Source organism: Gracilinanus agilis, chromosome 6, assembly GCF_016433145.1.
Source record: "Gracilinanus agilis isolate LMUSP501 chromosome 6, AgileGrace, whole genome shotgun sequence".
Taxonomy (NCBI): domain Eukaryota; kingdom Metazoa; phylum Chordata; class Mammalia; order Didelphimorphia; family Didelphidae; genus Gracilinanus; species Gracilinanus agilis.
Genome location: NC_058135.1, coordinates 161,813,661 through 161,957,839, shown reverse-complemented (window position 1 = coordinate 161,957,839; position 144,179 = coordinate 161,813,661). Strand labels below are relative to the sequence as shown.

Sequence of the window (144,179 nt, the reverse complement as noted above, 5' to 3'; positions counted from 1 at the left end):
GTCACTTAACCCCTATTGCCTAGCTCTTACTTCTCTTCTACCTTAAAACCAATACACAGTCTTGATTCCAAGATGGAAGGTAAGGGTTAAAAAAAAATGCTATCTGTTAACTTGTTTGCCCTGAACAGGGCGTGAAGTCCGGTAAAGCAACTTTCTGCCACTGTCTTCAAGCTGCTCAGGATGATTGAAGGACAGACTAGAGACAAGGGACCTGGCTTAGGTTCAGCTAGCATCCTAGTCAGTGACCTTGGGCAAGTCAAGTGACCTTTCTAGGGCTCATTCTAGCCTTAACTTTGCATGACCCTACAAGAGGTATTGTCTTCTGGTTTGTAGAGAAGCTTATATTTCCATTCTCCATTTAATGAGCTGGTGAAAGTGAGCTAGAAAAAGGTTCTACAGCACCTCTTCCTTCTACTACCTGCCTTGTCATCTTCTTTCCTCTCCATTTGTTGTCCTCCATTTTCTTCTATCCTCTCCCCCTCCCTTCTCCCTCCATTCCCCTCATCCTTTTATTCCTTTCTTGAGAACCTGTGAAATATCGTAGCAGTCTCAGTGGTAGTAGACAGGCCAACACGGATCTGACTGTGTGTCCAGTATTCTGTCTCTGCCAATAGCACTCAAGAAAATGATTTGTAGGAGGAAATAGTATTTGCCATCCCTGGCATCAACTCCATGAGATTAAGACTATACTTCAAATATCTCTCAGTTATAATGATAACTCACAATTGCATCATTTTAGACATTGTGTATTTATGTATGTATGTATGTATGTATATGCTAAAGGATATACCCAAAGATCTTAGTACAATGTTATGCTTTAGCCAAATTATACACACCTTTAATAGCTTAAAATTGCATTAAGATTTTTGGGATGTTGGGTATATACATACACAAACTCATAATACACACACACACACATACACACGTATATATAAACTATTTGATTCTTGTACCTACATTGCATGGTAGGTACTAATATTATACCCATTTTACAAATGAGAATTCTGAGGCCCAGAAAGATTTAGTGGTTAGTCTGGTTCACACCCTAAGATGGGATTTGAAGCCAGATGTTCCTGCCTCCACATCTAACACTCTGAGTGTTTTCTGAAGCCTCCTTGAGAATTTATTATTTATATGTACATATATATACATATATATATAATTTTTTTCATCCTAAGCCTCTTGGGCTAAATGATGTCTGAGAGTTTTTTTAGCATTAGATGTATACAGTACGATTTCCTTTTATCAATCCTAAAACTACCTCCTCCTGCTCAGTCTGTAGAGTGGTTCCATCTAGTTCTAATATTCCAGAATTTGATAACTAGTCTACTGTCTAGTCTTACTGGGCCTGACCTTTCTCCTCTCCTTCAGGTCCTGGACCTGTTAATCTCTCTGGTGGCAATGCTTCAGACCCCATGGCTCAACAGCAGGGACCCTGGCCATCCTGCTTTCGCAGGGCCTCTGTGTGAGGCTTTTCTCTGAACAGATGGCAAGGATCTCAGGTTCCTGCTCAGCCATTCTCATGGCCCTCTTTAGACTGGAGACTAAGGCAATGAACTTTCATGGTTCATTCTCCCCATCCCAGTCCCCTTCCTCTCCATCTCATATCAAGCTCTGTTCCTTAAATAAATAATTCTTCCGTTGGTTTGAAATAAGAGATCCTCAAAAACTCATGAAAAGGAACAAAGAACCCAAAAAATATTCATTAAATTTTCTGCATAGTCAAGGGCCCCCCCTCTAATTCCTTAACTTATTTGTGGTTTACCTCCTTCATATAGACTTAACTCCTTGGTGTTGATGACAAAAGAAAAGTTTCTTCCCATAACATCTAATAATAAAATCTCTAAGGGAAAGTCATTTTCTTTTATAAACCCTTACCTTCTTTCTTATTATTATTTCTAAGACAAAAGAGCAGCAAGAGCAAGGTAACTGGGGTTAAGTGACTTGCCCAGCTAGGAAGTATCTGAGGTTCAATTTGAACCCAGGACCTTCTGACTCCAGGCTTGACACTCTATCCTCTGTGCTGTCTAGCTTCCCCCAAAAGTTACTTTAAAACAGAGTTTGCTCATCTTTTTTATGTGTTAGACATCTTTGGCAATCTGGTAAAACCCAGAGGCCCTTTCTGAAAATAAAGTTTTTAAAAGCATAAAATAAAATACATGGTATTACAACAGAAAACAATTACACTTAAGTATAGTTATAAAAATATTTTTCAAACAAGTTCATGAACCCAAGTTTAATAATCCTTCCTCTAAAAGCACTAAGTGGGACAGCTAGGTTGCTGAGTGGATAGAGAGGTAGAGACAGGAGGTTCTGGGTTCAAATTTAACCTCCAACATTTCTAAGCTTTGTGATCCTGAGCAAGTTGTTTAACCCTAAATGCCTAGCTATTACTGCTCTTCTGCCTTGGAATCAATGCTTAGTATTAAGTCTAAGACAGAAGGTAAGGGTTTAAAAATAAATAAAAGCACTGAGTGTTGCAATTTGGCAAAGGCGAACCTGTTACTTGAATATTTTAGTTCCTTTAACACAGGAACTAAGGTAAAAAGCCCATGACCAAAGGCTTTGCCAAAAGCCAAGAATGATTTCAGCAATACTTCTGCTCAGTTGAATAGGGTTCTCTTCTTTGCTTAATTAAGAAATGGGAGATTTGGATAAACTCTGAAATATAGAATTACAGGAGATGAGAAGGGAAGTATTCAAAGTCAAAGCTGAGATTACAGCTGAGTTTGCTGGAACTTCAGTTCTATGGATGGCAGTGTCATAATGCTAATTTAATTGCCTTGGAAGAGGTTGCTTTTATGTAAAATCCATTTCCAGCTTCATTTAACCAAAGCAGCTGTCAGATATGCAATGGATCACATTGGTACTGTAACTAAATCTCTCTAGCAACATGGCCATCCTGGGATGACTAGATGTGCCTTGAGGCAAATAGGGAATCAATCAGCAAGCATTGTTTGGGTGTGTACCATGTGCCAGTAATGATGCTAAAAGATACCAATGAGTTATATATGATTGAGTTTGTGAGCCACATTTAGCTCCAAAAATCAGTTGGCACGATTGGGAAGCATGTCATAGTGGAAAATGTATTGGACATTAATTTCAAGCCCTGGAATAGGATGTCTGCAAGGCTTAGCTCTGACACTGATCTTGGCTAAATCATTTCTGCAACTTAAGCCTCATTTTCTTTATCTGCAAAATGAAGACAATACTATTTTAGAGGTAGTATGTTCACCTTGGGGTCAAGAAGACATGGTTTCAAATCTTGATTCTGGCACATACTTGTTATGTAAGCTCTTGTCACTCCCAGGGAACTCGCTAAGACTCTAAGTAACAGGAAAGGTACCAATCTGCATGATGAGAGGGAGTTTTCACAGTGGAAGTTCCTCACACTCATTAAATCACAGATGTGGACCAAAAAACAATGTAACATGCATACATATACACATTTGGACAACTCTGTTTACAATGTTGTTGAGAAGAAAGCATTTTATAAACCATAAATCATAGAACCATGAACTATTGCTACTACCACTGACCTCAGAGTCATTACTAAACAGACTTTCAGTGTCTGCCTAAAACTGGGTCAAAACTTTGATGCTGGTATTATATACAGCTGGTTAGAACACAACCTGTAAGTCATGACCTTCCTGTGAAAATGCCTTGATGATACTAACTTTACTAGGACTGAATTTGCCTTCCCCTAAGTACTCACTGTTTCTTTAATAAGGGCCAGTGATTGATTGCCTGTGCCATGCCCTAAGTCTTGGCCTTTGAAAGGAGTGCTACAGGCAAAAATTGAATCAGAAAGGAGATAAACAGAGAAACCAGTTGGACCCACATAGATTCAGATTCCCAGAAAAGAAGCCTGTCAAGTCCCTAAGCCCTTCCAGGAAACCATGTTACCCCAGAGATGACAGTAATACATCATCTTAGCATTCTTGGGCCAAGCTGGGAGACAGAAGAATGGAGCCCCCATCAATAGCATAGCAATGGTGGAATGATAAATTTATCAATAAGTTAAGTACTGGACTAAACCTTTTGGGCAATGGAAACTTTTGGATCAAACTTCCTACAATAATAGGATACAAAAATAATTTGGAAGCCTCTGTGAATAAATAGGTCTTATATCTTTACCTGAATGAATCAGTGCCAGAACTCATCTGCAACTCCTTTCTACTCTGTGAGGTTATTTAGCCTAGAAAGGAAATACCTGGAAGAACTTCTGTGACCTTCAAAGGTCTGATTATCCTGGGAAAAATGACTAAATAATTCTTTCTATTAGGGTCTGAATAAGTAGAGGTATTTTTACATTTTAGTAAAAAGGAATGAAATCAGACCTAAGAAAGCATTTCCTGATAGGGATTCAAGTTCCAGAATGGATGGAGAATGTAGAATCTCCATTCAGAGTCTTCTCCTTTGTTACATTCAGGTTAAACATGTTCCTGCCCAAAAATAGATATATAGATGAGGTCTCAAAAGGTCTTCCAAGCCCTTGGATTCCTTGACTATGTGAGCTTTTATGGGTCCTTGGCTTCATTATGCTTTCAAATGGGTTCTGCTTTCCATAAGCTAGATACCCTCTTCCAAAAGGATATTACTGAAAAATGTAGCCTAAGATCTAGAGTCAGGAGTGTCAACCCAATATCTTCCCCAGTGTCTGACCCCATAGGTCAGGGTTGAACTGAGTAAAAGACACCAAGAAACAGTGGGAGAGTTACAGGCATTATGTTTATTATATTCTTCTCAGCAAAACAGCATGCACGCAGAAGTCTTCTCCTAAAAAAGGAACCTACCAGCTACAGGGACTAGCAAGGTTTTATGCTCAAAACCACCATAGCTCAGGGGGAGGAGAGTAACAGTCAATTCCTGGAGTAGTCCTAAGGGACTTTGGGATGAAGCAGACTGAGTGCATTGTTTTTATGATAATAGTTGCTTTATCTGGAAAAGTCCTTAAAGGGGCTCCCAAAACAGGTTCAGCTGGTAGTTACCCTTTCTCAAGATTAGCTATAATCATAAGAATTGTTGTTATGTCAAGGTTCCATAAGATCAGAGACCCCCTAGGAAAGATGAAAGCTTGAGAAAATCCAATTAATTATTATAGTAGTATTCCTTTCATTTTCACATACGCCAGACCAGTGTCAAACAGATTGAGAGACACTGAGAAGATATTGTGTTGACAGGAGAGTTCAATTTAAGTTTCAATTCTTCTATTTGACTTTAAGGAAGTCACAGTCTCTCTGAGTGTCAGTTTCCTCGCCTGTAAAATGAAAGGTTTGGACTAAGTGAAGTCTAAAGTCCCCTTCAACTCAATCAGTCTGTGATCCTAGAGAAACTGTCCATGGTACTGCCCTGTCCTTGGTAGAAACAGGTAAACAGTAATCACCGTGATAGTGGGATTTTGATGCTTAACCTCTGGACATCACCACAAATTGCAGATAGACCTTCAAAATGAGATTCTCGTCCTATAGCATTCTCTCAGAATTCTTCCATTACGCTAATGTATAGGTGAGAATTTGACCTAAAGTCAAACATTTACTGAGTAGAGCAGAAGATACACATCCTGGGAGGGAGAGAAAGGATTTTAATTAAACGATTTGAAAATCTCATTTTCATTTTGAGAATTATAATTAAATGTTTGTTTAGTTGGCTTTTAGTGAGCAAGTGTTTTAGAAGTAATGAGTACAATTTTCTCTTAAGTTTACATTATTTCCAGCTCTTCAACATTTAACCTTTATATAATAAAGTCAGTTATGGCCACGGTTAACAACTTTCCTCTCTAGTACAATCCTCAGGAGGAGTGATATTCATTAAAAATGGTTTCTGATCTGTCACTTCCAATCTCCATCATTCACTTCTCAACTAATGAATGTACCAAAATACAAAGAGACCCTAAAATTATCTGCAAGCCAATGTTAGAGTAGAATCAAGAAATCGAACTTCCAGAAGTCAATTAGTTTATTTTTTAACAGAAATCAAATGGATTGTATGTGGATTACATGTGAATTATATGTGAGTATACTCTGTTTATTCTTTAGCAAAATGGAAGGTTGCAAAGAGTAAAAAAAAAAGACATGGATAAAGAGGAAGGCCTTCAGGTGCAAAGGAAATATTTCGTACCTTAGTCTGAGTCTGAGGTTTGAATAGCCCAGTTTCATATAAAAAGAACAGTGAGACAATGAACTTTCCCTAGGACATGGACCACTTTAGTAACTTTGTCCTAAACTTCTCCTTTGCATATGACCACTAGAGTCTGGCAAATGTAATTTGGCTGATCATCATCCATAAAAGTGGAGTCAGGAAGCCACTCCTGAACCAGGAAAAATTATTTACCTAGAGAGACTAGATCTCCTTAACTTCTGCTTAGAGGTGACAAACCTTATGAGTCTAAGAAGAGAGACTTCTGATAGGCTAAAGGGGGGGGGGGAGGATTGTCTTTCCTGCCAAGAACATTCTAGTACTCTAGTTGAAGAGAATTCAGTACCATCCAATTAAGCTAATGTCTAAAGGCAAGACTGTCACTGAAGAATGAGCCCAGAAAGTCCATGTGATTGTCCCATCCAGGAGAGAAGCTGTACCTCATGAAGGGGCTAGTGGCTAAGCAACAGTTACTTGCCTGACTCAACCCAGTCTGGAAGTATCCATCCTCATTGACCAAACAAATTGCCTGTTACAGTCTAGTGGCAGTAGTGGCTGATGAGAAGCCACTTCAGCAGCCATATAATCCAAACCAGTAGCAGATTGACTGTCTAGCTAAGTTACTACTCTTTATAAGAAGCAAGCTAAGCTCATTCCCAAATCCAGTTGAGATACTGCCCTACAAGGAGTCAGTCTAGCTGAACAGAAAAGCAATTTATTTATCACCTCTGCCTCATTTTTTTAATACTATGAAGCAGATACTCTTTTTATGAATAGAATTTATTTCCAAGTATCTTAGCCCCTCCTTCCTTTCCTCACACTCTAAAAGGCATATATGAATATATAGATTATGTCTTTTGTGTTTCCATTTTTACTTCATTCTCTGAAGGTGAATATTCACAAATTATTAAAATTGTAGCTATATATCATGTTTTCTTGGTTCTACTCATTTCACTATTCATTATCTCATGTAGTTCTTTCCAAGTTTTTTTTTTATTTTAGTCTGTTCATCATTTCTTATGGCACAGTAATATTCCATCACAATTGTTGAGCCATTCCCCAATTGACAAACAACCTACCTCACTTCTTAGTGAAAATTTTTTAAGACCTCCTAGAGAAATCAAGGTCTCAGAGTTTCTTTTTTATTATTATTTATTGGTTTGTTTCATTAGAGTTCCCAGCTATCTCCCTCCCTCTTTCACTTCTATGTGCTAGAGAAGGCTTCATGTGACAAATAGTTAAGAATATATAAGTGTATATATAGATGTATGTATGTATATAGTCTTTTCTGTTTCTATTTATCAGTTCTTTTCCTGGAGATAGACATAAACAGTTGTTTTTCAAACAACACTTCTATTGTTGTATATAATTGTTCTCTTGGTTTACTGATTTTGCTCTTCATAATTTCATTTAGTCTTTCCTTTTTTGTTAATTTGTTTGTTGATTAAATTAATATTCTCCCCTTCTTCCTTCCCCACCCCACACTAGAGAAGACCTCATCATTTGACAAATATGTGCATGTGTGTGTGTATGTATATATAAAACTATGTCTTTCACATTTCTATTTATCAGTTGTTTCTCTGGAGGTAGACATTCACAGTTATTCTTTAAACAGTATTTCTGGTGCTATATATAAAGTTCTCTTGGTTCTGCTCATTTTATTCTTCATAATGTGGGATTTCTTAATTAACCTGTTCATTACCTCTCATGGCACAATAGTGTTCCATTACAATCATGTGTCACAACATGTTTAGCAATTTCCTAATTGATAGCCATCCATTTAATTTCCAGTTCTTTGCTACCACAAAGAGAACTGCTATAAATGTTTTAAAACATACAGGTTCTTTTCCTTTTTCCCTGATCATCCTGGGAAATAGACCTAATAGTATTATTTTCTAGGTCAAAGATATACACAGTTTTATAGCTGTGTGGCCATAATTCCAGATTGCTCTCCAAGATGGACCAGTTCATAGTTCCATAACAGTGAATTGGTAGCTCCATTTTTCTATATTCCCTCTATGTGTCATTTTGTCCTTTTATTGTGTTAGCCAATCTGATAGGTGTGAGATGGTATCTCAGAGTTATTTTGATGTGTACTTCTCAATCAGTAATGATTTAGACCAGTGATGGGCAAACTTTTTAAAGAAGGGGCCAAAGGAAAGGAAATGCTCATCTGTCAGTCTGTTTTTAAGGCAATTCTTTCGAAGTTTCATTGTACTGTATCCTACTCATTGTATTCTTCAGATTAGGAATAATGTCACACAGCAGGGATAGAACATTTCAGGGGACTGCATCTGGCCCGCAGGCTGTAGGTTGCCCATCACTGATTTAGAGCATTTTTTCATATGACTATATATAATCTTGATTTCTTCATCCATAAACTATCTGTTCATATCATTTGACCATTTATCAATTGAGTAATGGATGATATTCTTATATATTTGACATTTTTATATATTTTAGATATGAGACCTCTATTTGAGAAATTGGCTATAAAAATGTTTTTCCATTTTTCTGTTTTCTTTCTAATTTTGGTTGCAGTAGGTTCTTTTTGCACAAAACTTTTCAAGTTAATGTTATCTGTCTAATTAGAAAATCTCCCAGAATCCTTTTCCCTTCATACATGTAGCATGTTTACGTATTGTATGTAAGTTGTGTGTTAACTCCTCCCTCTCACTCTCTTCTCTCACAACCAAGGCTGGCTTAGTACCCTTTTTACTCTAGCTTTTAATTTTAATTATTATTAATAAATCTTGTTAAATATAATACTTGGAGTATTTGGATATTAATTTTTAATCTTACCTATCAAAATCATCCATTTTATATGGTAATGCTTTCTGTCTCTTGCTTATTCATAAATCTGATAGGTAATATCTTCCTTTAATTTGTTCATGATATCTCCCTATTTATGTCTTGCATACATTTTTATCTTATCTTGGTAAATGGTGGGAGATGTTGATGTATATCTAGGGCCCTGAAATTTTAGAGCTGTGTATTGCCTTGGCCACAATGTGTTCTCTATACATGGCCCTGCTAAAGAACTGAGTCCATTAGCTAGCTGATCACTAAGAAGAGGCACACCAATAAGCTTGTGGACTCTTGGTTGGGAGGATAGTTACCCATAGTTGGTTAGCCTTAAGTGGTAATAGTAATAGTTGCCCACCCCCATCCCCAGGATCTGCAAGTGCCAGAGTGGATTAAAAGTTTGAACCCATACTGGCTGTTACAGATATTTGGAAAATGAGTGCCCAAGGCTAGGCATAGTAGCAAACTCCAGTAATTCCTATTACCAGGAAGACTGAAACTGGTGAATCTCTTGAGCTATAAATTTTGGGCTACAAAAGAGCTAAAGCTGAGTGGGTGTTATTACTCATCCTGGCATCAATATGACGAGCCTCCAAAAGTAGCAGCCACCATGCTGCCCAACAAAGGAAAACTGACCTATGTTGGAAATAGAGCAGGTTAAAGCTTCAATGAGAATCAGAGGTGGGAGAGGCTTGTGAGTGGCCACTCCGTGTCCAGCCTGTGCAAGATGGGAAGATGAGAGAGGAGAGGAGAGAAATAAGTGCTTGATCAGTAGCTTCTTATTCCACAGTTCTCTGCATAGATGGGTCCCAACCCTGGAAGGATGAGGGCCAATCTATAGCCTTATATTTTCAAACATGTTGAAGTCTTAGAGTAGCAGTGAACATTGTACATAGAAGGTCTGGGCTTGAGGTCTGGCTTTGACAGTTATTTAAACAAATCAGTTTGTAAGCCTTTAATTTATTTTATCTGTAAAAAGGGGGAAATAATACTTTCTTTACCTACCTTCTAACCTCATAAAGCTTTAATCCCTATAGTCCCCTCTGGGTGTCTCGAATGCAGACCATGCTGAAGATCCACTTTCATTGCCTTTCTGCCTTGCTTCCCACCCCCACCCCCCTCCATATATACACATAGAAAGTGAACTGGTACATGAAAACTGGCAGAGGAGAAATACCACCCACACACCTTCTAACATGTTGGAAAGATGTGGCCAAACAAACACTTTAGCTTTATACCAAATATCATAACTAGCTTTGTTACTATTTCAAAATATTGTTTGGTTTCTCAAATGAACTGTTGTGAAACTGTGAGGAAGTCTATCTGTCAGAGAGCCAGGCAGAACTGGGAAAAATGAGTCAAACAGAGAAACCAGATAAAAGGAAGAGGTTTGAGAAGACAATAGCCTAGAAAGAAAATAAATGCCCCACTCTTATCAGTGTGCCTGCTTACTACATGATAGTAGATGCTTAATATGTATTTGTTGTAGTTAACTTCACCACTGCCTAGCACTGAGTGATCTGTTTCAGCCTCTTTCTTTTCCTTCCCTTCATTTTCCCATCTGACAACTCTTATATTCTTCCTCTTCTATTTCCACTTCCACCATCATAAACCAGACACACTCATTTTCTCTTCCCTGAACTGCTGCAGTAGCATCCTCGATGGTCTCCTTGCCTTCAGTTCTTTCCCCCTGAAATTTAGCTTGCCATATTAATCTTTCTAGTCAGTCAATTATCTTTTATTAAGCACCTACCAACCCATTAAACATTGTGTTAGATGCTGAGGATACAAGGAGAAAAAGGAAACATCTTGTCTTCAAGGGGCATATATTCCAACAGGGGATATACATGCAAGTATAGATAAAGGGTCATTTTGAAGTAGGGGAATGATACCAGCAGCCAAGGGCTCAGCAAAGATCTTGTGTAGAAGATGGTACATGAACTGGGTCTTGGAAGAGATCATTATTCCAAGAAGAAGAGATAAGGAAAGGGGGGCATTTCAGGCAAGAGGTGAGGAGGGGAGGGCAGCAAGGTGTGAGTGGAGGCAACCAGTTCAAAAGAATAGACACAGATAATGGAGTACCACGTATGACAAACAATTAAAAAGGTCAAGTTAACTGGACTAGAGTGTATGAAGGGCTGGAAAGATAGGTTGGGACCAGGTTGTAAAGGATTTAAAATACCAAGCAGAGAAGTTTATGTTTGATCCTAGAGGTAATAGGCGGCCACTGGAGTTTCACTGAGAAGGGAGAAGACATGATCAGGCTGTGCTTTAGGAAAATTGCTTGGACAATTCAGTGGAGGATGGATTGGAATGGAGAAAAGCCCAAGGCAGGAAACAATGAACTATTACAATATCCAGGCAAGACGTGATGAATGTGACTGTGACTATGTAAGTGGACAGAAGGAAAAGTATTCGAGAGATGTCATTAAGGTACAATAAAAAAAATTGGTAACTAATTAGGGATATATGGGGGAAGAGCAAGGAATCAAGGATAATGCTGAGGTTGCAAAACTGGATAACTAGAAAGATGATGGTGCTTTCAACAGAAAAAGGGAAATTTGGAAAAGTGAAGGTTTGGGGGCAAAAGAGAACAAATTCTATTGAATTCGAGATTTGACAAGATATCCAGTTTGAGATAACTAGAAGGCATTTGGTGATACAGCACTGGGGGTCATGAGAGAGGTTAAGGCAAATATGAAATATAATAGTTATTATTAAATATTAAGAATAAGAATGACAAGAATATAACACTTTAATATTTGCAAAATTTTCTATATGTATTAACCATTTGATCTAGGAATCATCTACATAGAGAGGATAATTGAACCCTTTGAAACTGATACGGTCATCAGTTATTTAACAGGACATGGTAGCAAAAATGAGGAGGATTTATCAGAAAGATAGGAGAGAACCAGGAGAGAGAAGTCACAAAAACCTAGAAAGGAAAAGACTTTCCAAGAGGAAAGGGTGAACGACAGTCTCAAAGGTTGCAGAGAGGGAAAAAATGAGGATTGAGAAAAAGTCATTAGATTTGGAATTTAAGAAATCATTGGTAACTCTAGAAGGGGCAGTTTCTGGCCAACAATAAGGCAGAAAACTATATTGCAGAAAGTTTTGAGTGAGAGGAGAGAAGTGGAAATACCTTTTTATAATTTAGAGTTTAACTAAAGAGAGTAGAGATGTAAGATAACTAGCAAGGATGGTAGGAAAAAGTGAATTTTCTTAAGGATGAGAGAGACATAAGAGTGTTTGTAGGCAGCACAGAAGGAGGCAGTACATAGAGATAGCCTGAAGATTAGAAAGAGTATAGGGATGGGGCAGCTGGGTAGCTCAGTGGAGTGAGAGTCAGGCCTAGAGACAGGAGGTCCTGGGTTCAAACCCGGCCTCAGTCACTTCCCAGCTGTGTGACCCTGGGCAGGTCACTTGACCCCCATTGCCCACCCTTACCAATCTTCCACCTATGAGACAATACACCGAAGTACAAGGGTAAAAAAAAAAAAGAGTATAGGGATGATAGGTGGGACAATCTTGATAGATTAGATTGGAAGGGTTGGGGTCAAGGATTCCTAAAAAGGAATCTGCTTTGGAAAGGAGAAAGGCTTTCTCTTCATAAAAGACACTGGTAAAGGAGGAGAAAATGAGAAAAGGTATGAGAGTGATGTGAAATGAAGAGGAGCAAAGAAGAGAGTAGGGAGGAAAAAAAAGACAGAATAGTATTATGAAAACTCAGAAAACTATCCAGGAGGAGATAATAGTCCACAGTGTGAAATTCTAAAAGGATATAAATCATGAAACTGTGCTGTTAGGGTCCAGTACAAATTTATTTTATGTAATTTCACCTGGACCCCCCACAGCAGCAAGACTATCCTTTTATAACTCTCTAGTTAACTCATTATCCCATTCAGCAATGCCTTTTCCAATTTTTTTCTTCTTTCCTTTTCTCTCTCTTAGCTCTCATTCTCCTCAATCTTTTAGTTTAAGAACGTTGCCTCATATTTCACTGAAAAAGTTGAGTATTTGTTGAGAACTCCCTCATCACCTGGATGTTTGTTACCATTATCTTCTCCTTCACCTGGGTCTCACAAGAAGAGGTGGCCTTTCTCCTTGCCTTCACCACTGTATGAACAAGTGATCCCATTTCATCTTATCTTCTCTAGAAGATTGCTCCTTCTATTATCTCCACTTTCTTACTACTGTCTACTATGTCTTCTTGCTACTTCTCTACTGCCTACAAACATGCCCATATTTCTGCTAACTTCAAATAATCCCTACTTGATTCAACCTAGCTATTGTCTTTTGTCCTATTATTGCCAAATTCTGTCAGTTCTTCTCTTTGCAAAATCCTTTATATATACCACCTTCTTTCCTATGACACTGCCACTAGCCTGGTGTAGACCCTCATCACCTCTCCCTTGGACTATTACACTAGTCTTCTAGTTGGTCTTCTTACCTCAAATTTCTTCCCAATTCTAAGTGAATATGTAGAAGTCAACATGGTGCACGCACGCGCGCGCGCGCACACACACACACACACACACACAAAATGCCAGTGGCTTTCAAAGCTCTTTTTAAACTGACCCCTTACTTAAGTCTTCTTATACTTTACTCCCTTCCATATATTCCATGATTCAGTGACAAGGGCCCCCATCTCCTATTCCTTTACATTTTTATCGTCCCCCATGTCTACAATGAGAGCATTGTAACTCTGCCTTCCCCTTCCCTAAATTTCTTCAAGTCTCAGCTAACATTTTTCTGTAAGAAACCTTTCACAGTCTCCTGTATTGCTCATACCTTCCCTCAGAGATTATCTCCAAATTGTCCTGTGTATATGCATGCATGTAAGAATATATAATTACTCTAGTATGTATATATATAAAATACATACACACACACACACACTTAACTCTCTAGGTATACATATATGTACACACACAGTGCCTAGCACAATAGGTAGTTAATAAATGCTTGTTGACTTGAATTGAGAGATCAAGAAAGATAAGATTGATTTTCAAAGAATATTAAATTTGTCAAGAAGAGACTGGTAACTTTAGGGAGAGCTATTTTATTTGAATAGGTAATTAAATTTTAGATGCCAATTGCCAAGGGGTTGAGAAGTGAAAGAAAAGGAAATAGAAATAATGCCAATTCTGATCACAACTCTCACTTGCTTAAACGAATCCTTATTGCCTACTAAACAAGGTCTAAATTCCTCACCCTGGCATTCAAGGTCATCTACAGTCTGTCTTTGGTGTATTTTTCCAGCCCTATGTCACACTATTTTCCTCACTTAACCAAACCACTGACATGGTCAATGCTTTCTTGTTCCTGTCCTTCTGTTCATATCATTTGCTGCATTGTCCTGTCCCATCATCTATACCCGTGAAAAACCTAATCCATCCTTCGAGTTCCAGCTCTAATATTACCCATTCAGCCATGCTTTCCTTGATTGATTTGTCTCTTTTTAAAATTCTCTCCACACCTCACTTTTGTACTTAGCAGACTCTGTTTTGAATTTTGGCTATTTGTACACCTTTCTCTGGGGCCAGACTGGTCCTGGTTGGTGAGTGCATGAGAGCAAACTCACATACCTAAATGGCTTAGTGTATCTAGCCAGCCCTGGCCATACTTTGCATTCTGCACTTGTCATTTTCTGGCTGTCAATATGACCTAGGTGCATAATTCCCACACCCATACCCACACCCACTCTGCCTCTTCTACTGGAAACTAATCCAATCAGCGCTGCCAAATGAAGTATCAAGTCAGCTCCCCTAACAAACCCCTCCATACCACCACTCCCTCATATCTGCTCTCCTTATATTAGAATATAAGCTCCTTAAGGACCGGAACTGATACGTTTTTGTATATTTATCTCCAGTTTAGAGCAATTCTTGTCATTTAGCCAATACTTCATGCTTTTTCATTCAATCATTTCTAATAGATCATGAATTTTTGAGGGCCCTGAAATTTTTCTTTCTCTTCCCTCATAGCACAACGTTTTGCAACAGAGTTAGGTACTCAGTAATTTTTTTTTAGATGAACAAGTGATAAAATGAGATAAAGGAAAGTGACACGGAAAATAGACCTGTTTGGTTTGACTTTTATAGAGATGCTTGTTTTTATTATTAGCAATGTAATAAATAACAGGTGAATGGTATTTGACTGCATATAATTATAGAGACATCATGTTTGGCACTGAAAGGTGAAAGCAAGTTTTAAAATAAAATTGATTCCCTGAAATGATTTTGAAATATTGGCTGAAGGTTAAAAAGAAAGAATAAAGGAAAGATGCTATTTGGGAAGGAGGAAAATTTTTCTGTTGCATCAATCAATCAAGGGATAGATGAAAATGAATTTATTCCATTCATTAAAGAATAATTACTATTGCTTAACTCCATAAAGAAGAACATAATGTGTGTATAATGCCTTTCATATGAGAAATTAAAGCTTTCAAAAGAGATGTAGAAAGATTGAACTATTTCAACTGGTGGCTCTTCTTGTCAGCCCATCTTGGAGGAAAGAATGTAAAAGCACTTTCACAAAGACTGGCTGGTAAAGAGATGTGTGGAGAGGCAGACTGAGAATCCTGCAGGAAGAGCTACATGTGGTTAGACTTAGAGTAGGAAAGAGACTAAATCTATGCTTATCTGTTTTCTCTATTTCAAGTGATTATTAATAAGCTTTATGGAATATAAGAACTTGGAGATATTAATTTTAATCTAACAGAGATATGAGAAATGACTTCTTATTCTTTGGAGTAACCTTCGTCAGTCTTTTGACTCAATGAGCAATAAGGTAATCATGCATCCATTATCTTGCACAAACTCAAAAACTCAAAGTAATATTAGGCACTGTCAAATGTATTTACTTGTTAAATATGATTTTGGTAGCAGTCACTATGACCTATTTCCCCTGCTCCATTTTTCTATAAAAGTAAAATTGGGGATATAAAATGTCACAGTAATAGAGAACTTTTTCCCCCAAACACCACACCTTACAACTTTGAGATTCCTTAGATACAATTTTGAGTATTTGGGGAAGCATTCCCAGAAATTTTGTTCTGGTGTATCCCAAGAAGTAGTTATGAAAAATGTAAAGGAAGAAATCTTTTTCTCCTTCTTTCTATCATGACTGTGCTTGGCCAAGTTAGCAGTCATCCTCAGATGCGGAAACAATGGATTTTTATTTGTTGGTGTCCTTGTCATTGGCTAGAATGATGCTAATAGATATTTTGGCTAGCCAATGACAAGGAATGCAAGAATTTTGGGGAGATGTTCATTCAACATAGGTTCCGGTGTGAGGATCCAAAGCATGTGTTACTGCTCCCTGAGTGCAATGAAGATCCTGCTGAACCAAGGCAATTCAATAGACCATAAATAAACTCATAATTCTGTGTGAAGAACCATGGACTAGGCACTGGGGCACATGCAAAGTTTAAATAAAACATTTTCACTACTTTCTTGGAGTTTAAAAGCTGGTAGATTCAAACTACTCCTTTATCCCTCCTTTCCAGCCTCTCAACTTGCCAGGAAAAGATTTGGTTAGGGGGAAATTTAAGTGTGATCAAATTGGACAAAGCCCCCAAATGCTTTGAATAGGATGACTGCCTGTCACTGAGCATCTAACATGTGGCTCTGTTTGAATTTCCAAAATTCTTCATTTTTGATGCTTTTTTAGAATTGCTTTATTCTCTTAAAATAGAATCAAATAACTAAAATAAGCCAAAATTTTTAGTATTTCAGCTCTCTTAATAACTAATGTTGTCCATTATATATCTCAACTATGTAACCATGAAGCCATCTCTTAACCTTTCTGAGTCTCAGATTCATCCTCTACGAAAAGAGCTATAGGTAGGTGTTCAGACCTAGAGAGGTGATGGTTACACTTGATAAAGTCCTAGTAAATCCACATCCGAATTATTCTGTTCATTTCTGCATACTGCATTTCAGGAAAGAACTAGATAAGAAGGAATATATGCTGGTGAAAGGCTTCAAGTTCATCCTGAAGGACCACCAGTTGGAGGACTGCAGGGGAGTTAGATGTGAGGACTGTTGACAAATACTTGAAAGACTGGTGTATGGAAGAGAGATTATATTTCTGCTTGGCCCCCAAAGGTAAAAGTAGGCACAGTGGGTGGAAGCTTCAGAAAGGCAGATTGAGATTTATTATGAGGGAAAACATCCATAAAATTGGAGCCATCCAAAAATAAAAGGGCAGCCTCCAGAGGTCATGGGCTCTTTCTTTCTTCATGGAAGTCTCCAGGGAAAGGCTTAATGGTGTGTTAGAGAGGAGATTCTTATTCAACTACAAGTTAGATTAAGTGGCTTTTTAAGGTCCCTTCCAACATTAAGATTCTCTGATTAAGTAAAGGCTTATTATTAACATAGAAAAAAGGAAAAAAAAACATTGACCACAAAAATGATCAGTGTTGTCATTGTAGATAGATAGCTTTAGGTTTTGCATCAAAAGACTATGAGTTTTGGGAGAGTCTAGGTGGCTCAGTGGTTTGAAAGCCAAACCAGAGATAGGAAGTCCTGAGTTCAAATGTGAACCTCAGACACTTCCTAGCTGTACGAGCCCAGGCAGGTCACTTAACTTCCATCACCTAGCCCTTACCACTCTTCTTCTGCCTTGGAACCAATACACAGGATTTATTCTAAGATAAAAGGTAAGGGTTATTTTTTTTAAAAGACTAAGTTTTTCATAATGCCATTCAAATGTACACTATACCATTGTGGAAAATTTTAGGCAGTCTCTTTTTAGTGATATAAGATCTTATTTCTAGCCCCTGCCTTGTTCTCCCTTCCCTACAAAACCCATTTCTGGAATGGAGAAAGCTGGGTAAAATGTCTGGTGCAATTTTTAAAAATTATTTCATGATTCTTCTGCCTAGAAATAGAATGTGCTTAAGCAATTTTAGGGTCATTCTTCAAAGTTTAATACTAATAAATTTTACCCAATATCATAAGCAATCAATAATCAGATCATAGCAAAACATGGCGCAACTCATTTTAATTGAAGCTTTGGAAGATATCCGTCAGAGAAGGTAGCCTAGAGATGGTGGGAAGGGGTGGGTTAACTGAGATGTCACCAGAACTGAAGTCTTTAACAAGAATCCTGAGGAAAGCTTTTCCCTAGCTGCCTCATCTGTGGTCCTACTGTTAGCTCTGAGAATCGCTTGGTTTTTGGAGACATCGGCTGTCTCTGAGTGTATATTGAGTAACTGAAGCATGTGGGCAAGCAAGGAGAGACAGAGGGGCCAAGCCGGTTTTCCTGCCCTTTAAACTTCCTGGTCATCACAGAGACATTGCTGACATCGCATTCCCTTGAAGTTCACAAGTCTTCCTGTACCTGACATTTGGACTTTGGTATCTGTATCAGGAAGAAGGCATTACTTGTTCTAAGTTATTACCTATATAACGTATAATCCTGTTGAGTTGTTCTGTTGAGCTGTTGCCAGAGACCGGCAGCACATAAAAGCTTAAAATGACCTGTCCTTTTAGTAGGAAAACCTAAAAGAGCCACACCTGCACAATCCCAGGTCTTCCTCAGTGAATTTAATTAGAAGTGCCAGGGATAACTTTTCTTCTTGTTCAGGCACATCAGATTCTTCATGACCCCATTTGGGATTTTCTTAGCAAAGACACTGGAGTGATTTGCAATTTCTTCCTCCAGCTCATTTTACAGATGAGGAAACTGAGGCACACAGGATTAGGAGACTTGTCCAGGTTCACACAGTTAGTATCAGAGACTGGATTTGAACTCAGGAAGATGAGTCTTTCTAACTCTAATCCCAGTACTCTATGCACTATGGCACCACCTAGCAGCCTGAAAGGGATGATAGAGCTCATCTAATTTAACCTGTTCAGACTGAGGGTCTGGATTCTCCCTCCACAACATCTCTTCCCTTTTCTGCATCCTAGTCCAGTCTCCCATCATCTTTTATAATAACAGCCTCAAGGCTTTACCATCTCACATATTTCTAAAAGCACATGTCTGACTATAATCCAACCCTCCTCAAAAGGTTCCACTGGTTCTCTGTTGCTTCTAGAATCAAATACAAATACTTGTTTAGCATTTAAAGTTCTTTACAATCCAGTTACAGCCTGCCTTCCTAGGCTCGCACACTGCTCCCATCTCTGCTCCAGACAATCAGACCTACTTGAGCACACAGTACAGCATTCCCTTTGCTGGGTGTCTTTGGCTCCATAGGCTGTCCCCCATGACTGAAATGCCTGCTCACTTCAACTCAATTTCTTTTTTTATTTTTTAACCTCTTCCCTTCCATCTTAGAAAAAATACTGTGTATTGGTTCCAAGGCAGAAGAGTGGTAAAGGCTAGGCAATGGGGGTCAAGTGACTTGCCCAGAGTCACACAGCTAGGAAGTGGCTGAGGCTAGATTCAAACCCAGGACCTCTCATCTCTGGGCTTTTTCTCAATTTATTGAGCCATCCAGCTGCCCCTTTAACCTCAATTTCTTAGAATCCCTGCCATCCTTCAAAGCTCAGCCCAAGCTCTTTTCAAGATTGTCTTTCCTGACTCCATCCCTATTCCATCTATTAATACCTCCCCTAAAGAAATTAATTTATATTTCCTTTGCATATCATTTGCATCTTTTATATATAGTGTTTTTCTCCTCATTGAATGCAAGCTCCCCAAGGATAGTAAGTAGTGCAGTATCTAGAGACAGCCCTAGACCTGGAGTCAGGAAAATCGGAGTTAAAATCCAGTGTCAGACATTTATTAGCTGTGTGACTCCAGGCAAATAATTTAACCTCTATCTGCCTCAGTTTCCTCCATTGTCAAATAATAGCATCCATCTCCCAGGGTTTTTGTAAAGAAAAAGTGAGATAATGTGTAAAGTGCTCTGCAAACCTTAGAGCTCTATAAATGCTAGCTGCTGCTATTACTGGCATTTTTGTCTTTATATCCCCAGTGCCTGGGCACGGTAAGTCCTGAGTAAATGCATGTTGGTTGATTAACTGATTTTGTTCCTGGTCATATGGACAGTGAATTGTAAAGCACCGATTAGAATCCAGGTTCTCAGACTCCAGACTTAATGTGCTTTCCATGCTATCAGTTTAAACCTATAAAGGGCAAATTAACTGTCACTTCTCAGTGGGGTTGTGTCTGTCCCCTCCTAATTTTGTAACTTTGGGCAGAGCTGAAAGTTGCTAGAGTGGATCCATCTAACTATGCTTGTAAAGTCAGGAACCTTGATTTTGCGCCCAGTTTTGAACCTCTCACTCTAGCCTACAGGTAGTTTCCAGGCGGTGACCTGAAAGCCATCGTATGAGTTTTCTGATGGTCATTCAGCCCACTGATCCAGCTTCTTTTCTACTTGACACTCCGCAATTTGTTCCAGATTTGTGAGGGCACTGGAAGTGTGACCACCTATTAATTGGGGACCTTGCCCTACCCACTTCTTTTTTTTAACCCCTTACCTTCTGTCTTAGAATCAATACCATGCATTGGTTCCAAGGCAGAAGAACAGTAAGGGCAAGGCAAAAAGGGGTTAAGTGACTTGCCCAGGGTCACACAGCTAGGAACTGTCTGAGCCTAGATTTGAACCCAGGACTCCCCATCTCTAGCCTTGGCTCTCAATCCACTGAGCCACCTAGGTACACCCACTTTACCTACTTCTTACAGAAGATGGAAAGACCCAATGGCATGACTATTCCTGTGTGAAAAGACTGGGGTTTTTTGTTTCCACAGAAGAGATGGGTGACTTGGGAGGAGAACTTTATGATGGGTCTGCAAACATTCATTGTTGACAAGTGTTTCAAAGCAGGTGTTCATAATCTTTTATTACATCATGGATTCCTTTGGTAATCTGGAGAAGCTTGTGGACCTTTCTCAGACTAATGATTTTAAATACATAAAATGCATAGGATTACGGAGGAAAACAATTATAATGAAAAAATGGTTTTCAAAGTATTTTTCAAAAATAAGTTCACAGTAATATATGTATAACCCAGTGAAATTGCTTGTCAACTACAGGAGTGGGGAGGGAAGAAGGGAGGGAGACAACAAAAATCATGTAAATATGGAGGAAAAAAAAGTTCACAGGAGAAGTAGGTGGCACAGAAGATAAGAGTGCCAGGCCTGGAATTGAGAAGATTTGGGTTTAAATCTGGTCTCAGACACTTCCTAGCTGTGTGACCCTGGACAAGTCACTTAGCCATGTTTGCCTAGCCCTTGCTCTTAGAGTTGTTACTAAGACAGAAAGTAAGGGTTAAAAAAAAACAAACAAACTGGTCACAGACTCCAGATTAAAAACTCCTGGTCTAACTTTACTACTAGTAACAATGCAATGATCCAGGACAATTCTGAGGGATTTATGAGAAAGAATGCTTTCCACAAATTGAGGGAGCAGAAACGCAGAAGAAAAGCATATGAACAAGGGGCAGCTGGGTAGCTCAGTGGATTGAGAGTCAGGCCTAGAGACGGGAGGTCCTAGGTTCAAAGCCAGTCTCTTCCCAGCTGTGTGACCCTGGACAAGTCACTTGACCCCCATTACCCATCCTTACCACTCTTCTGCCTTGGAGCCAATACACAGAAGTTAAGGGTTTAAAAAAAAAAAAGCATATGATCAATCACGTTATTTGATGGGGATGTGACTTGGGGTTTTGGTTTTAAAAGATCACTCTATTGCAAAAATGAATAATGTGGAAATAGGTATAAGTGACAACATTTGTACAAGCCAGTGGAAATGCTTGTCAGCTCCTAGAGAGGGAAGGAAAGAGGGGAGAGAAAGAAAATGAATCACGGAAACATGGAAAAAATATTTTTAAATCAAAATTAAAAATAGAAAAATTAGAGAAAATTTTTGAAAAAGAACTCCTGGCCCAAAGGGAATGCAAGGAAAGCTCCCAGCCCAGCCAGTATCAGGGAACAGATGAAGAGAAGTTAAGAAAAAAAACTCCTTCGGGCCTTTTCTGGGCAGATTTTAAATGGAGGCAAGAGAAATGAGCTGTAAAGAGTGGTGCCAGAGAGTGTTAGGGAAATGACTTAGAGCAGGCTTAAGAAAAAAGCCGGTCCCTGACCAAGGTTAGGCAAGATTTCAGAACAGAACCGTCTTTCTGCCTCCCCCTCTAGAGCCCCACTTGGGTTCACACATCGTTTTCCAGCCTCTTCTGCCCAAACCTGACACTGCCACCTGCTTTCTTCATGAAAGCTGTGCCACTCCTTCTCATGGAATGTATGAATGGGGTGCCCACTGGGCATGAAGCAATTAAACCTTTTCTCTTTCCCCCTCCAATGCTTGGCCAGTCTGAAGCCCAGGTCTAGATCCGGGCAGCCCGGACTGTTTTCTTCGTAGCCTTGACTTTGCTTTGTCATAACTGCTCAGGCAGCGTCCCTTTGGGTATTTATATTCCAAGCACGGGGCTCCCTCCCTTGCCTGCTGGCTCCTGGAGGCTGATGGCCGCCCTTTGGCCTCGGACTCCCCTGGCCGACGGGAGCTCAGCGATGATTTGCTGCCGGGCCCAGAGGTGCAGCGCTGTTAAGCTGCATTGTGTATTTGTCTTGTAACCCACAGACAAGAAGAAGACGGGCAAATTCCAGCCCTTCAAGAAGTTGTTTGGCAGAAGGAAGAAGAAGGAAGCTCCCTCGGCCCGGGAGATCTCTGTGGCCAAACAGAGTGACGCTTTCCCGAATGCCTGCAATGGTGCCTTCTCATCCGATGAGGAGACCCTGGATGATTCTCTAAGGTAACGACATCGATTGACTTTCTTTTTTGCCTCTAAAGTGCTAGCACATCCCAGCAGTGACAAGGCAGTTTCATTTCAAGAAAAAGCCTGGCAGGAATTGGACCAGGAAGGGTGACTTTGGACCCATATTCTGAAGGCAATTTTCCTATGTGTGATCTGGGGCAAAGCCACCTTTCTGGGATCAAGGGTGGACGGACACCTGGGTCCAAAAAAGAGCCCAAGCTCGGTGAGAACTCTCCAGCTCGGGCAATGCCTTGGTTTCTCTCTCTTCTCCTCTGAAAGGATTCCATTGCTTTTGACTCTGCCCAAGCTAATGAAGAAGGCGGCTCCTTGAGTCCTTCCTTCCCATCATTTAGGCAGGAGAGAGGAGGGTGACAGGAAGGAGCCCGACTGGATAGCCAGCACCCAAGACATGGGTGCTCCTGGACCAAGGGCACTTACTTTTTAGTGCTCACTGAATTTGTTTAGGACCAGACTTGTACCCCCTAAAATGAGGTTAAGAATTCTGAAGGTGCCGTTGTAGGCATTCAATGAAACCTTCAACTTTGGCTTCCTGGCTTGCATTGGGTTAAATTTGATTTGTCTAGTTAGAAGCCTTCCCATTAAGATCAAGAGTGAAGCAGAGATGTCCATTATCACCACTACTATTTAATACTGTACTAGAAATGCTAGCAGTAACAATTAGAGACAAAAAAGAAAGTGAAGGGATCCAAGTAGACAGTGAGGAAACTAAACTATCACTCTTTGTAGATGGCATGATGGTATACCTAGAGAATCTGAGAAAATCAACTAAAAAGCTAGTGGAAATAATTTTACCATGTTAGCAAAGTTGCAGGGTACAAGATAAACCCCCATAAATCATCAGCATTTCTGTATATTGCTAACAAAACTCAGCAGCAAGAGTTAGAAAGAGAAACTCCATTTAAAATCACTCTAGACAATAAAATTGGTTTATCTAAGTTTATGTAGAGTTATGTGAGCAGTGACTCTGCCTATGACAATATCAAGAATCCAAGTGTCAGGAATTATTTTCTCACCCAAGTATTATTTAGGATCTGTTAGACTTGAACACTGACAGCACACATATTCTGAGAGTAACTCTGAGTGATCTTACATAGCTTTGTATCAGTAGGGTGTCTGGGGCACTGCTTTGCACATCATAGGTGCTCAGCAATTATTTGATGAATGAATGAACTGGATATTCCCTGGGTTGAGTGAGACTGAAGACAAAAACAAAAGCTAGGTGGCACTGAGCCTGAAGTCAGGACCATGACTGGAACTGGAGGTTCTGAGTTCAAATATAGCCTTAGATATTTCCTAGCTGTGTGACCCTGGGCAAGTCACTTAATGCTGATCGCCACTCTTTTTTCTGATAGAATTGATAAGAGGGGGCCGCTGGGTGGCTCAGTGAATTAAGAGCCAGTTCTGGAAACTGAAATTCCTCTGTTCAAATCTGGTCTCAGACACTTCCTAGCTAGGTGCCATGGGCAAGTTACTGAACCCCCCACTGTTTAGCCCTTTTCTGCCTCAGGAACTAAGATATAGTATTAATTCCAAGATGGAAAGTAAAAGTTTAAAAAAAAAAAAGAATTGATACTAAGAGAGAAGGTAAGAGTTTTTAAAAAAAAAAAAAGTAGTCTTAGACACTAGCTGTGTGGACCTGAGTAAGTCACTTAGCCCAGTTTGCCTCAGTTGCCTTATCTGTCAAATGAGCTTTAGAAGAAAATTGCAAACCACTCCAGCATCTTTGCTAAGAAAACCTCAAATTGGGCCACAAAGAATCAGACACAGCTGAAATGACAAAACAATATTTTGTGTCAGGGTAAATTTATCGTAATAAGATCTAGTGCCATATTCTAGACAGAGGCAGTCTTCTGTGAGGAAATATTTAGACTGCAGGGAGAAAAGCTCTTTTTTAACTTAAAAACATTATTAATATCTTTTGGTGTTACCTTTGTTCCCAAATCTCTCTCTCCTCTTTCTCCAGAAAGTCATTCCTTATAACAAAAAATTAAAAAAACAGAGTGGGGAAAGCATGTCAGCAAAACTAAGCAACACAGCAACCAAATCTGACAGTATATTTATAACCTCCCACTTCTGAAAAGAAAAGGACATTTTCTGGGAAGATAGCACCTAAAATTCTAAAAATGCACATTGAGGAGCACCTATTCTGTGCTATCTTGATTTTTTCCCCTAGACTAACGTCTTTCTATTTCCCATTTTCTTTCTCCTTCATATGTTGAATGAAGACTTAAAGGGAAGCAAATTTTGAGAAAAGGTATTTTAATCATTGGTCAGAAAGCCAGAATTGACATTAATTTGTGGTGTGGACCATTGCCACCAGATTAAGCTCTAGATTGGAAATTATGGAAATAATGCTTTGCATACAATAAGTAGGTATTGAATGATTGTCTTAATGAATGGAGTACTTTTCCCCCTTCTGAGGGCAGAATTAGAACTACTCTGCCCATAGTACTGTGTTAGGCATTATAGCGTTTATCAAAGATCCTATCTATAATCTTGAAGCCTTTACAATCTTCTTGGGAAAGGTAGATTTATACAAAGGAAACAATTGCCTAATAGCATAGGATGAGTACCAGTCATGATGAGACGTGTTTAAAGGAGAGAGAAAGAAAGAGAGAAAGGAAAGAGATCCCCGTGCAGAGGAGCTGTCAAGAAAGACCACGTGGCGTACTTAGGGCACTTAAAGATTCCTGTATGGATTCCAGAGAAGAGGGGGATGACGTTCCAAAGCAGAGGAGGCAGCATGCAAAAAGGCTTGAACATAGAGACTATCATTCATGGTGTGGAGAGTTTGTGTTGGGAACCATGGGAGGTTGCTGTCCTTTTTGACTGGCTGAGATCGGAAGACTGAAGGAATAATTTTAATGGAGAATAGAGGCAGGGCAGACTTGGATGGGGTACAACCATCAGTGGAATGAGAACACTGGCTGCCTGGAGGGTAAAAGCAGGAGGAGGTACCCAGGGAGAGATGAAGGAAAGTGGAGGTGGGTAAACACTAGAGGCAAATTTCATCTTTTCCACAGAATTGCTCAAGGCTGGCCCTGGAGAACAGTTACTTTAATTTTACTTTCCATATATATGGATTATATATATAAAATGAGCCCACTCTCCCTGCCCCACTTTTGGAAGACTGAAAATATCTTGTAGAATCTGCTTGGTTCATCTTCCTGGATAGACAGAGGTTGGAGGAATTTTCTGCATTTCTCAGATAAAAGAGCTTGGGAGAGAAGTAAACAAGAAATTACAATAAAACCCAAGTTCTCGTCACCACCATCAACCCAAGGGCTTTCTGCTTGTCTAAGAGGACTTCTTCGATTTGGCAACACCAAAAATGAAGTCAGAAAAGACCATTTTATTAGATTTTTCTATTCTTACCCGGAAGAGTCAGGGACACGGGGAAATTGGAGCAGGCAATAGAAGAGAAATAAAAATAATGAAATGCATGAGAATTGGGAACTAAGAGCCAATTTAATGGAATTGGGGCTATTTCAGTCAGAGAAGAGAAAGATGTGTGATTTACTAAGCGTTTTCAAATATAAAGCATCATTGTACAATGGAAATCAAAATCGTTTGGATTTGAAAACCCACTTCTTCTATACTTATGACTTTTGTGACCTTTTAGCAAATGGCCTAAAAACTATTTCTTCATCTATAAAAGGAAGGGTTTAGATTAGTTGACCTCTAAAGTTCCTTCCAGATCTAATACTGTGGTCTTTCTTGTTGCTACCTAACCTCGGGCATTTTAATTAACCTTAGTTCCCTCGCATGAATGATAGAGAGGAAAACAATATAAAAGAGATAAAAAAGAGAGATGTAAAGAGTATAAAAGCACTGTACAAATGCAGGGTATTGTTTTTGCCCTATATAAAGAGAACATGTATAGAAGAGATTGTAACAAAAATGATTTACATCAGAGTCAACAACATTCTTGCTCTGAAAATAATTGAGGTGATTTAGGAAGATTGTAGATGGACTCTCTGACGCTGACTCTCTTTTAAAATGGCTTAAGCCACAGTTTTTTCTCAAAGAAACGAATCCTGCCTGAAATTTGAAGGCTAAAGCAGATGATCCCACCATATCACCGCCAGCTGAAATTTTCCATGGTTTCATGATCCCGGTTTCTTTTCAGTTATATGCTACCCATAAAGGTAATTCTGCAATTCCCATGATCACCTGCTCTCAATTGGCAGCTGGTGGTGAAGTGGATAGAACCCTGAACTTGGAGTCAGGAAGACCCAAGTTCAAATCTGACCTCAGACTCTAAGTATGTGATTATGGGCAAGTCATTTAACCTTTGTTTACCTCAGTTTCCTCAACTGTAAAATGGGGATAATAATAGCACCTATCTTGCAGGGTGATAGTGATGTGTGTGGATCAAATGAGATAATAGCTGGCACATAATAGACACAATATTAGCACATATTCCTTTCCTCTCTAATATCTCTGGCTTTTGGTCTTCCTCTGTCTATTCAGGGTTATACTTTTTCATAGATAACATAAAAGCCAAGAGCCAGGCTCTAAGTCTTCCCACCAAACATAATCTAATTCCAATCCCCTCCAGCAGCTCCACTTGGGTTAGTGAGCTGATTTAATTTGATGTTTAGCATTTCATATGAATGAGAATAGCTTGTGTGTTAGGGAGAGAAACTGCTGATCAATCACTATTGCCCAAGTTGTCATAGAAACCGGACAAAATGCAACTCTAGTTAAATTTCCTCATTTCTAAAGTGAATCCCTAATCATTGCCATAGTAATTACCCAATATGTATTTCCCCCAAATTACATGGTACTTGTCCAAAAATGACAATGGATAAGGAGTGGGAGGGCCCTAGATGTGTGTTAAACTGTGCAGCTGTGCTAAGCCCTGCAAGGCTCCACCTTCCATGATGGAGCCACCCTCCAAGGCTCACCCTCTGAGACTGAACTGCTTTTCTGCTGGGTATGAGAAGGATGATGGTAGAGAGCTGGGAGTGGCTTTGGGCACTTGCACAAATGTCATTTACCCATGTAACCTTGGAGAGATTATTTCTCTCCACTCTGGACTGTAGTGTCTTTGTCTGTAGATGGAGATTTGGACAAGATAACATCCAAGGTTCCTTCCAGCTCCAAATCCTATGAAAATCCCTGAGTCGGGAGGACTCGAGGAGTGGAGGGGGTGAAAAGGTTCACTGGAACACCTGCACATCTGTTCTATGGGTGACTTTTTCCTTTACCCAGGACCTGTGCCAGGACCAGGTACAGAGAGCAACGGCTCAGCCTCACCCTCATTATCTCTTTCTACTCATTTTTACTTCGTATGTCCTAAGGGCAGAGTGCCAAGGAAGTGTCATGGGATCATAAATCCAAAGTTGGAAGAGATCTTTGAAGCCATCTGATAATAATAACTGTAATGTTTTTATAGCAATTTAAAGGTTACAGAGCACTTTACAAATATTGTCTCATTTGATCCTTACAACCCTCAGAAGCAGATGCTATTATTAACTTAATTCTCTCCCAACCTCCCAATGCCTCCCCCTATATACTCACAAAAACACACAAAAGGAAACAAAATCCTTGCAATAAATATGTATAGTCGAGCAAAACAAATTCCCACATTGACTGTCTGAAGATGTTTTCTCAAGGAGCACCTTGAGTCTATCATCTCTCTGCCTTTGTTAAGAGATGGATAGCAGGATTCATCAGGTATCTTCTGGAATGATGCTTGGTCATTGCACGATTCCGAATTCATAAGTCCTTCAGATGTTACTGTATGAATTGTTCTGGGTTCTGCTCACTCAACTTTGTATCAGGACATAGAAGTCTTTGCAAGTTTCCCTGAGACCATCCTTTTAGTCATTTGTTATAGTGTGATAATAATTCTATTACATTCACATATCATAATTTGTTCATCCATCTCCTAGTTGATGGATACCCCTCCTTAGTTTCTGGTTCTTTGTCACAACGAAAAGAGCTGCTGTAAATATTTTTCTACATGTGGGTCCTTTATTCTTTCTTTAATCACTTTGGGTGTTTAGGCCTACTAGGGGCATCACCAAGTCAAAGGAGATGTATAGTTTGGTGACTTTAGGAATACAGTTCCAATTGCTTTTGCCTATCTCTATTCCCTCAATTTATTTTTCTTATTGTTAGAGCTGTATCTCTAACATTGTCCCCCCACCAAAAATGATGATTATAAACATCTGATTTTGCCAGTTCTTAAGGTTTCAATTATTTACCTTCTAATTCATGTTTAATCTTTCTTTGAAATCCTTTATTGAATTTTATTTTATTGCATTGTGGCAAAATAAAGAATATATTTCACATTTCTGCTTTTTTTGTATTTACTTTTAAAGGCTTTATGACCTAAAAAATTATTCATTTTCATAAAGATGCTAAGTAAAGCTGAAAATAGCTCTATTTCTTTATAATCCCATTTTGTAATCACCAGCGATCTATTACATTTACCTTTTATAAAGTTCAAATCCTTAGCTTATTTCATATTTATTTTTTGTTATATCTGTCTAGGTCTGAAAGAGGTACATTGAAGTCCCTGTCTATTTTGGTTTTACTATCTATTTCTCTCTATAATTTGATGAACTTTTCCTTTAAATTATTTAGCTAGGGGGGCAGCTGGGTAGCTCAGTGGATTGAGAGCCAGGCCTAGAGACAGGAGGTCCTAGGTTCAAATCTGGCCTCAGACACTTCCCAGCTGTGTGACCCTGGGCAAGTCACTTGACCCCCATTGCCTACCCTTACCACTCTTCTGCATTGGAGCCAATGCATAGTATTGACTCCAAGATGGAAGGTAAGGGTTTAAATAAAGATAAAGTAGTCAGATATTTTGGCGTTCAGTGCACATATCTTACCCATTGATTCATTCATTATCTGTAGTGCCTTTAAGCACAATGTAATTTTCCTGTTTATTTCCTTTGTGTCCATTTTTACTATCAACTTCGAGATGATTCCTACTCTAGCTTTTCTTTGAATTTACCTGAAGTATAACAGATTTTGCTCCAACCTCTGAACTATGAACTTTTATGTTTCAAGCATTTGTCTTATAAACAAGATGCTGTTGGATTCTATTTTCTAATCTAATGCAATATCTTCTTCCATTTTATTTCCTATTCACATTCATGGTTTTGATTGTGAATTGTGAATTGCCCTCCATTCTTTCCTCCCTTCCTTTGCTCTCTCTTTGCCCCATTTACAAAGAAAGTGGTGAAGGAGTGTATTTATTTCTAGTGATCTACAATGGAATCAGTTTGTTTCTACTCTGCCACCCTTCTTCTCCTTGCCCTTCCCTGAACATTTTAAATTTTCACTTTCCTTTTCTCCTTTTCCATCACATTCTACTTCTGACATTGACATTGAGGGGCTCCCCTATGTCCCAGTCCATTTCCCTAATGAATTTTATATATTTCTACTTCATATTCTTTGTGTGTATGTGTTCAACTCTCCTTTGTTGAGTGAGGTGAATGGGGTGCCCATTCCCTTTACCCTTTCCTCCATGTTTATATAATATATTCTCTTTCTTTCCTTAAAATGTTCCCTATTCCTTCCTTTTTCTTTAAGTCTGCCTGCCCCCGCTCATGAAATCCAGTCATACAAGGAGACATTTGTTAGCCTGGGGACCAATGAATCACTTATTCCTAAATGGATTACACTGAATTGCTAGCAAAATACCAGACCCGAAAGGACCATCTAGTCCTAACCCTTTGTTTTACATATAAAGAAGTGTAGACCCAAAAATGAAATGTGATTTTGTTCAAGGTCAAAGGGCTGTTTAAATGTTATGTGTTGGTTTGGTTCATTCTGTAACCCCTGATATTCTTTGGAGCAAATGCAAATCCCACTAACATGACCTGTGTGTTCTCTAGCCTTCGAGGGGCTCCAAGCCTGGACGAGTGACCAGGGCTAGGGGAGAACTCTAGGGCTATGATGAACTGGAGCCACTCTCTCAAAGTTGACCCCATAGTCATCTGGTTTGAGGGGACAACTCAGGGGAAGGGTCTGCTTATCCCTTAACCCGCAGTGATAACACAGACCCAGCAGACCCAGCATCATGAATGTGATCTTCTCATTCTGTGATGACAATGGCTGCCATTTTTTATCATGGCTTCTCTTTTTCTTGGGTAAGTCCGAGTGCTATGTAGACAAATTGGGGCTCTCTCTGGCCTTTGCCTGATAAGAGTTTAAGGCAGCTTTGTTTAACTGGGAGAGCTGCTCACTCTAGAGTGTAGAATAACAAATACTCAATATATTAGGGGGTAAGAGAATAGGAATATGGTGGAGTAGAATGGAATGGCCAAATATGTTGTTGTTACTCATTTGTTTGCCATGCCCCACTCTTCATGACCCCATTTGGACAAAGATACTAGAAAGATTTGTCATTTTCTTCTCTTGCTTGTTTTACAGATGAAGCAATGAGAGCGAACAGGGTTAAGTGGCTTGCCCAGGGTCACACCACCAGAAAGTATCTGAGGCTCGATTCAAATTCGGGTCTTCTTGTCTGTAGGCCCAGCACACTAACCATATGAAATGGCTCTAAAAGCCCATCAGTTAGAATCTTATTCACTTGAAAAAGAGCCCAGATCTTAAGTTTTGCCTCTTTCTAGCAGAATCAAAGTAGACTAATAAGAATCATGGGATTTTAGAGCTGAAAGAAAGATGTTTAGAGACCATCGACATCAATTGCCTTATTTGAAAGATGAGAAATCCAAGGCCCAATGGAAGGGAAGGAGGGAAAAGGGATTTGTCTAGAATCACATAGCCAAGAAGGGTCAGATCAGGGATTCTTGCGAGCATCACTCTGTAGGCACTGCATCAGAGGTCTTTGGGACACAGGTACTGGGATAAGGTCACACCAGATGGGCCCTACCTCCTCCACTATGGCGGGCAGCAACCATAATGCCTTACATAGTCAACTAGTTTCCTGAGTTTCTATGACCTAAAAAAAAAAATCACCTTTCCTTAATGAGGCTCTCTGAACTTAGCCGCCCTGATCCTCAGATGACAGACATTTAGTTTGTTTCCAGGCCTGTCCTTGGAGCCTTTCCAATGTGGTTGGACTGACCAGAGTTTGCATTCTCCTGGTCTCTCAGAACCCAGGGCCATCTGAGGTATCATTTGGACTTTAATGAGAGCTAATCATCTTAATAGTGATAACAAAAAACTTAAATTTACTTTTGCGTGGAAACGTACAATTTATAAACCACTTTCGTATAGTTCTTGTTTGTCCTCACAGCAAGTCTCTCTGGTAAATAAGGATTATTAGCCCCACTTTTTAAAAAAATTCAATTCTGCTTAATTTAATGAATGCTTTTTAAGCATCTAGTACATTTACAACATGGGGATATGATACTAAAAATTGGCCCTCTTCCCAATATTAATAAACATTTTTAAAATATGTTATTTTTCCCCAGTAACATTTAAAACCAATTTTTAACCTTTTTTTTCCCTCCCTCCCTCTCTCCTCACCCGCCTCCCTGAGATGGTAAGAAATTTGATGTAGATTTTACATGTACAATCGTTTAAAAAACATTTTTCCATCTTAGTTTGCTATCCTCATTTTAAGGAGAGGAAAATATGACTCGGGGTCAGTGACTTGCCCAGAATTACATAGCTTGAACTCGGCTTTTTGACTCTTTCCCAAAAAGCCCAACTCTGTTCAGAATAGACTAAATGACTTCTTAAGGTTTTTTTCCAACTTTCTAATTCTGAGCTAATCCAAGGAAACATCACCTTTCTTTTTTTTTTCTTCTTAAACCCTTAATTACCATCTAATACTGTGCATTGATTCCAAGGCAGAAGAGTGGTCAGAGCTAAAGAATGGGGGTTAAGTGATTTGCCTTCTGTCCACAGCTAGGAAATGTCCTAGGTTTGATTTGAACCCAAGACCTCCTGTCTCTAGCTCTAGCTCTCGATCCACTGAGCCACCCAGCTGTCCACAAAACGTTACCTTTCTAAACTTTTTCAGATTTTAGTTTAGTCATCTCAGTCTCCTGCCCAAATAATGATAATGATGCTAGCTAACATACAAGTAGTGTTTGAAGGTTTGCAAAGGGCTTTACAAATATGATCTCATTTTACCCTCCCAGCAACCCTGGGAGATAGATGCTTCTATTATCCCCATCTCACAGATGAGGAAAGTGGGGCAGACAGAAGCTAAGTGACTTGCTCAAAAGTGGCTAAGGCTGCATTTGTTCTCAGGTCTTCCTAACTCTAGTAGGTCCAGTGCTCCATCCACTGTGTCAAATATTCATCTGACCTCATTTGGCAAAACAGAATAACATAAAGTCTGGATGACAGAAGGGTCAGGGCAGGAGCAGAGAATATGCATAATTAATTTGGTTTTAGACTATAATAGAGTTTAAGGGGAAAATGCAGCCACCAAGAAGAACTGTCCAGAAAGCATCTAGGTACACAGTTACAACTTCGGAGGTATATATAAGGGGTTTTAAAAAAGAAATAAAGGTACTAGTTGAAGCCTTGTTATTATTTGGTCATTTCAGTCATGTGTGACTCTTTGTGACCTCATTTGGGGTTTTCTTGGCAAAGACACTGGAGTGGTTTGCCATTTCCTGCTTCAGCTCATTTTATAAAATGAGGAAACTGAGGCAAACAGGATTAAATGATTTGCCCAGGATCACACAACTAGGACATGTCTGAGGTCGAACTCAGGTCTTCCTGGTTCCAGGATCCCTGCTCTCTCTGCACCACCTAGTTGCCCTAGCTGAAGTTGTACAATGCCAAAATCCCAAAGGGTTTCCCCAGGACTCGTACAAAGCTCCAGCATTGAGGCAGGCAGAGGAGGAGCAAGCATCAGAAACAAGATGACCAATAACAAGGCTCTTTGGGGTGATGGAAGTGTCAGACAAGACCTGAGAATGGCTCTTCCCTTTACATTTTGCATAAGATTATCTTCTGAGGAAGCCATTCTCATTGCCACTAAAGAAAGAGGAAGGATGGAAGCAGAAATGAGAGTGAAGAAATCTTGTCCCTGTACTTGTTCTCATGGAGACAGGGCACTCTGCCTTATGATAGACAAAGAAGGGGGCAGCAAGGTGATTCAGTGGGTTGAGAGCCAAGGCTAGAGACAAGGGAGTCCTGGGTTCAAATTTGACCTTAGACACATCCTAGCTGTGTGGCAAGTCTCTCAACCTCCATTGCCTAGCCCTTACTGCTCTCCTGTCTTGGAACCAATACATAGTTAACCAACATGGCTTAAAAAAAAATTCTAAAGGTACCCATATAGCTCATGAATGCCCCTTCTAATCTACCATCAAAAAGTCTGGCTTTTTTCTAGGCTTAGGCTTCGAGTCTCATGTAAATTTAAACTTAAATGATTGTTATGGCTGTGCAGAGAATCCTCTAGATAGGTATTTAAGATCTGTGGCCTTTTATAGGAATCTCACAATCTTTCCCTCCTTATCAGGAGCTGGCTTTGTGTTCTTAGTTTCAGAAGGGAAGGTTGCCCCATAATGATGGTGCTTTTCAATCCTTCTATAAAATGAAATTCATACAGCAAGGCAGCAGCCATCAGAGCAAGGTCTCTGGGTCTTGGTGAGCCTCTAACCACAGGAAAAACTAACTGGCTTGATAACTAATTGTGGATGATCTTTACACATCAAAAATAAAGCAGCTTCAATGAACTCTGCATGGGCACCGTTATAGCAAGTCATGTCCCCCCACCCTCTGTCCTGCCTCGGTCTTCTAATTATCACTTCCTAGCTATTTAGGGACTATGGCGATACCAAGTTTTTCATAAGCTTCAAATGGAAACTCCTCCCCATGGACTATTCCGTTTAAATTCCAGAACTGATTCTAATAGGAATAAATGGTACGAGTAATAGAAGGCTTTGTCGTTACGAAACAGTTTCCCAGAAATTCTCCCAGTTTGTCTTCATAGCAGCTCTGTAAGGTTAGATAGTTTTATTTTAAAAAATAAGGGTAATAATATATATTCTATCGAAGCCCTGGCTTCCTTCAAGACTCAAATCCCAGCTGCTACAGACTTGAGAGCAGGCATGTTTTTGCTTTTCTTTGTAAACCCAACACTTGACGTAGCACAGAGTAGATGCCTAATAAATGTTTGTGGATGTTGGGAAAGACTGAAGGAAAAAGGCACCGTAGGGGATGAGATAGACAGCTAGATAGTGTCATGGAAACAATGAACACGACTTTGGGGGTTGGAAGAGGATGCAAGGACTTGACATGCTATGATCTGTGGGGTCACAAAGAGTCAGTCATGACTGAACAACAAAATTTGGTTGATTGACTAAAGCTCAGTGACAGAAAAATGGCTAAGGTCACATTGAACAAGTGGGTGAACCAAATCCAACATTCTTTCCACTGTTGTCCATTACCTTATTTAGAGTAATGTTTTATTTATTTGTTTTTTGACTGGGCTGATTTCTTTGATATGGGCAACTCCTTGTGTGGAAAAAGCTCTCTACCAATGCAGATCCCTATGCTTTTTACAACTTAGAGGATCAGAGTCCTACTTCAGACTCCAAGAGTGACTTAATCAGGATCACCAGACACATATCAGAAAAAGAGACCCAAACCCAGATCTTTATGCTTTGTTTTACAGTCACATAGGACTCTTCATGACCTCATTTGGTGTTTTCTTGGCAAAGGTACTGAAGTGGTTGACTATTTCCTTCTCCTGATTATTTTATAGATGAGGAAACTGAGGCAAATAGGGTTAAGAGACTTGTCTACATACATACAACAAATAAGTCTACATCTGGATTTGAATTCAGGTCTTCCTGAATCCGGGTCTGGTATTCTATCCATTGTACCAACTTGGTTCCCTGGGCTTATTAGAAATTCTGATAACAGGGGACAGCTGGGTAGCTCAGTGGATTGAGAATCAGCCCTAGAGACAGGAGGTCCTAGGTTCAAACCTGGCCTCAGCCACTTCCCAGCTGTGTGACCCTGGGCAAGTCACTTGATCCCCATTGCCCACCTTTACCACTCTTCCACTTATGAACCAATACACAGAAGTTAAGGATTAAAAAAAAAAAAAAAAGAAAGAAAGAAATTCTGATAACAAATCAGTAATAGTTAGGTAACTTCCCTATGCAGTTGATTCTTTAAAAGCAGATATGGGTATTTATTTCCCTGAGACTTCTGATATAACCCAAACCAACTACCATTCTTCTGTACTTTGCTTTTCCCATAGGTCTGTGCTAGAACAGAACAATAAATAGGAAGAGAAAGGTACATACCTATCCAGATGCACTGAGAGGTGAGCCTCCAGAGGCTTACCCATGACCCTTTGGAGTTTCAGTTTCCTTATCTGATAGTTAGACTAAATAAATTTTTTGTATTTTGTACCTTTTTTGGCAGTAGAGTGAAATCAATGGGCCCCTTCTCAGAATAAGGCTTTTAAATATATATAAAATATATATTTCATATATATTTTATATATTTATATATAAAATTTATGTATAACATAAAGTATATAAGATTACAAAGAAAACCAATTATATTGAAATAGTTATCAAAATGTGAAAAAAAAATCCTGGAACCCAGGTTAATAACCCTTGAATTAGATTTTCTAAATTCCCATGATCAGATGGTGCTTAGCTCATACATAGTATTCAATAGATATTAAAAAGTTAATTAGGGGGTAGAACAGTTAATTAGTAGGTAATAACAATACTTAGGATCTGTGGAATATTTGGCTACTTAAGCGTACTTCTGCCAGGCAGCTGTGGTGGAGTTTAATCTATAACACTCTCCATCTGGTCACAATTTAAAACCACACATTCTCCTTACATGCCATTTAAATTTGTGAAAAGAAAGGCTGTTCGGATGTGAATCAACATCAGAAGCCATTTCCTCCACTATTTTGTCTAGAAGCGTCTGCAGAGGCTAGATAAAGTGGAATAGTTGCTTTCTCTCTCAAAGGGGATGCCTTATGGATATCCAGGCTGAACAGAACTCGGGGGCTCAGCCAAGAAGAAGGCTTTCTCTTGGAAAATGTGATTGGAGCAACGACTGTACCCCATCAGCTTAGCCTAGTTTTTCCTGAAAAGGTATTAAAATTGTCCTCAAGCCTTAATTGATTCACAGGACTAAGATCTAGGGTTTGGAGGTAGCCTCCTGGTTACCCAAGTACGAAAAGAACCAGGAGCACAGGGAGCTTCAGCGATTCCCCCAGCCTTTAGAGTCTAAAGTTTAGACCAAGGACCACCTTGGACAACTGATCCATTCTTGTAAAGGACCATTTCAAACCTCCTTTTGATAAATGCATAATATTCCATGAGTATCTCATTTTGCTTTCACCTCGAACCCCATTAGACCTGGCCTCCTCTAAGATGGAAAATGTGTTTTTTTGCTCCTAATCTAAAAGGTGAATTTAGTCTGGAATTGGTGGTTTAAATCTCCCTGAGCCCAAGTACCCTGGGTGGTCAATGCATATTGGAAACTATGCCTAGCACATGGATTTAGAGAGTCTTATCTCAGAGTTTCATTGGAATCTTCATTCAGCCATGTGGTGCCCCAAATGAAAAAGATTTTACTCATTTACAATCATCTGGGGCTTGAAACAAGAAACAGAGCATCATCTGAACAAGAACCAGATGGAGGACTTTGCCTTCTAGAGAAAACCTTGCTTCCCTTTGGAAGCTGTGTATGACATCTTCTTGAAGCCCATCCCCAGCTCAAGTGAGCTAGGTGGGCTCCAAGAAGCTGTAGCGTGTGCAGCAGCTGTACCCTTACCTTTTGTCTCATAAGCAATATATATTGGTTCTAAAGCAGAAGAGTGGTAAGAGCTAGGGCAATGGGGGGGTGACTTGCCCAGGGTCACACAACTAGGAACTATCTGAGGCCAGATTTGAACCCAGGATCTCCCATCTCTAGACCTGGCTCCTCTGAGCCATCTAGCTGCCCCCATGCCACATTTGGCAGATCTGATCAGAGAGTCATTGAACAAAGCTTTTTCTCCAGTTACATTTGTTGTCATTGTTCAGTCACGTCCAACTCTTCATGACCTTGTGGACCATAACACGCCAATACTGTCCGTGAGGTTTTCTTAGCAAAGATATTCCAGTGGTTCCTCCAGTGAAATAAGACAAACAGGTTAAATATCTTGCCCAGGATCACATTGCTAGTTTTGAGTTGAATTTGAACCCAGATCTTCCTGACAACAAGCCTAGTACTATATCCTCAGAGCCGCCTATCTGCCTTCTTTGGTTACATTTATCAACAATTTTTCTTTTATCTTAATACATTTTTCTAGTCTGTGTAGCTGCTTTCAGGGGACCTTAGAGACTTCCACAGAAGCAGTAAAGCAGGCAATGATGCTTAAAAGTAATAGGCTTTTATTTACCCTATTTTAACTCACTCAAAGGAAAGCTTGTGGCTTAGCTCAAAACCCTCAGGTGCAAGAAAAGTGGGAGGAGGAGGCAAGGAAACATCTAGATCAAAGTCACCTAAGAGATCAAGGCACATTTGGATCTTGGGAGGGGCAAGACATGTCCAAAACTCAGCGAGGAGATCCAGGTCTCAGGTGAGATGATTTTCAGGCCATAGAAGAAAGAAGAGGGTCAAGGAAATACACCAAAGGGAAGTCTTTCCAAGCTGACACCCAGTATCTACCAGGCTTCCAATATGGAATGGGAACATCATATTCCCAGTTGCAGAAAAGGGCCAAGAGTTCCAGAGGGAGAGCAAAAATCGCTATCTGGCAATCCACTTATGTCTTACCACTTCTTATCTCACTGGTAGGGAAGTAGAGCTACTTGGCAGGGTTAAGTGGAACATAGAAGTCCTTAGCATAGAATGTCCCAGAGATGGAACATTCTAGAAAAATGGTAGGGTAGGGGGAACTAGATTGGATGCATCTGGAAAGTCCTACATTGAATACAGAGATATCCTGTGGAAAGAAATGCTAGGCTCAGCAAGCAAAATGTTTTGCACTGACATACATGCATGAGGTATTGCTTATTGAAATAGGGACTGGGGGTGGGGTGGGGTTAGGGGTGGAGGTTCCCACTGTTGAATCTAATTCTTTTTGGTCCACTGGGTGGCACAGTAGAGTGCCAGGTCTGGACTCAGGGAGACATCTTCCCAAGTTCAAATCCAGCCTCAGATACTTTCTAGCTGTGTGAGCAAGTCATTTAACCCTATTTGCCTCCCATTTTCCCATCTGTCTAATGAGCTGGAAGAGAAAATGGCAAACCATTCCAGGATCTTTGCCAAGAAAACTCCAAATGGGGTCCCAAAGAGTCAGACTTGACTAAAACAATTGAACAGCAAAATCAGCAAAAAATAAATGGAGGGGATCTTGTATTATCTATAGTTTTCAGTCAATTGTGTGATTCTAAAATGTGGGCAGTTATAGAGAGAATCATTTGCAGAAGGCTTGCCTGTAACCATGCCTTCTCAGTGACAATCAGGGTCATTCAAAAGTGATTGACCTAGAATCCAAAAACTAAATGGATGAAAATACCTCATCCAGTCTATTACCAAAAGTTGAATAACTTAATGCATTGAATCAGTACTTCAGTACCATACATAGATCTGGAATTACTACTAGAGATGGACAATGAGTTGGGTCTAGAACTGAAAAAGAAGAAGAGGGCAGGCTGGCTTGCATTTTGGAAACTGAAATGTTATTATTGTTCAGTCATCCCTGACCCTTCATGATCCCATAGACAATCGCATGTCAGACCCTTCTGTCTTCACTATCTCTCAAAGATTGTCCAAATTCATGTTTGTTGCTTCCAAACTATTGCTCCATCTTATCCTTGGTCCTCCCCTTTGTGTTTGCCTTCAACATTTCCCAACCTCAGGATTTTTTCCCATGAGTCATGTTGTCTCATTATGTAGCCAAAGTACTTCAGCTTCAGCATTTGACCTTCCAGTGAATAGTCTAAATTAATTTCTTTAAGTATTAACTGGTTTGATCTCCTTGCTGACCAAAGGACTCTCAGAAGCCTTCTCTAGCACAATTCAAAAGCCTTGATTCTGCAGCCCTCCACTTTCCTTATAGTACAATTCTCACAGCCATATATTGCTACTGGGACCGTAGCTTTGGCTATTTGGACATTCGTCAGCAAGGTGATGTCTCTATTTTTTAGTATCCTAGTAATATAGTATAGCTTTTATTCCAAATGTCAAATAAAGCTCCCCAGAGCAGGAACCCCTCCTTTTAATATGAATGTTCTTTTGGCAAAGCTGTCACTCCAAGAAACGTTTATTAAGCACCTATGAAGTGCCAGACACTGTGCTAAGCACAGGGGATTATAATTAATAAAAAGAAAAATAACCCCTGCCCTCTGGGAGCTTACAATCTAAAGGGGAAGACAATCTGCAAAAGAAGGCAGGAAAACAGAGAGAGAAGCATTTTGTTCCATAGACAGGGCAGCAAGTACAAAGTGGAGTGATTCAATTCTAGTTTCCACCCTCTGCAAGGAAAGATATTGGTGGGGTTTGGTACTCTGCTCTCCAGCCCTCCAGCCAAGGGGAGAGGAGGCTGAGGGAGTTGGTGGTTATCAAGGCTGAGTTAGTAGCATGAGATTAGAAGTAAAGGGTTTATCCTGAGAGGAGTGTCTAGTTCCCTGGAGTTGAAACCAGGGAGAAGCAGCAGATGTAAAAGGAAGTAATTGTGATTCTTTATATAATTGTGCATCTTGAAACAGCACAATCTCTGAGAATTTACATAAGATTGGGGGTGACTCAAAGGGCAATAGAGAAATGCGTGGTAGACACAAAGAGCTATGTGAAGGGGAATTCTTGGTTTTCTTTGAGTTCACACTTGTGAAAAGGGAATCCTTTATTCTCTTTGCCTAGTTGGAGTTAAAACTTTGACAATAACTTAAGTATCCCTACTTAGTACCTCACTAGATTGTGAGGACAGGATTAGCTCTCCTTAGTCTACTTTTTTGATTGAATCAACAGAAGCTTGAACTAGGTGGAGGAGCTCACAAACCATTTGGTGAATTCACACCTTACTTGATGCTAGGTGAGAAGCCAGTAAGATACTTGGAAAGCTCCACCCTTTCCCTCCAAACTCAAACAGCCAGAAACTTTTGAATTCTTTTAAGAGTTCACACACTCAGAAAGGTGTGAATCCAAAGGTGACAACTCAATTTGGAAACTGCGATTGGTCCTCATGAAAAGGGGCAGGGACAGGAAACCACCATAAAAGCCATGAAAATCCCTGAGCAGTCTGGTGAAGTTGACTCTAGTGAAGAGTGTCTCTTGGAGATAGTCTTCAAAGGAACTTCACTGGAGACTGCAGCTTGGATCGTGGCATCAGCCTTGGATTCTGAGTCCTGGAAAACTTCATTGGCTGAGTGAAAAGAGTTTACTGTTTTCCTAGTTTCCTAAGAGACTAGTTTCCATCTTGGAGGAGGCCTCATAGTTACTCACTACCGGCCCTCCTGGCTGAGGACTAGTATAGGTATTTTCTCTAACCTCTCTCACATTTCTCTACCTTATTGTTTCCCTCTCTATTTTGTAAATAAACTTCTGATAATAACTCAGGGCGACCACATTATTCACATCATTTAAGTCCAACCACTAAATTTAACCTTTAATAAAAAATTAAAAAAAAAAAAACCCTGCCCTCTGGGAGCTTACAATCTAAAGGGGAAGACAATATGCAAAAGAAAGGAATAAAACAGGGAGAGAAGCATTTTGTTCCATGGAGTTGATAGCATAATATCTGAAATAAACAACATTCTAGAACTGTCATAAGGGATATCATTAAGGAAGCATTAACTTGGAGTTATGAAGATTGGGGTTTAAGCTTGTTTTGGTTGCTTATTAGATGTGTTTCACCAAATTTTCACATCTCACCAAAAAAATTGAGATTCTTTGCCAAGATCTCTCTCTTCTTCCCACCTCCTTTTCTCACCTCTCTTAGATAGTGTGGCAAGGTTCTTTTCCTTACCAAAACAACCCTCTGGGACCTATTTCTTAAATTCTCCCAGCTATTGTCTTAATTCTCTCTCTAATCTCTACCTATTTTCTGGCTTCTTCTTTGATGCCTACAAACACACATGGGCAGGTAGATAGTTCAGTGAATATAGAAACAAGTCTGGAGCTAGGAAGATCTGAATTCAAATTCAGCCTTAGATAACTTCCTGTGAGACCCTGGACATCATATTGAACTCCTGTCTGCCTCAGTTTCCTCATCTATAAAATGTTATAATAGCTCCTACCTTAGAGGATTTGTTGTCAGGATCACTTATTCTACTAATCCAATCTGTTATGAGACCTTATTCATACCTCAAAAATATCTCCCATGATGTGGAAAAAATTGGAAAACTAATGTACTGTTGGTGAAGAGCTGTGCGTGTGTTGGAGGGGGAACCATAATTTTGCCTTTCTTAGTATTCCCAGAAAAGAGACTGGCAATGGGGCAGCTGGGTAGCTCAGTGGATTGAGAATCAGCCCTAGAGATGGGAGGTCCTAGGTTCAAATCCGGCCTTAGCCACTTCCCAGCTGTGTGACCCTGGGCAAGTCACTTGACCCCCATTGCCCACCCTTACCACTCTTCTACCAAGGAGCCAATGCACAGAAGTTAAGGGTTTAAAAAAAATTAAAATTAAATTAAATTAAATTAAAAAAAAGAGACTGGCAAACATGGTCTCATTCTGATAGATAGGATCCTATCCCTTTGAAAGTTGATAGACTCTGAATAGTTGAGTCCCTCTGACAGAGATTAATAGAAAACAGTAACTTCCTGCATTCACCAATTTCTGACTTGTCCAAGAGTTTTGTTTTGTTTTTTAAACATGAGGGATGTTCCAGAGTTACTGTGTTGCAGGACTAGCTCTTGGTACAGTTGTAAAGTAGATAATTTGTCTTAAAGGTCAGGAATTCTTTGCCCCTCTGGCCATTCCTTCTCTATAGTCACAGTCTCTCTTATGGCTCCCTAGGTCATCCTTATCTTCAGCCTCACCCTGTCCTACCTTTTCCCAGCATCACTACCCAGCCTTTGACCTTCCAGGTCCCTCCTGTGTCAGCACTTAAAAGAGATCCCCTGAAGGACTTACTTTCAACTAGGGGATTACTTAAGTAATCTCTGCAAATGACTGCTTCTGGGTTAATGCATTACATATTCCAAGTAACATTTATGTTTTAACCAGGATCCTTCTGAAGGCAAAGCCTTGAACCACAGAAGTAAATGGTGGGGCTTTCACTGTGGCAGGTCACTGATGGAGACTTAAGAAGGAAGCACAACCTCACCAATTGCTCAGCCTGTTTATAGAATTAATCTTACTGCCTTGGTAATGGGAAGCCATTCAACATGTATTGGGCGCCTAGTATAAACTCTTCACTTTTGTGCTTTACAAATATCTCATTTGTTCCTGACCACAACCTTAGGAAGTAAGTGTCATTATCCCCATTTGACAACATTATTTTCCAGTTGAGGAAACTGAAGTTGATTGGGTTAGTGACTTGCCTGGGGTCACCTAGCTAGAAGTGTCTGAGGAAGTATGTGAACTCCAGTCTTCTTGACACCATCTACTTTATCTACTGGACCACATCGTTGAGTAGATGAGCTGAGCCGTGGAAGAAGCAGGAGATTCTAAGAAGCAAAGAGTAAGGAGGAAGAACATGATGGGCAGAGGAAGGCTCAGATGGTGTCTAAAGAGAGGTAGGATGTGTAATAATTGAGTTCTGTTAACAGCTAGGCTGGTTTGGGAAGAATATTAAGCATGTGAACCTTGTGGGGATGAGAGGGAACACAAACTCACCCATGTGGCCAAGGCAACTAAGGTCTCCAGTTATTTTAACTGAACCTTAATGCTCTTCCTTTCTCTGGAGATTCTCCATGAAATTCATGGTGAGTCAAGGTATTGGCATTGGTGATGGAGAAGTCCCTTTGCTCCAAGGCTAGGTTGGTTCAGTACAGAGCAGGGCATCTCACCTGAACAAGTGGGTCAGCCGGGTTTGTTCCTCACAGGGCATAGCACTTCTTTTGGACTGGCCAGTCAATTTTGGGGGCATGGGAGAAGGTAGGCAAATTGCCTGGCCACTGGGCTTCCTAAGAAGGCCAAAATTGCCAGGTCTGGAACCAAATGGAGCAGTGAAAAGCTTCCGTGCCAGTTAGCAGTGGGATTGGGTAGTGAATGGTCACTACACTGCCAGCCTGGACCAGATAAGGAGGAGTCTGTCTCCCCCAAAAAAAGCTAATCCATGCTACTGTTTTCTTCTTCCCAAATTCTAACAGTAACTTTCCAGAGTGCAAAGAACACTAGATTCAGAACCAGGAGACCAAGATTTCAGTTGTAGCTTTATCACTAACTAGCTCTGTACCCTTAGGCAATATAATACATCTAGTTTCTTTGGGCTTCCGTTTCCTCATCCAAAAGATCTACAAATACAGTAATCACTGTCCATGCCGGAAGACCACCTCAGGTATTCCTGCCTAGCCGAAAGAGTCCCCAGAGCCTTGTGCTACAGCATCCAGAGAGCAGATATGGAAAATTTTTTAAAATACACATTTAAATGGAAGCATTCTAGGGTACAAAGTTAAATGTAGAGAAGACTTTGTGGGCCAAAGATCCCATTCTGTAGGGCAGTTATTACATCAGATGATGAGAGGCATTTCACAGAAGTCAACAGGAAATTGGGTGAAATTGATTTTTCTATACCAACACCCTTCCTGTGCCATACATTAAAAGAAGCCTAATTATATTTTCATGGAGAGGAAGAGGGACTGAAAAGCACATTGATTGGTTGAACAGTGAAACTGCTCATTTCTAAAAGTGTGCAAGGTGAACTCTAGGCCAAATACTCCAGAGTTGGTGATTAGAAGGTTTGGGAGAAAGATTCATTATTATGAGCTATCCCTGGGCAGAAACCAATAGTCTGCTCAGCTAAAGGAACCTGGGGGAGACAGCGGGGAGTCCATCCATTATTCCCCTCTGAAAGAGTCCCAAAAGAAGATGGAACTTAGGAAATTAAAAAGTAGAAATTCATCCTGCTGCTTCTTCCTGACAAGTCACCTAATTGTAAGTGGGCTCTGAATGGGAATCTGACATGGCCAAGGATAAAAAGCCTGGAAGCCATAATCTGGGAGGCAAGCCTTGAGAACAAAAAAAAATGGCCTTCTTCCATTCCCCTTTTCACAGAGATGGGAGGTTTGGGGGGGGGGGGAGTGTTTCTTCCAGTTTTTTAATTTCTAAAAAGAGACTTATTCCTAGTATAGCTGACTATCTAAAAAGTGGGATGAATTGGATTGAGGACATTGTACTGAAAATACAATGTAGATGATTCTAAATGTGATCCTTTGGGTTGCGAAAGCAATATCCTTCAAAACGATGATTCCTAAGGTATACAAGGGCAAGGAATCATTGTTGTACAGAGTGATCTAGCAAAAGAAAGCTAGGCTGTTAAGTTATCTTGTAACTTTTCAAAACTGGTTTTAGAAATGTATATGCCTTATCTTTATGGTGTATAATTATGCTTTGCTCTTGTTGACATAATGTCCCAAAATAAATTGAACTCTAAATAGTCATATCTTTACATTGCTCCTCTTTTTTTAAAGTTGCTCTAAAGAAGATTACTTCTTAAATGAAAGGATAAGAGGCATTTACACATATTAACTTATTTTTATAACTCTATAATAGTGCTGTATTCAGAAGCATTCCATTTTATGCAGGAGTGCTCTAAGGAAAACCCTCAAACTTTCCTTGGGACTGAGTCTTAAAAAATTGTCTCTCTTCTTTTTAGGACATCTGTCATTATCGTCTATAGTATCTATCAGGCACCAGAATTCCATCAAAGATTTGCTCTCTCAGAAGCCATTTAATTTTTTTGTCCAGGATATTCCTCCCCCCACCATGTATTCATTGGTGTATTGATACATCGAGTATTGGGGCTCTTTTTAGGTCAAGGATCCAAGATAATCTCTTGGAGTAAATTCCTTCTTGTACTTCATCCCAGAATCTATTTCTATTTGAAATCAAGTTAAGGAAGTTTGCAAGAGTCAACATGAAGCCTCAGGGATGTTTGTGGAAGGGAAAAGAGACAGTCCAACACAATTGACTGTATTGATGTATAAAGATTATCCCTTTGGGATCTTTCAGTCAGTCAACAGTCATTTTAAAAGCACTTACCATGTCAGGCATTGTATTAGGTACTAGGGGCAAAAAGTTAGGCAGGAACGGTCCATGCCCTCAAAGAGCTCACCGTTCAATGGTCCCTTCAGTGCCAGATGAAGGAAGGAGGGGGGAACACTATGACTTCCATCTACTGAACAGAGAAATGGTTAGCATTGGACAGTGAGAAAGGTGGCAAGGCATAGGAAGGCAGCCAAGTGGTCCAGTGAATAGAATCCTGAGCCTGAAGTCAGGAAGATCCTACCTAGTGCAGATCTGTCCACCATCACTTGCTGGCTGTGACTTTGACAAGTCAACCTGTGTTTGGGGCAGTTTCTTCTACTATAAGACGGGGATAATAAGAGCCTCTGCCTCCCAGGAGCATTGTGAAGAGCAAATAAAATAATGGTTGCAAAGTTCTCAGCAGAGGTCCTGGCATATCATAGGTGCTTTATAAATGCTTGTGTCTTCTTTTCCTTCCTTCCTTCCTTCCTTCTGTCGAGCATTGTTCTAGAGATATCATTCAGTAGTTTAAGTCGTGTTTGACTCTTCGTGACTCTATTTGGGATTTTCTTGGCAAAGATACTGGAGTGGTTTTTCATTTCCTTCTCTAACTTATTTTACAGATGAAGAAACTGAGGCAAACAGGGTTAAAGGACTTACTTAGGGTCATACAACTAGCATCCAAGACCAAATCTGAACTCAAGTCTTCCTGAATCCAGACCCAGTACTCTATCCACTCAGCCACCTCCTGCCTCATAGGCAGAGTTTAAGTGACTTGTCCAAGGTCACACAGCTAGTAAATGTCTGAGGCTGGATTAGAACCCAGGTCTTATTCACCCTGGGACCAGCTTTTGAGCCATCTAGCTGCTCCTAGAAGTAAAATGATAAATATTTATGAAGCAGTCAATGACCTATACATATTTAGAAATGTGTTTTGATATATGAGCATAAGAACATGGACATGAATGAATGCTATTTGTGTAGTATGAGGATAGATATTAGACCTGTAATTTCATTTTGTTATATGCCACCAAGAAATTAAGGTGAAGCTCATCATTTCTTTTCCTGTCTCAGAACCATGAATTTGTGGTAGGTTTAATAAGAAGGCAAAGAAAGATGATCATTCAAGAATGAAAAGGGGACATTTGTTCCCAGGAAGTTCTCAGGGAGCTGAAAGTTTGAGAGCTTGGCTGTATGTGTGGGGGTGAAATGAAGAAGGGAGGAGATGACAAGGCATTTTAAAAGTTGAATTGAACATGAATCTAGACATAGAGAGTAGGTCCCTGTTTTTCTGGCATTGTAGTAGAATGCAGTGGTTTAGGTATTTGTAAAGCCTACAAGGGCACCTGGGTGGTTCCCTGGAGAGGAACTACAGTCTGGTAGGTTCTGGACTTACAGTCAGGAAGATCTGAATTCAAATCTAGCCTCAGACATTCACTAGCTATGTGATTCTGGGCAGTTCACTTAACCTCAGTTTGCTTTAATCCACTGGAGAAGGAAATGGCAAAGCACTCCGGTATCTTTGCCAAGAAAAGCCACAGACAGTATCAGCATGGTCTGTATGGTCCACAGGGTCACAAAGAGTCAGACAGCTATAAGACATACTCCCTTAAGAAATGAAAGTCATTTCTGTTTTTTTCATTTTAACATTTGCAGTGGAAATCTTCCCAAATAAGTGCCAAACTTCCCCGTCTTCCTAATAGAGTATACTGAGCATGATTTGATCTTTCCTTGGTGACTAAGGTAAATATTATGAACATGTAATAATAATACTATAATATATACAGCATAATACTGTAATCATAACAACGGCCAGCATTTGCAGAATGCTGGCCGTTGGTCATAGGTCATCTCATATAACAAAAGTGAAACCTCCAGGATCGGTTGAGGTACTTTGGGCTTTTTGTCTCTGAGCATCTGATTCGAAGAAACATGCTCTTTCCCACTTCAGCACAAGACACAGCCAAGAGTTCAGTTTCCTGGCATTAACTTACAAGTTATTGGTTGGTTGATTATTGTCCTCTTCCTCAGAAAGGACCAAAATGGCATCAGTGGTGATGTCTTTTGACTTTGAGCATAAATGAGGTTTAAGCGAGGCAGAGTTCCATAGTCCTCAGCCTCACTCTCTCTTCCAGAGTCACTGAAGTTCAGTAGTAAGACACGAGGCAGGATGCCTGGTGATGGCCCTGGGATGCAGTGGATGACCTTGAGCAGGGGTCGGCAAAGTATGGCTCTCGAGCCATATCTGGCTCCACCTCCTGACTGGCCAGTCCGGGCAAAGCCCCAGGATGTGCCCCAGGGGGCCCTTCACAGCCCCCCCCCCGCCCCATATTCCAGCTCCTTCTGCCTCTACCCTCCTCCTTCCGCAGGCATTTATAGCTCTCATGGCCAAAAAGGTTGCCAACCGTTGACCTTGAGTCTCCAACATCTAAGGAAGATCTAAGAGCTCCACAGCACCTACTTCAGCCACCTCCCTGGCTGTTGGAACAAATTGTCTTCATCCACTCATTCTACTGGGAAAAGTCTTCATGTGCCTGTGGTAGATACCCCCTAATTTACTGGTGAGTTTGAGGGCTGACAGTTACCCTCAATCTGGAAGAGCCCTGCAAGATGGCTTGCCAAGAAATAGCATCTGCTCATGCTTCAGCTTATTGGAACCACATGTGAGATGTGGATAGCAGGTGGGTACCAAAGAAGGAAAGTAGCCCTGAAAAGGGCTCAGCAAGCCCTCACACCAGAGGTATCACTCTTTCCTGAACATCCCGTGGCTCACTACTGACTGCTGAGTTTCCTTAGTTGGTGATTCTCTTAGCTTCCTTACTATCTGCAGGCTCTTCTCCATAAATCTTCTAAGAACAGCCTCCAAGCCTTCCCCTTCACCTGTGTCCATCACTTCTTATCTGCGGGTTGCTATGATTTCTGACAGACTGAAGGCTACCAAGTAAAACCAGATAACCCGACTTTTTGAACCAGTAGCCTTAATTTGGTGTGAAAGTCAGTAATTTCATTCAAACTCAGCTGGATGTTCTATGAATCATCTATAAAGTCCTACTTGAAGAGGTTTTCTTGTTTCTGTCTGTATTCCTGGCTATGTCATGGACGTTTGAAGCCGCTGAAAGTTAACCAAGGATGGATGAGGGTGAAGATTATAACAACAATAACAACTCATTTTTATTTAGTGCTTTAGAATTTTTAGAGTCAGTATAGAATAGTGGATAGAGAGGCATTCTTGGAACCAGGAAGATTTGCCTCTGACAGATACCAGCTAGGTGTAAGTCACCCAGTTTCCTTTTGGCACAACTGGCAATTTGCCAAAACTTTTCATTGCAGAGAAGGTGCTAACCTACAGAAAAAGCAGAAGAGGTTCTTAGTGGGATGTTTCTGCACCCGTGAAATCACAGGTCCAATTCCCATTCCTTTCTCTTTAGAACTTACAGTATTGTCCTTCGCAATGGAAGGGGCATTAGTAGTGTCAGGGTACCTGGCATGTTTAGAGAGGACTAGCACTTTGGTATGAGGGCTTGCTGAGTCCTTTTTAGGGTTGTTCATTCACCTTTGGTGTCCACCTTTCACCCAACTCACCTGTGGCTCCAAGAAGCTGTAGCATGAGCAGATGCCATACCACTGTAAAACTGTCTCCCCAGAAGGGCTACCCCAGATTGAGGGTAACTGAAAGGCCTCAAATCCATCAGTGACTTAGGGGGTGTCTACCCCAAGCATGTGGAGACTTCCATGGCAGAATGGGAAAATGAGAACAATTTGTCCCAATGGCCTTGAAGACAGATGAAGCAAGAGCTATGGAACATTTACTGCATCCCAGGCCATTGACAGTTGTCCTGGCTTGTATTATGTTTTTGCTACTGGAGTTTAATGACTGGAAGAGTAAAGCTGATGAGTTTGTACAACTCTGTCTCACTTAAATCCAATTTATTTGCAAATCAAGACATCACCCTGAGTAGCTCAGTGGATTGAGAGCCAGACCTAGAAACAGGAGGTCCTGGATTCAAATCTGATCTCAGACACTGCTTAGCTGTGTGACCCTGGGCAAGTCACTTAACCCCTTACCACTCTTCTTCCTTGGAATCAATATCCAATATTGATTCTAAAACAGAAGGGAAGGGTTGTTTTTTTTTTTTAAAAAAAAAAAAAAGGACAAACAACAACTGTCATAGAAAAGTTCATAGAAAAAAATTGTAGCTTGGAGATAGTGAATGATTTGCCTAGAGTCACATTAAATGCTAGAGCCAGGATTCAACCATCTGAGTGTTCTGATTTCAAATCCAATGATTATCCCAATATACTACCCAGCTTCTTTGTTCTCCCTATGAAAATGGGCATTTTAACTCAGTTCATCTTCCTCCCTTTGGTCCTAAGTCTGGAGATGAAACCTTGAACTAATGAGTATCTTGAGACTTATTAGAAAATGCTCCTACGTGGGAAGTCTTGTTCATTAACTACTCTGACCACTTCCTGCCAGGTTTTGTTTGAGATTTGTATCTCCTTAGCACAGAGATTGCATTTTTGAGAATTTTGTGGGGAATGAATTTAACGTCGCTTGAAGGGAAATAGCTGGGAGAGAAGCCAAATACTGCACAGGGCATCTAGAAACTCAGGTGTCTCACCGTGGTCATTAACCTTCCTAAAAAGGTCTAGCCTCAGGCAGAAAACAAGTATGACCAAGTTAAACCCTCTCCACAGAACCCAGGGATTGTGATTCAAGGCTGGTCTGCCCCAAGTGGCATTTGGCTATTAAACTTTGGAGCAAGCTCTCTTTGGAGCTTTCTGGGGAGAGGAAGCAAGCAGCACTGACCTGTCCTCCACGAACACTCTCAGTGCCCGAAAGCAGTGGCAGTGTGCCTGATGTATCTCGTGGAAATCATCTGTCCTGCTGCTACCCTGCAGTGAGCTAATAGCGTGCAAGTTAGTGCCAGGAAACTGAGCTCTTTGATATGTCCTATATACCATCAGAAGACCAGGTTTAAGTCCCAGCCTGTAGAATCACTAGCCAAATGGCCTTGGGAGAGTCATTTAACATCTATGAACATGTCTCCTCGTCCCTAAGATGGGAAAGAACAAGGTTTCTTCTATGTACCTCAAAAGGTTGCAATACTTTTATTTTGTAAGCTGTAAGGGACTAAATAGGCGATTTCACTGATCTAGGGACTTCCCTTTACTAATACATTAACTATGTCCCAACTTTGAGTTGTCTAGAGCACTGAGAGGTAAATAATTTGCCCAGAGTCACACAGCCACTATGTGTGTGTCAGAGAGAGATGGGACTTAACCTAGGTCTTGCTGGCTTCAAGGCTGGCTCTTCGTCACCTATATTATACTGCTTCTCCACTTCTGTAAAGTGCTCTGAAATGTGAGCTGATGTTCAAGAAGGGCAACATGATATAGAAGAAAGAGCACTAGACTGAGAGATTACAGAGACCTTGGTTCGAGTCTTGAATTCACCCCTTACTCCTATGTGACACTGGGCAGGTCGCATTGGAGATTCAGTGTTCTCATCAATAAAATGGACATAATAATTCTGGCATTACCTACCCCAGGAGGATATTGTGAAAAAAAAGTGCTCTGTGCATCTGGCAGTGCTAGAGAAATGTGACTCATTATTACTTTCTTCATTGGATTATCATGAGGAAGGTTCTTAGTAAATCATGAAGAAGTATAAAAGTGTGAGCTATTGAAATGATTTTTAATGATGATAGAAGATCATTTATTATTACAGCATGTAAAGTATTTAGCAGCCAGTTCATGCCTTTGCTAGCTACCAAAGTATTTCTTCTAACATCATGCTCCCATTCTTCCCTGGGTTCCTTGACTGTTGGACAAAGTCAAGACCCCCTTACTCTGGCATCCAAAGCTCATCCTCTGTTGGTGCTTGCCTACCTTTTCTATCCAATTTTATCTCCCCACATTCTCTAACATAAATCACTGACTCAAGGTAGGTTCCTCATTACCTCAAACATGTTCCACATTTAACAAGCCTCTGTGCTTTCGCTTATGATGTTCCCTATAGCTGTAATGCCCTCTCCCTGCCTCTGTGACAATGGAAATTCTACACTTCTTTCAAATCTAACCTCTCTTTGCTTATATTTTCAAATACTTTAAAAGATCTACAATTTCAATAGTATGGATAGTCTTTCCACCGATGCAGATAGCAACTCACTTATAAGTTGAGTTTTGTGAGTAGATGTGGCTCAAATTTTTCAAAAATTTGTATTTTATTTTTTTTCTCAAAATATTTATTCTTTACATATATGTGCATCATACACATACAGAGATATGTACATGTTGTCTCCCTGTAGAGAATATAATCTGATTTTATACAATCTTTTCTATCCCCAATGCCTGGCACATAATAGGTGCTTAATAAATGTTGATTAATTGAATACTTGTCTTCTGGTAATGAACCTCTCAAAACTTAAGTAGCTGTATTACCATATTTCAACTTACATTTGGACCTTTTGACTTTCCACGTACTCAATCAACAAATATTGAATGCTTATCACATATAAGACACTGACTCTACTAAGCCTTCCTTGAAAACCAAAGCCCCAGAACAGGAGCTACCTATTGGTTTTCAGAATTTCTGTAGCATTCATCAACTAGAATGGCTGGTATGATCTTGCCTTATTCTCTAATTGTTTTCCATATGTCTATATTTTTTTTCCTAACCAGATTGTAAACTCCTTAAGGGAAGGGTTGTCTTGACTTCTGAGTTTCTCACAATGCATATAGCACCACTTAATATGCCTTGACTTTATTGACTGAGGTTTATTCAACCATCAATCAACCAACAAGTATTTATTAAATGCCTACTATTTGCCAGACACTAGGGACACAAATACAAAGAGTAAAACAATCCTTACCTCTCAAGAAGTTTACAATCTAATACGTAGGTTGGCAACAACATTCACAGGAGGAAGGATCTTCAAATCACAATGGGCAAATTTTTATTTTATTTGCCTCCTCAAAAGTTCAGGTGTTGAATTTCTTAACCACTTAACTTTCTAGTTGCGTCTAATTTTTTACAATATGTTGACCCTGTGAGAGATTTGTTCCCTTGGACTTAGGGCCCTCATCATCTTGGCCAATTCATAGTACCTCTGTTTTCCCACAAAGAATAAAATTTCAAGAATCTTTGATCAGAGAGAGAAAAATATGAGAGAAGCCCTTAAATAGGGAAGAAGGAGAAGGGAATTGCAAAGACAACTTTTAATCGCCTTAATAAAATGAAGCACATGGTTTGCATTCCAGGTCCTTCAGCTATACTATGGGAACCCGGGCGTTTTCCCATGACAGTATTTTTATCCCTGATGGGGGAGCAGAAAGTGAGCAGACAGTTCAAGCAGTATCACAGGACAACATTCTGGGCAAAGTCAAAACTCATCAGGTAAGAAAGCTTGAGACTGGGAGCTAAGAGCTGAAAAGATGGGACCCAGCAAAGTCAGAAAATGGGGAGGTCTCTTGTCTGGTCACATATAAAAGATAGGGATGGAGAGAAAGTGGCCATGGTGAGGAGTTTCATGCTCAGGCTCCGTTCATCCATAAGATATCCACAGTTTATTGCTTCTTGGCTACCTCATAGTATCTCCTTTTCTCTACCAAATTTCAGCCTCTTTTTTAACTGAATATCTAGATTGAAAGTGATAGAGAAAAGATGAAAGGCGAGGATGAGAGGGGAAAAAACTCAGTACAGAACTCTTCAGGCACTTTTAACTACAGCCCTGTTACTTAAAGAACTGTTCAGCAAATGCTGTGTGCTTTTTTCTCTGTTGGAGCATGCATGACAAATGTCCACTTCAGAGTTTAGGGCTCATAATCGGTGACATTTTAATTCTTCTCATAATGACTTTTCCAAGAAACCCCCTTCCAGACCTTGGTGTTACCTTCCATAGTTGGCCAATGTTTCTTCACAAATTGAATCAAATCAAATCGAGACCCTTCACCTACTTAATGATGATGGAAAAGAATAACTCATCATTAAATCTTATGCTGAATAGAGGGAAACCAAGGAAAGGGTGAAGAGTAACAAGGCTTAGGATTAAACTACCTTGAGAAGCATTGGGGAATTTGCCTGACTTCCTTTATGGTGGACACACAATCCTAACAGCACCAAGGAGGCCACTTTATGAAAAAGAAGTGGCTGGCTGGCTGCCTACTTGCTACCTATCTATAAATCCAGACTAGTGATTGGCTGAAGGCTTTGTTATTTACCTAGACTATTTAGCTCCAACCGATCCAAGCCCACGCATTAAGAAGGAAATTTGTCACCTTCTGTAAACTTCCTCATTGTTCTTACCCAAGACTGACTGAGGTCTGAATCTGAAGCATTGTTTAGTCTGTGCTCAACGAGTTCTACAAGCAGGTATTTACGTCAGCGGAGTATAGAGAATAACAAATATCATAATAATAAAAAATTTAAAAAAAACACCCCACTGGAATAGCCCCAGACATCTCTCACCTCCTCTCTTCCTGGGCCCCACTCTCCACCCTGACACTCTCAGAGAATCTTTGAGTTAGGAGGAACCTCCAAAGTTCTGAACCCCCTTAATATCCAGGTGACTTTGGTTCCTCCCCTAATGTAATTCTAGTTTTTCCTAATGGTATTCTATTTGTGGCTTCTGTCATTTGGGCTTTTCCGTTTACAGCCCCCAGAAAGGAACGGTGAGTTGGGAAGAGTAACAAGAAGGAAAGGAGAGACGGGAAAGGGAAGTGTGGCAACAGCCCTTACCCCTCTTCCTCTTATAAACTTTTGACAAGCTGGTTGATATTAGTTCCATCCCTAAGAAGTCCTGGACTATGCATGGGGCTTTTCCCTTTGTAAATCAATAGTTTTCTAGTTCTGTTCTCTCAGACAATAGGATTGCACGGGGTCTCTCTAGGGCAGGGGTTCTTAACTGGAGTCCACAGACCCAGTGGGTTTGAGAAGATTTGAGAAGAAAGTCCATGAACTTGAGGGGAAAATCACATTCTTATTTTCACTAGCCTCTAACCTCCTCCTGGGTAATGCTACGTATCGGATTATATGCACTTTAAAACACTATTCTGAGAAAGAGTCCATAGACTTTGTCGGGCTACCAAAGGGGTTCATGACCAAAAAAAAACTAAGAACCCCACAGCCTACACAGATTGATAGATATACTGAATGTATTGTGGTACAGGGTCAATGTACCAAATGTACATGTTCTACCAAGACAGAAGTTTGTTTCACTTGGCTATACATTTTCTAGCACATTTTGTTTTTTTTGTTTTTGTTTTTGTTTTTGTTTTTTGCTTTCTCAATGGGTAGGGAAGGGAGAGGATGAGAAGGGGAAGTCGGGAGGATAGAAAGTTTGTAGCTGAAAATAAAATCAAATCGAATAAAAAAGAAAGAACCTCTGCTCTAGAAGTACCTTAAAAAGAGTTTTGGTTTTTTGTGCTTTCTCAATGGGTAGGGAAGGGGGGAGGGTGAGAAGGGCGAGTCGGGAGGGTAGAAAGTTTGTAGCTGAAAATAAAATCAAATCGAATAAAAAAGAAAGAATCTCTGCTCTAGAAGTACCTTTAAAAGAGTTACATAATGATGGATCACTTTAAATGGCTTCTGCTTTGTCACCCTAAGGCCTCACTCCAACATTGATATGCTGAAAAATAAATAGTTCTGTAATTACGAAAAATTAAAATGAATCACCAAATTGTTGAGTGGCTACTTATATTTAAAGTGTTGTGCTAATAACATTTAGGGTGTCTTAAAAAGCTTAGAATCGTTTTTTAGCTATTAAAGCCTCCCTTCTGTCATTTTTTCTATTTTCCCTCCAAATTTAAGTCCATTGACATAAGGAGGAAATATATAAGAAAATCAGAAACAACATCCAGTTTGGCTTCTCCTGCTTTGACAAAATCTGTCCTTGAGTTTTGAGAACAAATATTCCAGTTTAAAAGTGCAAAATAGGAGGCCCGGTGGTTGCCAACCTCAAAGAGAATGTGATTATTGGTGTGCTGTAATCAATAACCGAGTCACCCCCAAAAGATTGTGCTTTATTTTGCAGTCGCCTAAGCAGTATGTTCCTGGTAAGTCTTAGAAACGATGGTAACTCCAAGTTGACTTGCATGAGTGCTTTGCCTTCTCCATGAAAACATAATGCTGGTCTTGCTGCTTAGTGAGCTGCCCAAAGGGACTGCCCGCCCACATGCATCAGCATGGGGGGTGCGTTCATTGGTGTGAGCATGACCATTTGTATGTCTGGGTGTGTGTATGTCTGCAAAGAGAAATGGGGTCCCAGATAGCACCGATTTGGCAGAAAATCAACTCTCCGAATGACCGGCCGATATTTTTTAGAAATCCCGTCTAAATAAGATTCTGCTGGAATGCCACAGCCAAAGAGGAGCCATGGCAAGTTTCCTTTATGGCTTAAGAAACTTTCAGTGGTTCCAGGGCAAAAATGCCAGGTGGAGCTCTTTGGAAAGATGGCCATCTAGTGTTCATCCAGGTCTATGGAGCTCTCAGGTGATGCTCTGTGCAGTCAGGCTTTCCCACCCAAATTGAATCACTGAATGCAGAGTAACTAAGCCCACTCTGTCCCCAGCAGAGCATCTCTCCTACCAGTAGCTCTGATTTCCCGTGATTTCCTGCCTCTCTAAGTTCACAGCTGTGGATGCCAGGTAGTGGTTCCATTGAAGGGCATTTTCACCTTCTGTGGCTCTGAGTAACATCTGCTGGTTTCGGACAGATCGCCCTTAACTCTGGCCCAAACCAGCCAGCAGAGGGGGAGTGGGTAGAGCTAGCTTTTTGTCTGAGATCAGATCTGGACTCTGAGGTGTTCGCCAAGGGCACTACTCAGAGGCAGACTTCTCCTGGCCATGGCAATCCGGTGGGGAATTTGAGACTTCTGAGAGGGCTGGGGCACACCCTGGCCCCCCTAAGCAGAGGAAACAGCCGTCCTGGGCATCTGGGGTAGCCGGGCTGCGGGCAATAGAATCTGTTTGGGGATTTCAACACTTAACGTTCCCCTGCAGCTGTCAAGGACAAAAGCAAAGATTGTAGACTGCTAAGAACTTCTAAATGGAGCTGATTACTTTAAATTGATGGGAGGATTTTAAATCATTTTTTCCCCTGGAATTGTGACTGCTGAGAGAAGGAAGCTGAAGTGTGCTCAGGGTAGTGGCAGCTTCATTCTTCTTTCACAGCAGAATTCACGTCGTGCTGAAGAAACACCTGGGAGAAGCTTATTGTTGGCTGCCTGTGGACTGCCAAGCACAAACAGGGGCCCTCTGGGGAATTTCCACGGGATAAAAAAAAAATCCTCATAAATATGGATGTGCATTTTCATAACATCATTCTGCAACATTCCATATTACCCCAAAATGCCCCAATCTGGATGGATAAAATGTGGCTTCTTTGATTTCACATTCCATTCTCCACAGAAGCGCCATTCATGGCCACACATCACACGCATTATGTATAGGGCACAAGTTTCCATGCTTTCCTCTCCAGCTTATGAATTACAGTTTGTGTGAAGGGAAGAAACCTTATAAGGACTTCCCCAAAAGAGATAGTTATTCTTTTTTTTTTTAATGTTTAAGCTCGAAAAAAGAATCCAGAGGCAGTGTTAAAGAGTGGCCAGACTCAGTTCTCCAAGGTCTATCAGGATGAACAGTAGAATGGTCCTAGAATCCTGGGCAAATCACCTCATCTCTCATCCGCCCCCTGAAGGGCCTTTTGTAGGACTATTAGATGCCTAAGATTTATCCATCTTCTTTTGTCTGAGAGAGTTTCCTACCCCAGGAAATTGCAGGTCCATGAAACAGAGAAAGCTCTACTAGACTTCTACTAGGAAGCTTTACTAGACTACTGAGTTTTTTGTTTGCTTTTAATGTCCGTTGAACTGAATTTTAAAAACAAATAATGACCCACGGTTTACCAGTGAATTCAGTTTTTTCATTGTGTAGACAAAAGGCTGTTTTTAAACATGTGCACTACAATTAGACAAAAAGCAGAGAAGCCCAAGTAGCCTTCAGTCTTAGAATCAATACTGTGTATTGGTTCCAAGGCAGAAGAAATGGTAAGGGCTAGGCAATGGGGATCAAGTGACTTCCCCAGGGTCACACCACCAGGCAATGTCTGGGACCAGAATTGAGCCCAGAATCTCCTATCTCTGGACCTGGCTCTTGGTCCACTGAGCCACCCAGCTGTCCCCCTTAGACTACTGTTTTTTAAACTTCCTTTAATGCCAGTGACTAAAGTGTAGAGAGAGACCAAAGTAACTAACAGGCTATTTGACATGACATTCAGAACTCTGTTTAATGAGTTTATTTAGCCATTAATTTAATGTCACCATACCTGAAATGAGAAGGTAACTAGAGCAGTAAAACTTGGGCTTTGCTACATCTTGCATTGAATTTAAAGGGCTCAGACGGCATGAGCAACACAGAAATAACAGATCTTAGCACCTTATTAGGGAGAATAATTAAAATAGAAATAGTATTCTAACTGAAAACCAGATAATGGATTTGGGTGAACAATGCTCCATCCAACCCTCCTTCCCACCTCCACCCTTAGCAGCAGTAGCTTAACGTAAGTGTCTCAAGGGTCTTTTCCTGTGGGACTGAGTTCCTGCCTTCCCCCACCCTTTCTTGCCTCTAAATTAGGGCACTTCCCCCAATTAGAGTTTATGATATTTGCCAAACTTGCTAATAAGGGCTGAGTCTAAGATCCCCAGAGATGAGTAGCAGGAACCTTGAACCATCATCTTTGATGTTGCCTTTCAGCTAGAAGATCGTGGCTGCCATAGTTTGGAAAGGGAGAGTCTGTTTGAGGGAGCCAGGTTATCCCTAAATAGCTCCTTAGTTCTAGCCCCCTTCTTAATCATTGTACCATCTTGCTCGTGACTCTCAAGATGGATAAATGAGGGCCACCTGGGCTTCTCAGCATTTTATCTAACTCTAGTGCACGTGTTTGAAAATAGCCTTTTGTGCAGACAATGAAAAGTTGGCTTCATTTGTCAACTGTAGTTCATGATTTGTTTTTTAAATTTGGTTCAACAGACATTAATGAAGCACCTATTTGAGTGCAAAGCACTGGTTTAGGCACATAATAAACATTTATACAACTGGTTATCCCAGCGCCACACACACTTTTCCTCTCCCACACATAACTCGCCACCTCCATCCAACCCTCTCCCCCTCATAGACACTCTATCTGTATGCACCGTAAGGATGCTAAAACCTGAGTTAGTCATGGAGGAACACCTGGCTGCTAGTCAGAATTCCTTTTCCCCTGGGGGATCTTAAATCAGCCCCATTTAGTTAGGGGAACCGTTTTTATTCTGAATGAATGAAAATTGAGCAATAAGGTATCTGCTGCCAAGATAAATCCATCACTGACCCAAAGCAGCCTGTTTATGTGCACCCACTTGGGTGCCATGGACAAATGTGTGCCCAGGCATGCACATATGCTCCTTGCAACCTGGTGGATTTTCAGCCAGGTTTGCCAATCTTCTTTCCTTCCTTGTCTCTCAGCTCTTCTTTTCCTTGCTTTCTCTTTCCCAGACTCTTCCTTTCTGAATTCACCTCTTTTTTATTTGTTCTGCCCTCTTCTGTTTTTCTGGTCCTTTAACATTAGGGTTTTTTTTTTTGTTCCTTTTCCTGTCCTGAGACTCCCCTCCATTGGCCTCTGTGTTACCTGCTCATGTTCCTTATCTCTATCTCTTTTCCCTTTCCCACCGCGGGAGCTCAGTTTTCCAGTTCGGACAAAGCTTTGCTACATTCTTCATTTACTCCAAGCATCAATGTGTTGATGTCAAACTAAAATAAAGTAATGGAAGGCTTAATAATAGTGGCAGTATTAGGGCAGCTAGGTGGCATACTGGATAGAGGCCCAGCCCTGAAATCAAAAAAACTCATCTTCTTGAGTTCATATCTGACCCTAGACACTTCCTAGCTGGGTGACCCTGCAAGAGCCACTTAACCTTCTTTGCCTCAGTTTCTCATCTGTGAAAAGGAGCAAAAGAAGGAAATGGCAACCACTCCACTATCTTTGCCACCAAGTAAACCCCAAATGGGATCATGAAGAGTCAGAACGACTGAAACAACTAAACGACAGAAATATTTTTATTATATAGCAGAAGAATGTTGGATCAAAAGTAGACCCAGGTCCTTCCCTAAGAAGATAATCTGTATTTTTTTTCAGCTGTAAGTAGAACAAATGATCCCCATCTTGGTCATTTCTAAGGACTGGTTAATGGAGTGTCCTCAGAAAAGAATGTGAAGTCTAAAATGCCTGAGAACAGTTACCTGCAGACTGGTTAGTGCTCCTAGGAAAGATAATGAATGACCAAACTGCAGGCCAAGTTAGGCTTTGCTGGGATTATTCCTTTTGGTCCTTTTATCTCCAAAAAAGGAATGCTAACTTCTGACTGCTTTGGCCAAAATGTCTAGATTACCCATCCCTTCCTTTCCCAAATGGGTTGTCCAGAGCAATAAATGACATGAGTCATTTGTATAGCTAATCCATGCCCTCTCTTGTTCATTGGACATTTCTGCTGAGCTTGCTTGTTGATTGGCTTTCACTAGACACTCACTGCTCCTTCCCATAGGGCTTAGAAAGACTCCCTACAGCTTCTAACTCTTGGACTGCTCCAGCTGTTCATCCTCTCTTAGTTGGACATCAAAAGTTCCTCACTGCGTTCAGTGGGGTGGCCAACCAGGGCACTGAAGTCAGGCTCAGGCTCTAGTACTGATTGGGTCCATACTAAGTTCTCACCTGTACTGTGAAGTCCTCGAGGTCACCTTGTGAAGTTGGTGGCTTATAGAATTCCATAACTGTCCATCTCTAGACACTTGGTGGCCTTACAGTTCAATGAAGAGGGCAACCTTTTCTAGCAGAGCATCCTTTGAGTAGAAGCAGAGAAGGACATGAACCCTATTCCTAGAGACCCAGGAACACTAGGACAAATACTACTTCCTCTCTTTATTCTTGCTCCTATTAGGAGGAACTAAGTTGCTAGATTTATGTCTTTGGGATTAAAGATTAGCCAGAATGAAAAGCTATTTTTTAGAATGCTGATGAGATTTCTTTGACCTTGTGTCCACTCAAATCAGTATTTCTCAAATCGCATCTTTCCCCCTATAAACTCCATTTGTTTGTGCTAAGTGTTTCTGTTCATTTTATCAGTATTCTTCCAGTGATGTTGAATGGCTGCAAGTCATGTCATATATTCTACAGTATCTGAAGGATTAAACTTGCCATCACCCAGAGGGCAGTGGAGAGGTACATGGTGGCCACAAGTAAGTGGCAACTCATTACCAGACAAAGAGAAGTGTTGGGAAGTGGTATAAAGGATAGTATCAGTGACATATATGATGGGGAAAAGGAGATGAGCTGCTCAGGTGGAGAGAGAGACAGAGAGGGAGAGAGAGAGTAATGGATTACTGATGAATAGATGCCCTCATGCCTTAGTAAAACAGTGACACCATCAGTTGTCCAGACCAAAAGTCAATGAGAAAATAAACACTTGGGACACAGGCAGACAGGGTATGAATAGGTTGCTGTCTACACCACTAGACAAGCTTACTCACATGCATCAAAGAGGTGTGAAATATGTTGTTCCATTTCTCAAGTAATATTTTTTCTTGTTTTGTTTTTATTCAGTAAATATTTTATTTATGTTTCTTGGCCTTTTAACTGTCAGACTTCCTTTAAATGTTCTCCCTGTTCCCTTCTCATTTCTCCCCTTATCTTCTTCCCAGGTCCCTGTTCTTCTCTCCCTTCCTACCTTCTCTGTCCTCTCCATTCACTATCCGTCTCTGTTCCTTTAAACATCTTTCTATGTAAGCAGTTGCTTTTCTCCACAGAATTACTAGAGATGTTTGCAAAAGGTAAAACAGAGATGGTATCAGGGGAGAAGAACATCATTAATGAAACTCCCTGAAGGATTTCACTCATAAAAAAAAAAAAAAGCTTTGCTAATAAATGGCATTTTCTATATCCTGACTGCTTAGAACAGGATTTCAAGAGATCAAGGTCTCCCTACCCCTATCCCCCTGAGGAAAATCAGGAATCTCTTTGGGGCAGAGCAGGAGCTTGGATCATGGTGTGAACACTAAGAATCTTGTTCATCCAGCGGAGGTTCAGAGGGTGAATAGTTCCAAAAGAACTGGCAAGCAGTTTTGAAGTTTAGGAAGATGCTGATTGATGAGAATGTTCATGGCTCACCATTGGGAAGGAATGAGAATGGTTTATGAGGAGGGTGGGGGAGGAAGGAAATGAAAAAAATACATGCCCCCCCCCCAGTTAACATTGTAGCCCTTCATCATGGTCACTTGCCTCAATGTGCTTTAGTTGCTTTGCTCATGAATTGAATTAGTTCCATCTAGAACATTCCCCCAACCTTTACCAGATACTCTGGGATCGCCTTAGCTCTAGAATTTTTAACTGTTTTGTTGTTCCAGAATTGACTGATTTTCTGTCTTTCTCCTTTCTTCAGCCACAGTTGGGCAAGAATATCAAGTTTGGGCAGTCCCCACCACCCACAGCCCTTCCTATGAAGAGGACAAGCAGTCCCAGTCCAGAGGCTAGCTTAGAAGAAGATCTGTTCCTGAGCAGTCCCATGGAAATTGTGACCCACCAGGATTTAGTGCTCTCTGACAGTGAGAATAAAGTAAGTTGTCACCAGCAGGACCTAATTTCCAATAATCTGACATATGATACATTCTCTCAAGGGAGGGAGACGATTCAGGATTTTCTTATGCCTGCTGTGGAGGCTGATGAAAGAGAAAGGGTGAAACAATGATGGAAGGTCACTAGAGTGGAGACTACTCCCCCTTTTGAAGGGGAGAAACTCAATTCTGTTTCTACTACAATGGATCACTGTGCCACAGTGCTCCAAGAGGATGCAGCTATGTTTCAAAGAAAGAAAATGTCCATACTAATACTGTGTTCTGTAGTTTGGGCCACATCTACCAGAAAAAGGAAAAATTTTATTTCATTTAAAATTCATCCACATCTAAGCCATTTCTAGCTTGAAGAGAGATGTACAAATTGACATTCTCTCTCCTCCCCTCCTGACATGGTTCCCTTCCCCAGAAAGATTTCAGTTATTTTAAGATTCTTGAATGAGAAAAAAAAATATGCTAAAATATAGCCCGGGTTAGCATTCCAGAAATGAACTTCTCTCCAGAAGTTTTTAAAAAGGGACCCCCCTCCTGATCCCTTTCATCACTATCTTGATTCTTTGTCATTGAAAAAAGTTGAGTCCTAGAGCCAATCACTTCAGGCGGGTGAGGAAGCAATGATGCAATCAATTAATCTATTAATAAACAATTAAGTGCCTACTCTGTGTCAAGCACAAAAAGAGGCAAAAGCTCTCAAGGAGGCTTACATTCTAATAGGGAAGACAACACACAAACAAACTTACAGGATAAATGGGAAACCAATTAACAAAGGGAAGACTAGAATTAAGAGAGAATCACTTCCAATAAAAGAAGAGATTTCAGTAGGATTTAAAGGAAGGTCAGTAGGCAGAACAAAGAAGAGCCTTTTGTAGAATGAAGAGGTGGCCAGTGTCACTGGATTAAAGAGTATGTGACAGGGAGTAAGGAGATTGAAAAGCTAGAAGGAATGCCAAGCAGAGGATTTTGTATTTGATTCTGGAGGCCACTCTAGTGGGAGTCACTAGAATTTATTGAATGGAGGTTGACATAGTTGGGTCTTTGCTTTAAGAAAATCATGTTAGTTGGCAGACTGGAGGAAAGATTGGAGTAGGGTGAGACTAGAGGCAGCCAGACCCACCTGTCGGCCAATTACAGTAATCCAGGCAAGTAGTGATTGATGGGGACAGAGAACAGGCAGTGAGGGCAAGTAATAGGAGCAAGACCCTCATATTCTGAAATCTTGTATTTCTCACCATTTAGCACCTGTTAAACATCAACTACAAAACCTGTAATTTTAGCATTAGCCAAGCATGAATTGCAGATTGATCCATTACCCACTCTGTGTACTGGATCTGTAATATTCTATACTGGGCATCAGCTTTGTGCCTAATCTGTTTTATTAATTACTTATAATTTTCTGTATTTACTTTAGATTAGAACTGTCTAGAAATGTAAGATAGAATTACTTATCTATAGTGGTCCTCCAATGTACCTCATGCATTCCCCCCCACCCCATATTCTCATTCCAGAAGAGCCAATTGGATTCAGGTGAAGGTGTGTTTGGGGGGGTTTGGTGTCATAGAGAATAAGGAGCAAGCATGAGTTTGAGGGATTCTTCTGGCATGCCAGAGTCCTCTTATAACATGACATCAACAAATATATTTCAAAAATCGCAACTCCTTCAAATAAAGTTCTTTTCTTCTGGATTGAATGGAGTTTGAGTCTCCCATTCTTGGGGCGAGACCCTGCTACAGTCTTGGGTGCGGTTCTCCCACAACATGATGAGAGCCTGCACTGGAGTAGTGGCAGTGTCAGAGGAGAGAACAGAGCATATTCAAGAGATATTGCAAAGGTGGAATTGATAGGCTTTGGCAAAAGATTGATTAGGGGAGATGAGAGATAGTGAGGAGTCCAGGATGATTTCCAAGTGCCTAGCCTAAAGGACTAAGAGGATGGTGTTGCCTTCTATAGTGATAAGGAAAGTAGGAGTAAGGGAGAGTTTAATAGGGAGTAAGAGTAGGAGTAAGAAAGGGAGAATTTGGTAATGAGTTCTGTTTTGGACAGATTGAGTTTAAAATGATTACTGGACATCCAGTTCAAGATGCCTGAAAAGGCAGATGGAGATGCAAGATGAAATTTCTACAACAATAAGTAGGTTTAGGAATCATCAGCCTTAAGATGCTAATTAAATCCATAGGAGCTAATGAGATCACCAAGAGAAGCAATAGAAAAGGAGAAGAGAAAAGGGCACAGGACAAAACCCTGAGAGATACCCAACAATTAGACCTGGAAGAAGATCTAGCAAAGGAGACTGAGAGGGTAGGAGAAGAAGTAGGAGAGAGCAGTGTCCTAAAAACCTAGAGAGAAGAGAGTATCAGGAAGAATGATCAAGGGCTGTAAGACAAGAATTCCTTTTTTGTTGTTGTTGTTATCCCTTAATTCCATTTCCCTAAGAAAACTTAGCTTTATTTCTACCTACTTCCATAAAGCAGAAAGGTGTGGAAAAGATTTTAGGTTGAAGGAGTGTTCTTTCTTAATATTTTCAGGAGGTTTTAAGTATGCTTCCATTTATAGGATCTAGGAAAGAGGAGGAACCATACATACATGAGATGAAACATTAACAACTTAAAGATCCACCATTTCACAGATAGAAAGTAACTAGCCCAGAATTTGAACCCAAGTCTCCTAGCTCCCAATCCGAAATTCTTCCCACTCTAGGACAATACCCTTATCTCTAGTCTCACCAATCAATGCTGGACTGCAACAACTATAGTATTGCATCTTTTTACAGGGATAGCCTAGGGAGTGATGTTATTGTCATAGTTTTAAACATCTATGCCAAAGTCTGGCAGAACTTTTAAAAACTTTTCTTTAAAAAGTTTCTTCAGGAGATATAGAGGAATATGCTATCATTACTGTAGAATATTAAAGACAAAAGGCAGTATATGCTTCGCCCCTACCTCCTTCCTCCCCATTCTTGAAGGAAATAATTTTAACACAAAATAAGGAGGCTCTTATCTAGATAGCTTGTTCCTAAAATCCCAAGAATTACTCCAGGTCGAAATAGAAAAGAAAGACTTCAGAAAAAGTTAGGGATCATATGGGGGAAATTATTTAAATTTATTCTATTATTATAATTGCATTTATAATTATATTTAAAGGTCTAGAGTTTTCAAAGAGACCCCAAACCTACTAAAACCATTTCCTTCCCTAATGCTTAAAATCCATTTAATTGGACAAACCCTTTAATTCCATAATTAGAATAGGGCTAAATTGAAATATCCTCTTGGATACCAAATTAACAAATTCACACTAAAGTGTAAATAACTGATATCAAGTTCTAACAACAGATTGTGAAGGACAAAAGTCACTGGGCACTTTTGAAATAGTGGGAAGAGGAAAAGTTACAAGAAGAGAAAACTTTACAAAGGCAAACTAGCTATTTTACTAAGAGCTGTGTCTCTAACCTTTTTCTTTCTCTTTGTCTTTACAATTCCTCTTGTGCCCATCTAGTTCCTCTCACCTCCAGCTGATATAGGGAGAGTTGAGCTATTCTGGCTTAGTTTGAAAGTGATGGAGCTGGCAGATAGGGATTTGGGGGTAGAGAAAGACAGCTTGAGATGGAAAAAAAACCCAATGATGATGGTGGGGATTTTTTTTTAACTGCCCTCTTTGACATCATTAGCCCATGGTTAGGTGAACTAGAGTCAAAGACCACAGGAGGCAGGTATATGACAGGTCAAGGGACTGAAAGAGGAAAATTACAATGATTTGAAATGTATTCCCAACAGGTCGAAATACCAGCTACACACTCCATGCTCCTACCGAGTATGTTATTTTTGTTTCTAGGTTGGGTGGTTTTTAAACAAAAGAGGGGCTTTAGTCTTCAGCTATGTGCTTTAAGTGATAATGTCTGATTTTACAAATAGCTAAAAGAAGATAATTTTGACTCAATAGAAAAACTTCACCAAAAGTAGAGCTGTTCATTAACTGTCTCCGATAGTCGTGAGTTCCTCAATATCATGGACTAGATTTGTCATACATGTTAGAACCCCTACTAGACTGTAAGCTCTTTGAAGTCAAGAATTTTGTCCTGTTTAAATAAGTTTTCTATCTCCCTAGAGCTTAGCATGGTGCTGTTCATACAGAAGGCATTTAATAAACATTTGCTGCACTGTATCAAGAAATGTCTGCTCAGATTTGGGTTGGACTAGGTGGCTTTCACAATCTCTGTTTCCATAAATAGTTCCTTCAACACATTGAGACTAATAATAGAAAAATAAATAGAAAAAATCTCAATAATAAACTATAGAGCCAGACATGGGACTGCCAAGAGACAGAATGTCATCTTTTGTTCATTTTTGGCCAGAATATTTATGTCCCAACATCTAACTTCTATCATCTTATTGTTTTTCTAGTCCAGTGATACTCCAACTTCCTTAAGTCCTTTGAATTTACCTGGAACAGGGAGTGAAATGGAAGAGAAGGTAATAAGATATGCATCTGTTCATTTGATTTCTCTGCTTTGACTTCTTTTTTCCCCTCTGTAATCATTTGTTATTTATTTTCCTCACTTTCCCATTGCAAATTTTACATTCACTTAAGGCTTTAAATCCCTCTGAAGTGCAACCACATGGCCCTTAAAGATGCACTAATAAGTAGGCAGTAGCAGATGTTGGGGAATCTGTTTCCATGACAATATGTGTTTGATGAAACTGGACCCTGCTCTGGAAAACCTAGACTCCCAGCATGCCTGAACTTGGAGTCTTAGACACAGATAAATTTCTAAAGAGGTTCCTTTGCTTCATTAAGCCAAGAGGCCACTTGACACAGCTGTTCAAGGTACATGAAAGATTCTCGTGGCTCTAAAAAACTGCCTCTTTCTTCTTTGGTACCCAGATTTATTTGCTCTCTCTCTCTCTCCACTTCCTATCCCTTGGTTTTTCAGCTTTCGTTTCACATCTGTGAATTTCACAGCAGGAGCCAAATTAAGCCTGTGGAAAAACTGGGGGTCATACTTTCTTCAGAGTCTGGTCCGCTACCATGACCCTTCTCATCTTCCCAGGGGTCCGGGCTAGGGCTCCAGGCTTAAGAGATTGTACACATTGGTTACTGTCTGACCCTTCTGCAAATGAAATTTATTTCTGAAGATGATGCAACCTGCTCAGATAACTTTTTAAAAATAACCAGAACAGAACAAAATCGCAGTCAATTTATTCATCTTGGAACCTCATCATTTGTGCTTAGATATGAACATTAATTTTTGTCCTTTTTACAAATACATGTCTGTGTGTTTAGTCTTTTATTGAACTTCTTTTGAAACCTAATTCTTCCATCTCTTTTCACTTACCTCTTGGGGAAAGAATGAGAATAATAGATTTATTTCATTTGAATTGAATCAAGAAATCCTTCTCCTATATTTCAGAGTCACACAGATTTGGAAATTTGGAAAGCCAAAGACTACAATTGGGTTTTTTAATTTTCCATTATCCCTAATATCAATTTAATTTCCTGAATAAGCCTTGGAACTATCCAAAACCTTGCTTTTCATGTACAAATGTGGAAAGTCATTCCAAAATGAGGAATCATCACTAACATGCTCTTGATTCCACAGTTGCCACACAAACACACATACACAAAATTCCGTCCCCCAATCTAATGTTGCCCTCTTTATCTAGTGAAAATATTTTATCAATGGGATGAATATCCTGAAGTTTATAGACATCATGTGATGAGGACCTTTTGGTTCTCATTATTTACATGGAAACCCTTCATAATGAGCTACAGCTTCCTCTCTGTCACATTCAGCATCTTAAGTTTCACTTCCCCTCACTTTTCTAGTGTGAACAGTATAATGCAGCTGTACTGAGCTACTTGTACACATTTTGTCTTCCATATCCTTGCCATTGCACTGACAATGTTCCCTCTCCTAAACTCCAACTCTTAGAATCTCTCACTCCATTGAAGAGTAAGCTCAAAGTTTACCTCCTCCTGGAGGTCTCTCATGACCCCCTAGTTATAATCTACCTCCTCTGTCTCTCCATCTCCTTTTTATCAATTTATTTCCTCATCCAGATTTACATATGTTGTCTTCCCTATTAGAATGTAAGCCCCTTGAGGGCAGGGACTTTGAGGTTTTTTGCTTTTGCTTTGTATCCACAGTGCTTAGCCCAGTAGCCTCACAAAGTACTTAACATATATATCTAGTAATTAAATAGACCAGCTTGGCATAGTGTTTTGAGGGGGAATGATGTATAATGGACTATATAAGTAATTTGGACCCAGATTATAAAGGACTTTAAAAGCAAAATAAGACTGGAATTGGGAGTTACTCAGGTTACTTGGGCTGACCTATGCTTTTGGAATGTCGGCTATGTGGAAGATAACTTGGAGGAGAGACTGAACATAGGGAAGCCAACTGGGAGGCTATTGGAATAGCCCAGACAAAAGGGGCCAGGGGCCTTGCATAGAATGCCTGTGGTTTGAAAGATGAAAAGTCTGATGAGATAGATGGCAGAACTGATGAAAATTGGCAACTGACTGAATATGAGGTTGAAGGAAAAGAAAGATTTAGGATAATCTGAAGGTATTCAGCTTCAGTGGCTAGAAAAATAATGTTGCCCTGGATAGAAATAGGGAAATTATGAGAAGATTTAGGATTTAGGGATTAGGAGGAAAGATAAAATCTGTTATGGACATATTGAGTTTCAGATGCTGATAAGACTTCAAAGTAGAGATGTCCAACAGGCAGAGACACAAAACTGGAGTTTGGAAAAGAGATGTAGTCTAGAATTTTCTTGGTCCTCACAGATTCCTTATCTATCACATAAGGAAATTAGATTAGATATCCTCTGAGGGGGCAGCTAAGGTGCCTCAATGGATTGAGAGCCAGGTGCAAAGATGGGAGGTCCTGGGTTCAAATCTGGCCTCAGACACTTCCTACCTGTGTGACCCTGTGCAAGTCACTTAATTCCCATTGCCTAGCTCTTAACCACTCTTCTATCTTAGAACCAATATACTGTATTGATTCTAAGACCAAAGGTAAGGGTTTAAAAAAAAAGATGTCCTCCAAGATCCTTCTAACTCTAAGTCTATGATCCAGTGAGATGTAGATTTGAAGGTCATGTGCATCTTTGAATCCATTGGAGCTGAATAGATTACCAAAAGAATATGTGCAAAGAAAAGAGAGAGGAAGACCCAGCATAGAGCCTCTGGATATACCTATAAATAGAGGGTGGGATATAGGTGATGATTCTCCAAAAAATTCTCATAAACATACAGGAAGGTCAACAGGGCAGCATCATAAAAATCAAGAAAGAATAGAGTAGCCAAGAGGAGAGGATGGCCAATAGTGACAAGTGTTGCAAGAGTGGCCAAGAAAAATGAGAACTAAGAAAAAGTGATTATATTTTAGGAAGAAAGAGAACCCAGAAGACTTTAAAGGCAGCAATTTCAGTCAAATGATGATAATATAAACCAGACTACAAAGGGCCTGGAGTCAGAAAGATTTATCTTTCCAAGGTCAAATCTGATCTCAGATGATTGCTAGCTACATGACCCTGCGTAAGTCACCTAACTCTGTTTCCTCACTTGTAAAATGAACTAGAGTAGGAAATGGCAAACCACCCTCATATATTTGCCAAGAAAACCCCAAATGGAAGAGGGTAGAGTGAGGCAGGAACTCAGCTGAGCTCTCCCAAATTTGTCTCTAAACAACTATAAAGTAATGCCTTAAAATGCGTTCTGTAGTGGCAAAACTAACAAAAGGAAGGGGTAAAATAATTTTCTACCTCAAGGCAGTTTAAAAGATTATCAGGAAAGGTCTAACTAAGGTAAGAGGGGAGCTCATTTTAACACAGGCAGCATGCAGGAAGCCAGCAGTGAGACCCTGGGTCCTTGGCTTAGGACAGCAGCTAGGACATGTGCCCCTGGTGCAAGAAGCTTGGGAGAATATCCCTTCCACTCCAGGACTAGAGACCACTTTAACAAAGTTAGAAATCACAAAATAGCCTGGAAAATAAGCAAAACAAAAAAGAACCTGATTATGTAAAGTTACTATGGTGACAGAGAAGCTCAAAACACAAACACAAAAGAGAACAACAGAGTCAAAATGGCTGCATGTGAAGCCTTAAAGACAAATGTGTTCTGGAATAATGCCCAGAAAGAACTCCTGGAAGAGCTCAGAAAAGATTTTGAAAATCAAGTAAGATAGAAGAAAAATTGGTAAAATAGATGAGACTGACGGAAGAAAATCATGAAAAATGTCAACAGCTTGGTAAAGGAAGTATGCGCACATGCGCGCGTGCACACGCACACACACGCACACATATAAAAAGAGACATAGAAGAAAACAATCCCTTAAAAATTAGAATTGGCCAAATGGAAAAGGAGGTATAAAAATGTACAAGAAAACAACTTCTTAAAAGGTAGAATTAGGCAAGTGAAAGCTAACATCATTATACCACATCAAGAAACAATAAAAACAAAATCAAAAGAATGAAAAAAAATAAGAAAATGTGAAATATCTTATTGGATAAATATCTGACTTGGAAAATAGACCCAGGAAGGATAATTTAAGAATCACTGAAGTACCTGAAAGTGACGATCAAAAAAGAGCCTGGACATCATATTTCAAGCAATTATCAAGGAAAATTAGTAAAAAAAAATTGGAAAATGGCATGACAGAAAGTAGGTATAGAATAATATATCATATATACCAAGATAAGGTCAAAATGAATATGATTTAGACATAGTACTACCTCACACCTATTAAATTGGCTAATATGACTGAAAAGGAAAATGATCGATGTTAGAAGGGAAGTGAGGAAATTGGGACACTAATGCACTGTTGATGGAACTGTGAACTGATCCAGCCATTTTGGAGAGCTATGTGGAACTATGCCCAAAGGGCTATCAACATATACATACCCTTTGACACAGAAATACCACTACTACCTCTATATTCTAAAGAGATTTATTTAATAAAAAGAATTGACCTATTTGTACAAAAATATTTATAACAGTTCTTTTTGTGATGGTAAAGAATTGGAAATTGAGGGATAAAAAAGTTGTGGCATGTGATTGTGATGGAATATTGTTGTGCTATCAGAAATGATGAACAGGATGATTTCAGAAAAAGCTGGAAAGATTTACATGAACTGATACAAAGTGAATAACCAAGAGAACACTGTACACAATAACAGCAATATTGTATAAAGATCAAATGTGAAAGACAGCTATTCTTAGCACTACAATGATCCAAGAGTATTCCAAAAGACTCATGATGAAAAAGGCTACCCACCTCTGGAAATTGATTGGAGTCTGAATGTAGAAGTAAGCAAATTATTTTTCACCTTTTTTTCCTTTGTGAGTTTTTTGATATATGCTTTCTTTCGCAATATGACTATTATGGAAATCTATTTTGCATATGTATAAAATTGCTTACCATCTCAAGAAGGAGGGAAGAAGAGAATTCAAAACTCAAATTTTTTAAAATGAATGTTAAAAATTATTTTTACATTTAATTGGGAAAAATTAAATATTATTAAAAAGCTAAAAATACTAAATGGGATCACAAAGAATGGGACTGGACTGAGAAAATAATTGAACACCAACACAAAGGATTTAGAAGTGAAAGGCAATATGTATGAACAGTTTTTTTTCTAAGGGTTTTATTGGGAAATAGAGGAGATATGGCAGAAGATCAAGGGGATAAAAGGATCAAATGAAAGTCATTAATAGATAAGGAAAATCTGGCCATTTTTGTAGACAACTGGGAGAAAAACAGGGGATAATGAGAGTTTGAATATTATGAAAAGAATAATGATAATCAAAGGGACAGCATCTGGAAGTAGTCTAGAGTGGATGGTACCGAAAACACAAATAGGAGAGTTGGTGTTGGCAAGGAGAAAGGCCATCTCACCTTCCAAAACTGAATCAAAGAACATGAGGAAGAGGTTTATGGTGTGTTAGTGATTTGAATTCTGGAACTGGAGAGGAGCTCTCAAAAAATAAAATACAAGGCCTTCTGCCTAGAGTACACTTTGGTTCTTTAACCATTTTTTTGTGTCACAGATCACTTTGGCTCTTTGGTGAAGCCACTGGTCTCCTCAAAATAATATTTTCAGCTAACCAATGGAAATTCTAAATTTCATTTATAGGTTAGGGAAAACAAAGATTTTTCCCCCATCCAACTTAGAGACCCCCCTGAAATCTCTATGGATATGCAGACTCCAGGTTGAGAACCCTGGCTCAGAAGAGTTATGTGGTAGAAAGCTATGTAGTAAAGGATAAATCAGACGAGAGTAGAAAGATTAACGTACAGCTTTGAGGACTCCGCTAAGATTGAATAACCTATGTCTATAGTGGTCCCACTCTTCAAGCAGTATTCAAGTGGTTTCTAAGCAGAATCAGATAAGGTAGATAGTGAAAGAAAGCCAGGCTGGGATTTTGGAAAAGATGAAAAGTGATAGGCAATGAGGAAAGAAATTCAAGGGTTGAGGAAATTGTAAATTTGAGCTGGCTAACAAAAGGGTCCAGATTTTGAAAGAAGAATAAGGGCAAAGCAGGGTTAATGGCCTGGGAAAGCAAGGAAGGTTGGAGTAAACTATAAATTGTAATGAAGATGGAGAACAGGTTTAAGAAGAGTGAGTCACAGAAGGATGGGGGTTATGATTGAATAGTGGAAATTCAGGATTATAGAGAGAGGATTTTTGTGAGTAAAGATAGGATCAAAGACCATAGTGTGCCTGAAGTTAAATGACAGTGTTAATGTTAGGAAGATAGAGATAGAGGTAAGGGAAATATGGGAGAATGGGGAAATGATATCATTATGCAAACTTAAATCCCAAACTGTAAATAAATAAGGGCTGGAATTTGGGATGTATAGAAAACTTAGAAATCCAGCAAATAAATAAACATTTATTAAGTATTTGCTTAGTAGTACCTACTTAAGGCAGCTAGGTGGTACAGTGAATAGAGTACTAGACCTGAAGTCACCTTCTTGAATTCAAATCTGGCCTCAGATACTGGTTGTATAACCTTGGAAAAATCATTTAACCCTGTTTGCCTCGGTTTCCTCATCTATAAAATAAGCTGGAAAAGGAAATGGCAAACCACTCCAGTATCTGTGCCAAGAAACCTTCCAATAGGGTCACAAAGAATTGGACATATCTAAACAGCAAAAAGTACCTACTATGTGCCAGGCACCGTGTTAATAACTGGGAATATAAAATGAGGGAAAAGATATTCCCTGCCCTTATGGAGTTTACATGAATCACATATTGATCTCATTAAGAAAGGAAAGAGCTGGTAGAAGGGTGATATAGTTGATGGAGTAAGGGGGGGTTTTATTTACTCTCCAATCAACAAGGTGAGTGTAGCTCTACCCCAGGTCAAATCCTAAAGCTGAGTTAACTCCTCCAATATATTGGGTTATACCGGAGGTCTTAGTAGTTTTAAAGCTTTGGGAAAGTGTGCTGTTAAGAATGTTTTGATAAATATTGGATCTTTACTTTTGCCCTTGACTTTTTGGAGGTATGTAATGGGCCAAAAAAAAAAAGTTTGTTCACTTTTCTTGCTTAATCCCAAAACTGAAATCCAATCAAGTGGACCATTCCATGGTTCCCCAATAATGCCTGCCTTTCCTTCTAAAGGAAAGAACTCTGGAGCTAAGTACTTCACATCTGGTAGAAGCTCACTAAATACTTATTTATCACTGAATGAATCTGTTTAAGTTCCAACCTCTTATGGGAAAACCATAGAAACCTTACATTCTTTTGTAGAGATGGAGGGGTAAGCTTTTTACAGGGAACCACAGACTCACTGTGAACATAAACATTAAGATTTGGGTAGAAAAAGGATGCTAGGAGAGTATTGGAAAGGAGCATTACTCACACCAATGCCTAAATTTTAGTAGTGGCACTGAACATTTCCCAAAAGGTTTTGCCAAAGCAAATTATGATAAGGCCCTCTAAATGTATTTAAAATGTTGTCTTAATTTTTTTAACAAAATGTGATCGTTGTGATTTTTCAAATATATTGGTTGATATTGTAGTTATAGCATATAAGCAAAAACAGACAGTCTGTACTTTTCTACCATTTTGACTTGTTCTGACCCTGTGTCCTCCATGATCTCAGCTCCTGATTGGGCGAGTGCAATGGTGGCCCATCAGTATAAATCCTCAGATTCTCCATTACACCAATCAAACCCTTAATCAATATCTGGTCCCTATTAGAAAACTCTCCCACCTGAATCTGGCATAGATAAGTGACCCAGGAATTTCCCCACTACATCTGGGTCTTATCGGAATTCTCCCTTCCACATCTGTAATCAATTACAGATTCTCAACCAAACTCCATCTTTATGAGTGTGTATTCCCACTAAGACCATTGTCCTTATACATATCTCCTGTGACTCTGTGCTGTGTGTGTGTGTGTGTTTGTGACTTGTTTTTTGCCTACCTGCTTTCTCACAGAGTAATAAAACTCTTGCTTGTACTAGCTTCCTAAGTACCAATTTCTTATAATTCCTCAAACCTGAATCTTCGCTCTTGCCTGATCAATGAGGCCAGATTTATTTTCTCTTCCTCTCATCTGTTACCCCAATGGGGAAAAAAAGGAAAAGAAAAGCAAATGACTCATAGTCAAACAAAACAAATTCTCACATTGATCATGTCCAAAAAATATGACTCCGTCTGAACCCCAAGTCTATTACCTCTCAGTTAAGAGGTCCATAGCATGTTTTACCATCAGTACCTTGGAATGGCAGCTGGTCATTGTGTTGATTAGAATTCTTAAGTCTTTAAAAAATTGCCTTTAGAATTGTTCTGGATTATTGCATTGCTGCTAATAGAGAAGTCCATTACATTCAATTGTACCACAGTGTATCATGTTCTCCTGGTTCTGCTCCTTTCTCTCTGCATCAATTCCTGGAGGTCTTTCAAGTTCACATGAAATTCCTCCAGTTTATTATTCCTTTTAGCACAATAGTATTCCATCACCATCAGATACCACAGTTTGTTCAGCCATTCCCCAATTGTAGGGCATGCCCTCATTTTCCAATTTTTTGCCACCACAGAGTATGGCTATAAATATTTTTGTACAAGTCTTTTTCCCTATGATCTCTTTGGGGTATAAATCAGCAGTGGTATGGCTGGATCAAAGGGCAGACAATATGTTAAAGCCCTTTGGGCATAATGACCCAGGATAATTCTGAGGGACTTATGAGAAAGAACCTCATCCACATCCAGAGAAAGAACTGTGGGAGCAGAAACACAGAAGAAAAACAACAGCTTGATCACATGGTTCGATGGGGATATGAGCACGGATGTAGACTGTAAACCAGTGATTCCCAAAGTGGGTGCTACCGCCCCCTGGTGGGTGCTGCAGCAATCCAGGGAGGCTGTGATGGCCACAGGTGTGTTTATCTTTCCTATTAATTGCTATTAAAATTTTTAAAAAATTAATTTCCAGGGGGCTAAGTAATATTTTTTTTCTGGAAAGGGGGCGGTAGGCCAAAAAAGTTTGGGAACCACTGCTAAACAATCACCCTAATGCAAATATTAATAATATGGAAATAAGTCTTGATCAATGGCATATGTAAAACCCAGTGGAATTTCACGTCAGCTATGAGAGGGGAGTGGAAGCAGGGAAGGAAAAAACATGAATCATGTATCCATGGAAAAATATTTTAATTAATTAAACTTAATTTTTTTTTTATTTTCTTTATTGACAATGTACTTATCATATAACTTGTTCTCATTCAGCCCACTGCTCTCTGTATCAGTTTATACAGATCTTCCTAGGTTTCTCTGAAACTTTCTCCTTCGCCATTTTTTTCAGCACAATAATATTATTCCATAACATTCATATACTATAATTTGTTCAACCATTCTCCAGTTAATGGGCGCCCCCTAGTTTCCAATTCTTTGCCATTTCAAAAAGAGCAACTATAAATATTTTTGTGTATGAGTCCTGTGTCCCCTTAAATTATATTTTTTCTTAAATTAAGTTTCCAAACTTTTAAATTTTCAAAAGACCATATGACATAACTATTTCATGACATTAAATTTATTGTGTTTGCTCTTTGGAAGGTACCATTAAAATCTAAATAAACATCTCTCTTTTGGGAGAGAGTGGGGACAATGTTCAGGCATCCACATCCTCTGACTGGAGCAGAGAACCTTGCTAAATTAATCAGCAGGTCCTGCCAACATCCCCTCTGCAACCCTGGCAAAGACATAGATTTAAAAATTTTTTTGTCTTTCTTAAATAATTTTTTCTTTTCTTTTTTTTAAAAAACTCTCACCTTTTGTCTTGGTATTAATTCTAAGGCAGAAGAGCAGCAAGGGCTAGGCAGGGTTAAGTGACTTGCCCAGGGTCATCCAGCTAAGAAGTATCTAAAGTCAAATTTGAACCCAGGTCTGAACTCCAGGCTTGGTGCTCTATCCACTATGCTACCTAACTGCCTCTTTATAACTTTTCTGTCGCTTAGATTCTTTACCCAATACCTTCCCATTATAAAATGGTTGGGACTCTGGAAAACTCAGAATTGTTTTCTAACCCTGACTTTTGTTTTTAACACCACCACACAGGTTACTCCAGTTAAATCATCTCGGCCAAAGCGACATTTTTCTTCTGCTGGCACCATTGAAAGTGTCAACCTGGATGCCATTCCTCTAGCCATCGCGCGCCTGGACAACAGTGCAGCCAAGCACAAGCTGTCTGTGAAGCCAAAAAACCAAAGGGTTTCCAAGAAGCACAGGAGGCTGGGCAAAGTATGGGGCTGGTTTTGCTCATTCACAGACGTACTTCCATCCGGGGCCCAAATTCCACATCATCAGGCCTTACATTTCCAGCTTCCCTTGGCGTAGGGAGGGAGTGGGCAGTCAGATGGGAGGACAGGGGGAGTGGTCCTAGCAATCCCTGCGGGTTTGCATGCAATCAGACTAAGGGGGCCCCCTTTTAAATTGGTTGTCCTAAAATGGAAAGTTCCATCACCCCTCTCTATAGTTAGCTTAACCATAAATATAAATCTTATTTCCAAGATTCCTTTTCTTCTTACTGCTACAAAGGCTTTGCAGTTGTATTGCTGAAGTCTTTCCTTTGTATCCATTTATATACAGGAATCCTTTGTTTTGCAGGGTATTCTGGTAAATGTTTAACAACTGGCTCCCAGGGGAAAGAAATGTGTACAGGATACACTTTTAAGTTTAATTTGCATTATGAACATTTTCTCCATCATTTTAAGTCCTGACAAGAGGCTGGTAAACTGAAGGAGTGGGCCAAATCCAGCAGCTGCCTGTTTTTCTGTGGTCCTTATGAGAGATTTTTACATTTTTAAATACATATACCACCATTAAATAAACCATCGAATCATTAAATAAAAACCTTTCTTAGGAGGAGGGGCAGACAGATTTGGCCCTTGGGTCACAGTTTGCAGACCCCTAGTCTAGACAATTGGAACAATATATTAAAGAGCCCAAGTTTTGTAGCAAAGGTGAAAAACTTGTTATCCAGGCGTAAAAGCTTACAAGGAAAATTTAATGGTCTGTTTAATAGTCTGAGCTGGCTTCAGCACACCCCTGCTTCCAAGCAGCCCATTTTTTCATCATTTTCATTACGTACAAATCTGGTATCTTCTTCCAGATCTTCCCACCATGAAGGCCTGATTTTCTACCACTGTCTTCCAGTGATGAGGAAAAAAAATGATTTGAGGTTGGGTGGAGGATGTATGTAGTAAAGGATCTTACCCCAGCTCCTACCACCTACTTTCCCTACAGCCTGTGCTTCATCACTTAACTTCTCTTGCGGGGGGTTTATTTGGTTTGGATCTGTACCTGGGATCTCATCTTCCATTATGGAAACTCCTCCTAGGGAGGGATACAGGGCAGTTGCCAGGAATTTTAAAAGGATCTTGCAAAAACTCAGTCCATACCAAAAGGAACAGACCCATTTATTTGGTGTGGTTAAGGGAAAGGCCATGGGGTTTAATGAGAACACCCTAGGTTTTTCTAAACTACAATCACAACTTAGCATCTTAGGGAGTTTCTTGGCATTCAGAGGTTAATCAACTTATCCTTGGTCACCCAGCTAATACGGATCACAGGCAGGGCTTGATTCCTTATTGCCCTACTACCAAAACCATGCTGCCTCTCTGCCTTAGTTTATCCAACGATATATTCATCAACCCTTGTCCCTTCTCTTAAGTTAAAATATACATTTTGAATATCTATTATCTATTTTAAAAAATCAAAACAAAAGCTATTTTAAAAGAGCTAATTGTTTCCTTCTTTAATGTTAGGACCAACTAAATGATCAAGAAAGCTTTGAGAGTCAGCTGTCCCTAGACCAGAATGGGCACACGGGAGAAGAAAAACAAACTTGGCATGAAGAACAACTCAGACCACTTGATTCAGAGGAAGAGAAAAGAAAGCAAGAGGAATATTGGAGACATCTTGAGGCTGAATACAGAAGGCAAAAAGCAGAGAAGAAACGTCTAGAAGAACAAAGGCTTCAGGAAGTAGAAAGGAAGCTATGGGAAGAGACTCAAAAACCACTTCTGGAGGAGGAAGAAGAGGAGGAGAAGGAGGAAAGGGGAAAGGTGAAGCAACAGCATCTGGAAGGGCAGAGGCAAAGGCAAGAGCTGGAGGAAAATGGACAAAAAGAGGCAAAACAGAAGGAGCTAGGAGAGGAGAAATGTCTGGAGGCAGAGGAACAACCCTGTTGGCAAGAGGAGGAAGCCAAGCGAACAGAGGAGCTCAAAAGACAGGAGGAACTAGAAGAACAAAGAAAGCAAGAGATTGAGAAACAGCGCCAGGAGGAGGAAAGGAAGCTCCTGGAGGAGCTTAAGAGGAGAGAGGAGGCAGAAGAGCAGAGGAAAAGAGAGGCCGAAAGGCAGAGGCTGGAGGAAGAAGAAAGGAAGCTATTAGAGGCTGAAAAGCAGAGGCTGGAGGAGGAAGAGGAACGGAAGCTACTAGAGGCTGAAAAGCAGAGGCTGGAGGAAGAGGAAAGGAAGCTATTAGAGGCTGAAAAGCAAAGACGAGAAGTGAACTTACAAGAGCTCAAGGGAGAAGACTTGGAAATAGAAGAGAGTGGGCAAGAGGCAGAAAAGCAGCTCGGGACAGGCGAAGGAAAAGAAGGGAAGCAGCAGAGGCGGCAAGTGGAGGGGAAGCATTCGGAGGCACTTCAGGAACAGGGCAGCCAAGAGCTTCAAAAGCATCCCCAGGACCGTGAAGCACAGCGGCAGTCCGAGTCAAGAGAGAGCCCAGCTCAGAACCTCAAGGAACAGAAATCCCCCAGGCACGAAGGCCCTGGGGGAAAGTTCAAGGGGCTACCGCTGAGGGAGAAGCAAAGCCACCAGGCTGCGGAGGGGAAGGAGGGGCAGCAAAGAGGGGAAGATGGTCATGGAGGGGCTCTTTTGCTTCAGGAAGAAAGAGAAGAAGCTCATCCCCAAAAAGAAAAGGGGCGGCCAGAAAAAGAACTGGCTCCAGTGGAGAAGAAAGAAACGGTGCCCTTGCAGAAGGACGGGACGGGGGAAGAGCTGAGATGGCAAGAAGTGGAGGAAAGGCAGAGTATGCCCAGACCGTATACATTCCAGGTATCATCGGGAGGAAAACAAATCCTGTTTCCCAAAGTCAACCTGAGTCCTGTGACCCTCGGGAAGGAGTCGGGGCTACCGGTCGTCTCCCAGGAGCCCAAGGCCAGTAAGTCCAGTAAAGCTTCCCACCCCCTCCCGTCTTCTCTAAGCATTCCTCACACTGCGATCCTGGTCACGGGAGCACAGCTGTGTGGCCCAGCTGTCAACCTGAACCAGATCAAGGACCCGGCGTGCAAGACTCTGCTGGGCTTGTCAGAAGAAAAAAAGCACGTGGATATTCCCGCTTTGGAAAACGTGCCGCGAGGCGCTCCCGAGCCGCGGGCAGCCAGTGGGAAAGCCAAGTTTCCTAAGGAATCTTCCAGCAGTAAGGCTGCATTAGCCGAGTGGGAATCTATCCGTTCTAGAATCCTCAAGAATACCGAGAATGGCCAAGTCAGCGACAAGGACCCTTTGAGGCACAGTGGTGAGAGCATGCCTAGAGGTAGGTGTGATTCCCGGGGAAGCCTCAAGAAAACCTTATCTACTAATGCAAAATTCTCCATCATGCCCGCTTGGCAGAAATTCTCCGATGGTGGCATTGAAGGCCAAAAGCAAAATGCAGAAAACCTTAGGAATAAGGCTGGGCTGGGCCCCTCGGGTGAAAGAGCAGAGGTCCAGCCTCCTGCCGGTGCTGATAACGGACACCAAAAGATTCCAGAGAAAACCGGGGTGCAGCAGGAACCCACCGATACCGCAGAAGGATGTAAATTTGCCAAAGATCTTCCATCTTTCCTCGTCCCAAGTTCGCCTCTTGCCCCCCAGAAAGCCCTGGCTCAGCCAGACTTGGCAGCTTCCTCCGAAAGCGAGACAGGCAGCTTGGGAAAAGCAGAGGATGCCATGCCAAGTGGGGAGGAGAGTACCTCCCCCTTTGGAATAAAGCTCCGAAGGACCAACTACTCCTTGCGCTATCACTACGACCAGCAGGTGGACCAGTCAAAGAAAAAGAAGAGACACAGCACGGGAGACAACTTTGATGGGGCAGCATCTGTCCTGAAGAATAAAGATGGGGACAAAAACACCACATCCCCTACCCAAGAGAAAAAGAATGACTCACTGGATTTGAAAGACTCTCTAGCCAGCATTGGGCATCAGCCGGCACCCCTGCTCCCCGCTAACCACCTTCCTTCTTCTCTGGATCATGACAAGCCAGGGGCAAAATCACCACTGCCACAGAAGCCAGCCCTAGCCCCCAAACCCACCAGTCAGACCCCACCATCCTCACCCCTTTCCAAAATGGGAAGGCCGTTTTTGGTTGAGGTGCTATCCAGGCAGGCAGTAAAACCAGACCAGGAGCCCAGTAAGAAGCTGAATGAGAGGGAGGACAGTGGCGATCTTCACCTACTGCCAGTACCCCACACCGAGAAGAGAAAGGAGGAGGAGGAGACAGCAGAGAAGAAACCCTCTTCTTCCCAGAAAGAGAAAGCCGACAAAACCCCTGAGATGGGGAAAAAAGGTGGGTAGCTTTGAAAATTCTCTAGGTGGCACAGCGGATAGAGTGCCAGGCCAGGAGCAAGAAAAACCCAAGTTCAAACCCAGCCTCAGACTCTTAGTAGCTGGGCAAGTCATTTAACATCTGCTTGCTTCTGTTTCTTTATCTGTAAAATGAGGGTAATAATAGTACCTACCTCTTCAGGGTTGCTTTGAGGATCAAATGAAATAATATTTGTATTTTGATACAGAGTAGGCACTCTATCCCAGCAGCCATTCCTTTATGATATCAAGAGAGTCCCCAAAACTACTTTAATATGTCTCTGTACCCAGTTTATGAAGTTTCCTAAACTCTATATCCATTTCCTCTTTCTGACCAGGTGTCCAGTAGTTTGCTCCAATGACAAAATCACTTCCCCCCTCTTTTCCCCTTCAAACAAATATTTTCTGTCATGCTTCCCCCTTTCACTTCTAGGATTTCCTCACGAAAGTATGATTTTTTAAATATCCAATGCTACCCTCACCCTCTTTTACCTAGCCTGCATATTTTGAATGAGTCAAGGCATAATCACAGGTTTCCATCCTATATCCAGGGATCTTTATGAGGTCAAATTTGTCCCCATGTGTTAGGACTCTGGCCAACTCCTCTCATTTGTTGTTTAAGTTTTGGGTTTGCATAGACATTTGAAGGCATTATGCCAGCCACAAGAACTTAAGTAACTTGCCCAAGTTCACCCTACTCAGAAATAGCTGAACTTGGAATCAACAACAGGTCCTTTGACCCAAAGCCAAGGCTCTTTACATTCTATCAAACAGTATTTCTCTACTCTCTCGTAGTAACATCCATTCTTGACCCTTGCTTGGTTTGCTGCAAGATGTGAATAATAATATGGAAGAATAATTGGAGAGAAGAAATACATTGGAAGGTGGCCAGAACTGTGACAGAATATACTGTTCCCAACCCATATTCATAAGATCACAGCTTTAGAACTGAAAGGAACCTAAAGGTCATCTAGTCAACCCTCTCATTTTTCATATGAAGAAGCCACCACCTAGAGAGCTAAGTTCACCCAAGCTCATATAGCTAGTAGTTAATGGAGATGGGATTTGAACTTGGGTTCTCTGGCTCCAGGTCTTTAATATGGACCGTGCTGGTGTCCATAGTTGTTTTGTTCCATGCTAATAGGGGAAAACTTGGGGAGTCTGAGGAGCCCTATGGTTCAATATCAAGAAAGAAGGACGAATACTAAATTGTGATGAAAGAAAATGAGGCAGGAGCATGGCTACTATTTGGGAAAAGAAAAAGAGAAGGCGATGGGATAGGTCAGAGTGTGAGAGAAAAGAACGTTTGGGAATACCATGAAAGTAGCAGAAATATAGCTTTTTGGGGCCCCTGAATCTTAAATAGGAAGATATGCTTCAAAACAGAAACAGAGAAAATCTTCTAGAAACAATTTGGACAGATACAGATAGATCTGACCAAAAACAAATAAATAAAAGAAAGCAAAAGAATATTTGTAGTGTTGAATGTCCAAACCACTGTTCAAACCTCTTCTCTCAAAAAAGTCCTCAGGATGGTCATAGTTCATACCAAGGAAAATTACTCTTTATAAATGTTATAGTTGTACCTTACAAGTCAACCACAAGGACACACCACTTATGAGGCTATTATAATGGTCAGGGCAAAGTGGTGATAAGGTCCTGCACTAGAGTAAGGGGAGCAGAAGCAAACTGGTGAATAGCAAGTTTGTGAAAAAATAAAAATGAAAATGAAAAATGCATCCATTGTCCTCCTTGGCCTGCTCCATCACCCAGCGCTAATCTCCAGTGAACTGAAAAACCTATCTGGACCAGGGAAAGGTCTTAGAAGATATTTCACTGACTGGACCCAGAATTATTTTCTGTTTTTCTCTGCAAAGGGGAATGACTTTTAGACATAACAAAAATGCTACTAGGGAATGGATACCCAACATAAGCAGGACTTAGTAAGAGAGCATTTAGCTGCCTTTGATGAATTCAAGGCAATTGACCCAGGAAAACAATACTCTGGCAGATGCAATTATAGAAGCACTGTAAATGATGTTTCAAGGATCATGGAAAATGTGGTATAGATGCCGCAAAATTAGAAAAGAGTAGATGTCGCCTCCATTTTCAAAAAAGAGACAATGACTTTGAGTCAGGGAACTTGACTTTGATTCCTGTGAAAATTCTTGGAAAGAGCATTAAAGAGATGGATGGTGATTACAGGGACTATAAAGAGACAGCATGACTTCTTCAAAAATGTGTCACTCCTAACTTTATTCAACTTCCTTTTTTTGACAGGATTAATAAACTAATTGATAATATATAGACTGTAATAGATGAAATACACATAATATATAATATCTATTATTAGATAATAAGAAGAAATATGGATATATTTTACTTAGATTTTTACAAAGTTTTTGATAAAGAATTTTCTACTGTTCATGTGAAAAAGAAGGAAAGCTATGACTTAGATGATCATTCAATTAGGACGATCAGGGCTGGTTGGATCGCTGGATTCAAATAACATTTGTTAATATTTCAGTGTTAAAGTAGCAGGAGATCTCCAGAGGAGTGCTTTAGAGAACTGTTCTTGGACCTTAGCTTTTTGACCCTTTTATCATTGACTTAAAGATGTAGATGGTATATTCGTTGACTTTCCAGGTTGTACTAAGAAGAAAGGTATAGCTAACAACACTGAATGACGGTGGCAGGATTCAAAAGGTTCCTGATTGGGGTAGTCAAGTAGCTCCATAGATAGAGAGATGAGGGATCCTGGGTTCAAATCTGGCTTCAGCCATTTCCTAGCTGTGTGACCCTGGGTAGGTCTCTTCACACACACACACACACACCCACACCCATTGCCTATCCCTGACCACTCTTCTGCCTTGGAACCAATACACAGCATAGATTATAAGACAAAAGGTAAGAGTTGAAAAAAAAAAAAAGGATCTTTATTGGTGAATCTCATTAGATGATTGATATTCAGTAGGGATAAACGCAAAGTCTTGCCCTTGGGTTTGAAAGAAATCAATCATTAATCTTAACAGGAGGGTGGCCAGGCAGCAGTTGTCCTAGAAAGGATCTGAGGGGTTTAAGCTCGATATGAGTCATTAGTTTGATGTGGCAGCCAAAAAAGCTACTGCAGTCTGGGGGAGCTTTAGGAGGCTTACAGATTCCAGGAACAAGGCAGTAGTAGCCTCACAGTCCTCTGCCCTTGTCAGACCTTGTAGCTTGGACATTGCATTCAGTTTGGGGAATCAGTTTAAGTAGTGTCTGGAGAAGAGAACTTGGGAAAGGCATCTCTCTGTGCTGGTAAACGTTTAACAACCAGCTCTTTGCCCCCTACCACCATCTGTGTTTGTGTATAGTATAGGGGTGTGTGTGTATAATACACATATTATATATATTATACCAACATGTATCCTCTGTATGCAGGACACATTTTTAAATTGAATCTACATGAACAATTTTCCCATCCCTTTCTTACACCCAGACAACCAACAAAATGATGAGTCGAGCCCCGATTTGTAGTGTTTGCTCATTTCTGGAGTGTGAATGCTCAGACTGGAAATGTAACAATTGGTTCTCACAAGGCTGTGTGAGCCAGCTTTGGCACATCCCTAAAAAGGATTCTGAATTCTGAGTGTGAGCATCAGTTGAAGAACTGACTTAATGAAAAATAATGTGAATTAAAATGGAAAAAAAAAAAGAACTGGCTTGTTTAGCCTGGAGAAATGAAGTCTGTGGGAGCATAAAATGGAGAGGGAGAGGATAGCTCTTTTTAAGGATTTGGGTGTCACGTCAAGAAGGGATCAGACTCGCTCTGTTTCATCCTGGAGGGCAGAACCAGGAATGATTGGTAAAAGTCAAAAAGTGGTCAGATAGAGGGTTGATTCAAAAATAACCATTTGTTGAGCATGTAATTGAGGAGATTCTTTTGTGTATGGGTTGGCCTGGATGGCTCCTGAGGTCTCTTCCAAATCTCAAATTGTGATTCAATTTGAAAAATAGCTAGTTTTAGAAGCTAAAGACTTTGGTTTAAATACTAGTTGTTTGTGGGCAGCTAGATAGCTTAGTGGATTAAAACTCCAGAGATAGGAGTTCCTGGGTTCAAATTTAGCCTCAGACACTTACTGGCTGTGTAACTGGGCACCTCACTTTGCCCATTGTTTAGTCCTGACCATTCTTCTGCCTTGGAACCAATCCACAGTATTGATTCTAAGACAGAAGGTAAGGTGTTTTAAAAAATAAAATAAATGTCAGTTCTTTCTTCCTAGCTGTGTGACTGTAGGCAGACTATTTAATCTCAGTTGGACTTCAGTTTCTGATCTATAAAATGAAGGAGTTGAATCAAATGACTGAGGTTCTTTCTGGGTCCAAATCTATGATTCTATTATTTGTAGTTTTTCCTCAGCAGTAAAATGAGGTTGTTGGAAAATTCTATAATCCTACCTAACTGAATTCAGTAAAGTGGGAGTTGGAATTCAGACATCAGTCTTAGTTCAAAATGGGAGTCAGTTTCAAACCAGATAGGATAGCTGGAAAAAGCCCTGGACTTAGAATCCAAAGCCCTGTCCATGAGTCCAGTTTCTGATTAATGCTGCCTCAGTGACTGAGCAAATCACTTCATCTCTCCAGGTTTCGGTTTCTTCATATTAATGATGGAGCATGAGAATGGTAATGATGGCTGGCAGGATTTATTGTGCTTTAAATCTATTTCATTCAGTACATGCTTAAGTGCCTATGACATTGTGGGGCAATATGCTAGATACTAAGGTTACAAATACAAAAACAGAAAATAGGAGAACTGGAAAAAGATCAGTGTCATGTGAAACCCACAGAGGAGAGTTCAGGAAAACACCCACCCAGCCACCAAAGAAAGACTAGAAATCTAATTGAACTTGCCGACAGTAGAAAATCATCTGTCTCGAGCAAGGAATTCCAAAGAGATTAATTCTACCTATTTGGCTCCTTAAACTGAAGTTTACAGCTTTTCCTCATTGCTTATCTTGTCTCTTCTGTTCTTGGCCATATGTGATTCAATGTTTTAATCAGAGACTTGAAAGAAGTGCGAGATTATTTGAAAATGACAGATCTTCATAGATTGTAGATAAAACACAAGTTTAATACAGCTTAAGTGTGACACAGAAGCCAAAAATGCTGATGTTATGTTAGGCACCATTAAAAGAAGTGTCCAATACAAGGGAGGCACATAATTCAAGTACTGTGTTGACTTCTGTACCTATTTTAGGAAAGATAGAGACAAGCTGGAGTGTGTCCAGAAGATAGTAAAAGTAAAAGGACTGGCAAACTTGCTCTAAAAGGGTTGATTGAAAATGGATTGAAGGGTTGATTGAAATGGGGATGTCAGGTGGTAGGAGAAGACTTATGGGCAAAGAATGTTTACTTTCTTCAAGTATTTGAAGGGCTATCATGTGGAAGAGAGTTAGCTAGTTCTGCTGGATTCCAGAGAAAATAACTAGACGCAATGAGTGGAAGTTTCAAAGAAATCTATTTTAAAGCTTAATGTAAGGGGAAAGGCTTCTTTACAATCCAAAAGTGGAATAGCTGCTTTGGAAGGTGATGAGTCCCTGCATACTATAGGTTTTCAAGAAGTGGCTGGAACCAGATTTGTAAGGGATATGGTAGAAAGGAGATAGAGAAGTCCAGGGAGTGAGTTGAGTTGGGTTTGAAGTGAGCATAGCTGAGACCCCTCACACAAGGGAGGCTAGAGACTCACCAATCCTGAGAGCAAATGTAGAGAAGTTGAAAGGTCATAACCAAAAACTTGATGCCAGTGGGGGTTTTTTTAAACATCAATAATTTAGCAGCGCTCCTTCTTGGGGCAGAGGCAAGGGGGAGAGTGATCTTCAGAGAGGAAATTGTGGACAGAACTATAACTAGGATAGAGCAGCTGGGCCTTTGCCCTCAGTTATGATATATAAATAAGAAGGGTCATAGGCTTCCTATTTTGGTCTAGAGCCGTCTGTCCGTGTGCCTCATGTCTTCTGGTTCTCTATACTCTCATAGAAATGCTTTGGCCTCTAATCCCCTTCTTGCTGCCAACTCTGTGGGCCACTGAAGTATCATTATTGGTTTCCATTTGCATCCTTTTGCAACACTTTAAATCGCAATATTGCCTGGTGGTAAGGTAATGGACTAGATGATCTCTCAAGGCTCTTCCATAATTTTGTATTCAAACTAATTAAGAATACCAAAAAATACACTCAGGTTCTTTACTCTGAATTAAGTCAATTCTACATTGGAGGCAATTTCAGCTCTGCCCACGTGCTATCAAAATGGCAGGTCGATTTGATCAGTTCATGCAACAGCTGGCCAATGTATTAGTAAAATTCAGCCACATGTATTTCATGAGACAGACTACATTGGTTTGAATAGTCAGTCATTCTGCCTAATCATCTTAATAGCCCTAATCTGAAAATAGTTAGTCCAATTGTTTGGATCTTAACAGTCCATTTTATTAGAATTTCCACTCAAGATTAACACAGGCCTTAAGTTAGGGATGTTAAGCAGGACCCCAAAGAATTATCTGAAATAAATGATAAGGCATGGTTACAAATCTGATATTGAGTAACTGGAATTCAATAGAAGTCCCTTTTTGGTTTTAGATGTCATTATTGGAAAATTTTTCTCAAAAGTCCAAGTTCACTTTTCTGTCTCAGTAAATTCAGTATGCAGAATCCACCTTTGATAACTGGGCATCTTCTAGAACGACGTTGGCAAAGACGTGGCACCCATGACGAGCTGGCACTCGGGGAGCTGCTCCGTTCCCTCTCTTCCCAGCCCCCAAGGACATTTTTTTGTGCACCTCATTCCTCTGTCCAGCCACCCAAAGCAAGCACTTTCTCCCTCAGCTCTCTCTGGTAACACAGAGGCTCATAGCTTGAATTTGCCCTCTGGGCACTGGAACTCCTTAAAGGTTCCCCATTCTAGAACATTAGGTAAATGTAGAAGATATGAGATTGAACTGGATTTGCTTTCTTCCACTAAGTGTGATGAGCTTGTTTTCTTATACAGAATCCAGAGATTCAGAATAGAGTAAGAAGGCACCTCAGAGGTCACCTGGTCCAACACTTATCCTGTCTACAACCTTCCCAGCCTCTGCTTAGTTGATGAGGGGACTCATTCATTATTCTGGGAGCAGCCTATTCTACTTTTGATAAATTGAGCTGAAATCTAACGTCCATTACCCCTAATTCTGCCCTCTTTGGTCAGACTTAATCCTCTGCTACAAATAGGTAATATTTGTTGTAGAGAGAGAGCCAGCCATGGATCCAAGAAGTTCTGGATTCTAATCCTACCTCTGAAACATACGGGATGTGTTTCCAAGATGAAGAGAAAAAAACAACCTGTATTGGTAGTTTCTTCCCAAGAAAGTTCTTCATCTCAATGAAAGTACAGGTCCAGTATATCAAAAACCAGGATGTGCTGAGAGTCCACCTTTAAGGCTGTGCTCCATGGAGTAAAGAGCCATCCGGGGAGGATGGTCAAGGAGAAGGAGCACAAGTAGAATTCCCTCAGAGTGGCCTGGACCAGAGCACCTTTGGTCAGTCTGCTAGGTGGAGTTGGGCTCTGAACCCAACTTTCTCTCTCAAGGGCTTTGCTCAAACTGAGTATAACACAGAGATCCCTCTGTGCCCCACCTGAAGTAGTCATAGGATAACCAAGCTATATGCTTCCAGGGCAGGAGTTTGTGAACTGCTGCTCCCACCCATCACTCCCCTAAGTCAAACCTTTATCAGCTGTGGCTGAGCCTGACCCCTTCCGGCAGCCAACCTGTTGCCACAGAGGTGCAAGTCCTCCTTTGGGTTGGCTGAGAAGCCAAGAACAGCCTGACTCCTCTCCCAGACCCTTTCTCTTCCTCTCCCCATCTCCTGCCAGCCCCTTCCTCCAAAGTGAGAAAAGATGGAATTCCCAATGGACCAGGTTTGGCAGAAGTGAATAAGCATGTGGCCATCCAAGTCTGTTCTCCTATAAACTGAACTACCCTGGTTTCTTTAACAGATTGTTCACTTCCCACCATCCTTGTCTGCCTCTCATGGACACACTCCAATTTACAGATACCACTTCGTACATGTGGCACACAGATGACAATTCTCCAGAATTTGGTCTGAGTAGAGCAGAATCCAGCAGGTCCATCACCTCCTATTCTAAGACAATTACATTTTTTTCTCAATGTAATTTTTCTTCCACTTCCAACCTACTGCTTCTGCCAACAAAATAAATAAATGAATCCAAGTGATTGACAGTTAATCACAGTTTCAAAGCACATGGCAGCATCCTGTTACATGAGATAGTGATTCATTCAAAATCAGAATGAATGAGGTTAGGGGAAAAAATCTGCTGGGTTAAAAAAGTCTGTCAGTTAATTCAAACTGTTTTTTTTTTTCTCTCCAAAGAAACATCAAAGAATTTTAAAGGACAAAGGTAGGAGAAACAACTGGCAGAAAGGAAGCCCAGAATTCCCATGTTTTCTAGGCCAAATTGGAATCTCTTTGACACTCCAGTATTACTGAGGGGGCAAAAAAGTAGAGGGAGAACACAAAGTGAGAAAATGGGAAGAAGGATTGTCCTTTTCTTTGCATCTACAGGGATGAGAGATGAGACTCCTCTGCATTTCTTCCCAATTCAAATTCAGGTTCATTTTTCCTTTAAAATAAGTTAGCAGGTTAGTTAATTTTAGCCAGGGAAACCTGTTGCTTTTGTTTCAATAGAGCTTTAGAAAGATAGGAGTAAAAAAAAAAATAAGTTAGCAAAGATACCTTATATTAGGGAGTCGTTATCCAGTCCAGATGGAAGATAAAGCATCTTTCCCCTCTTTACAGTGATTTCATGAGAACTAGAGACAAGGAAAAGACTCTTCCTTCAAAGTCCACTTTAGTTTCTACTATATTCATGAAGTCTTCCTGATTTTCCCAAGCTATCAATGATTTGCCAAGTCTCTTCTTTATCTTTCCTGCACTCTTTGCTTCATATTTTTGCTTTATTTGAACATTTTTAAATATATTTGATAATACTGACATTCATAAAGTACTTTAAAACTCAAATACTGCAGATACTTTTTGCTCCCTAGAACTTCTTAGAATCCATGTGTTCCTTGAAAGTTCAGCTCTTGTCATGTCCGAATTAAGAACTTTCCTGATCCCCCAACTGGTAATGCTCTCCCCAAATTGCCTATCTACTTTGTACATGTTTCCCATTTACTTATATGGACACATGTTGTTTCCACCCAAAATAATAGAATCTCTTTGAATGCAGTTTTGCCCTTATCTATCTCTAGCACCTAACACAATGCCTGGTACATAATAGTCTCTCTCTCTTTTTTTTAATTGACAGAATTTATTTATAGGTGCCTCAGCTCCTCCTTCCTCTCCCTGCATCAGAAAAGAGTAGTCTCTTTTAAAAAAAATTTTTTTAATCAGCTTAAATATAGCATCCCCTCAATTGAAAAAGAAAAAAAAATGCCTGTTACAAATATATATAGTCAAGGAAAACAAATGTCTGCATTGACTATCCAAAAAAAAGTCTTGTTCTGCACTTTGAGTCTTTTTACCTCACTATACATGAGTAGAATGTTTCATCATGAATCCCCTGGAATCACTGTTGATCATTACGCTGATTAGAGTTCCTGAACCTTTCAGAGTTGTTTGTCTTTACAATATTGTTATCACTGTATCAACTAACTGTATTGCTCATTTTTGTCTGTATCACTTCATAGAAGTCTTTCCAGGTTTCTCTAAAATAATTCCCTTCATCATTTTTATATCACAATGGTATTCTATTACATTGATATACTAGCCATTTCCTAAATGACAGGTACCCCCCTCAGTTTCTAATTCTTTGCCATTACCAAAAAAAATTACAAATATTTTTTGTATATCCTTGTTTAGAGTTTGTTTAGGATCAGTCCATTCCTATAATTCTTTGTCTTTCCCTGCTATTTCCTGTTGAGTGAAATGTATTTCTGTAACCAATTCTGTGTGTGTGTGTGTGTGTGTGTGCGCGCGCGCACATTCTACCCTTTTTTGACCCATTTAGAGAAGTGAAGTGTAAGAGTTCGTCATTACTCTTCTTGTGTGTATAGAGTCTACTTTTGCACCTATTTTTCCTAACCTTCTCCTTTTCCTCCCCTAATATGTTCCTTTTCTCCCCTTTTCCATTCGTTTAAAATCAAGATCTCACAGAATCGCCCCTAGACCTCATAATTAGTTTCCTTCTGTAATCTCTGATAATGATATAGTTCGGAGGGGACCCACATTCTCTTTTCTCTACATTTGAATGTAAGTGGCTTATCCTTGTCTAAAGTCCTTTCCATTTGTTCATCTGTTTTTCTTGACATGTTTGGCCTTCAAAGTTCCTACACAGCTCAAGTCTTGTCATCAAGAATTCTTAGAAGTCCTCTATTTCATTGAATCTACTTTTTCCCCCTGTAGGATTACAATGAGTTTCCTGGGTAGGTTATTCTTGGTTGTAAAGCTCTATATCCTTTGCCTTCTGGAATATTACATTCAAAGGTCTCCTGCTCCTTTATAGTTGTGGCTACTAAAATTGTGTGTGATCCTGTCTCCTCAGTATTTAAATTCTTCCTAACTGCTAACTGTATATTTTCTTTGACCTGGAAACTCTGAATTTTATTTGTATTTCTTGGAATTTCCATTTTAGAGTTTCTTCTAGGAGGCAACTAATCAATTCTTCCTATTTCCAGAAGTGGGATCTGAACATGTATTCTTACTCCAAATCTAACACTTCATGTACCATTCCACAATCCTTCCTCTTGCATTGTCAATATCTTGTGGGTGGAAACCAAGTCTGTTTTCATTTTTTGCATCAACAATGCCTAGTGTAGTACCTTGAATATGATGGACAATAAATCTTTGTTGAATTAAACTGAATTTCCTATGGCCAATAGTATAGAGCTCTGTACAATAAAACTGTTCGTTTGTGCTCTAGTAATTTAGAATTTTTAATTATTCGGCTTGGGTGAAACTCATTTACTTTTACTGAATGTATGTAGAGAGGCTTTACTAACTAAACCAATGGTGGCATTATAAGGGACAAGTTAAACCTCCTTCAGAGTTAAGCAGTTTCAACCTTAGTGTGCCTTAGGTTCACATAATTTCTTATTCATTCATTAAAGAAGGTTCAGAGGGAACAATTATATTAGTTGTCAGTTTGGCTCACTATATTTACTGCGAAGTATTAAAACTATGCTTTTTATTCTAAAATTGAGAAGGGTAGAAGCAAATGAAGACTAATTGCCTCCATTAGCCTGGCTCAGGAGATTTTTTTTAAAATTACAAACAGCTCCTGCATTTCCAAAGGCAAATACTGAAAAGGATACTAAGGGGGAAATAAACTTCTGAACCCTGATTTTAGCAGAGCTGAGGCTATTGCTCCTAGAATAATACATAGGAATGTCCCTGGATGCCAATTGGGTATCACAGTACCCTGGGAAATGCCACCATGTCCAGCTCAATAACAATTCTTCTAAGAGAGGAGCCTGAAGCAGCAGATTCAGAGTACAAAGGCCAATTAACTGAAGAAATGTAGGTGAAGTCTGGAGCAGGAGGACACTTTGCTCCAAGGACCATAGGTCAGGTGATTACTCAGGCACAGAAGGAGGAGGCTGCCCAGCCCTATCACCCCACAGGCTGGCACACAGCATAGGCACACCCCCAATCAAGAGCCCAGATCTTTGCATCTCCCCTTATAGCCAAAAAAGGACTTCCAAGGGAGCTCGGAATCAGCAGTCTGACCGTCTCCCACACCAGAAAGACAGCACGATATAAGGGAAAGAGAAGTCCTGGGTGCTAGTCTCATCCCCACCCACATCTAGCTTGATGCCACTTTAGGTCAATCCTCTAACTTTTGGGGGCCTGTTTCCTGGGCTCTAAAATAAGAGAGTAGGACTAGGTGATCCTCCTGAGGTCTTCTACAGGACTGAGATTCTAAAATGCTCCGTGCATACGACACCGCATGAAGAGGCCATTTTTTTAAATGCCAGTTTGGGGGACAAAGGATCTTCCACAACCATTCAGCCCTGATGGCTCAGGGTGGCACGGACTTGCCAAGCTGGAAGGGTTTCAAGTACAGATCCAGCACCGTGGATGCAGACCAGCCTAGCTAAATTAACTGCCTCATCCCCAGCCACCCTGTGACAATTTTTACTGGTCACAGAGACTCAAAGAAACTGCCAGTTCAAGGATTTAATCCTTTGCTTGGTGTAAGGAGTTCTCCCATTGCTGGAATCACACATCCTTTGAACTAATAAGAGTTTAGGGAGAGGAGTTTATGCCCAGGTTCTCTTCACCTTGATGTCATGTCTTTTTTGTCTTAGAAAAGGTGTTTCAGGAGATCTTGAAGTGAAATCAGTTGAAGCACTGACTCAGAATCTGTCTGCCTTGTTTCTGCATTCTAGGGGGACAAAGATGAAGTGATGGTCTTTCATCGCAAATCGTGTCTTTCTTTGCTTTGTTCTTTCTCACAGAAAAGCCAATGCTTCAGAGCTGGCACTCTTTAGAAGGCTCCAAATCAATGGAAAAAACTGACACTGCCCAGCCACAGTGGATTACATTAGCACTACAAAAGCAAAAAGGATTCAGGGAGCAGCAAGCTACCAGAGAGGAAAGAAAGCAAGCCAGAGAGGCCAAACAGGCAGAAAGGTTATCGAAAGAAAACGTAAGTAGACCCTCTGATAGAGTGGTACCTTGCACAGAGTTTAATACATTGGGGGGATTGAATTGTAGGCCCTTACAATTTACACTGAGCTCACTTTTTTGTGCATCCTGTATAAGCACCCAGAAGCCCTCAATCTTGAATCCCCTAAAAGCTGCCCCTATATTCATGACATGCTAGGCCCAACATCCACTTAAAAGCAACAGCTCTGAGCCTCTACTAGCATTTCCTTTTTCTTTTAGGGCAGGGGATAGGAGTTTGGGCAGGGGGTGAGGAAAAAGGAGAGCTGAGAGGAACAGGAAAAAAAATTGGGCAGAGAAAACATGAAAAATTAAACCAGGAAAAACATCTATACCAGGAGATCAAGATGATTTTAATAGACAGTTACCTAATTGGTTTAGATTCCACAGAAGCATATAGTACTAGAATAGCATTATTCTTAATCATTATATATGGATGAATAGAATATCAGAAAGAAATTTCTTCATTTAGGGCAGCGAGATTAGAAGAGCAACTAATGGCCTTTGAAGATCTCATTCTCCAGTCAGCTCTCCCTGGTTTATCATAGTCAAGAGCTCAAGAAAAGTATTTTCCCCACTTAGGCATCTTGTACTAGAGAGGAGATAAAGAAGTTGATGTAACCATCAAAAAGCCCAGATCCCCATCTTCCGCTGCTTCATTGATGGTGGGAAGGAGAGAGCAGAAAAACTCTCAGGGAATCTACATTTCTTATTTTTATCTTTCTTTCTACGTTTTTTATTCTTATTTTTAGGTTGGGAAATAGGGGGAGCTACAGGAAGGGTTGTGCTGGCAAGTGTTTAACAACTGGATCTTCATCCACAAATGTACAAACTTTTAAGCTTAATCTGTTTTATAAATATTTTCTCCATCACTTTCTCAATTCTAGACAATTGACAAAACAAAGTATTCCCCAATTTGTAGCATTAGCTAATTTCTGAGGTACAAATGCTCACAATGGAAAATTAATTATCAACCCCCTAGACCTTCCAAGCAGGTTTCAGTACATACACCCCTACCAGGGGCTACCAGGGATGAATGAAACTTTTATTTTGATGGGGGGTTTTCCCCCCTTTTCTGATTCCAGACTGCAGGCAGCCAGCAACCTGAAAGCAGCAATATCAGCAGAACAGGTTCCCTCCATAAACCTACTGCTCAGGAAGACGAGAAGAAGATTGAGACAGCTGTGTCCAGGCTAGAGCGCAGAGAACAGCTGAAGAAATCCAACACTCTCCCTACGTCTGTCACAGGTAGTAACTCCTCCTATTGCTTTTCTTTTTTCAGACTTAATAAACAGAACTGCTTACTGCTTTCTAGTCTGTCCCCTTGACAACCTCTAATGCAAGGGTTATGCATAGGATAAAGTATTCGTATTCATTTTGCTCATTTAGTAAATGAAATAACGTGATGTATTTCCCCTATTAGATTCCCCACTTTCAAGATAACCAAACCATAAAATTTTAGTTAGGAGGAGGCCATTAGGACAGCTAGTAATTGTTTAGAATTTTCTCTACGACTTATACAAAAGTAGCCATCCACTGTTTGCTCAAAGACCTCCAAAGGGTCTTCTTTACCTTCTAAAACATCTTCCACCACTTTTCTAGTTACTAGAAAGTTTTTCTTTTCATCAAGCTTAAATTTGTCTTTTTTTGAAATTTACACTCATTTCCTCCTAGATCTGTCCTGTGGGGCCAAAAAGCTCCAGTCAAATAATCTTTTAATGAAGCTGCACATGCATGAGTAATGCATACACACATTATTCAGTTAGCACATAAGAACTAGCACAAAGTTACGTGTTTAGAGTAGATCAAACCTTCCGGAGTTATAATAAGCAAATGGCATTCTGTCCCGTAAAACCTATCTTTTAGGATTACTATTAAAGGGAGACTTTTAAAGAGAATACTAAGCTACTTATATGAACCCTGACCTTTTTCCCCTTCCCCTCATTTTGTAAAGTTCAGAATCTAAACAAAACAAATACTTCCATCTACAAGGCAGAACAGAAATGCAATCTTCCACCATGCAGAGTTTGCCCTTTCCAAGTATATAACAAATTCAACATCCAACTACTAAAGGTATTTAGTCTGCTGCGATTTCTTATTCCTACAAGCTGTATCTAGTTTAATGCAATCCAAATCAACAAAATGGCTTTTTTGTACTGTTCATTTTTCCTGAGCTGGAAGTCCTTTAAAACCCCCAGATATTTCCTAGCCTTCTGTCTAGCTGTGCCTCCCTTCATCTTGCAAGTCATTTTTTTGAGCCCAAGTATAAAGATTTGGCACTCATCCCTATTAAATTCCTGAAAGACCTCAGGAATCTAAAGAAATGATTAATTTGCAGGTTTAATGCTCGATTTTGCCTGGTTTGGTACACTGACCTTGGTCACTCGATACGAGGCTGTCCTGGAAGATGGCCATTTATAAGGTAGCCTTGCCAAATTCATCTCAGAAAGTCCTGGTTGCTGCATTTTCAAGCCACTCTCCAAAGCAGTTCTTCAGGCGAATGTAGCCAGCAAAGGGTTTTTCAAAACCTTGTTATTTAGCAAAGACAGCTGGATCAAATCTACTAATACATGAGGAATGAGAAACAGGATGGAGGAGGTGCAAAATGCCACACTGGATGCACCTGAGAGGGCTGGATTCCCCAACAACAGTACTGGACACAACCTAGTTTCAAATCTTTCTCTGCCTAGTTCTGGGAAGTGAGAGTTAAGTCAGCAAGACTGTTGCTGTCTTCTGAAACAATCATTTAAATTGAACTGAATCTATTAATTGGGTTTTGTTTTATTCACTGGTTGTGTGAACAGAATGACAAAGCTTCTTTCTGTAGAATTCCAGATCTTGGAAATTAGGCTCAGAAATATCAGAGGTGACTGCACTGTGGGCTGTGTATTTCTGTATGTCAGATGCATGCTAAGGGTTTCCTTGTGTCCCCGGCCCTCAGTGCTTCCGCATGTTAAGAGATGTTCAGCATTCTCTCCTTCTGGCTAACTCTAGTTCTCTTCCCCACATTCACGCTCCTGATAAGCTTCAAGAGTCACTATGCAGCCATGGCATGAGATGGCAGAGAGTCTGCTGATAGAGAACAATTATCTGCATTGTACTGATTTTTTTTTCCTTTTCTTTTTCCTTCCAAAAAATCAAACCACACTCTAAATCTAGTGGAGATCTCAGATTCTGCTATGCCTGCATCGCTGATGAAAGAAGTCCCAAAGAGATTCTCCACACCAGATGCTGCCCCGGTGTCAACAGAACCAGCCTGGCTGGCCTTGGCCAAAAGGAAAGCAAAGGCCTGGAGTGACTGTCCACAGATTATTAAGTAGTCTCTTGTGCTTAGTTGTATTGCTTACTGATAACTCCTCCTTTGCCCTTTTTATTTATTTATTTTTTTACATGGGGTGAAGAACTTGAACAGGAAAAGAAGCATGTCCTACAGGATCCAAAATAACTCTTAGAAACAGAATCGTTGTTTCTTTATGTAATTCACTATAAACAAAGCATTTGCACAAGGGTAGGGCTTAAGGCCCCCAAAGCCTCCCATTTCTGAAGACAAAACTCTGTCCATGGGGTCATAGGTAGAGCTCCAGGCCAATTACCTCTCCCCAGCTCTCTCCCAATAATATATACTTTAGCCACTTTTTGATGTTTATTTTCACTTCTTGGATAACCTTTTAGAACACAAAATTGTGCTAAAGCTTGGGATGGTATCTATACTTTTCTAAAGGTGCTGAGAGGGTCATGTGTCCATAGAAAGAGATATCTTCTTTAAGATTCCAAACACGGAGTGGACATCTGGCAGCAACAAGGAGTGGTGTGGCTCCAAAGCCTCTTCCTTTATTTTACATCTCACAGACTTTTGAGTTTGGAGAAAACTCCTTTTCTTAAGCCTTTATCTGATTTTCATTAATTTTCCAGCAGGACAAGTCCATTCAAACCTCAAAAACACATAAGCTCCTCCCCACCCTCAATGCCTTCCCAATCCACATGCCCTGCCTTTTAACACCGAGCTAACACAGATTTGACACAGCTGGTAAAGGAAAAGTTTTAAGTCCCCTATCAAGGAAGGGGACCACAAAAACAAAATATCTTTAAAAATTAATCCGAAGCAGCCTTTTAATTTAGGGAACAGAAAAGAAAGGCTGTTCTAATTATACTCGTCCAAAAAAAAATGATTCTGGCCTTGGCAAGTCTTGGGGAAGTCATTCACCAAGCATCTTTATCTGTAAAATGAGAAGAAAGGCATTGAGCTAGATCTCTACAGACCTTGTTTAACTTGTTCACATTTAGGGATCTCTTCAAGGAATGCTGACTAAAACAGGCTTCCCAAGTTAGCCATTTAAAATTGCAGTCACTCAGTAGGATATTAATTTCCAAGACTGATACCTTGCAACCTTAAAAATAATCTTGGTCTTATAAGCTTAAGCTCATTTTACAGGGTCTGGTTTTTTGTTGTTGTTGTTTTATTTTGCTCTTAAATGTGTAAACAAAGAAAGAACTTGGTGGTCTCAAAGTCAGTGATATAAAAAGTTGTGGGGGTTTTTTCATTGCTTTTGCATCTACTACATACCAAAAAGGTCAAAATTTTGCCACAATTTTTCATATATGGTGCCTACCTATTCCCTTTACCTGTAGATCCTCATTCCTAAAGATATATTCTGGTCCTTCAGAAATGTGATATGATTCTCTTCCGGCAAAAACTATTATCTGCATTCATCCTTACTTTCTTTCATGCCTCCTCAGTATGCAGTGTGTGATCAGTGTATCCTTTGGTCTCAAGTAAAGATGGAAACAAAGTTATTTACTAACTAGCTAGCACTCTCCTTTTCCTTGGCTGTGGCAACTGGCATGTGTTTGGTAAAATGAAGTAGTGATGTTCTTAAAAGTTGAGTTTACTCTCATACACTGAATATTGGGTGGTTAGTCATTATAAATTTAGTTTCATGACATTAAGAAGCAGTTGATATTTCTCTGCATGTTCTTAATCCTGATGCCCATTTTTTAAAATTGTAGATGAATGCATCTGTTGATTTCAATGGTTTACCCACTAATATGATGTTTCTTAATGAAAACCTCCATTTGGGGCCTAGAATTCTACAATTATACTAAGTCCTATGCTGAAGTGGTGTTCTTTTTCCTCCGGTCTAAAGGCTTTTGATCACGTAAAATTCAGAGCTTGGTAAAGGAAAGAGGCACAAAGAATGTCAGGAAGTTCTTACTGTTTCAAAAGTTTAAGGCAAAACTGAGATGTCAAAAAAATCTACCAAAATAAAAAGAATCACTAAACTACACAGACCCTATTTTTAAAAAATCTAGTGAAAAAAAAATCTAGTAAGCAACTTCCAGTCAGCCTAAGAAAATATGGGTAAATTAATGTCATTGACGATACTTGCTTTGAACAATTTTAAAGTGTACATGTTTAACATCTCGTGTAAAAATCACTCCAAATTTGCACTAAATACCAATGAAGTGTTACTTTGCTTTACTTTTGTTGGAGTCGTTTTTGATCAACAGTTGGCAATTATGTATGTTTGTCTTTGAGTTACTGATGAATCTGTTCAAGTCAGTAAAGATGTTTTTAAAATTGATGACCACTTTGGAATATACTGGGGTGTGTGTTTTTAACCTTTAACCATTTACATACTCTTCTTTTGACAAGATTATATATCATTAAGCTTTGTTCATAGAATTATGTATAAAATTAGAAGACATGTATAACTGAGTTTTTGTTTACTTTTTTAATTTTTCAAGTGCAATTGTTTCTTATACAAGTTCATTAATTCTTACTAAATTATAATCCAGTCAGCAAATGTACAGTATGTGTCTCTTCTTATTTAGTTTTACTTAATTATTTAGTTTTACTTAATTATTTCAAAGCAGAATCTTTAGAAAGGTACAGGTGCCCTGCAATGTTTTTCAATAAAATCAAGTAAAGAAATGATGGTAAGATACATCAGTGTAATTTTAATATTAACTATAGATTTTGGTTGTATATGGTTATAATGTAAATTGTCCGTTACTGGTTGGGGGGAAAGGGAAGGAGGTCTTTCAATAAAAAAAATCTGTAAGTGATTCTGTAGCAAAAGAATCTCATTTCAAAATTAGCTTTTATCTAGTGTTTTCATTAGCTATCTGAAAATGGAATTCCATTAAATCTATTTGTAGGAGGTACTTAACTAGAAGAACTTACAATATTTTCATTTCTGGTAATCTTTTATTAAAGTTCTCACTGGTTGAGGGGAAAGGAACCTAACACTTAATAAAAATAAATTTGAATTGTATTACAAATTGGAATTTAACATTGACCTGAAACCAATTCAAGAATGTGGCAAGGTAGCTACCAAAAAAAAACAAAAAACAAAATACAAAGCTTTCCAGGGTATTTGTGTACAAACTAGTTTATTCACAATGGTGGATTCACAACGTAGGGAATAAAGGATGGGAAGAAAATTAGCAGGAGATCCTGTTACTATTGTTTGAATCACTACTGTGGCTATATTCACAGGCATTTTGTTAGGAAATGACTTTGAATCATATGCTGAGAGATTTCAGGAAAAATGAGAATTTATTTTTTAAATCATTACACTTTTCTCTCAGTTAACATACAAGACATGTGTAAGAACACTTAAATTAAATTAAGAGTTAAGCCCCACCTCCTCCAAAAGGAGTTAAAACCCAGAGAAGAATAAATTAACATAGTCCTCATGGAGGAAATGTTAGTAAAGGAGAAAATGAAAAAGAATAGGTTAACTGAAACCATTCGGTGATCTTACTTCCTAATATAGGAACCCTTTTCACTTATAAAAAGATCCCACATGCTTGATCATAAAAACACAAGTGTGCTGTAAATCTTATCGAGAAAGAATAAACAAACAGCATACCAGCAAGCAATTCTGCCATATTATCCTGACAAGCATTTTAAAAAACATTTATTACATACAAAATAGTAGAGGCAAAAAGATCAATAAATTTAATACACAGAAAAATAGCCCAGACTGAGAATCAAAGATTCTAAGTTTCCTTTCTAATTCCTTTTCTAATCTTTGTGACTTTGCACTGACGTCTCCATTTCCAGGACCAAGATCTTTTTAAATGAAATATCTGATGGCATATATTTACTAACATGCAGGATGGGAAACAGGGCTATTAGTGAGCATGGTACATGTAACAAGCTCTTTCAATGGCTTCTGCAACAACCCATGGCCTGCTTTCCTCACTTATATTAGATTCTGCCACACCCAAATTACATTGATTAGTAGGTTGTAAATCAGGAATCTCGATTCATAATGATTTCTTCAGTTTCGTTCCCATTTGTACATATCTCTCCATGTCATCTAATGAAGGTGTTTGACTATTTTTTACATGCATGATTGCAGCATGCACCCTCATGTTTATTTTCATCATTTCCTTTGGATTCATTGTTCTTAGCCCATTTGGAATTATAAAAGGTCTTTCTGTGTCTCTTTGATTATTGTTTCTTGAAAAATCTATTTGTTACCTAAACCTACAAACACGAAGGACGTGCCCAATCTGTCCACATAGATAACAACGTGGGAACGATTTTGATTTTTGGGTGTTGTTAGCAGGTTGTCTAAATTGATTTTGATTTCTACTTGTTTGGAGAGCAAAATTCTTCACCAACTCTATCTCCTTCTCTCGTTTTGCCTGTTTTAATTGGCGCTTTGAATCTGCTATGACCTCATCTTTATCATTATCAGATTGCCTAGCCAGTCTTGCTTCTTTCTGTCTTGAATCGTCTATGTACGCCACATGTTGCCTAACATCCTCCAGTGGTAGTAGTGATTCCCACTGTGGACAACTTTGTCTGAAATAATTTTGTATCGGGATTGAGGTTCCCTTTACAAATTGTCTCCTTATGTGGTCAATTGTATCCTGGGCATGTGTGTCCCTAAGTCCTAGAATCGTTTCTGCAGCTTCAATGACTCTATCCAAAAAAACTACTCGAGTGTTCTTCTTCCCCTTGCTTCAGTTTTTCGAATTTCTACCAGGCATTTGGTCTTTTGGCATGTAATCTCATTGCTTCGATTAAATCTGCTCTGCATCTTAACAAATATCTCATGTTAGCGTGTTGTGTGAAGTCTAGGTCCTGATCAACCTGTGGCCACGACTACAAATTGGGATTTGTCCTAGTTTCATTGAGGACTTTTTCCTTTTCCGAGGGAGAGTAAAATTCCCCCAAAAGAAATTCTACATCATAGAAACTAGGGTTAAAAAAGAGCGAACACCCTTTTTAATTCCTTTAAACTCTTATAAGGTTTTTCATAGAATTTGGGGAATCACCTTTTCAGAACTTCCATATCACTAGGAGTGAATGCCTTGTATGTCTTAACGTGCACCACCCCCTCTCCTGGCTGAAAAATAGTCCTGTCCACTATTGGCAGTACAGAGACCACAGCATTTTGGATAGGTTGATCTTTCTCGGTGTTCTTTTAGCCTAGAAATTTGGATTCCACTATCTCTAATTGTGGGATCATGTGTTTGTCTAGCTCTTTGCCCTCTCAGATTTGTTTCAACACCTGGAACAGTAGCTTGATGTTTTCTACTAGTTCCGTGGATTCAGTATCAGATTTTGGAGAAGATGCCTTGAAGTAATTGTATAGGTGAGTCAGAACCACTTTTGAGATTGTCATGAAGTGCCAGAGACAGAATAATTGCTACAGCCGTGGGGATGAAGCACATACACTCGGCTAATGTAAAGGCAAACCACTTATAATAATCATAAATTTCAATCATTTGTTGTATTAAATTTGGGACCTTTACCAGCCAAAAGGTGTATAATCCCTGCATAAAAGATCAAGCCAGTAAGGACAGACTGCCTAACACAAAAGTCATTCTAGCCAGATTCATTTTCTTTTTGGATCAGAATATTGTAAGTTTTTTGTTGACTGTTATGCCCCACTCTCTGTATCACATAGTGAATAATTTTTTATTTATTTTTTAACCAAAATATCTTTGATAGGGACAGTACCTAAGCACAACTCTGTGTACATGTTAAAAAAAAAAAACATTTCTATCAATTTGGTATTGATAAAAACACTGAAGAGGGACCGGAAGCTGGTTGTTTTGGATGGTTATTATTTTTCAGTAACAGCCAACAAATCTAGACAGTAAACATAATTATCTCGACACCCAATGATAAGCATTGATTGCCAGACCACAGGAGATGAGAAAACTTCTCCAGGAAGCTTATATACTGTTTCTAACTGTCCCTTTTTAGCATCCAAAATCCATAGTTTCCCATCAGTAGATGCTGCTGCTAGTAGCATTTCACTGCTCAGATTGTGATTATGGAAAGTAAATGGTGTTGCATATATACTTGCAGTTGCTTCAAATTTCCACTGGAAATGTCCTTCCATATTATAACAGTAGACAAAGCAATCATGGGAGCCAAAAAAGATTTCTTGCTTAGTTGAACAAGAGATGCACGGGGATGAAAAGACTGGTCCATTAGTAGAGACCTGCCAAACCTATAGAGAGTAAAAAAATAAGAGGTAATCTATTTATAGTTCTAAATTTAATCTTAACCCAAATGTTTCTAAGTTCTACAGGCAAGTTTTTAATGAGAATTGAAGATAAATGTCACTTACTTAATATTTAACTTCAGTGAAAAAAGTGTAATAAGGAACTGCTATCAAAAGCACCATCTCCCAAGCTCATGTCATAATTATATATATTGAAATAGCCTTAAGAGTGTTTTTGAGAGGGGGCAGCTGGGTGGCTCAGTGGATTGAGAGCCAGGCCTAGAGACAGGAGGTCCTGGTTTCAAATCTGGCCTCAGACACTTCCCAGCTATGTGACCCTGGGCAAGTCAATTAACCCCCATTGCCTAGCCCTNAGCACCATCTCCCAAGCTCATGTCATAATTATATATATTGAAATAGCCTTAAGAGTGTTTTTGAGAGGGGGCAGCTGGGTGGCTCAGTGGATTGAGAGCCAGGCCTAGAGACAGGAGGTCCTGGTTTCAAATCTGGCCTCAGACACTTCCCAGCTATGTGACCCTGGGCAAGTCACTTAACCCCCATTGCCTACCCTTACCACTCTTTTGCCTTGGAGCCAATACACAGTATTGACTCCAAGATGGAAGGTAAGGGCTTTAAAAAAAAATGTTTTTGAGGCTTTAATGTAGTCATTTAATGAGACATACATATCTGTCACAGGATTTTCCTGATTAACTGACCATCCATATTAAACTCTTGTTCCAGTGGCAAAGCTTAAACAAAGTGAGCTATATACTGCATGACTCCCTACAGCACAGGAAACAATCTAAGGTCCATTTAGAGTTTCTTATTGAAGGTGCCATAAGGACCTTAAGATCATACAAGTTCAATTGTAACATAATCTTGCACTAGACTGTAAGAGTAGTTTCTTGGTAGTAATTTCCTGGATTTGGAGAAGAGAAAGAATTTAAACTGAAAATTGAGCAACAGTTAATGTAGCTCTTTCCACAGTGAACTGTTTGTGTATGTGCACATCTTCCCCTCCACCACCCCCAGCCCCCCAGCACATGGACAAGGCTACTTTTGGAGACTAAGTGGTTGGGGAAAATGAAGCAATGATAGAAATCTAAAGCAATGTCTAGGTGACTGTACAGTCTAGTGGAAAAAGCAACAAGTTCAGAGTCCAGACATGTAGCTCCTTGCTTCAGTTCTGTCCACAACTATTATGATCTTAGACAAGTCACTTAGCCCCTTAGTGTCCTTTCTATGAAAGGGTAATGACTTAACACCCCACTGGCCTCTCCCAATAGTTCATTGTCTCCTTGCAATTTCATAGGATCTCTATTAAAGCAATTGATAAGTAAAGACTCTCTTTACATATGACTTCATCATTATTCCTGCGAGTCAGGGACATCTTGAGTGTTTCACAAACAAAAACAAAATTATAATAAAAAAGTGCTCCCCTTTGGAGTCCTCGCATCCACCATAGCCTTATTTTGCCACTCAGAAACCTATAAAATGACAAATATAAGGAATTCATAGAATTGGGAAGATTTTAACAAAATGATACAGTGCAAAGTAAGCAGAACCAAAAGAGCAGACACAATGACAACAACCACGTAAAGAGAAATCCATTAAAAGGAAATCATACCCTGAATCACTGAAAAATCAATGATAAAACCTACCTCCTCCAACCCAGTTACAGCAGATAGACAGGGGACTGTGAGGCCAGAATGTTATATACACACTGTCTGATACACCATAACAGGTGCTTTAGCTTAATTATTTTTCTTTATTGCAAAGTAAGGTTAAACAATGGCAGAGAGGAAGACTAAAGGGAAACTCTATCTGCCCATGACTGTAAGAAAAGATAAAAGGCATCATAAAATCCATTTTTTTTTTTATCTTAAACCCTTAACTTCTGTGTATTGACTTATAGGTGGAAGAGTGGTAAGGGTAGGCAATGGGGGTCAAGTGACTTGCCCAGGGTCACACAGCTGGGAAGTGTCTGAGGCCGGATTTGAACCTAGGACCTCCCGTCTCCAGGCCTGGCTCTCAATCCACTGAGCTACCCAGCTGCCCCTAAAATCCATTTTTTAAACAAGTTAAAATGGGAGAATAGTCTATGAAGGTCAAGTGTTCTAATGGTTATAGATTTAAATAATAGCATCTAGACTTTTATTTCTATCACATATATTTATATAACTACTATGCTTTTTAAATTTTAAGGAAAACTATATAATTTTTTTTACCAGTTGTCCCATGTGGTTAAAGCAGTATAAATTCCCATCCACACAACCAACAGAAACATATTGCAAGCTGCACTGAGGGGAAGAGAAAAGAGGTTTTCCACAGGAATATGTCCAAAGTCTATTTCCAGTAGCCTGTTAATAACAATAATAAAAATTTACAATAATAAATGTTATTGCACTGGTCTCTGCTGGACCCTTTACAAAGCAAACTAACATATCCTTCTATAAGCATGAGCATAAAACACCAAACCTGAGAATTTGAAGATTGAAATTTTAAATGTAACTGGAATATGAATACAGAAACAGTTGCATGTAAATTATTAGTCTGTTGGAGCAGCTAGATAGCACAGTGGATAAAGTGCCAGGCCTTAAGTCATGGGTTCAAATCTAATCTTAGACACTTCCTACATGTGTGACCTGGGCAAGTCATTTAATTCCAATTGCCTAGCCCTTGCCATTCTTTTGTGTTAGAATTAACTTTATTTATTTATTTATTTTTGGTTTGTTTTTAAACCCTTACCTTCCACCTTAGAATCAATACTATGTATTGGTTCCAAGGCAGAAGAGAGATGAAACCTAGGCAAATGAGGGTTAAGTGACTTTCCCTGGGTCACACAGCTAGGAAGTATCTGAGATCAGATTTGGCCTCTTGAGGCCTGGCTCTCAATCCCCTGAGTCACCCAGATGCCCCCCGTCTTAGAATTTATTAAGACAAAAAAAAAATGTATTAGTCTGCTGCCATGTATTACAAAACTGAGAGCTACAAAAGAATTAAAAAAAAAAAAGGAAAGAAAACTGGTTAGAAAATAATGAGAGTCCCAAGACCTCAAAATAAACATGAAATCCTAACTCAGACAATGTAGAAGAAAGAGTCTATCTAATCAATCTAATACCAATTTTAAAAATAAAATAAAAATATTGTGATTGTAAAAAAAATTTCAATACAGTATTTCTGATTTTCTCACTTTAATTGATTTTGTATTATCAATATCTTTATTGGAAAACTACTTTATACTTTCAGACTTCAAAATTCAAATAAGAGTATAATTTTTAAAAATACAAGTCATAAAATAACTACAGATCATTTTATACTTACTGGATTTAAAGCCAATAGAAGTCCTTGAAGTGTAGCAATATATAAGTGATATGGAACCAGGTTCAGACATGGTGAAGAAAAGACAGTTCCTTCACAAGGTAACTTCCAAACACAGGTCTCCTTCTGCAAATATAAGAATATACAAACTGAGTTTTCTGAGGTAAAGATTAATAGATCCCTTTAAGATTATTTTTCTAAAAACTTCAAATGACAAAATTAGAAGACCAAATTTATTTGGGGAAAACGTAGTAAAGAAGATTAAAATTTCTGTAAACATTTTTTTAAACTCCTTACCTTCCATCTTAGAATCAATATTGTGTATTGGTTCCAAGGCAGAAGAGCCATAAGAGCTAAGCAATGGAGGTCAAGTGACTTACGCAAGATCACACAGCTGGGAAGTGTCTGAGGTCAAATTTGAACCCAGGACCTCCCATGTCTAAGCCTGGCTCTCAATCCACTGAGCCACCCAGCTTCCCCCTAAACATTTTAAAAGAGAATATTAACCCCTTATTTTTCTTAGATTACTTCCCTCTGTTCTCTTCTCTCACTATATTAAACTCTGGAAATAAAAGCAAGCAAACAAGCAACAATCACACACATATTTAGTTCCCTTTTTCTAAAAGACACAACTACACTAATGGTTTCACACCCTCTACCCTACAAATGAATTGTTCTGTTGGTTATGCATGAGCCTACTAGGGTAAATTCTTACGTAAATATCCAAAGCATATACATGATGGTCGTGAGATCCCACATATATAAGACCTGTGGATGGATCCATGGTTGCAGAGCTTTTAATGGCATCCTTGGTGGCAAAAATCCAATGTATTTTTCCATTATTGCTTCTGAGCACATAAATTAAACCATTATAGCAGCCTTTAGGGAAACAGGAAGACACAGATGGAAGATTAGATACATGACTGGAAAACAAAACCTGTGAAAATTCATAGCCAAAGTTCTGTAAGTATTCTTGGGCTTCTGATGCTGACACAGTCACCTGACCCAATCAGATATTATCCGGTCCTCCCTAGCAAGAAAAATCAGAAAGAGACCAAATGCTCTTTTATGCTGTCCCCATATCTGACAACTGCTCTGAATGAAGCCTTTTAAGGAGACTGCCTACTGAAGACAAAGTTTGTCCATGAGTAAATAATTCACAGCCCCCCAAAACTCCTAACTTAAACATCTGTAATGGTGAGAACACTGGGCTGAGTAAAAAATAGAAATTTAGATAAGAGACAGTTCCTGCTTCCATTGACCCTTAATTTTAGTGGGGGATAGCTAGAATAATAATAATACAGCAGGAAGATGCAAGGGAAGTGCAATGTGAGGTTGAGATGGGGAAAAGATCATTATTGACCTGAAAGGATCTGTCATCTGAGTTTGGCTTAAAGGATGGGTGGGAATTCAAAAGGGAGAGGTGAGAGAGTGAGAAGGATTCTGAGCAAAGCAGACAGTGTGTGTGAGAGCACAGAGGTGGGGTAGGTGAAAAGTATAGAAAAGAATTCTGTTTGGTTGGGGCACAGAGTATGTGCAGAGAAAACGGACAGAGGAAAGTGCTCAGTTTGTGGACAGCCATTAAAGACAGAAAAAAAAGGCCTGAACTTTACTCTTTAGGCACTGAATAGAGAAAACTCATACAGAAGCTAAGAGTTATGCATAAAGGGGGTAAGTCTGACAGTGCTCTGAAGGACAGCTTGTACAGACTGGGGAGAGGAGGAAAGTGTCCTACTAGGTGATTACGGAAGTCCATAAGGGTAATAAAAGCCTATAATGATAGCAACAATAGGAAAATCAAAGAAAGAATAGAGGCAAATTGGACAAATGTGGGAAGAGTTAAAGTTCTGACTAGCTGGCAACAGTGAAATAAAAAAAAAAAACAAGTTTTGGGGAAAAAAGACTGCTCAATTTTGGCTACAGTCAGAAGCTAGTGAGGCATCCAGATGACGGGGAACTGAAGTGTGTGTGTATGTGTGTGTGTGTGTATAAAACACTAACCCATAAAATTACAGAAAAATGTAATTTTAGTAACAGAATACACTTAATTGTCAATCTCTCACTTTAGCCCTAAAACAAATACTATGCAATAATAAAGAATCAACTAATATTGGTTGTTATAGAAAGACCCATTAGTTGATAATCTAAGACAACAGTGGTCAAAATAATCACACAAGAGAACATTCTGTGACTCTCAATTCTGTATTAGAAATTACAGAAAAGCTACAAGTCTTGATACTGCAACTACTTCTAACCTAGCAATGAAGCCAGGCTTCACATTTGGGGTTCAATACTACTGACACCAGCAGCTAAGTTATTTACTAGGAAAGGTTAAGTGCCTTAAAATCTATACCATTCCCTGATTCTCTTGGAGTTGGAGTAGAGAGGGAAGAGATTTTAAGATAATCAGAGTTCAGGGTTATTTCATGACAATTGCTTGGTCAAGTAAATTCACAGTTCACAGGCTCTCAATCCCTAAAATAGCTTAACAATATATTACACCCCCCCCCCATCTAGACTTGCAGTGGTTCCCAACTTTTTTGGCCTACCGCTCCCTTTCCAGAAAAAAATATTACTTAGCCCCCTGGAAATTAATTTTTTTTTATTTTAATAGCAATTAATAGGAAAGATAAATGCACCTGTGGCCATCACCACTCCCCTCTGGATGGCTGCAGCACCCACCAGGGGGCGGTAGCACCCACTTTGGAAATCCTGCTCTAGAGTAGTCTATCTGCCTCCTTTTCCATAGCTATATTGTTCTGGAATTTTTATCTGACTTGTTACTTCTACATGAGTGGCCTGAGTGAGAGAAAAAAGTCTATAAAAGTATGTGGAGTAAACAGATAAATCCCAGGACCCAGGTAGACTATAAGAAACTTCTCTAACAGCATCCAGACAATTACTTCCCAAATCCAATAGGGAATGTCTAATCTTAATAACAAAGTTTTCTTTAGTTTTAAAAATGGAGGTTTCCAATAAAGAAGCATCCAGTTATAACTTAAATACAATTCAACTAGAATAGCAAAAGCTAAGGAACAGAGCTGCAAACATTTTGAAACTCTGCTCCTTCCCAACTGTGAAAAACAAGAGAAGGCTGGCAGGAAAGGTTAAGGTAAGTTGTTTTAAAAAAATCATTACTGTTCTGCAACATTTTTTATTAGATTGTGCAAGATAATGGTCAGAGATGGAGCTCTGCACTCGAAGATGTGGGTTCAAGTTTGACCTCTGATGCAAGTTGGCTTAACTGCTCAGTCCTTCAAGGATGCTCTCTAAGATTATAAATTGCAAGAACAGCTGCTCAACCGCATTGTCAGAAGTTTCCTCAGTGAAAGTTCCCTATATCACAACTGGGATAATATCTGTAAAGGGTTTAACATACTGCTTGGCATATAATAGGTGCTATATAAATGTTATTCTCTTCCTTCCAACAATGAAGTAACAAAAAACCCAAAATATTTTTCATTAGCCTTTCCAAATTTCTTATTTAATGATGCATTCTCTGGTAATAACTATCTCTAACCTGAAACAAAACAATATTTTATATTTTTATTAAAATTCTTATTGTCCTACAGCTTTTAGGTACTGTACTAACTTGCAAGGCTAGTGTACATTATGCTGGAAAGCATCCAGAATCCTAGCAACATATACAGATGCAACAGATTCTATTAGATTCCAAAAGCTGGTTCTCTTTCTAAATCTAAGTTGCAGAAGGTACAAAGCCCTCTAAGGAGAAAAGCCGCCACAGACACTGTGTGGCCAAAGTGGAGTATGCCGATCAGCCCAAGCATCAGAAATGCTTTTTGACTTGGGCAAGGGCTGACAATTGGATCTAAATTGTGAGGGAGTCCTTAAAGGTTAACCTGACAAGTGCTATTAACAAGAGCCAAATGGGTTCCTCTTGAAGCTCTACTAGAAAAAGGAAATAGTAGCGTGAATCCTAGGGCCAGTGCAAACTTGGCCCTCTCCTCGTTTCATTTCTAAAAACCCAAAGTTCAAGAACATACCCACTATAATGAAATTTCCACAATGAGAGAGACAAGCTGAGGATTCTATGCGATCTCCCAAGATCTGTTCCCATTTCACTTTCCCAGAATAGAGATCAATTGCTTGTATCCTATGAGAATGGGATCCAATGTAGACAGTTGCAGATAACTGTTTGAGAGGTAATACTGCAATGAGAGGTGAAGCATCCACACATTTGCCGGTGTCTGACTTCCACTTGACACATAACTTCATTTTCTCAGATGCTCTAACAGAATTCTCATCTTCAGAAATTTGGGGGATAGAACTGATCTCTTCTGTGCTATCCATCTTCCCCATAACTGTTAAGGAGCTTTCATTTGTCATATTTTGAACAAAACTTGGTTTTGTCTCTTCCCATGAAATTAAATCATGAGATGTTGAAGGATGTTTTCCTATCTCAGTTCCTCTCTGTCCCATACTTAGGGAATTTTTTAAAGACTCGTGGACATTCACAAACAAAATCTGATTCCCTCTGCTCAACGCAATAAAAGTATTCTGCTCTTCGCCAGAATTCACAGGCTTTCCAGGTTTCTGATCTACATATCTGCCATTGATTTCTTCTCCATTCAATTCACTGAATTTTCTTTTTGTGCAATAACTCCTACTGAATGGTATATCTTCACCAGGAAACATTGCTTGGAGAATGTAATTGTATATATCTAAGATGGAGCAACTGAGAATAACTTCCAGAAGTCCAGGTATCGATCTGCCTACCATATTCTCAATTTCATTACTGAACCAAAGGGACTTTAAGGAATCACCACCATTACTAAGGAACAGTGAATCTTTGGGAACTTCCAAAGGATCTTCCAGAAGTCGTAGAGAAGACTACAGAAAAGAAAATGAAAGAAAGAAAGATAATCAACTAAACAACAAAAAAATCCAGCAAGTACTAAGTGTACCTTAAGCAATGTCATGGACAGAAGTACCCAAGTACTTCTAATATATCTCTATATATATACAGGTCATGTGTGTGCGTGCGTGTGCATGTTTTAAATTTTAAGAAATTCTGTCTTTATTACTAATAAAGAAGGCCTTCATTCTACACTGGCTTTGCCACTAACACCTTCTGAATATTCAAAACTCACAACTATTTCCCCCTTCTCAAAGGAGAAAATGAAACTATATTAATACTATATTATTAATATTGTCAATTACATGGTCCACAAAACATAAGTTATGATTTATCTTTCTATAAAACAGTTAATACTTGCCCTCATCAGTTTCACATGAATCCAAAGCAAGAAGGACCCTTAAAAGATTACTGGGTTTACTTCCTCTTTCATACATGACTATACACAAATATCTGAGTTTATTCTACTTTCAAAAAATCTCCAGGAAAGACAAGTCCAGAAGTTCTTTAAAAAATTTTCCCTATATATTGTCAGACTTTGCTTTATGTTGATTTATTTTGTTTAAATATAATTCTTTGTTACAAGGGAGGGTGCATATGTCAGAGGCTGGGGACAGGATTATCTTTGAGAAAGGAAAGCAATAATAAAAGCATTAATAAAAATAACAAAAATCTCATCCTAATTCCCATTAATCTCCTAGAATCTTTTATGCTACAATTTAAGCCTAATTTTTCTTACTCAATTTTTAGTAAAGATGAAAATAGCTGCAGAGATAGCATAAATGTAGTAGAGAGCGAATCTCAACAGCAATAAAATCTAGGTTCAAGTCCTGCCTCTGAAATATACTGGCTATGGTGCCTGAGCAAGTCCCTCAACCTCTAGGTGCTCTAGATAACTTTTTCAGACTTTATAATTCAAAACAAAGTGCCAGCTGGCATTGGGAGAAGGAGTTTCCTCACCAGAAAAGTTCTCAATCCCAAAGAAATCAAAGCTCTAATCCCCATCTTGAGGGGACTAAAAATAGCCAGTCTTCTTATAAAGGTCCTTCATATAGCTGAAGATGGTTAACTACATTCTTGTTACTGAAAACACCTTTGAACTCTCTCCAAATTCTCCATGTATTTCTTTAGTTGGAACATGAGTGCAGGTGAATGACATCACAGGTATTTAAGTTCTTGTTGAACAGAAGAAAAGCAACTGCCTGATCACATGGAAAGATGGGGATATAATTAGGGATATGGACTCAAAATGAGCACCCTAGAGCAAATATATACGGAAATAGATCTTGATCAATGACACATGTAAAACCCAGTGGAATTGTGCGTCGGCTATGAGAGGGGGCAGGAGAAGGGGAGGGAAAGAACATGAATCCTATAACCATGGAAAAATGCTCTAAATTAATTAAATAAAAGAATTTTTTTTAAAGTTCTTGTTGGTTGCTTTTATACACACACACACACACACACACACACACACACATATATCCATATACATATGAGCTTTTGAGCTTCTCAGAAAATATTATATAAATGTACTCACAGAGTTATTCTGAGGAAAGCACTTTGTAAATCTTAAAGTAAATGACAGCTCCATACTGGCGCAAGGCTAGAGTGCTAAATTTTCCATCAGAAGACCCAGGCTCAATTCCACACTTTGGTACTATATCCTGTGTGGACTTAGGCAAGTCACTTAACTTTCAGGGTCTCAGATTCCTCACCTGTAAAATGAGGAAGCTGGGCTACAGACCTTGGAGGTTCCTACAGTTCTAATTCTCTAACCCTATGACCTCAAATGTCCCTTTCTAGACCAAGGATCCTGTGCTTACACATAAATGTGAGGTTTTGTTGTTATTATTAATATTCAACATTACACACCAAAGACACCAATTTCTCACTATAATATGAAATCTTAAATTAATAAGTAGGAAAGAACATAGAGGTCATGTTCTTCATTAGCATTAAACTCTTGTTTCTTTCTTATGCTGCTCCCACCAATACTGATGTCTCAGCAGGACAAAGAGTACAAAACCCATAATTCATAATGAAGGAACTAAATTGTAATAGCATTTTGTGATTTGGAATTTTTTTTTAATGGTTAACAGCATGAAACTGAATCTGGGAGAAGTGAACGTGAAGAAATGACAGCTGGGCAGTGCAATAGTGCCCTATCTGTCCACATTTTCCTCTCTTTCCTCTTACTCAACAAAAAAAAGGTATAATACCTATCAGAAACAGATTAAGGCACTAATGACTGCCTCTACTTAAACAATTTGTGTTTTATTATTTCACTGTGCTGCTATGAATACATGAATCTTTAAACATCAGATTATCTCTGGGAAAATCAACACAAAAAATTAAGGCCAACCCATTTCAGTCAAGACAATTCCTGGCTGCTTGCTACTATTGGCATATGTCATCTTAATTTATGATAAACTAAATAATTTGTCCATAACTACAGAATAGCTCAGAGTCAAAATGAACAGATAAAACTATAATACAAAATATTTGGGCAGCAGTAAAACTAGTAATATTAGACTTAATAAAAAGCATTTCATTCTTGACACATGTAAAATGACCTCAATGCAATGATTCAAAAGCAACTTAAAAATACTACCTTCCATAAGTTCTGTAATCTCTCCCACAGTTCCTCTTTTCCTTTGAGCTTACTGTGAGGTTTCAAATTTATATAGTTAAAGTAAATCTTGGTTAACTCAGACACATCAATTTTGCCTTAATAATAAAAAAAAGAAAGAAAATTTTCATTTCAGCTCCAAGATAATCTTCAGTGATCACAATATAAATATATGTAGTTTTCACTTTAAACCCTAGAAATTCCATGACATAAAATGGTTTTCAACAGTAATGATTTAATTCTAATGAATTCAACACAATACTTCTGACAAACATGGCAGTTAATTAGAATTACTCATCAAACTCATTTAAAAGGAATGATATACTTCTTAAAATCAGGAGCAAAAGCTAAAAAACCTAGACTTGAAACTTGCTCTGAAAGTATTTGGCATTATCTCACAATGAAACATTTGCTTTAAAAACCACACGCTGGGCAGCTGGGTAGCTCAGTGGATTGAGAGCCAGGCCTAGAGAAGGGAGGTCTTAGGTTCAAATCCGGCCTCAGACACTTCCCAGCTGTGTGACCTTGGGCAAGTCACTTGACCCCCATTGCCTACCCTTACCACTCTTCCACCTATAAGTCAATACATAGAAGTTAAGGGTTTAAAAAATAATAAAAAAAAAATGGAAAAAAAAAATCACACGCTGCAATTTACCATGAGATGTAAACGGTAAAGCTTCAATCATAAGAATGTCATCTGGAATTGCATAACTTGGAAGATGTTTTTGAAGTTCTCCTAAAATGTGATCCTTCCCTAAATCATCTTTGGTCACCACGAACAGAATTAATCTTTCCTGATGATACCATATAACTGAACAGGCTTCTACTTGACAAATTCCTTCAGCAACCTACAGCAAAAGAAATCATCCTGCTTTACTGGGAAGATAATTTGAAATTTGAACTTATGAGGATACAAACTCCCCAAATCTGAAGTCAAACCAATCCATTTTAAGAACCTAAGTAGAACTTGTTTCAAACTTGTATTTCAAAATGTTAGTGATTATGATAATGCAAGTATTCTCTCCACAAATGTGGATCACAACCCCCCTGATGCTTTAAAAGACACTCCTCATGAGTTGCAACATCTAAAAAAGTTCATTACCTGCTGGTCAAACTTCTAATGGTAACAAGAGCTCTTAGACAGCACTTTGCCAAACAGTTTTTTCCTCACAACCATGGGAAGTACAGAGTGCAAATATTATTATCCCCATTTTACAATGAGGAAACAATAATAAGCCCCTCTATTTACACAGAAACCATTCCTTGAATGAAAGTCACACATGACTCATACTTGTAATCTGCTAACACAAGCCTTGTCCACTTCATGATAGGACAGCAAGACGGTACTTCGTATAACTAAGTAGTTACTGTATTTAATTGTTTAGGATCAAAATATCTCAAAAGGACTAGTAGAGGATTAGTTCTTAACAAAAATTATTTGATTATGATAATACTCAGACATCTAAAAGTATAATTTTTTTGTGGTAACAGGGCTCCACTCTGTTAGTAGTGGATTTAGAAAAATACATGATATTTCTGGGAAGTTGGAAACAAGGGACATAGTAAAAAAAAATAGTATGCACAATCCACTGAAACACTAAAAAAAACCCAAACTTTGAATTCTTGCTGACCCATAATAGTGGTAATATCTGCAAATGAAAAGAGTTAAAAATCCTACCTGCTGTACAAATTCAATGTTAATACGTTTGCCGTGACGTTTGATCTGACTGTCTTGCCGACCCAAGAAAAACATTGCTTCACCCTTCACAGTAACAAAATCACCAGTTGCTCTCATTGTGCCAAAAGGTAGAGTTGTTTCATCATCAAGAAAACATACCCGCTTCTCACCACCTCCACAAAATAGAATCATGAATGTAAAATATCAGTTGAAAAAATTTTTAAATAATCTTATCTTACATTAGTAAAATTACATTAGACAGACTTGGTAAAGTTATATATGTATATACATATACATATACATATATATACACATATACATATACATATATATATATATTTAATAGCCAAAATACCAAATGTAATTCTGAAACATTAGCAACATTAAAAAGGAAGATGTTCCGTAATCCAGAAAAAATAAAAGTCCTCTCTGCTTTTGAGGTAATTGAAAAAGTGAAATTTCATTGAAGTTGGTGATTTTTAGCAGAAGGGTCACACCCAAATTGTTTTTTTCTCTTTAAAAAAAACCCTTACCTTCTGTTTTGGAATCAATATTGTGTACTGGTTCCAACTCAGAATGGTAAAGGTTAGGCAATGAGGGTCATGTGACTTGCCCAAGGTCACGCAGCTAGGAAATGTCTTAGGTCAGATTCAAACTCAAGACCTCCTGTCTCTGGACCTGGCTCTCAATCCACTGAACCAACTAGTTGCCTCCTAAATGGACATCTTCTGAATTATTTTTATGCAAATGCTTAAGAATTTTTAAAGCAATTAAACACTTTAAGTTGAAATAATTCTAGCAATCTCTTTTGCGTTTTATGCCTTTGAAGAGAAGACATTTTAGATTTATACTTGCTGGAAATTTCGGCAAATGACAGGAAAATGTTGGAATTACATTTTGCTACTGTTTCTTTAAAATAATTATTCCCAAACAACATATATAACATAAAATAACCTAAAAAAACTTGGCCTTCTCCTTCTTGAACTGTCAAACCATTAGTGTCTCTGACTTCGACTACTGTTCCAAGCAGTGGAAATCCCAATTGCACAGGAGACTCAACTCTGCAAAAACACAATCCAAACCCCACCCCCAAAAGATTTTAAATGTTGTTTTGAATGAACATTTTTCAATCTATTTAAATAACATGGTTTCAAAAAAGAACTTTATGTGTAATTGAAAGGCTAGAGAAAGTCAAGTCAATTAACAAGTATTTAAGAACTTACATGTACTGGGCATTGAAGATACAAAAATAATAGGGACTTAAACTTAAAAAAAATAAAGGGACTTAAACTCTAATGGGGGAAACAACAAGGAAATATACACAGAATAAGTATAAAGGCAATAAATACAAAGTAACTAAAGAAAACAGTATGAATGAAGGCACTAATGGTTGACAGAAAGTTTCCTGTAGGTCATATGTAAGCTGTAAGTCTAGAAGGAGAGCATTCCAGGTATGGGGGAGAGCCAGTGGAAAGGCACCAAGAGAAGAAATGTAGACTGATGTGTGAGGAAAAGAAAATGCCTACTGTAGAGCATGTGAAGTAGAGCAATGAGAATAAGGCTAGAAAAAATAGGTTGGGACAAGGTTATGAAAGGTTTTAAAGGTTAACAGAGAAGCTAATATTTGATTATACATCATTTACCTCCCTCTAGCTCTCCTTTTTCCTTCTCCCAGTGTGTTACTTTTTTTTTTTTGTATACTTATATCTGATTTTAGGGCTGGGATTAACCTTTTTGTATGTCACAGATACCTTTGCTGTCTGGTGAAGCCTAAGAACCCCTTCTCTGATGTTTTCTTTAAAAAGAAAATGCAAAATTTCATTTAGAAGTTTGTAAAAATTGATGTGATTTTTTTCTCATATAAGTTCAAAAATACCCTGAAATTTGTCCATGGACCAACTAAGGATCTGTGGACCTCAGATTAAAAATTACTCATCTTAAAGCGTTAAGAAGCCCACAGGTATTTACTGAGTAGGAGAGCCATATGGTTGGACCTACCATTAAGGAAAATCACTTTGTCGGTAGCAGGAGAATGAAGTGAAGCAGGGAGACTTGAGAGAGAAATACCAATTAAAAGACCATTACAAAAAAAAGCAAGAGATGACAAAGACTTGAACTAAAGTGGTAGCCATTTGAATAGAGGCAGGGGTCACATGTGTAAGGAAAATCGGCAAGATGTGGCAACTGACAAGATATGTGGGGTAAGAGGTAAGGGGTCAAGGATACACAAAAGGTCACAAATCTGGGAAACTGAAAGAATGGTGGTACCTTTGACAGAAATAAGTAAATCTGTAAGAGACGGGGCTTTGGGGATAGAGAAACAAAATTAGTTTCAGATATACTGAATTTAAGGAAAGGACATTCACTCTGAAATGTTCAATGGACAATTGGTGATACATGATTAAGGGGAGTCCTGGGGCTGGATATATAGATCAGTAAGTTACATGCATGGAGGTGATAATGTTGATGAAGTACTGAGAGCAAGTAAGCACAGAAAGAAGAGTGGGAAGTATAGGACAGAGCTTCAGATACCAGGAACAGTTAAAACAAGATATGGTTGGTGAATCAACAAAGCTGCAAAAGAGAAAATAATCACATAAGCCCTGAGAGGAATGATTTTTTCAGAGAAGGTAGTTATCAAAGTTAAATGCTACAGTTAGGTTGAGGAGGATGAGGACTACTAAGAAAATACTACCAGATTTTGAAAAATAAAAGAAAATTAGAAAGCAAGGTTGAATGATGAGTCAGAAACCAGAATATAAAGGGCTGATGAATGAGAGAAGGGAGAGTAAAAGCAGTTGAATATAAACAGCTTTTTCTTGGAGCTTGTCTAAGAAAGGGAGAAGTGATAAAGGGATCAAGTTATAAAGTGTGGAGATGCTATAGGATCTAGATAAGGATATGGAGTTTCTATTAAGAATGGAGGAGGGGGCAGCTCAGTGGATTGAGAGCCAGTCCTAGAGGTCCTAGGTTCAAATCTGGCCTCAGACACTTCCCAGCTGTGTGACCCTGGGCAAGTCACTTAACCCTCAATGCCCAACCCTTACCACTCTTCTGCCTTGGAGTCAATACACATTACTGACTCCAAGACGGAAGGTAAGGGTTTAAAAAAAAAAAAGAATGGAGGAGGTACACTGAAAGACAATAGGGAAGAAAAAAAAGGTGAGGAGGAGAAAAGAGAAAGGAAAAAGTAATGAAAAAGGAAGGAGGGTGACTGAGGCTACATTCTTCTGTTGGAGCTGGAAACAAGAGCACAAGGAGAAGTACTGGCACTGGTAAGGAAAAGAGTTGCTCATTGTCAAAGACTAATGGAGGAAGAGAGTATGAAGTCAAAAATTAAGTGGATAGAGTACAGAATCTAGAGTCGGGAAGAGGGGAGTCAGGAAGACCCAAGTTCAAATCCAGCCTCAGACACATACTTACTGTGTGATCCACGGCAAATAATTTAATCACTATTTGCCTCAATTTTCTCAACTGTAAAATGTAAAAAGTGTTTAGCATAGTGCCTGTTAAATTGTAGGCACTATGTAAATGTTTTAGCTATCATTATTCTGAGATGAGAAAAAGAGCCAGCTAATGTTAAAAAGCCTCAATTTTCTCAAAGAAGTAAGAGCAAAGGTCCTCAGGTGAGGAGGGTAGAGAGGAAAGATGTGGTAAATGGAATGTTTGAAGAGATAAGAGAAGATTTAGAAAAACTTTCATAAGAAATGAAATTGCAAACAAATTAGGAAAGAACAAAAGGACTGCCTTGCTACAGTTAGGACACTGTTAAAGTTGGATGAGATAAATTCATAATGTGCCCTATAAGGTGGGAAGGCTGCTTTGCATTGGATAGAGAAGGCTCAGAAATCTGTCAACATACACATTCTGCAAGTGGGTATTAAAATACACTAATAGGCCAAGACAACAAAAAAAGATTCTGTATTTCCAACTCACTATCCCAGGTGGAATCCCTTCTCCCATCATGACACCTGGCCTATAAAAATATCTAAAGTATCATCACTTTTGAGCTCTTGAGAAAAAGCTACATCCCCAACCCATGACCAAATCATAGGCCTCACCCCAAAGTGGAGCAAAGATCCTCTTCTGGAATCCTGTAACATGTTGCCCAGCTGGACACCTCTGTGATACCATAAACATTAAATACTTGAGTTTTATTGCCTTCTTCCCTCCAGCTTCTGAGGACACTCAATGATGGGAATGCTTCACCACCAAGGGCTAATACACGAAGTGAAGTAGTAGCTGATAAAACAGATGATTTGATGAGCTGAGATCCAAATCTTCTAAGCAGTGTTGGTGTAGCCTGCACACATATTTATGATAACTTAACATGCCATATTCTTATAATAAATACATAGCTATCAAACTATCTATTACCCTCCACATTAATTACAATTATGAACTCATTTGGTCTATTTTAATAACATGCTAAAAACAATGTAGCATTCAATACTTGAGTATTGTAGGAAAACTGAAGCAAAGTGTATCAAATGCCAAACCAATATTTTGGGGAAAAATTAATAGATAAGTGCATTAGTTTCTTCAACTGCTTAATGTCTGATAATAAATCCTATAAAACATTTAATCAACATGTTTCTAAGATATTCTGCCACAGAGAAAGAAGGGGAGTTTTAATGATTTCAAAACTCGCACTAAGCTAAAAACATTCATCTATTTCCATCTTTTCTAACTAAAAAAAATGTGAAAGAAGGAATCATTCAATACTAAACAATACAACATGGTTTATAATACTTAAATATGCAGGCATACCCCAAGATTAATACTTACGAAAATATTTCATAAGCCACTGAAACTTTTGGCATTAAATGAGCTATCTACAGGGAATTCATCATTTGCTCTTTTGAGACTGTTATGTTATAGTCAGTTAAAGATACTACAATGAGAAATGGTATTAATGATAATAATAATAGCTAGGATTTATATTGCAGAGCACTTTACAAAAACTCTCATTCTTATCCTCCCATAAGCTAGACAGCATAGAGAAAATCAGAATCCTATTGTTGAAAGGGTAGGTCAAATAATCCAAACTGTACCCTGGATGTAGGGCTTCAAGTATACGCTGGATGACTACTTGTTGGGTATCTTGTTGAGGGGGGATTCTTATTCTGCCTGCCTAAAGTCTCTCCCAACTCCAATCCATCCTCCATTCAGTCACTAAAGTGATGAGTTTCCTAAAGTACAGGTCCAACCATATATCAGGATTAAATATAAAATTCTCTGTCATTTTAAGCCTACGTTCTTCCCATTCCTAGTCTCCTTATATTTTTTTATATTACACACACATTTTTAATCTACAATCCAGTGATACCGGCCTCCTTGCTCTTCCCAAACAAGGCATTCTTTTCAGCTCCAGGTACTCTCTCTGGACCATGATTAAAATGTTCTCCTTCTTCATCTGTCTCTTGGCTTCCCTAGCTTCCCTCAAGCCTCAGCTAAAATCTCACCTTCTACTAGAAAACAGGGATTATCTTTTGTCTTTCTTTGTATTCCTAGTGCTCAACTCAGTGTCAGGTACATAGTAGTCACTTAATTCTTACTGACTGGACAGCAGAGAAGTCAAACATACTTTATCACTAGGCTCATATTCAAAGCCTTTTCAACTTGGCAGAAACAGGAAGAGCTTGGATTCCATCAGCCCAGCTTCTGAGAACCCAATAAAACTTCTGGGCCAAGAAATAGCTGAGTATGTTTTTAACGGAAGTTATAAATTATGCTGAGTAAAAAATATTCATTAAGATATTCAATTCAACAAACATTTATTAAGTATCTTCTATATGCAAGGAACTGTGTTAGATACTGGGGATTTAAAAACAAAGCATTTCCTTCCTTCCAATAAAGCTTGCACCTAGGGATAGGTAGAGAGGAATATATACAAATATACAGAAAATAAATACAAAATAATTTAAGGAAAGAGTGCACTAACAACTGGGAGATGAGGGAAGGCTTTGAGCAGGAGGAGACACATAAACTGAAAGAAACCTACGGGATTTTTAGAAGTAGAGGTGAGGAGGGAGTTCATCGAAATTATCCAATCCAGGCAAAGATGGCAAATAGAATGTCAAGTTTAGGCAATAGCTAGGAGGGAGGTTTGGCTGGAAAGTATGTGCATGAATGAAATATCTAGAAAAGAAAATTGGATTGCAGAAGGTTTTAAGTGCTGGGCTGAGGCATTTGTACTTTAAAGGAAATCCAGAGCTACTGGAGTTTCTTGAGCTGGGAAAAGGCTAGATAGCTAGTATCTAAATCATTGACAAGAGAAGGGATGTATTAGGAATATTAATTTGGTGGCTGTATGGAGGGCTGATTAAAAAAGAGAGAGCCTAGAAGCACAGAGGACAATTATAACACTATAACAATGGGCTAGGCAAGAAATAAAGAAGGGCTTAACCAAAGTAGAGGCTAGTGAGAAAGGTACAGATATGAGCTATTGTAGAGAAAGAACCATATCTGGCAACTAATTGCATGTGGTTAGTAAAGGAGGAAAAGAGAATGACAAGGATGAATTAAAAGCTATGGCACTAGATACCTGGGGAAATGATCCATTCCCCAAGAGAAATAGGAAGTCTGGAAAACTGGTGGGTTTGAGAGGAAAGTAATGATATTACAGGTATGAGTTTGAGGCACTGATAGGAGTTCAAGAGAGAATTTAAGGGTAGATAGAGAGATGGAAGATAATGGGATCATATTCATTGCAGACTAGTGTGACTGTTCCTGGATCATGATTTTTTCCCCATTTAAAAAAATATCAGAATATCTTAAAAGTATACCTGATCTAACTATATATAGTTAGATAGGATAGAATGTTTCAGGGTTTCAGATATATATACACATATACATATAAAAATGTGTGTAATAAATAACTAAAAAAGCTACAACTCTACCTGCAAAACTGTTACTCGGTGGTGGTTAAATAGAACAGTAGCTAACTTTGATGGCAACATTTTAACAGCATTTGGAACTATAAGCAGAGATGCTCCACTTGTCAAAGCAAGAAATATCTCTACAACAGATGGATCAAATGTCAAAGGTGAAGCCATGAAAAGAATATCTTCTTGGCTGATCTCAAAAAGTGTCCTAAGAAAAAATATCATATAGTTAGAAGAAATTACAATAAATATTTACTAAAAGGTTATCACAATAAAGTAGTAAAATTTAAGCTCAATTACATTTATGAAATTAATGAGATAATTTCTCTTTAAATTAACCAAATGGAATTGTTAATCCTAAAAATTCATTTGTTTAGCTTACACAAATAAAATGTGTACCACTTTTTGACATTCTGCCTTCATCCTCTATTCATCCAGGGCTACCTAATAGTAACTTAACCTTCAATTCTTTATTGGTCTTGACATTATTCTAAGAAATAAAAATAGTTTAGTACACTCAAGTTATTTCCTTATATAAGTCTGATTTAAGATGTGATCTCTAGGAACACAGGAATACAATGATCAAAGAGTCTGTTTGTTCTTCCAAATTAACTCTAAATATACAATATGTCTGTTGTTACCATTGTTGTTCAGTCATCTGTGACTCTTCATGACCCCATTTGGGGTTCCTCAGCAAAAATATTGGAATGGTTTGCCATTTCCTTCTCCAGATCATTTTACAGATGAAGAAACGGAGGTCAATGGGTTTAAGTGACTTGTCCAGGGTTCCAAATCTATTAACTGTGTGAGGCCAGATTTGAATTCATGAAGATGAGTGTTCCTGACTCTAGGACCAGTACTTTATCCACTGAACCACCTAGCAAACCATATCTATCTATATATATTGAAAATAAGTACTACTTGATTTTCAATCACTATCTAGAACTTCCATTCGAAAAGTTATGAAACATACACAAAATTAAGGCTACAGCCTAAATATCAGCTCCCTAAACAAAAACTGACCGATTTACCATAATCCCAAAAGAATTTGCAACTAATTTCAAGAAAATCTTGGGAAATTGAGGGATTAAAATCAGAATGTAAAGAAACTGAGATTCAAAGGAGGAAAAAGAAGGTCTAAAAGAAAACTCTTGGAAGTTCTGACCAAGTATTTTCCTGTTTTTATTTAACCAGAGAAGTATTTAGGTTATAAATAAATCACAACACAGAGAAGTCAAATTGGGTAAAAAATGGTGGAATAAAGTCGAAATGAAGTCATAACTGATAGGTCAGCTTAGAAGTACATATGATGATAAAAATTACAATATCCACAACCCTATAAAATTTCCCTTTGCCTCAAATCCCAACCTGTATCAAAAAAATTTTAATTGGATTCTTGGCCTGAGATAAGATAGAAAAGGATAAGGCTTAATGGTGATTTTCTCAGAGCTACACATTAAGAATCAAGAAGCTTAATAAAAGACAAAAATAAAAAAAAGGCAAGTATAAAGCCAAATATAAATACTTCAATTTTTTAAAACTAAATTATTCCTTTGTTATTAAAGTGAAGATTAATTTTTTTTTAATTTCTTGCCAGAAGACTAGGATTCCTCATTGTCTTGTTTCTCTTTTTTTTTGTTCCCAACCTATAATTTTAATTTGTGTTAGGAAGGTCCAGTATAGGAATTATTTGCACTATGCAGAATGGTAATTCATTTTTCACTTATAGCTATTAAGAGTTTCTCAGAGAACTGAAAGATGAAGTGGTTTGCTCATGATCACACAGCTAATATGGGTCAGACACTAGTATTAAACCTAGGACTTCCTCATTTCAAGGCCCTCTATCATCATTACTTATAAGTAATATGATACTAGATTATTTAAATGCTTCTAAAAAATTAAAGCCATACAACTGGCCAAATCATTTCACTTCCATTCTCCTATTTTCTTTCTGGCTATGCTTTTTTTGGGAAAAGTTTTAGGGGCATCATCAAATTAACATTATCAAGGATCATAATCTTGAAAGACAAATAATGACTGTCATAAAATTTAAGAGGTTACCAGACCAGAACTGTATACATCATATACTATGGCTGCTCCATAGCTGTCATAAAGTGATTACCCTAATCAGAAAACACTTGCTATAAGAGCAATTGGCAATGAGAAATAATAAACCTAACTTCCTCTCACCTTAAGACTCCAAAGCAAGGCAATGGACTAATTACAGTATATGTAAAAGCTATTTAGCTTCCATAATCTCCTTCCAAAATTCCATTCTTAACACTGTAACAGAGCGATGACTGCCCTGAACTTCACTTTCCTCATCTGAAAACAAGGGAATATGCTGGATGAACTCAAAAATTCCTTATAATACTCAAAATCTATGATTCTAATAAATAATTCTCCCTGCTTATACCAGGTTACTTAATTGCAAGTCAGAACAAAGAAAAATATTATTACTTGTATATCATTTTCCTTTCTAAATTAAATACAAAAAAGACTAATAGAGAAGAGCAGGAATTAGTTTAAGCTAACAGAGTTTTCCTTCACTAATATAAGCATAAAACATTTACATGGCTCTGAAATTTTAAAAGTACTTTCTGTACAAAGACCCTGTGGCTATGTGGTACAAGTGTTTCTATGCCCCTTTTATGAGGAAATAGGCTTAGAAATGTGTGAATGGAATTAGTTCACCCTCATTCATTTGTGTAGACTTAGCCACCAGAAATAATGTTACCCCACCCAACTTAGAATTAAGTGGGGAGGGGGAGGTCTGTGACCGATACATGATAATAAGTGACAAATCAAAAACAAGGGACTACCCTTTGGGCAGACCAAAACAGTGTCCAGGCTGCCATTTGTCCACTTGAAATTGGAGGTGGATGCAGGAAGTGACAAAAGATACTATCTTTTAAATATGATGGTAACTTCCTGTGGAGGCAGTTGGTGCTTTGAACTTGGTGTGGAAGGATCTCTGGTGAGACCTCAGACTGCTTCCCTTTGAATTGTCACGTGGGTAAGTTAGGCTGACTCTCTTTCTCTTCCCTTTGGCTTTTCTGGAGGCTCTAGCCTCAAGGAGGCCTCTCTTCTTAGAGGAGGCCTTGTGGCTCGAAGCCTTTTTAATTAACCTCTGTGCCCCTCTGCTGGGGACTCTAAATTCCTACCTGGTTCAGGTCTCTGGTCCAGGCCAGAGTTTCCCTCTCTCAATTTCCCTACCTTCAACCTTCTTAATTGTAAATAAACCACCATAAAAGTCATCCTGACTTGGGTCTATTTTATTTTGAAATCAAGTTATTTGATTTCTGGCAAACAACCTTAAATATCTAGTCTCCCCTCTTACAGAAAGATTGGTTTGTCCAGAATAACATGTTCAGATACTCCTAGTAGCGTATAAAACAAATAGGGCAAAAATAACCTCTTTAAGGCTATCAATACAGTAACTTGTTTTTTGTTTTTTAAATTTCAAGAACTCATTTTTCCTTAAGATACAATTCAGAAGAAAGAAATTTTTAGAAACTCACTGCAGATGTTGAATATTTGGTACTATACATGAATGAGGCACTCTGACAATTTTAGGAATTCCTGTAGTTCCTGAAGTGTGCAGAACATAAGCTAAACAATGCTGTAATCTGACATCCATGTATTTCTTAGCTTTTTCTTCATTGCTGTTCAAAAAACTGATGTAATTATTCATTTTTTCCTTTCCATGGTTCTCTTTTTTATCATGTAGCATCAAGTTTACATCAATATCATTCCAGTGAAGTTCAAAAAGTGTCACACCAGTATGGTCTACTGTGATGGTATCATTCTTTAACCAAGTTTCATAAGAAGATTTGAATTTCTACAATAGATGGCAAAAAAAGTATTATAAATTAAAAAACTAAACATGTTCTTTCTCTAATTTATAGTTTCAGAAATGCCACTATAGGTATATAAAGCAGTGTTCAATGTAAAATAACTTTCTTACACTAAAGAATTACAAATATGCCAAATGAATGAAGTATAGTATAGTAGAAAAACCACTAGTCTGGGGGGCAAAATTTTAGTCCAAATGCTACCAGTTACTAAAAGATTTTTATCACTCTGGACTGAATATCACTTCTCTATAAACTCATAGGATCACAAATGAAAGTATGAAAGGGAATTTGGGTCATTTGGTCCAAACTATCTTAAAGATGGGGAAACTTAAAGATGAGGACAAGTAAGATTAAATGACTTGCCCAAGGTCACAGGAGTTATCATTTCAACTTTTTCATTTTGTTACACAATCTAAGAATTTTTTTTCAAGTTGATAATCTGGCTTTTGATCTCATCATTCATCTCAAACTGCTTTTACCAGTTACCAAAAATCTACTGCCAAATAAGTATTTTCTCATTCCTTTTCCTTCTACACTTCTCTGAAGCATCTCACAGTACTGAGCATCTATCTAAGAGTTCATGACTGTTTCCCCTTGGTTCTCTCCTCCTAATATTTTCTTTGCTGATTCATCACTCATATCATACCTTCCAATGTGGTCTACCCCAAAGCTATGCCTTGGTCTCTCTTCTAGTCTCTATACTTTCTCACTTAGATGTTCACTAGCTCACTAGCAAGTTCCAAGATGACTCCCAAATTTATATACCTTGCTCTAGGATTTCTCCTCAGTCCTAGTTACATACCCCCAACAACCTAGTGATTATATCTAGGGCAGCTAGGTGGTACAGATAGACTTCTGGGCTGGATTTATTATCTGTATGACCACTCTGTAAAATAAGAATAGCAATAACAGGACTATTTTGAGTTAAATGTGAAGTGTATTACAAACTTTAAAACACTATATAAATGTTAGCTATAATAACTATTATTTCAAACTGGGTGGCCCATAAGCCTTTCAAACTTAATCAGAATACATTTCATAATTTTACCAAGAATATCAATCTATAATCCAATAACTACACTCTTTGAAGTGTAGTTTTTTGAAAAGTATATATTTTTTTAAAACTAGAGCAAGATTCTCCTGATTTCTAATACGAAGATGAAGTTCTACTTTTTAACACATTTAGGTTCCACAAAAATGAAGAGATAAAATATTTTAAGTATTTTACACTTTTTATGATACCCAATACTATCACAAAGCTAGAACATAATGTTATTCAATAGTGTTACATCAATATACATAATACTATCTTAGAATATTCTGGTTCCTGGTAAATTCAAATGCAATATTTTATAAGCTAAGTACTTACATCAACTTGGTTTTTTTCAACAAGGATATACTTGAGGTTACATTTTTTCATAAAATAAGCTGATAATTCTGGTGGTACATCTGGATCAATAGGAGAATATGCAGCAGGAACTTGCAGAATGCTGAGACAGAAGGATAGAACCAAGATAAATCTCTCAAGATGATACAGCTAACATCTGTGACGAGGTTGCTATTACTTTAAAAGCATTCTACTTTAAAAAAAAAAACTGCCAACATTTTCTCACTGCTTTGGTTATGTATAATAAAGTAATTTTTTGGCCATTGCTTCTAAAAGGTCTAATGAATCTAAAAAATATTTGTAGTATTTTTTTGAGGAAAGCTCAATACAGTAGTTGACATTTTTTCATAGGTTCATAAAGCAAGTCATCAGTTATATACATTGATGCTATGGCCAGTGTTGAGTTCTGAGGGGGGGAAATGTTGCTATCCACCAACGTGGCTAAAAACTAAATAAATGTGCAACTTTTAGAATTTCTAGCTGAAGAAATTTAAATATGAACCCTAAATTCTAACAACTAAATGATAAAATCAAAATGTTTCCAATATAAATAAAAACTAAGGAAAAAACAATTTCATCTCATTCTATAAACACATAAACTATAAAAGAGATAATAAGAAATAAATTTCTTTAACTAGCCATCTAGGCTAATCAAATGTATGGCACAAGTTCTTATGCAACTACCACTATCATACTCTTCACCCTACAAAACATTCATCCTATCAAAAATACAATAATTTAAAATTTAAAAATTTATAGTTTATGACAGTGTATTAAGAACAAAAGCTCATATAAGCCATTTTAAGCACATACTTTTAGTTCAATATACACATTAAACTCTTGCTGCTGGTCAAGATTTGTGATTAATAGCAAATCTATAATGTTCATCCAAGCTATAAAGCAATTCATAATCTATTTAAAGTATCAGAAACATTCACGAAGTAATCCAGTGTATGTCCAAATGTGCTACATTTGGATTTCAGCAATGTATGATATTGATATATTAAACTGGTTAGTTTACTGTAGCTAAAATTAGCTCCCTCTAGTGGCTTAATCCTAAATAATTCATTTTTCTTTGACTACAACCCAAAACTTTTTTTAACTAGAAATTTTAAAAACAGACCACGATCAAGAATTCTTATTAAGTACTATTGACTCATTTTTCTAACAGTAACATTTCTGTAATGATATGACAAACAACCTGGAACAGTATTTTGGAGAGTTGGCCTCAGAATTGGAAAGGCTATAATTTATATTTATTTAGTCTCTGAAACATAATGGCTGACACTAGTCAAAACATTCCCCTACACAAATAAGATTACATATTACTGAATAGCTTTACATTGGAATCTGCAGAGAGCCTTTCTTATCCATACTTCCCTATACCAGTGAAATCACAGACTTGTATTTTGAAGGGAAAAAAAAAAGGTTTTTATCAGGATGCTTATTAACTCAATCAAATTTATGAGAGAAATCATTCCTCAAATTGACAAATACATAACTATTCTCTTACAACAATGAGCAATATGATATGGAAATACATTTTGCCTGATAATACACATATAACCAAGATCAAACTGCTTACCATATCCTGGAAGGGAGAAGGAAGGGAGAGAGACAATTTGGATCTTATAACTTCAGAAAACTTATATGGAAAATTATTACATGTAATTGGTAAAATAAAATATCTTAGAAAACAAAAAATACTTATTTCTAAGGTGGGAGGAATAAAAATATACAAATTTTTTTGTCAACTATAACCTCAGATTCTATTAAATAAATTCAAAATAATTAAATGCTTGAATTGAATATTTCATTAGAAAACAATCTTTCTAAAAACTGATGAAGATAAACAGAAAATAACACTGTAATTTCTACTACATTCTACCTATGTAAGAATCTTAAATCAGCAAAGATTATTAATAAATGTAACAATGCCAAATGATATTACCCCAAAATCCAAGATGGTAAATTTATTCCTGGATAGCAGAAGAGGCCAATTTCATGGATCCCTTCAAAATTGCAGTGTAGTTGCAAAAAGCTAGATAATTCTGAGGCAATATTAACCACAGATTTGTAGGTATAATAAACTGAACGTTGATTACTACATCCATCAAAACAGACAGCTGTTCGGTCAGAGTAAAGGGCAGCAGCTTGAAGCACCATTTCTTGAAGGGTCATTGTCACAGGAACTGGATTTCTTGAATAGCAAAAAAAAGAAAAAGATTGAGGGAGTTTTATATAACTTACTCTTTCAAGGAAAATGACAACTATGCTTGGGGTAAACAACTTTTTCTAGTTCTTCATTCATCCTTTGACAAGTATTGCTTAGTAACCTGGGCTCAAACCTTAACTAAAAATTGTATTTAACAACAGGATGATCTTAATCAGTGATGACTTTTTAAACAAGCAATCTTTTCAGGTAACCTTTTTAAAAGCATTTTCTCTCTAAAGTTATTTTTCCCACATAATTTTATTTTCCTTTTAAAAAGTCAACTTGAACGTTGCCTTTTTGTAAGATTCTTTCAATGATTTTACTATGGCTATTTACTAGAGCGAAAACTTATATTGGTGGGGAAATACGCATGTCAACGAAAATAACTATTAGCTTTATTATAATTCCAAGAACATAACTGAAAGATCAAACTAATTCATTAAATTTTGAAGACAGTTTTACTGTTTGCTCATAAGGGATACGAGTTCTATTCGTTCATTCTGAACCCTAATTAGCAGAGAATTTTGGGTAAGGTTTCATAAAAAGAAGGTGACAGATCAAATAGATTTGATTTTGGTCTCTCACTGCCACAGGCTCTTAATGGCACGGAAGTCAGGCAGGAGGATAGGTTCTATGTTTACTACATAATTTTTGTTTCCTCGATTTTTCCGTTTTTATGTCTTGGATTTCTGAATCTACAGTACGAATATATCAAATAGCTGGTTTAGTGCATATGAAGCCAAAGGTTCTGAGGCAAAGTCAACTTAAGAAGGAAAGGTAGCATTATGAGTAATCAAGCGATTCTAATGGCATGAGAAGCAGAATGCTTGGGGCTTTGAAGATTTACCCCTAGCCACCTCTTTTACACCACTTTGGGCTCAGGGGGAAGAGTTTGACTTTACTCCCTTTTTTTCAAAGCTGTTCCCGGAAAAAGTTTTAAAGAGCTGATTCTCTTTATTTCTTTTATTTACCATTCATCTTACCCTCCTCTCCCAGCCCTCTCCACCTCCGGCCATCCCATTCAAGAATACCGTATTTCAATTTCCTTCAAGTAACTGTACTGAGGGAATTTGGACATTTTAATTCACAAGACGAAGTCCGAGATGGGCAGGATCCGCCCCATGACCTGGCCAGGCTACAGAACTGGGGCTAGGCCACAAGCACTGCATGGGCCTCCAGTAGTACGGAAAGCCAGACCGGCCCGGAACGAGAGCAAGAGTCCGGAAGGAGCATCCGTAGCAAGATCAAATCCGAGTTCCGGCCGGGGATACCCCCGCCCCCCGCCCCACAGTGCCAAGCGCCAACTTTTCCTATAGACCGGAAGCTCGAGAGAGACACGCTCTACAGCCACTACCTGACACCCGGAAGGAACCCAAACGCTCAGCTGCCCCAACCCATGACGTCCCTTACGTCCAAGGGGACGTATGGCGTCAACGCGGGACTTTGCACGCTGCGTAAGAGACGCGCGTGCGCTCGCCTACACCTGAAGCAACTCTTGGGAAAGAGTAAACCCTTTAGGGCAAACCTAAAGCGAGCCAGTCACTAAATATGGATTAAGCACTTATTATGTACCAGACACTGTACTAATTGCTGAGGATATATAGAAAGGTAAAAAAGGCTCTGCTCCCAATGAGCGCCCGGTGTTATAGCGGACACAAGATGCAAATAACTACGTCCAATCTCTATATAGTGCTGGATGAATTGATCATCCAGTGGGGGAAAAGCACTAGAATTAAGAGGGTTCGAAAAAAGATTTGTGACAACTGGGACTTGAGATCAGGCAAGTGGGAGGCTGAGACGAGGAAAAGTATACTAGGATGGAAGCATCCACTGAAAAGGAACCTTGGGGAGATGTCTTGTTCGAGGAACAGCAAGGAGGATCTCAGAGTAAGTGAGGGAGGGAGGCTAGAGGTGTAAACCGGGAAAGGGTGCAGTTTATGAAGTTTTAAAGCCAAATAGGGTTTTATATTTGATCCTGAAGGCAATACGCACCACTTTAGAGGCGGCTAGATGGCACAAAAGATGAGTACTGAGTCACTTCATATGTGACCCCGGCAAATCACTAAACCCTGTTGCCTCAGTTCCGTCATCTGTCAAATGAGCTGGAGAAGGAAATGGCAAACCACTCCAGCATCTTTGCCAAGAAAACCTCAGTGGGGTTAGAAAAAGTTGCACACCACCGAAAACAACTGAACAACAGTAGCAGCTAGATAGGGGCAGCCTGGACCTGGTAAAGCTTGTGCTTTAGTCAGTTGGAAATACTAAACCATCTAGTCCTCTAATTCTATTAAGTCCTCTAATTCAGTTGAGAAAACTGAAGTCCTGATAGGGTTAACTTGCCCAAGATTACACATATGACCTGTAGGTATGGAGAGCTTAAGGAAACTCCCTCTTAGATCTCAAACAAGCACTCATTCAGCCACTGCTTCCATAGGCTTTACCCTTACCTGGATTACACCCTTCAGATACCACCTCCTAAGGAAGACTCCAGATTCTTCAAATTCCTCTAGCATCTAAAGCTCATTCTTGTTCTAGAGGTGTCTACCTTACTGAACCCCCACATCCCCCATTCACCTTATCTGTAACTTCTGCCCAAGTCACCCCTCTCTTCTGTGTTATGCATTTAGAATATAAGCTCCAGATTAAAAGACTTGTTTTTGTAGTTTTATAGGACATCCTAAAGGTCTTAGTGCAGTTTTTTCCAATTTATTTTAATTTCTTTTAACACTTACTTGGTTTGTGAATTTTTAGTAATAAATTTTAATTTTAATAAGATGAGGCATCCTATCATTACACATTGTATGAGTTTCTAAAAGACTTAATTAAGTTAATTGGTAGAGATCTTGTTTGGTGACTTCAGTCACCTATTTCCATTTGACTTTTTCTTGTGACATTACCTTAAAAGAGTACCACATGTATTAAAACTATTCTTTGTATGGTCAGTAGCCTAGAATTCAAAAATCAAAGAGTGATATTTTTTGCAAAATAGTGGTTATGTTGAATTATAAAATACATCAGTATTTTAACTATAGATAATTAATTCCAAACTTTCTTAGAAATTTGTAGCATTTATATTTCTGAAGTTTTCAAAGCTTAAAACTGCACTTGTGTTTTGGGGACACTCAGTATTCCTAGAATTTAACAAAGTGCTCTGCATATAGTAAATGCTTAGCATGTGCCTTCTCATTTACTCATCCATAAGAACCTGTTCCCACCCTATCCTTATTGCCTGGTTAATGTTACTAAACTCATTTCACCTCCACTTTCTATCAGAACTGGCCCTTCCCCCATGCTCTGAATTCTACCATGTCCTTCTTTGTCTTTGCATTAACTGTCTCCAAGGCTGTCTCTTCACCTTGAAAGTCCTAAGTCTAGGCAAAATTAAATTCAATTGCCACATCCAATGAGAGGCCTGTCCTGATTTATGCATGTAATTGTTTCAATATCTATGCTTTCAAACACTATATATTTTGTATATATATAAAATTTCCCCCGTATTTTCTTACCTTTAAGAACGGATAATGTTGAAATGATTTCTTTTTGTCTTTGTATTCCTATGACCCACAGTGTCTTTCATCTTGTCCATACTTAATGTTAGCTGATGGTTAGATTTTGAAATGTCACCAATTTCCTCATTAAAATTATGTTAGTTGTTTTCTCTTATTTCTCTGATTTAATAAGAGTCAGTATGTGTCAGAGATGAGACTAAAAGACAAGTCCACCTGACTTTGGGGCCAGTTTTATTTACAACTTATACTATCTCTTTTGCTGAATATACATTTTTATGTTGGATTATAAAATTCATGAACACATATGTGTGTATGTATATACACATATTGTAATCAAGAAATAATAGGGGCTAATGAGGCTTATAATAGAGGGCAGGTTGGGTACCAGCTGAGTCTTCTAGGTAGGGAGACTATAACTTGAGTATAGGTTGATTTGGGACAGCCAGGGTTGTGTGAACCTGGGCTGAGATGTTTCAATCAGTCTCCCGGTTGTCCCTTAAGCTCCCTTGAGGTGAGGAGTGAAGAGACCCTCCCTCCTAGTGAGAAACAGAAACCAACAGGAAGTGAACTAAGATGGGTGCCTGGTCTAGCCCCTCAGGAAACTAGTGATAATTATCTTCCTTCTTCCCAGTCCCTGGCCCTAATTGGTGATATAAATGAAACACTGAAGCTCTCTGAATGAGGCCAAGGAGTTTATTAAATACAAGGGTAAGCTGAAGGAAGAGGGTTATGGTCTGGGCAACTATTGCTAAGGGTGAAGGCCAGTGCTGGCAGAGGGTCTCAGAAGGTAGGGTCAGGCTGAGGGAACCAGCCCCTCAGCCAGGGGTAAATTCCACTACCCTAACGTAGAGGGGTCTAACAGATAAACAAATGAGGGTAATGGCTTGGTTTAGGGGTGTCCCTGCCTGCCTAAGTAAACTAATTTCCCACATTCCACCTCCCTCACTCCCGGGGCCCAAGGGAGAGTCCAAGGGGATAGCTGGATGTCTGGGTCAGGTCAAGGAAATCAGTTGGTACTCCAGGGATATTTATAGAGCCAGCTCCAACCTTCTGGCGGTGAGACCAGGGACTGGCTGGGTCAACATTCTGTTTCCTTAACTGCCAGGATTGCTTCTGGTGATTTTGCAAATGCAAGAGATTCTTGCAGCAATCCTGCATTACAATCTATAAGCCCATATCTGGATGTATATACATATTTCTAATCACTAGGGCCCAGATCTGGCAGGGCTACAGTAGGATATCCCATATCTGCAAGGGATATGTTCCAAAACATACTGTAGATGGCTGATGTAAAGTGAACACCTGCTGATCCCCCCATATATATGTTCTCTTTCTCCACTTCTGTGTTACTGAGGCACATCTCAGTTTCCCCCACCCCCATCCCGAAAAAGAAATCTTTTAAAAAGTGGAAACAGAATATCCTGCTGCCGAGGCCATCTTCCTCTCAGGCAGGCCTCCAGCACTTCAGTTTGACCATGGATTACTAAGAACCATGGATAAGAGGGCCCTGCTGTATGTACGTACTCCTCCTACTAGACATTTTCTACACACATAACCCCAGCTTTCCAAGTTGTAGAATACATATGTGTGTATATGTGTGCATGTATGTATGTATGCTACATCCTTAGTTCTATTTGATTTTTGGAATAGGCAAGCATGCAACAGAATTCCACCTTCTTCCTTATTGTCAGGCTCAGAATCAACCAGGTGGGAAACAAAAATGGAAATAATACAATGGGGAAAATTGAGTCAAGAGACCCTGACCTTCAGTTACACCAAAGTTGTCCCCTCACCTTTTCCCAGAAACAGACATCCTCCTGTAGCTTTCCTAAATCGTATTCCCTTTGAGCAACCTGTCACATTGCTCTCAAAAGGTGAATTTCTGACAATGATCATTCAGACATTTATACTTCAGACCATTATCAAATTATAGTCACAAGTGATTTTTACCTTGGATAGCAAGTTTCACTAATCAAAGCTTGGGACCAGCTATGATTATTATTTCTCTCATGTTTTTGCAGTAACAGTTAACAGTAAAAAGTTTACCAGGTCTTTCAAAAAAAAAAAAAAAAAACCTCAATATCTTTGTCTTCTCTTATACTTTTCTAGTTAAAATTCATCCTGGTATAAAAAATTAATCAAAAATAAGTTACATTCTGGAATTCCACAGATAGTGTCTATAATTTGTTGTTGGTCAATTATATTCAACTCTCTGTGACCTCATGACTTCCATCCTCCACTATCTCCCAAAGTCTGTCCAAGCTCATGTTTATTGCTTATATACTATCCATCTCATCCTCTGCTAGCCCCTTTTTTGTTTCTTTTTCTTTTTTTTAATAACCCTTAACTTCTGTGTATTGGCTCATAGGTGGAAGAGTGGTAAGGATGGGCAATGGGGGTCAAGTGACTTGCCCAGGGTCACACAGCTGGGAAGTGTCTGAGACAGGATTTGAACCAAGGACCTCCCATCTCTAGGCCTGACTCTCAATCCACTGAGCTACCCAGCTGCCCCACCCCTTTTTCTTTGGTCTTCAATCTCTCCCAACATGAGTCTTTTCCAATGGGTCCTGTCAAGGTCACTCAAAACAAAACAAAACAAAAACCAGGAAAACATTGGCTAATTACTATACCTCTCCAGACTAGCAGATATCTGTCTCTTAGGGTATTGTATATTAATCCATAAAGCAAAAATAAATCTTTAAGAATGGAGTCTTGCTTTATAATTATAAATCATCACATAAATCATTTCCATATTACAAACTTAGGAGTTTGTTATACAAGGAATGTTGGTAATCAACAAGGGGATCCCATTTTCCAACTAAATCAATTCATTAGTTTAGAATTTCACAATATCTAGCAAGTTATTTCATGAGACAGATTAGATTTTATGACTTTGCCAAAGCTGATAGGCCCAAGGAACCTGGCAATTTTACAAATAATGAGTTTTTACAAGGTCTTTTCTTTGTACCTTTTCTCACAGAGTAAATAATTATTCTTCCTTTTTAAAACATACCAAATTAAATACTTGATGTTTTACGATTATTACAGTAGCCTCTAATAAATTAATAATTTCATAGTATCCAAATTAAAGTTTCCCAATGATAAAATTGTATTTTTCTCTTAATAGCATTTCTTATACAGTGATTTCCCAGAATTCACAATACAAGAAAACTTAGAAGCATAATAAAAATATACATTATATCATGTTTTAAATACATAAAACAAAACCAGACAGATGGCATCAATTCAAATGGATACATTTCTAATAGAAAATAATTTTATCACCTTTAACATTTTATATGAATCATATTTAAAACACAACATACTTACCCAGTATGAAATAATTATATTCAATGAAAGAAATAATCATAGTAATAATAATAAAATAAAAATATTCTTTACATGGTGCTCATCATAAGCCAGGTACTGTTAACAATTTTAGAATCATTGTCATTTTGATCCTTAGAACCACCACGGACCTCCTAATATCTAGGCCTGGCTCCCTATCTATTGAGCCACTTTACCTGCCCCCAAACAGGCATTATTAAGAGTCTTTCATATGCCAAGAACTGTGCTAAGCAGTTTTTATTTTTATCTTCATGATAATATTTGATCTTCATTGGACTAACTGAAAACTATGATCAAAAAAAGAGATTAGACATCTTCCAAGAAATCTTTAAAGAAATCTGTTCTGACATTCTAGAACTAGAGGACAAAATAGAAATTGAAAGAATATACCTCCTAGTAATATTATAGCCAAATTCCAAAACCCAAAGGTCAAGGAGAAAATATTGCAAGCAACCACCAAAAAAAAAAAAAATTCAAATATCATGAGTCCACAGTAAGGATAACACAACATTTAGTGGCTTCTACATGAAAGGATGGGAGGGCCTAGAATATGATATTCTAAAGGGCAAAGGAGCTAGGACTTCAACAAAGAATCACTTACTCAGCAAAACTAAGCATAATCCCTTGTGGGGGGAGGCAGGGGAAAATAAGTATTCATTTCAGTTACAACCTGGTAAAAAAAGTTCCAGCTTTGGACTTGATGCTGAAGGTGCTCAGCTGAAACCTCAGAATGCTTCTACTCTGAATTGTCACGTGGGTAAGTTAGGCTGACTTCCTTGGCCTACTTTGGCGTTTCCAAACTCTGCCTTAAGTAGGCTTAGAGCCTCTCTGATTTCTAAGGTCTTGTGGCTTGTAACCTAGTTTAATTAGTCTTTTAACCCTCTCTCTCCGTCCAGGCCTCTCCAGGCCTGGACTGGCCTCTCCCTCTCTCTATTTACCTTCCTTTTACCTTCCTAATTGTAAATAAACTACCTTAAACCGGATCCTGACTTGGGTCTATTTTAATTATGGATTCAATCTGAATTGTTGATTCCTGGCGACCACATTTTAAATACATATCTATAAATACCTAAAATCTCCCTCTTACATATTTGGCAAGTCCTTTTTACATTAAGGACTTCCAAACATTCCTGATGAAAAAACCAGAGCTGAATGGAAAATCTGACTCTCAAATACAAGACTCAAGAGAAAAAACAAGAAAGAGAAATCAAGACATACAATAAGGTTAAACCATGCACATCCCTAAATGGGGAGATGATTCTTATAATGGCAAAGAATTTTGTCATTATTTGGGCATTTAAAAAGAGTATATACATAGACAGAGGGCAAGGGTATGAGTTGAATATGACAGGATGATATAAAAAATTAAATTAAGGAATGGATTGGGAAAAGGGGAAGGACAAAATAGAATGGGCAAATTATTGAACATAGAAGAGGCATAAAAGAGCATTCACAGCATAGAGGAAAATGGGGGAGGTAGGGAGGAGAGCATGTGAACCCTACTCTCATAACTGACTAAATGAGGGAAGAACATATACGATCAATTGGGTAGAACAGTGATGGCAAACCTATGACACAACCATTTTCGATGGCATGTGAGAAGTATAGGGCCCCATAATGAGGATAAAACATTTGCTGCAGTGTAGACACTGTGCACTATAGATGACAATTCTACCTACATTTACCTATTTTGGTTTATTAGTTATATATTATAATTATACATTTTTGTTAAACTATAAATATCATGAAATTATGGTGATTTTTTTTTTCTCAAAGTGACACACCACCAGTTATGCTTGTTTTTTTGGCAAATTTTGACACACCAAGCTCAAAAGGTTGCCCATCACTGAGATAGAGAAAGCTATCTTACTCTACAAGGTAGGAGGAGAAAAGGGTAACAGAATAGGGGTGAGGGTGGTAGAAATGAAGGCAAATTGAGGGAGGTAGATAGAAGTCAGAAACTCAAAGCAGATAAATAGGATGGACAGTATTACACAGTAATAATGGTGCAAAAAAAAATTTTTACAAGTCTTTATAAATGCTTCATTTCTCAAATACATAGAAAAACAAATCAAATATATAAGAATACAAGTCATTATCCGAATGATAAATGGTCAAAGCATATGAACAGGCAGTTCCTAGATATTGTAATTAAAGCTCTCTAAAAACATACAAAAATGCTTTAAGTCACTATTATTTAGAGAAATGCAAATTAAAACAACTCTGAGGTACCACCCCTACAACTATCAGATTGGCTGTTATGACAATACAGGAAAATGACAAAACTTGGAGGAGATATGGGAAAGCTGAGACAACAAAGGCTTTCTTGGGGGAGTTGTGAGACTGATTCAATTATTTGGGAGAGCAGTTTGGATTTATATCCAAAGGGCTATAAAAGAGTACACAGCCTTTCATTCAGCAATACAATCACTAGGTTTATATCCCAAAGAGATTTTTAAAAAAAAAAAAAAAAAAAAAAGGGAGGGGGTGGGAGAAGAACCTATATAACAAATATTTAAAGCAGCTCTTTTTAGGGGGACAAAGATTTGGAAAGTGAGGGGAATACTATTATGCTATAAGAAATGACAAATAGGAGCTCAGAAAAATCTGGAAAGATTTAGACAAATGAAGCAGAGTGAAATAAGCAGAACCAAGAGAATATTGTATAGTGACAAGAATACTTTACAAACTGTGAACAATAGCTATTCTCAACAATACGGTGATCCAAAACTATCCCAAAGGACTCTTGACAAAAAAAATGCCATCTACTTCCTTTAAAAAAAAAATTAAGTCTATATCTAGACCAAAGCAAACTTTTTTTTCATTTTTTTTTCGAGTTTCCTTTCACAAAAGGATTACTATGGAAAAATGTTTTACATGATTGCACATGTAAAATTTCATATTGCTTACCATCTCAAGAAGGTGAGGAGAGGGAGCAAATCTGAGACTATATTATGTAAAAAATGGTGGGAAATGTTTTTACATATAATTTGGGGGAAAAATAAAATTTTTAAAAACCCCAGGAAATCTCCAAAATGCAATGCAGTCTACATACTGTTACTCCATTCTAGGCCCAACTGCCTCCATCTGGCTACTCAGTTATATTGAGATGTACATATATACTCAATGGTTCTGATTTGGGCAGTAGGCATTTTCCACCCATTTTCACCTGACAGTAACACAAACAAGATTCTTGTCATGTTATCAACTCTGTGAATATAACTATGGGTTTGTCTTTTAAAAACAGGAGCTTTGTTTTCAGATTACTCTGCCTTTAACCCCTTTATTCACCTAGAGAAATCTCAAAAGCAGATGTGTGCCATAATGGTTACAGTTTATGAGTCAGAAGGGCCTAAGTTCACATCCTGCCTGGAACTGGCTATATTTGGAAGTTAACAGTGTGTTAGTAGAAGATTCCTCACCAGAGGTCTCTATGCCAATGAAATCACAAAATCTACTAAAATAGTGATTTAGCCAATAAGATCCTACACTAAGGTTCTCAAGTTAGTAATTGACTTGACAACTGTCAACTGTTTCACATATGTATCTTTTTTTGGCTTTAATTCAATAAAGTTTAAGTGCCTGGCAGTATGCTAAGCTCTGAGGATACAAAGAAGTGAATGGCAGCCCTTGCCCTCACGGAGCTTACAATCCTATAGGGGAGACAACATGCAAACAAATCTATACAAAGCAAACTATATAGAGGATAAATAGAAAATCATAATGGAAGGTAAGCACTAGAGTTAAGAGGCCTTATAAGGGAAGATTTCTCCTAGAGTGTGGCATTTTAGTTGGAAGGTAAACAGCCATAACAGAGGAGGGACAGGGTTCCAGGAATGGGATATAACCAGGGCCTGCCCTCCAACTCTCACTTCTGTTTTTATCTCGTTTATTTTTAATCTTTTAAAATATTCTAAACAGCAAGTAAAATGAGCATTTCCACATGTAAAGAAAAATAGAGGACTTTACATAAAATGTTGTTTTCCAATTCTTTGAAGACTTTTGCAGTGCTTAAATTTTCACATGTCTACATTGTCTGTGAATACTTTCTTCTATCTTAACTCTGTAATGATTATTTTCATTCTTTTTTTCTCCCAGGTTGTCTATTACATTCTTCACATTTTAATACTTCTCCACTATTTCTTCTAGTTTTAGGAGATATTAGAGACCTCGCTTTACAGATGAGGAAACTGCCATTCAAAGGGGCAAAGTAACTTAAGTTCACTCCAGAAGTGAATGCCAAATCCTCTATTTGAACCCAGGGTCTCTGACTAAATCTCTTACTCTTTTCATTGTACTACACTCTTTTAAAGCATGTTTTACATATGACCTTAATTTCCACATTCTATTTTTAATGATGACATTCTTAATAGTTTAATTCTTGATTTTTAAATAGTTATGAATTTTTAGACATCTTATGGAATAGCTTCCATTTTCCTTCAGTCAGTATTACTTCTAAATTTTAATTTTCTTGCATTGTCTTTCATTTGTGTCTCAGGCATTTCTCTTCTATTTCAAAGAGTTCAAGACATTGTGACTAGAAGACACGAACCTTTCCACTGATTCTGGGATATGTTATTAGCAGTTATGCCATTTGTAGCTGACTTAGAATATTGGCCTTAGCCCAACCTCAAATTTACTTTCATCAAATATTTACTAAGTGCTAACTAAGTGTATACTTAAGTGTATACTGGGAATACAAAGAGGAGTGAAACCACTGCTGCCTTTCAGAAGATTATCCTTATGTTTTCTTCAATAAATAATTGATAGAACATCAACCACAGGATAAAGTCTGGAGAAGGAATATGGCAATGTTGGAATAATAACAGCTAACATTTGCATAGGGCTTACTAAGAACTTTATCATTATTATCACATTTAATCTTCACAAAAACACTGGGAGGAAGGTGTTATTATCATCTCCCATTCTACAGATTACCTGTTTGCCTCAGAGCAAGTGATCTGCCCAGGGTCACACAATTAAATAAGTACCTAAGCCTGGACTTAAACTCAGGTCTTCCTAACTCCAGATCCACCACTCTATCCATACATATTTCAAAAAGGCAGCAATGCAAAACAAAAACCAGGAACTCCTTCCCTGTCAAGGGGAATTGGATTCATCTTGTCATTTTTATAAAAAGGCAAAAAGTCCATCTCTCCCGATTTAAAAAAAAATTATGACATCCATAAAATATTTTAAGTGAACATACATTTCTTGGTTTAAGTGAAGCACATCTACATCTATACACATGAATATATGTACTGTCCTTTTTCATTCTGACTTCCCAAGGATACCTTGAAATTTCCTAAAACTTTTTACAAAGAAGGTGGCCATGGCTGTATCTCAGCAGTTCCTAATATGATTATATCAGGGTCACTGGTTTTGGGTTGCCAAGATATATAAAGATTCTTACCCCAGTAAAACTGAACGATTACATATGTGTGTGTGTGTGTATATATATATATATATATATATATATATATATATATGGTGCATGATTATTTTCCCAAAATATTGCACTTACCATCATATAATGTTATTTTCTACACCTATGTACCTTGGGTACAGTATATTTATCTAATCATTTTTATGTTCATTTGGAACATCCTGGGTTACCAGCTCTTGATTTTTAAGTAGTGTAAGGGGTAAAATATTTAAAGGGTCATTCCAATTTCACAGTAGGCAATATAAAATAAGTTATATTAACTGGCCTGTTAATGTCAACTGAAAAGGAGTATAAACCCTGGATTGACGTAATTGCTAAGGACACTAGAAAATGTATTCCTCTTTGAAGATACCTTAAAATTCATCCAGTATTGCATAAGCATCTTTCATTCAAACAGATCACAAAGTCAAAAAAAAAAGGTAGTTTATAACACAGCTTAGTATATTTCTTGCAAAAACATCTTCCAGTTTTTCAATTTACAATAATATTTACATAATTCATAAAGCAATTAAGCAAAATTTCATTATTACGAAATAAAGACACAAAAAGTTTAAAAACAGGTAAAGTATATATAGCTAGAAGAAGAAAAGTCATAATACTATTTTTCCCCATTATAATATACAAAACCACTTCAACATTTAACAGTGAAATGAAAACACAGACAACATAAATGTCAAATTGGATTTGGTTTAGTACTTCCCTGAGTTGATTTTCAAAGTCAAACATAAGGCTTCTAAGCACATCTGACTTAAAAGGCCCTGGCTCCCTATCACCTCCAGCCACAGAAGAATCATTTTAACATGATACAGCTGAAAGATTCATGTCTTAATAGAATTCCTCATGGGGCAAGAAAGTCACTTTAAAAATAATTAATAAAGCCTCCACCACTGGGGAAAGGGGATAGTTGGCAACCACAAAAAGGCTTGTAACCTGGGCTAGAGGGCACGACCATAACAAGCAAGTCTGCCAACTTCCTTGTGTATCATTCCCACTGATGGATATCTGAATAACTGATGAAGGTGGGAGATAGGCAAGTTACCCAGGACCTATTTATTGCACAATGCTGCATGCTACCTGGATGTTACATGGCTCTACTATAATATAATGTATAAAAATGCACAACAGACAATGACAAATCATTATTAATGAAGCTTACATACTCAAATATGCTGGACAACATAAAATACAATGTTGGATTCAATTATATAAGAAACCAAAATGACTTTACATATTTAAATATTTGCCCAAAATGTTGAGTTAAACCTCTAGGTTTATTTTTTAAATTCTCCACTGAAAAGCCTAGAAATATTTTTCAAACATAACAAACCAGCAGAAAATGGTTGCTGCATTATCACCTAAACCTGGGCACA

General features: G+C 38.9%; 2 protein-coding genes across 3 annotated transcripts; one reads left to right on the top strand and one right to left on the bottom strand.

Annotated features, from left to right (window-relative positions):
* Positions 1–53,012: 53,012 nt before the first annotated feature.
* Positions 53,013–98,426, top strand: CRACD (capping protein inhibiting regulator of actin dynamics). Its single transcript, XM_044682226.1, has 8 exons — positions 53,013–53,132; positions 62,203–62,376; positions 66,787–66,855; positions 76,963–77,145; positions 78,672–81,459; positions 93,970–94,160; positions 95,263–95,425; positions 97,337–98,426. The coding sequence occupies exons 1-8, from the start codon at positions 53,013–53,015 to the stop codon at positions 97,495–97,497; spliced, it is 3,849 nt and encodes a 1,282-aa protein (XP_044538161.1). The 3' UTR covers positions 97,498–98,426.
* A 4,189-nt stretch (positions 98,427–102,615) lies between these two features.
* On the bottom strand, positions 102,616–130,472 carry AASDH (aminoadipate-semialdehyde dehydrogenase). 2 transcript variants are annotated; one of them, XM_044682227.1, is made up of 14 exons: positions 130,243–130,472; positions 128,274–128,394; positions 126,569–126,888; positions 123,063–123,255; positions 120,222–120,463; positions 117,115–117,221; positions 116,161–116,333; positions 115,138–115,330; positions 114,465–114,580; positions 110,979–111,825; positions 107,690–107,853; positions 106,978–107,100; positions 105,882–106,013; positions 102,616–103,659 (listed from the first exon to the last, which is right to left on the bottom strand). In XM_044682227.1, the coding sequence occupies exons 1-14, from the start codon at positions 130,470–130,472 to the stop codon at positions 103,267–103,269; spliced, it is 3,354 nt and encodes a 1,117-aa protein (XP_044538162.1). In that variant the 3' UTR covers positions 102,616–103,266. The 2 variants fall into 2 exon arrangements, with proteins under 2 accessions (XP_044538162.1, XP_044538164.1); XM_044682229.1 differs by lacking the exons at positions 105,882–106,013; positions 106,978–107,100; positions 107,690–107,853 and having other exon boundaries at positions 103,550–103,659.
* Positions 130,473–144,179: the final 13,707 nt, after the last annotated feature.

Bases quoted from the DNA above. Each gene is read 5' to 3' on its own strand.
- AASDH (XM_044682227.1), bottom strand. From the start codon at position 130,472: ATGACCCTTCAAGAAATGGTGCTTCAAGCTGCTGCCCTTTACTCTGAC. The intron at 114,581-115,137 runs GTAAATTGCAGC...TTTATTATTAAG, and splicing joins TTTACCGTTTACATCTCATG to GCAAAATTGATGTGTCTGAG. The intron at 103,660-105,881 runs GTAAAAAAAATT...TACTCTCTATAG, and splicing joins TTAACCACATGGGACAACTG to GTTTGGCAGGTCTCTACTAA.
- CRACD (XM_044682226.1), top strand. From the start codon at position 53,013: ATGGGAACCCGGGCGTTTTCCCATGACAGTATTTTTATCCCTGATGGG. The intron at 53,133-62,202 runs GTAAGAAAGCTT...TCCTTTCTTCAG, and splicing joins GCAAAGTCAAAACTCATCAG to CCACAGTTGGGCAAGAATAT. The intron at 95,426-97,336 runs GTAGTAACTCCT...CTCTAAATCTAG, and splicing joins TCTCCCTACGTCTGTCACAG to TGGAGATCTCAGATTCTGCT.